At 43.3% G+C, this 104946-nt stretch overlaps 1 protein-coding gene across 5 annotated transcripts; it reads right to left on the reverse strand.

Moving 5' to 3' along the window:
* Positions 1-32416: 32416 nt before the first annotated feature.
* On the reverse strand, positions 32417-75000 carry LONRF3 (LON peptidase N-terminal domain and ring finger 3). 5 transcript variants are annotated; one of them, XM_046673345.1, is made up of 12 exons: positions 74015-75000; positions 71090-71208; positions 67724-67846; positions 63307-63462; positions 60777-61038; positions 59908-59998; positions 47208-47322; positions 44880-45001; positions 42805-42861; positions 41962-42124; positions 40524-40673; positions 32417-37535 (listed from the first exon to the last, which is right to left on the reverse strand). In XM_046673345.1, exons 1-12 carry the CDS (start codon positions 74826-74828, stop codon positions 37380-37382), a joined length of 2328 nt encoding a protein of 775 aa, XP_046529301.1. In that variant the 5' UTR covers positions 74829-75000; the 3' UTR covers positions 32417-37379. The 5 variants fall into 5 exon arrangements, with proteins under 5 accessions (XP_046529301.1, XP_046529299.1, XP_046529303.1 ...); XM_046673343.1 differs by having other exon boundaries at positions 42805-42963; XM_046673347.1 differs by lacking the exon at positions 63307-63462 and having other exon boundaries at positions 42805-42963.
* Between the last annotated feature and the right edge of the window lie 29946 nt (positions 75001-104946).

Genomic DNA, 104946 nt, shown 5'->3' on the forward strand with positions numbered 1-104946 from the left:
GGGTCTTTTGTTGCCCCATATGAATTTTAGGATTCTTTGTTCTAATTCTGTGAAGAATGTCATTAGGATTCTGATTGGGATGGCGTTGAATCTGTAGATTGCTTTAGGTAGAATGGACATTTTAACTATGTTTATTCTTCCAATCCATGTACATGGAATGTCTTTCCATCTCCTTATGTCGTCATCCAATTCTCTCAGAAAGGCTTTGTAATTTTCATTATATAGGTCCTTCACTTCCTTAGTTAAATTTACCCCAAGGTATTTTATTCTTTTTGTTGCGATTGTGAATGGTATTGTATTCTTGAGTTCTTTTTCTGTTGGTTCATTACTGGAGTATAGAAATGCTACTGATTTATGCAAATTGATTTTATACCCTGCAACTTTGCTGTAGTTGTTGATTACTTCTAACAGTTTTCCAATGGATTCTTTGGGGTTTTCTATATAGAAGATCATGTCGTCTGCAAACAGCGAGAGTTTCACTTCTTCCCTCCCTATTTGGATTCCTTTTATTCCTTTTTCTTGCCTGATTGCTCTGGCCAGGACCTCCAGTACTATGTTAAATAAGAGTGGTGATAGAGGGCATCCTTGTCTCGTTCCTGTTTTCAGGGGGATGGGGTTCAGTTTTTGCCCATTGAGTATGATGTTGGCTATGGGTTTGTCGTATATGGCCTTTATTATGTTGAGGTAGTTTCCTTCTATGCCCATTTTGTTCAGAGTTTTTATCATAAATGGCTGTTGAATCTTGTCAAATGCCTTCTCTGCATCTATTGAGATGATCATGTGGTTTTTATTCCTCAGTTTGTTGATGTGGTGTATCACGTTGATTGATTTGCGGATGTTGAACCATACCTGTGTCCCTGGTATGAATCCCACCTGATCCTGATGTATGATTCTTTTGATGAATTGCTGAATTCTGGTTGCCAAAATTTTGTTTAGAATTTTTGCATCTATATTCATCAGTGATATTGGCCTGTAGTTCTCTTTTTTCGTGGTGTCCTTGTCAGGTTTTGGTATCAGCGTGATGTTGGCCTCATAGAATGTGTTAGGAAGTGTTCCATCTTCCCTAATTTTTTGTAATAGCTTGAAAAGTATAGGTATTAAATCCTCTCTGAAAGTTTGGTAGAATTCCCCAGGAAAGCCATCTGGTCCTGGGGTTTTATTCTTTGGGATGTTTTTGATTGCTGTTTCAATCTCTTTCCTTGTGATTGGTCTGTTCAAATTGTCTGCCTCTTCTTCAGTGAGCTTTGGGAGACTGTAGGAGTCCAAGAATTTATCTATTTCCTCTAGGTTATCCATTCTGTTGGCATATAGTTTTTTGTAGTATTCTCTTATAATCTGTTGTATTTCTGCAGAGTCTGTTGTTATTTCTCCTCGCTCATTTCTGATTTTGTTTATTTGAGCTTTCTCCCTTTTTTTCTTTGTAAGTCTGGCTAGTGGTTTGTCAATTTTATTTATCTTCTCAAAAAACCAGCTCTTTGTCTCATTGATCCTTTCTACTGCCTTTTTCGTTTCAATAGTATTTATTTCTGCTCTGATTTTTATTATTTCTCTCCTTCTGCTGGCTTTGGGCTTCATTTGTTCTTTTTTCTCTAGTTCAGTTAGGTGTGCTTTAAGGTTGCTTATTTGGGATTTTTCTTGTTTGTTAAGATGTGCCTGTATTGCGATGAATTTTCCTCTTAATACAGCTTTTGCTGTATCCCATATGAGCTGGTATGGCATGCTATCATTTTCATTTGTTTCCAGGTATTTTTTTATTTCTTCTTTAATTTCTTCAGTGATCCATTGCTTGTTCAGTAGTGTGTTGTTTAGTCTCCACATCTTTGTGCCTTTCTCAGCTTTTTTCTTGTAATTAATTTCTAGCCTTATAGCACTATGATCTGAGAAGATGCTTGTTATTATTTCAATTTTTTTAAATTTGTAGAGGCTTGCCTTGTTTCCCAACATATGGTCTATCCTAGAGAATGTTCCATGTGCACTTGAGAAGAATGTGTATTCAGCTCCTTCAGGGTGGAGTGTTCTATATATGTCTATTAAGTCCAATTGTTTTAGTTTTTCATTCAGCTCCACTATTTCCTTGTTGATTTTCTGTCTGGATGATCTGTCCATTGATGTGAGTGGGGTGTTGAGGTCCCCTACTATTATTGTGTTGTTTTTAACATCTTCCTTTAGGTCTGTTAATAGTTGCTTTATGAATCTTGGTGCTCCTGTGTTGGATGCATAGATATTTATAAGCGTTATTTCTTCTTGATGAAGTGTCCCTTTGATCATTATATATTGTCCCTCTGTGTGTCTCTTTACCTGTCTTATTTTGAAATCCACTTGGTCTGATATGAGAATTGCAACACCTGCCTTTTTTCCTTGCTATTTGCTTGAAGTATTGTCCTCCACCCCTTCACCCTGAGTCTGTGTTTGTCCTTGGGGCTGAGGTGTGTTTCCTGGAGGCAACAAATTGTTGGATCTTGTTCTTTAATCCATTTTGCCACTCTGTGTCTTTTTATTGGAGAGTTCAATCCGTTCACATTGAGAGTGATTATTGATGCATGTGGACTTAATGCTGTCAATCTGTCGCTCATTATCTTGTTTTCCTGTGTTTCTTTTCCTGTGTGCTTTAGACTACCCATTTAATACTGCAATTTCTTATGCTGGGTTTCTTAGATTTTTCCTTATGTATGATTTGTGACTCTGTTCTGTACTTTATTTTAGTGTCTACCTTCAAGTTTGTATTTAGAATCTCGTGTATAATATAGTCTATTCTCTGGTGGTCTCTTACTTACTCGACCAATACTGATTTAGACCCTTTGCTCTTCCCCTCCTAAATAATTATTTTCATTTTTTATTCCAACTCATCTTATTAATTGGTAGTTAGAGTGCTAAGATCGTCCTTGTCTTGGTGGTTTCCTTATTTTTACCCTAACGCTATAGTTGAATATTTGCTATCCTGTTCTGGTTCTATCCATCGGTCTCCCTAGTCTGTGGCTTGTGTCCCCTTTCTCCCTTTTTTCTTTTTTCAAGTATGAGAGCCTTCTTGAGGATTTCTTGTAATGGAGGGCTTTTGGTTACAAATTCCCTTAACTTTTGTTTGTCTGGAAAAGATTTAATTTCTCCCTCATATCTGAAGGAAATTCTTGCTGGATAGAGTATTCTTGGCTGAAGGTTTTTATCCTTTAAAGCTTTGAATATATCACTCCATTCTCTCCTAGCTTGTAGGGTTTCTGTAGAGAAATCTGCTGACAGTCTGATAGGGGCTCCTTTATAGGTTATTCTCTTTTTTTTTCTTACTTCCCTGAGTATTCTTTCCTTATCATTCCTATTTGCCATCTTTACTATTATGTGCCTTGCGGTGGGTCTTTTTACATTCACAAATCTAGGAGATCTAAAACCCTCCTCTACACACATTTCTCCGTTGATCCCTAGATTTGGGAAGTTCTCTTCAATAATTTCGTTAAGCACACTTTCTGCTCCATTTTCCTTTTACATATTCTCAGGAATTCCTATGATCCTTATGTTCTTACTCCTCATTGAATCCATTATCTCTCGGAGATTTTCCTCATTTTTTTTTATTCTTAGTTCTCTTTCTTCCTCTGTCTGGCGCCATTCAGCCTGTCTGTCCTCGATTATGCTGATTTGCTCCTCTAGGTTGTCTACACGGGCATTCAGGGAATCCGTATTCTGTTTTATCTGGTCCATTGTGTTTTTCATCTCAAGTAATTCTGTTTGATTCTTCTTTATGATTTCAATCTCTTTTGTGAAGTAACTCCAGAACTCGGCTTGTTTCTCTATCTTTCTCTCTACCTCATTGAGTTTTTTGATTACAGCTGCTCTGAATTCATTATCACTTAGTTTACCTAATTCCAAGTCCTCAGGACTTAATTCTGTGTTTTTATTGTTTTCCTTCTGGTCTGGGGCTTTTATAAATTGCTGGATGGTAGAGGAGCGGTTTTTTCTCATGGTGGTAGAATTCAGTTGCAGTTACAGCCTGTCGCCACTAGATGGGGGTCGAGAGCGGCGTGTTAGCTCTCTGCCTTGGGGCAAGATGGCTGCGCCCACTGGCTTTGCTGGGGGGGCAGGGGCTGTTACTCACACGCGCCAGTCTGGGTTCAGATCAGTTCTGTTCTCTGGTCTCCCAAGGCCCTTGATTTATAGGGTCCCCGTGGACGGAAGCTTTCCCCCCCGTCAGCGGGTCTCCACTGAATCAGCGGCAGGAGTCCTGGATGATCCCCCGGTCGCGGCCCCTCCCCCACTCCTTCCCGACCCACGCTGCAGCGATCGCAGACTCTAGGGGAGGGAGCGATGTTCTCTCCTACCGTTCCGGCGCCTCCGAGGGTGTAAGCAAGGTTTATGATCTCCGCCTTCTTGGTATTGTAGGTCTCTAAAGAGCTGGCATTATGTTTATTCTCTGAAATTCAGTTCTTCCAATCTTTTGTTGTATTTTGGAGGGGAGAGAATCCCGGGTCAGCTCACCCTGCCATTTTGCTCTGCCAGATTTAAATTAATTTTAATGTGATTTATTTCCAATATAGCTGGAAGTTTGTACCTCTTAATCCCCTTCACCTATTTCTCCGTCTCTATGAGCATGTTTCTGTTTGGGTTTTTTTGTTCGTTTGTTTTATTTTTTTAGATTCCACATATAAGTGAAATCATATGGTATTTGTCTTTCTCTGTCTAACATTCCACTTAGCATAATACTCTTTAGGTCCATCCATGTTGTTGCAAATGCTAAGATTCCATTTTTTTTTATGGCTGAGTGATATTCCATTGATATATACATAGATAGATAGATAGATAGATATCTGAGATATCTCAAATAGATATATAGCACATCTTCTTTATCCCTTCATCTATCCATGGGCACTTGGCTTGCTTCCATATCTTGACTAGTGTAAAGAATGCTGTAATGAACACCAGGGGTACCTATAGTTTTTGGAATTATTGTTTTCATTTTCTTGGATAAATACCAAGAACTGAAATTGCTGGATAGTATGGCAGTTCTAATTTTAATTTTTTGAGGAAACTCCATACTGTTTTCCATAGTGGTTGCACCAATTTACATTCCTACCAGCAGTGCACAAGGGCTCCCTTTTCTCCACATCCTCGCCAACACTTGTTATTTCTTGTCCTCCTGATAACAGCCATTCTGATAAGTGTGAAGTGATATCTCATTGTGCCTTGATTTGCATTTCCCTAGTGATTAGTGATGTTGAGCATATTTTCATGTGCCTGTTGGCCATTTGTCCATCTTCTTTGGAAAAATTTCTATTCAGGTCCTCTTCCCAGTTTTCAATCAGATTGTTTGTTGTTTTGATAAAGAGTTTTATGAATTATTTACATATTTTGGATATTAACCCCTTATCAGACATATCATTTGCAAATATCTTTGGCTGTTCAGTAGGTTTCCTTTTTGTTTTGTTGATGGTTTCCTTTGCTATGTGAAAGCTCTTTAGTTTGATGTAGTCCCATTTGTTTATTTTTGGGTTTTTTGCCCCTGCCTGAGAAGATAGATCAAAAAAACATTGCTAAGGTAAATGTCAAAGAGTTTACTGCCTTCTAGGAATTTTATGGTTTCAGGCCTTATGTTCAAATTTTTAATACATTTGAGTTAATTTTTATGTGTAGTGTGAGATAGTGGCCCCGTTTTATTCTTTTGCATGTAGCTGTCCAGTATTCCTAACACCGTTATCCGAAGAGACTGTCTTTTCCCCATTGTATATTCTTGTTTCCTTTGTCATAGATTAATTGACCATATAAGCAGAGGTTTGTTTCTGGGCTCTCTTTTCTGTTCCATTGATATATATGTTTGTTTTTGTGCCAATAGCGTATTGTTTTGATTACTATAGCTTTGTAATGTAGCTTGAAATCAGACAGTATGATACCTCCAGCTTTGTTCTTCTTTGTCAAAATTGCTTTGGCTATTTGGGGTCTTTTGTGGTTCGATACAAATTTTAGGATTATTTGTTCTAGTTCTGTGAAAAATTCCATTGGTGTTTTGATAGAGATTACGTTGAATCTGTGGATTGCTTTGAGTAGTATGGAAATTTTAACAGTATTAATTCTTCCAATCCATGAGCATAGTATATCTTTCCATTTATTTATTTGGCTTTAAATTTTTCATCAATGTCTTATAGCTTTCAGAGTATAGGTCTTTCACCTCCTTGGTTAAATTCATTCCTAGGTATTTTATTCTTTTTGATGCAATTGTAAATGAGATTGTTTTCGTCATTTCTCTTTCTGGTAGTTATAAAATAAATGGGTCATGGGGATGTGGTGTACAGCATGGGGAATATAGTCAATAACATTGTAATAACTTGGTGTAGTGATGGATGGTGGCTGGACTTATCATGGTGATCATTTCATAATGTATAAAAATATCGAGTCACTATGCTGTACACCTGAAAATAATGTACTATTGTATATGAATTATATTTCAATGAAACAAACCAAAAAAATGAAACAAAAAAATACTAATGATGTTTTGATGGATTTTCAGTTTTTAATATCGTCCCATTTGTTTTTTCCTCATGTTTAGCATAGTCACTTTTCATCAGTGTCACTAGCGTCAAAATAATATACGGATCTGGGGCTGGCCCCGTGGCCGAGTGGTTAAGTTCGCGCGCTCCGCTGCAGGCGGCCCAGTGTTTCGTTAGTTCGAATCCTGGGCGCGGACATGGCACTGCTCATCAGACCACGCTGAGGCAGCGTCCCACATGCCACAACTAGAAGAACCCACAACGAAGAATACACAACTATGTACCAGGGGGCTTTGAGGAGAAAAAGGAAAAAATAAAATCTTTAAAAAAAAAAAAAAATAATATACGGATCAGAAAATCAAAAGTGGGTATGAAGGGGCCAGCCCAGTGGCACCGTGATTAAGTTCATGCACTCAGCTTCAGTGGCCCAGGGTTCACCAGTTCGGATCCTGGGCACAGACCTACACACTGCTTATCAAGCCATGCTGTGGCAGGCGTCCCACATATAAAGTAGAGGAAGATGGGCACAGATGTTAGCTCAGGGACAGTCTTCCTCAGCAAAAAGAGGAAGATTGGCAGTGGATGTTAGCTCAGAGCTAATCTTCCTCCAAAAACAAAAAAGTGGGTATGCAATAACTGTATATTGATGAGGTGTTCCTGCATAGAAATATTTTAGTTTTATTTTATGTACCTACTCTACAGTGAAGGAATGTGCTTACATCATAAATGCTCAACTCTTTTTCCTAAATATAACTATTAAAATATCTCTTATAGAAGAAACAGCTAAACTTTTACTCACTTTTAAAAGATAATCTTGAATATTTGAACTACAATTAATGGTAATTATTAAACTATGAAACTGAAAGAACATTTCTGTATATGAATTGGAATTTCTATATTTTGTAATTAAAAATATTCAATTTGACTCGTGATGCATTTAAAAATTTTAAAGCAAGTTAATTGTGATTAAAACTATAAAACATATTTTCTTTTAAAAATCTTCTTTTACATTTGATACATCATCTTTTCAATTAATAACATGCTGACAACATTTTTTCTAAAATTAGTGTAGTATTTCTTAGTTATGAATAAATCACAGACCCACAATAACACATTCAAATTCACACTCCTGCACCAATTCTCTCTGAAACTTGAAATTTAGATTCTTCCTTGTACAGGAGCGACCCACTCACCATACCAATGTAGACAAGGTCTGTGCGCCTTGATTTTAGAAACTTTTGAAATATGTGAATTGTTCTTTGTAAAATATTCACGCCTGTTATGTTTATCTCATTAACAAATTATTAACAGGAAACCAGTTCTGAAGGACTCCAGTCTCTCGCTATGCAAACTTTCAGTTGCTTAACATTGTTTCCCATGGTTTCTCCCCCATAGACTTCTCTCACAATGAGTTGTTCTGGGTGACACAATACAGATGGGAAAGGTTTCACCTGGTAATGTGCATCTATTCCTACTCCATTAAATCCAAACTTTCATTCCAAACTGAAGTGTGGAGCAGTAGAGATCTAATAGCCTTGGAGGTACTGAAAAATCTGTGAGGATGACTAACATTGAGACGCCCAGCAAGTGTGCCTGACTTCCGCCAGCTAAGTTTGAAATGCTAACAAATACAGCGCTATATTGAAACTAAAACTGAAAGCAATCAAGGTGTCCTTTAATAGATGAATGGATAAACAAATAGTGATATTTCCATACAAAGGTATTCAACAACACAAATAAACTAATTCACGCAACAATATGGGTGGATCTTAGATGCATTTTGCTAAGTGAAAGAAGTCAGACCAGAAAGGCTATGCAGTGTGTAATTCCATTCATATTACATTCCGGAAAAGGCAAAACTAGAGAGATGGAAAATAGATTAATGGATGCCAGGGGTTTGGGGAGGAGGAGAATTTGACTAGGGGAAACAAAGGAGATTTTTTTCAGTATGATAGAACTAATCAGTACAGTACTATAGTTGTGAACACAATCAACACAAAGAACAAACCTTAATGTATGAAAACAATTTTGAAAATCAACCAGGAGTTTGGAGGATCCCAGGATGAAATGCACACTGTGGCTAATGAATCTAACTGTATTACAAATGTATGACATAACCTCACCGGAGGGAGCGTGGAAAAATGAGGCTGACCTAAGTAACTTTGCAAGATGCTGTTTTGATCGGCTAATATAAAGCTAAAGACAAAATATTACATAAACACTACTTTAGTTGGTAAAGTTGTTTCTAATGGGGGTACAGGTTAACAATTCTGAAGCTGCTGTACATGTAAATATTGAGCCATCAAGTAAGTGGATGGCAGGTGGTGGGAGCCAATTTCCCACCTATAATGGGAGGTTGTAGTGGGAGGCTACAAATAAGCAAGGGGAGGAGGCTAGAATGACCCACGCAGTAATGAATTAGAGTTGGAGATATCAGTATGAACTCAGGTTCAGCTTAATATAGATACAGATGGCTAGATACAGAAGGAATTATTGATATGTGTGTATACATAGGTTAGTACGTATGCATGTGTTTCCTCACTGTTTGCTGAAGGGGCCTAGAAGTAACAACACTTCAGCAGCAACGAGCACATCTAATGCCTTGATATTGGTTTCCAATGCTTTTTTCCAATAAAAGGAACCAGAGCCCCTTGGAGAAATAGCTGACTCCAGGACTGAGGCAAGGAATATACGAGATGAGCCTGGAACATCTTGCAGTGACAGCAAGTAAGGAAGTGCTGGAAAAAAAAAATCCCAAAACGCTGGGAGTATGTCAAAGGGACGCAGGAGCCCATCTGAAGTTTTCCAGTGGACAAAGATGAAACAAATTGAGCAACAAAATATACCATGATAGTATTGGATTATAACTCAAAGTATAAAATAAATATCCCTGTGTCCATACTGATAGAAATAAATAATTGAATAAATCAATAGATATGAGAGGAGAGAGACAAATCTCCTGTGCAGAAAACTTCCAAATGATTTATGTAGATACTCTGCCCTTAAGGAGGTGGAGCATAACTCCTCGCTCTTCGAGTGAGGGCTGAGCACGGTGACCTCCTTCTAAAGAGTGCAGTATGGAAAGCGGGGCGGGGAAGAGCAATGTCACAGTGGAGAAAGCTGACAAACACCACCTCCAGCCAGGTGATAAAGTCAACACCAACAGTGATGTTACCTTGATAGCACAGACACTTGATATGATGTGATGAGAATGGCACTTGATCTCTGTGGTCTCCCTCCCACAAAACACATAACCTCGTGTTACCAACATCAGATATAGTCCAATGAGGGGCAGTCTACAAAACATCTGACTAGTGTGCCTCAAAACTATCAAGGGCTTCAAAAACAAGGACAGTCTGAGAAACTGTCACAGCCAATAGGAGTCTAAGGAGACAACTAAATGTAATGTGGTGCCCTAATGGGATCCTAGAACAGAAAAAGGACAGTAGGTAAAAACTGAGGAAATGTGAACAAACTATGGACTGTAGTTAATAATAATGTGTCGATGTTGATTCTCTAATTGTAACAAATGCATTGCGCTAGCGTAAGATGTTAACAATTAGAGGAACTGGGTGTGAAGTATACAAAGTCTACAGGAACTCTTTTTACTCTCTTTGCAACTATTTTCTTAACTCCAAAACTATTCTAAAGTAAAAAGTTTATTTAAATAATTGTGTGTTTAGCATGGTTTTAGTTTTTGGTGTGGTTTAGGCGCTGGGAGGGAACATAGTTGTGAATAAAATGAAAAAAAATTCCCTGCCTCATGGAGCTGACACTCTAGTGGAGGTGGACAGACAATGAACAAAATCATGTAATATATTAGATGATGATAAGTGATAGAAAGAAAAGTAGAGGAAAGAGGTATAGGAAATGTAGAGGTGAGATTTTTAAATAGGAGGATTAGAAAAGACTTACTGAGGAGCATCAGTATTAGGACAGGGGGAAATTTTTTAAAGGCCAAGACATAGCTAATTGTCCACTCTATCTCACCCTGCGTTAATGAGAATATGGACCCCTCGGGGTTTCGGTGAATTTCAGTGCACTGTGCAAAGATGGGGTTCATGGCTTTTGACTGAGGTTCCTAGCACCAGTCTTTTACCCATTGGGGCTCCCTTTCCCAAACGTTTGTGTTGGTACCAAGTAAACCAAAAGAGAATTACAGGAATATAAGGAAAGTTACGCTTACCTCAAACTATTTTAGGATTACCGTAATTTTTATTTATAAGTTTAGAAAAGTAAGTAAACATGACTCCAATAGAAGTAAATATTGAATAACTCCTGAGTTAGGAGATCTGGCTTTTGTCCTCTTTATTTCTAAGAACATCTGTGGCCTACATTTAACTATAACTTTCACCTTCAGTTGGTGAAAACATTCTTAAGCCTGATCAGATGAAGCCAGTGATAATAAAATAGGCATTTTCTATTTCTGCATGTTATTGATGAAACGTAGTATAACTCGATAAGATTGCTAGAGATCACATCTTCTAAATTAAGAAATCACAGGCTTCAACATATTAGTTTTCATATTTTAGAAAAGGGACAACAGAAAGTCAAAAATAAATCAGTAAACAAAATCAGTCTTCATAAGAGCAAGTGAATAAATAATTAAGAAAAAAATAACCAAAACCCATATACTTGATGAGAATAAGACACTTCAAAAGCAATACGATTGGAAATTAAGCCAGCTGATCTGTAAATTAGATCTGGCCTCAAAGCATACTGAGGCAGCTGAAAAGGTCCATGTACTTCGCGGGGGTGGGGCAGGTTGAGGAGAGCAGTGCTGGCACTCAGCGCTGTCTCACTGAAGGGTATCGCTGCCTCCTCTGTGCATTTCTGAGTCGATTGTACACTGTGTCTGTACATGCCCACCGTCATCTCCGCCCGCAAAGACTGAATTCTTTTAACTCTTCATGACTTTTACATCTGGGTATCCTCCCGGTATCTGGCACACAATAGATTCTCTCCCTTTCTCCCTCTCACTCATATACATAGATACATATAATTACATACATATATAAAAACTCTGAAGGAAATCAGAGATGGCTATAAAAAACTATTGAGGCTGGAGGGTCGACTAAGATTAAGAACTAAAGTTCAAAAGTTTATAATAACTGAAAATTGTAGCATTTCAAAGGTAAAAAGCAGCTGGAGGGAAAATCCTGTTGCGGGGCCCTCTTAATTCAAGGTGAATTCCTCTCGACTCCTAATCATTGCTGTACTAGGGGCTGCAGGACTAGCAGAGTGGACATGAACTATCATCTCAAGGGGTTCCAGTCTAAGAGTGGGCGTTAGACAATGACAAGTTAGAATATCGGGTCATTGAGAAGTGAACGGAAATGAGTCTCAGAGGATGGGTATTTCCACAGGGAGAAGTGGGAGGGAGTCAGTTGAGACTGAACAAATACACAGAGGCAGGAAAGTATGGATGATAATTGGGGTTTACTGAGATTTGGCTGGAGGCTAGGATATATGTAGAACAAGGGTGAGAGATAAGGCAAGCAGGAGGAGCCATGGAGGGCTTTATTATTTTTGACATATTTATTGATATATAATTCACAAACCATACAATTCATCCATTTAAAGCGTACAGTTGAGAGTTTTGTAGTATATTCACAGAATTGTGCATCCATCAACACAATCTATTTTAACATTTCCATTCTCCTTAAAAGAAACCAGTAGGCATTAGCTATCAATACTTATTCTCCATCACCTCCCTGTGCCCCCTGACCCCTGCCGCCTAAGAAATCACTAATCTACTTTCTGTGTCTAAGGATTTCCTATTCTGGACATTTCATATAAATGGAGTCATACAATATATGGCATTTTGTGACTGGCTTCCTTTTCTCTTTAGTACGATGTGTTCAAGGTTCATTGTGTCATAACATATCTCAGTACTTCATTTTTTTTATTGCCAAATAATATTCCGTTGTATGGATACACCACCCTTTACTTATCCATTCTTCAGTTGATGGACATTTGGGTTGTTTCCACTTTTTGGCTATTGTGAATAATGCTTCTATGAACATCTGTGTACACATTTTTGTGTAGAAATATGTTCTCAATTTATTTGGGGTACATACTTGGGAGTGGAATTGCTAGGACATATGGACTCTATAGTTAACTTTTTGAGGAATTACCAAAGTATTTTCCAAAGCAATTAAACCACTTTACATTTCCACCAGAGACGTGAGGGTTCCAATTTCTCTGTATCCTCCTCAACTCTTGTGATTGCCCATCTTTTTTATTATAACCATGTTAGTGGGTGTGAGGTGGTATCTCATGGTGGTTTTTACTTGCATTTCCCTGGTGGCTGATGAGATGATATTGAGCATCTTTTCCAGTGCTTATTGGCCATTTGCATATCTTCTTTGGAAAAATGTCTATTCTAATCCTTTGCCTGTTTTTAAATTGAGTTGTCTTTTTTATTGCTGAGCTCTGAGAGTTCTTTATATATTCTGGACACAAGTACATTACCAGATATATGATTTGCAAATATTACCTCCCATTCTGTGGGCTGTCTTTTCACTTTCTTGAAGATGTCCTTTGAAATACAAAATATTTGAATCATGATCAAGTCCCAATTTGTCTATCTTTTTCTTGGTTGCTTGTGCATTTGGTGTCATACCCAATAAACCATTGCCTAACCAAGGTCACAAAGATCTTACCTATATTTTCTTCTAAGAGTTTTATAGTTTTAGTTCATACATTTAGATCTTGAATCCATTTTGAGTAAATTTTTATATACAGTATGAGGTAAGGGTCCACCTTCATTCTTTTGCGTGTGATTATCCAGCTGTCCTAGCACTATTTGTTAAAGAGAATATTCTTTCCCCATTGAATTGTCTTGGGACCCTTGTCGACAATGAATTGACCATAGATGTATGGGCTTGTTTCTGGACTCTCAATTCTATTCCATTGGCCTGTATGTTTATCCTTATGCTACTACCCCACTGTCTACATTGCCATAGCTTTGTAGTAAGCTTTGAAATTGGGGAGTGAGGGTCTTCCAACTTTGTTCTTCTTTTTAAAGATTGTCTTGGCCATTTAGGGTCCCTTGCATTTCCATATGAATTTTAGAGTCAGATTGTCCATTTCTGCAAAAAAGTATATATAGCTGGGATTTTGATAGGGGTAATCTTGAGTCTGTAGATCAATTTGGGAAGTATGCTATGGAACAATATTAAGTATTCCAATACATGAGCATGAGATGTCTTTCCATTTGTTTAGGTTTTCTTTAATTTCTTTCAGCAATGTTTTGTAGTTTTCAGTGTACAAGTCTTATACCTCCTTGGTTAAATTTACTCCTAAGTATTTTATTATTTTTAATGCTATTGTAAATAGAACTATTTTCTTAAATACATTTTTGGAGTGTTCATTGCTAGTCTAGAGAAATGCAACTCATTTTTGTATTTGTACATTAATCTTATTTCTGCTGTTGAAGGCTTTTGACCAGGGACGTGACTTCTTAATATGTAATTCAGGAAGCATTTTATCATAGCTTAGTCTGGATAATCTCTAGGTTTTTTCCAAGCCCTGTGCTTCTAGAGTTAATGAGGTCATGAAATAGGAACAGTTGAAGTGGAAGGGAAGAAGTGTTTATGGGAGCACTTTGGTTGTCTTTTTTGAGACTTTCTGTGCGTGTCTTCTCTTTTCCACTCTCCGACGTCAGTCTACACCCTTATGATCTTTCCCTTGCAGTTGCAGCAACAATGACCTTCTAACTGGTGTCCCCTCTTTCCAATCTCCTGCCCACTCAAACCTTTTCTTTGTGCTGACACTAGAGTGATCTTTTAGATCATAAATCCAATATATTGCCAAATCTAGCCGTCATTTCTCTATCCTTTTCCTTTACCTTTTAGCAACATTCAGCATGTTTGACCGCACTCTCCTTCATGAATCTCCTCTCTTCACATCTGGGAAAGTACTCTTCTGATTTTCTTCATACTTCACCAACCCCTTCTTCTGAGTTCCTTTTGCAGGATCCTACTGCTCTGCTCAATCTCTAAGTGTTGTAGTGCCCAGGGCCCTGTCCTGAGACTCTCGTTCCCCACACACTCTCTAGCAATCTCATCCAGTCCCATGGCCTTAAACAGTCAGTGCTGGTGACTCTTAGATTCTTATCTCCAAGACTGACTTTTTCCATGAACTTCAGACTTGTATATCCAGCTCTCCACTTGTATGGCATCTCAAATTTAATACGTCCCAAAGAGTACTCTTGATTCTCCCCCACCCCTAATTATAGTGTTTCCCATCTCAGTAAGTACCAACTTGCTCAAGTCAAAAACATAGTCACCGTTGATTCCTTCCGTTATTTTACTCCCCCACCTGCAATCTCTTAGCAAGCCCTACTTCTTTTACCGTCAAAACATATGCCAAATCCATTCACTTATCTCCATCTCAACCACCACCTTAGCCAAGCTACTATGATTCTTTCCCAGATGCTACAGTGGCCTCCCAGCTGCTCTCTCTAATTCTTCACACACACACCATTCTCCATACAGTGGCCCAAGTCATCTTCTAAAAACATAAGTCAAATCATAGTTTTCCTTCACTTAAAACTTGTCAATGGCTTCCACTGGCATATAAAAGAAAATATGAATCTATCCTATCCTACATACTTTGCACAACAAGGCCTCTGCTTATCACTATGCCCTCACGCTGTACCATTCCCTCCTTTATTCACTATGTTCCAGCTACTCTAGCCTTATTTCTGCTTCTTAAATGCACCAAGCTCATTAGGGTCATAGAGTTTTGCTTTAGCTCTTCTCTCTGCCTAACAAGCTCTTTCCTCCGACATCTTCCCATGGTTGGCTCTTTTCTGTCATCCATACACGTTAAAAGTCATCTCCTCGGGAAAGCCTGACCACTCCATCTAAACTAACTCCCTTACTCGATGCCATCACCATCACATCACTGTTTTATTTTCATCGTAGAATTTATCACTACTTGATATTTTTTTGTTTATTTACTGCTTTGTTTATTTTCTCTTTCCTCTTCTTTAGCATGTAAGCTCTATGAGAGCAATGATCTGGTTTATCTTATTCATATTGAGTGAATAAACTTTAAGTTTGGAACAAAAGTGAGAGGTTAGGCCTAGAGAGCAAGAGTGAGAGAGAGGTTTAGGCATATCCATAGGTGCAGCTGATGTTACTGAGAGCAGGGTGGAGGGCTGAGAGTAGACCCATTTAGACCTCAACTGAAATATAGTGGTATATTATTCAGGGTTCTCCAGAGAAACAGAACCAGTAAGATTAGAGAGAGAGAGAGAAAGATGGATTAGATTTATTATAATGAATTGGCTCACTTGATTATGGAGGCTGAAAAATCCCAAGATCTGCAGAGTGAGTTAGCAAGGTGAAGCCCCAGGACAGCCAATGGTGTGATTCCAGTCTGGAGGCCAGCAGCCTTGAGACCCAGAAAGAGCTGATGTTTCAGTTGAATGTAAAGGCAGGAGCAAGCTGATGTCCCAGCTCAAAGACAGTCAGACAGGAGGAATTCTTACTTACTTAGGGGAGGATCAGCCATTTTGGTCTATTCAGGCCTTCAACTGATTAGATGAGGCCCACTCACATTAGGGAAGGCAGTCTGATTACTTAGTCTACTGGTTCAAATGTTAATCTCATCCAGAAACACCCTCACAGACACACTCAGAATCATGTTTGACCAAATATCTGGGCACCCTATACCCGAGTCAAGTTGCCACATAAAATTAACCACCACAAATGATAACTTGCATTTGTATAACTTGTAATTTTTCAAAGAGCACTCACTTATTTCCCCACATTGTCTTTATAGCCACTCTGTATGTTGGAAAGGTGGATATTAAACCCCGGGGGAGACAGACCCTCTGAAAGGATAACTGAGACTAAAATCCAACTCTCCAGATTACCAACTCCATCCATTAGCTCAAACTCTACTTTCAAGGAACAGCAGAATGTCTAGACAGTCTCGTGGAAATAATAGGGACCCAAGTGATTTGAACGGAAATTGAAGAAGGTATTTACCAAATAACCAGACAGCTCCTCATAACCCGTACATTCTAACATGATTTCTCTTGCGGGTTTTGCCCATATGCAGGATTAAATGAGTTGCTTCAAAACGTTGCTTTATAATTTACCTGGGTGAGGTAGAGGGCACCTAGTGCTTAATTGCAGAGGAGAAGGAGAGTGGGAAGTGTGTATGATGAAACTTTGTGGAGGGAAAAAAGGGATAAGAACAAAAACAGAGGATAGATGCATCACATCAAGTGGCTTTCATTCAAGTGGCTTTATTCTACTAAAATTCAAGGGGAGGAGGTTTGTGAATAACTGGAAATGACAAATGGAATAAATTGATGTATCCTTTCCAAACAGCCCAGGATATCCTATCTGCTTGACCAGTGTTTTAATTCTTCAATCTCTACCTTCTCCCTCTTAATGCCAACCTGTGCATATTTGCAAAAGCTCATCATGTTCCCATTCCTAAACATAGCAGTGAATGTCAATGAGACCATTCAGAAGGGGGAAGAACCTCCCAGAAATAGACTTGTAAGTGTAAATGCAGGAAATTATCTTCTCAGGATAAAAATACACAAATGCACATCTACTTCTGACATTCTGCCTTACAGACTCTGTCAGTGTAAACATCCCCTTTAGTCTCAGTACTCTTCTTCTTGGGTTGGATTGATTAGCTTAGTAAATAAATATTAAAAGAGCTGTATAGCGTGATGGGGAACCTCGGCTCAGTTACTTGACCTCTTTAAGCCTCCGTCTCTTTGTCTATAAAGTGGGGAAAATATAAGTCCTTATCTCTTAGTGTAGTTTTGTGGATTAACTACAATAATGCATTTAAGTGCTTAGCTCAATCCCTAGCACATAGGGAGTGGCCAAAAAGTATTAGCTGTCGTTATTTCAGGTAAAACAAATGCTATTACAGTGGAAAGTAGTATGCTGTCCTGGAAAGAGCACTGAACTGGATTTCAAGAGTCGCGGATTCTAGTTCCGATTCTGCCACTAAATAGCCAGCATGGCCTTGGGTAAGTGACAAAATCTCTCTAGACCTTAGTTTGTTAACTTGTAAAAAATGAGGACACTGGACTGGATGGCTTTCAAGGGCCCCTCCAATTTTAAATATCATTCCACAACAATTCCATAAATTCCCTCTTACGGAAAAGTCTACTCTGTCTGCCTCCTACTGCCCGAAAGGTGAGGAAAACTGAGATGTGTAAATTATTGGATTAAAAATATGTCCATGAGGTTATCAGAGGAAAGCTTGTACAGGTCCTCACCAGCACTGCAGCACTTTTCTGCCTGTGGCTTAGCCTGTCGTGAGGGGCAGAGTACAGCGGGAGCTCTGCAATAGCCTGTTGGAGAAGGTTGGCACAGCCCATGAGTGGTTCATTAGCATGCCGAAGGAGGCCATTCAGCCCACACCTTACCATCGACACTTATGCTCCTCTCCTTTTCGCATTTAGAACACATGGGGGTGCTTCAGAGGCACCCACACAATAATTCTTTGATGACTGTGTCTGGAACAATTAAAACATCCACACTGATCTTGCCTTTGGCTTTGTGTGTATGAACCATTACCGAAGATTTGCTCCTGAAAAAAAGCTGCCTCTGGAGCCTGGAAGAATGTCAGTTTCCTATGACTACAATCTGGCATTGAAAGGCTATGTGGCAAATTGGTCCTTCGCGATTTTGGGGGGTATTAAAAGTGCACTCAGCCCTGAAATTGGCTCTCTGAACCTGTTGTGGGAAAGACTTAGCAACACTTCAGAGAAACTCATTTGCAGACTTTACTTTCTCTGGAGGAAGACATAAATAAAAAATAAAGAAGTTTGGTAAGAAACATCTTGATTAATGTGCTGTTTCCAGAGAAAGAAATTAGCAAAATAGCCTTCAATTTGATGGCTGGTCAGGTCCACTGGTTGAGCGTAATGTCAGAGTGACCAAGAGACAGCTATACGGGATGTCAAATGTGCAGGGAACCAAGGGGGCACCAAAGTGGCCAAAGGACAGGTTCTACTGACTGTGAGGAACAATATTATTTTTCTATATGGGTTGGACAAACCATCCCATTAGCATAAACATGGAGAACCCATGGATACCTCTGCCCCTAGCTGAAGTCTAACGACCAGAGGGTAGCTGATACATAATCCACTCCTTACTGTGCACAAGAGAGGCACAGGGAGCAGCCCCTGTGCTGTTTCATGCATAGCTTTGCGGGGTATGTGCCCTTTGATGTGGTCCATGCATGCGTAAGGGGGGGTCCTTCAATTGTAGGATGCAGAAATTAGATTGGATTACTGTCTCTTCCTCCAGGGTTCTGAGGAAATGATTCTCACTAACCAAGCTCATAATGGACAGATATCTAAAAATATTTCCAAAATAATTTAGGGGAATGACTCAATAATGATTCACAATCTTGGAGTCCTCACTGTGTGACGGGGACTCTAAAAAATTCTTTACATGATTTATCTCATTTAAACTTCACAATAGGGACAGCCCCGGTGGCCTAGTGTTTAAGTTTGGTGTGCTCTGCTTCAGTTCCTGGGCACAAATTTACACCTCTCTTCTGTCAGTGGCCACATTGTGGCGGTGGCTCACATACAAAAAGGGGGAGATTGGCAACAGATGTTAGCTCAGGGCGACTCTTCCTCAGCAAATGAATAAATAAATAAATAAACTTCACAATAAACCTGTGATACTGAGGTACTATTTTCTCCCCACATTGTTGATAAGGAAATTAAGCCTCAGACAGAGGACATAATCTACAGGTGGTAAACGACAGAGCTGCGTGACCCTAAGGCCATTATGACATTCATGTCATAATAATAATAGAAGACACAGCCCCTTCCTCAAGTGAATAGGAAGAATCTGGAGAGAGGATCAGGAAGAAGGCCTATAAGCAGAAAACACAGTCTCTCTCCTACTGCCTATGACTCAGCTGCAGCCGTGACTCATAGAAGACTGAAGGTCACTCAGCAAGTTGGAAATGACCCTGGACTTGAGGATTAGAGCCAATGTGTGAGTGCTGTAGCTCTGGTTGTTATCCTAAACTGACCCACTCACCACCACTCCCACAAAGTTAAACATTCTTCAGCCTTCCACTCCTACCTTCTCTCCGACAAACGTGATCAAAGACAACAAATCGGGTGCGTCAGTGTGCTGTTTGGGGGATGGGGAGGGCAGAGGTGGGTTCTGAGACACAAGGGAGGTTGACAAAGAAGCAATTCCCAAGGTCTGGGAATTGGGCAACATCCCAGACTGCTCTCTCAGCATTTGCATGGTTGGTGGGAATGAACACTCTGGCCCCTCTGATGGGGCTGATGTTGATCAGGTGACAGACTTTCCTCCCACAGGATGCTGAGAAAATAGAAGACATCTCTCTCTCCTTCATTGTATGACCCAGACTGGGAACGAATTTCTCTGAGTCAGACCCCGTTCTCATCAACAGGTGCAAAATAAAAGAGCTGCCTTATATAACGCTCTGCAGTTCCCCACATTAAACAAAAGTGGGTTGATTAATCTATTTACATCTGGTTTGCAGAGGTATTGCTGAGATAAAAGAAATGAATGGTGGGTGTTCGTTTCCAGCAGTCTCTGTATTAATCGTCAATTTTCTACCTGACTCTTGTAGGCAAAGTGGGAACTTACGGGTGGCGTCATAGGTTGTGGGATGGGGAAGAATGAGAACTTCGAGAGCCGGTTAGCTCTTTTAACCTTGGCAAACCCTCAGGTTCCCAAGCCTCGGTTTGTTTTTGTTTTGTTTGTGTACCTGCCAGCATGCCCATCCTGGTCTTCCTGTGTTTTCTTGCCCACACATCGCTTTGCTCGCAAGTACAGCCGGCTCGTACTCATCTGCCGCCCGAACAAGAGGCCTGCCCACTCTTGCCAGAGTAGCAGCCAGGCAGGGATCACCTCATCTGAGTAGCACCGGGCTTTTCAGACTTAAGCCTTAGGCTCCCTGTATTCTCAGGTTTTGCCCTTGCACTCTTTAGGGTACTCCCCCCACCTCCCATCCTGAAGATGTAGACACAACATAGACACTCCCAACCCCCGTTCCCCACCCCCAGTTGAAGGTCCTCCTAACAACAGGGCAGTATGACCGCAGCCCCGGGCGTTTATAAACATCTACTTGTCTCTTGCTCGATGACTGGGCTGAAACCTTCACTTATTCCAGTTATATAACTGTTGGTCAGCCAGTTCCCATGAGGCTCTTCTCTGACCTAGTTGCACCTCGGAATTTAATGATTTCATACCTTATAAGAGGTGCGGCTGCCAGGTTGCTATAGAAACCTTTGCTCTACTGACCTTCTTTTCCCTAATAAAAAGTTTTTAAAAAGTTAAATCAACTATTCAGTGAGGGATTGGGTATATTTTAAGTATAAAGTGCTCTTTCACATCGGGGAATGCTGGAAAACCTTCTGACTTGGACAAATTCAACTTGTCTCCTGGGTTGTTTTGTTTTGTATTTTTACATTTCCAGTCAAACCATCCTATTGAGTTCCCAAAAAGGAGAAATAATAACCTGGGAATTGTACACGCTGTTACTAAAGGACTAACTTCATTGTCATGCCTAGACTCCACAGGCTGGAATGGAGTAGAGAAGACCAGGGAATGGATAAGACGTGGCAAAGGAGAGTTGGAGGTATCAGAAGTCTGGCGAGCCTGAGGTCCTGTTCAAAAACAATCAGCTAAGAACTATGCTCGATGCCTAGGAGATGAGGCCACAAAAGCCTCGAATCCTGTGCTTGGGAGATCAGTGAGCAGAGTTAGGTTCCTGGCAACCGGAAGTCAGGGTCCAGGCAGATGGCTGAAGAGCAGCATAAGTTCCCAAGAGGAAATATTGAACTTGAGGCTGAACAACTGCCTTCTGATATAAGGTTGGGGGCCCTTGATCCCTCCTGCCCAAAAGTGGTGGCACCAAGGAGTAGCTTAGAGGAGCTATACAGACCCCCTTACATCTGTCTGTCTTCCAAAGTTATCCTCAAATAAAAATAATAAAAGCCTTCTTTGATAAAGACAACCTATATTTTTAAATATTAGGTAAAGGGTGAAAAAAGCATATTTAGAGACTTTTTCTATTTCTTCTCCTCTACCACATACCATCTAAATAGAAGTAGTGTACTTGCTATGTAAACTCTGCTTCAAGACAGCCCTCTGGCCACACATAGTGCCCCTTCATCTGGGTCCACCTTCCCACCTCCCACCAGTAAGCATACACTGCCCTTATAGAGGTATAGATACTTTTCCTATATAGATATTCTAGAGCTGCCACGGTGTCCCAGGCAGACCCTTGGTTTCCAAGTAACGGTGAATCAAAGTTTACATGGAAATAACATGGTGTTATCATCATCTACCAGTGTTCCTGGCTGAGTGCAAGAAGGGCTGGGACGGGAGGAGAATGTGCTCTAAGGCACATTTTATTCCCAAAAAAGCCCAGACTAAGCAGGGCTCACAGCTTCCTTACTCCCAATGGCCACACTTAAGGCTGAACAATGTCTGTGGAGCTTAATGGCCTAGCCAAAGCATAGGCCAAGGATGGGAAAAGAAAAGGAAGGACCAAACAAAAGAAGGACAAAAAGGAAGTAGGGAAGGAAAAAGAAAAAAAACACCTCAGGTCAGGTGTTCCTCTTGCCTGCATCTCTGATGGCTGGAGCACTGCTCAAAATTCCCTGAGAACCCTAAGGCCATCACCCATTTAACTCTGAATGGCCCTGGCGCCTAGGAAGATTTAGAGGTGAGTTACTCTCAGGATACAGGTGTAGACCTGAATCATAGCGGTCAGTGATCTTCATTATAAGTCACAGAAACCATCTCTAACTTTTAGGGGAAAAATGTATTTATTTAAAGGTTGTTGGTAGCTCCGAGTCCCTGGGAAAGCTAGGGAGCCAAGCTCAGGTCTATGCAAGCAGGAAGGATGACCACCACACTGCAGAACCAGTCAGCTCAGGACATTACTGCAGTTGCCACCAATGGGCACTGGATATGGCAGCCTGCCCGCTTAACACTCTCAACATTGAATCAGGAACTCCATCTTGATGCAACCACTGCTGCTGCTAGAGAGGCTCTGCCTCCCACCAACTCTCATCGGTGGGGACTTCTCCAAATATTGGAAGATGGTTTAGTCTGGGAAGTAAAAAAAAAGGGGGCTATGATTTTTTGCTAGGGCTGTCATAGCGAAGTTACACAGATTGGTGGCTTAAGTAACAGAAATTTATTTCGTCACAGTTCTGGAGGCTAGAAGTCCACATCAAGGTGCCAGCAGGTCTGGTTTCTCCTGAGACCTCTCTCCTTGGCTGGGAGATGGCTGCCTTCTCACTGTGTCCTCATGTGACCCTTCCTCTTCTTATCAGATGCGTTTGGGGCCCACCCTAACAGCCTCAGTTTATCTTAATTACCTCTTCAAAGGCCATATTTCCAACAATCACATTCTGAGATACTGGGGAGCTTGGGGCGTCAACATCTGAATTTTGCAGGGGACACAATTCAGCCCACAACAGGGACAAATGTTTATTTCCCCAAGTTTGCCACCCTTCCTTGGGCACTACTGGTTCAGGATGGTTCACTGTTCCATTCCCTCTACCCTTCTAAGGGCAAACCAGGCTATCTTCCCCTCCCACAATCTTGTCTAATATCAGCTACTTTTTCTTCCCTACCAGTCCTCTATTGAGGTCCCAGCATGCTTTGTGGCTGCACTTACCCAAATTAAAGCATGTGGAGTTCTTAAACTTCCTGATCTGATATTCTTCCAGATGAACTATTGGACTTCAAATTGGCTCACGTAACGGCAGCTAGTTCCTATACAAGTATCAATTCATGTCCCAAGGATCAGGCGGATGGAGATATCTGGGAACATTTGACTGTCATGTTCTTCAAGATAAGCCCTGGAGAAAATGGTTCAGAATGTGGTCCCACTGCCGTTGAAAAGATCACAGTGTGTGTGCACCACTGTTAATCTAAAAAGGCTAAGTACAGATGTCATGTTTTCATGATGAGAAATACACTGTTTTCTTTTTGCAATGTACTTCTAGGTCAATAAGGAGTGTTAATCCAAGAGTTTCTCTATCTAGCTCTCATTTTGCCATTTTCCATAATCCTGTTTTGTAAATTGATATTCATTAATTTTCCCCCAATGGTTGGCTGTTAATAGAAGTGACCTAGCTAAAATTCGGTTTGAAAAGAGTGAAATGAGGTTGTTTTGTTTATGAGCCTCCACATATACATCTCTGGGCTCAATCGGATGACCTCTTTTCTTTAGCCAGATAGAATGTTCCATTGTTCAGCCCCACAGCTAAGGGAGGAGAGAGTTAGGGAGAAGTGTAATGCTACTCGTGGGGAAGGAGGGGTTTTGAATGATGGAGGCCAATTGAGGATAGAAGGTTAGTCAGAACTAGACTTTTACAAAATATATTAATGTGGCCTCCTGAACAGTGGGTTTTGTTTTTGTTTTTGCAAAGCCTAAATCTATGGGAATTATAACCAAAATGCAAATGTGTATTGGGAAGCCATAATGAAAGTCTAAAGAGAATAAGGCAAAGCCCATTTGTGGGAGATACTAGGAACCATCAGCTGGGCCAGGCAGGGGATGACCAGGCGTGTAGCATTCAGAGGTTATTGGGGGAGAAAGGAGAGCTGAGATCAAAAGAACAGAACAGAGTAGTGCAAGGCCCCAGAAAATGAGAATTAAAGGGGCAAGGGAGAGAAACTGGGTGGAAATATGTCTATGGATTCAATATGGGAGAGCTCAATTGTGGTGTGGCCAGGACTGAGACGACCAGAGGAAGAAAACAGGCAGGAAACCCAAGACGTGAATGTGCAACTGGCTTAAGCCTAGACCCTAGAAGGCCCCGGGTCAGAAGCCAGAGAGCAAATAGAACAGGATGGCCCGTGGATGCATGTCAGGGGGTCTAAGAGCCTCCAAATCTATGTGCCCATGTGTATGGCTTTTAGCTAATTCTCAAAGGCAAAACAACTGATATATGTTTCCTGTTTACACAGAATGACCCCAGAGAGATTTGATGAGTATTTTACATTTGCTTGTTTGCTGGGTCAATTCTAGGCTCTAGCCCTATAGCCAGTGTGCCAGGGAGACTAAGTCCGAGAGAGATGTGGGGGGTAGTCCTCAAACTTGCCAGACTGGGAGAGTTGGGGGTTTGACGTAAGCCCAAATTTAGCATGTTGTCCTGATATGCTGAATCACTGCCAAGTCACTGCAATATTGTCGGGCTCTCATGTTAACCTTGGTGCCTCAAACAATTATGGCTTAGGACATCCTATTAAAGATTGTGGACTTTAGTAAGTACAAAGTTCGTATACAGAGAGTGCATGAATGGGCTTCATTGATTCAGAGGAGATCTGTAAATTGTATGCAAAGTGTATTCAAAATTGTGCATGCGTGTGCGGCTTTTTCTAGAGAGCAGATACCTAATGTTCCATGGTTGTGTGTGACACAATCATGGTGACAACCACTGAGATACAACAACATAAAGAACAATGAAATAAAGTTAATCTGTTCGGATGACCAAAAAGTCAGGACAAGGTCATCTTGGCCTGGAAGGATTTTCAAGCTTGTGCTGCCTTTCTGGAAGCTACAGTGAGAGCCAGAGCTGTGAAACAGAGTGGCACTGATGGTACTTGTGAGGGGCCCTCTGCTGCCAGAAGCCTTATGTCAAAGTGAAATAGGGCTGGGGCAGCTAGGAAAGCCGTTTGATGGAGGCCTTACACTGACGAAGGGCCTCAATGTTTGAGGTTATCACAACAAGGCTATTTTTCATACAGTCACAAGATTCTCCGGCAGGACCGGACAAAGACAACATTCGTCATACGACTTAAAGTTTGTGTTCCACTTCCAGACCATACTGCATATAGTGCAGTACAAATTAATCTTTATATAAATCCCTGATTTATCTCGTGAGTAGCAAAATTACGTTGTATTAAACTACTGTGTAATTAAGTGTGTGAATGTGTTACCACAAATTTTGTAACTTTCTCTTTGGCATTTCCTTGTGTTTGTTTGTTCGTTTGTTTGAATACATTGGAAGGATCATTCCATGGAAATGGTCTGGCCCTGTCTCAGCCATACACCTAAGCCCGTCTGTGTGCTGTTCCACAGTGGACCGGGAGAGACGACGGGCTGGTCAGAGGGAGCAGGGGATGAGCCTGCGCCGAGTCACGGGAAAGGCTGTGAGGATTTCTCCCTTTGATGGGTGAAATCTCCCTGCCGTGGTGAGAATGAGCGCTCTGGAAGCAGACTGCCTCGATTCATGTCTCCTTCCACTGCTTGATTGCTCTGTCCCTTCGAGCAGGTTCCTTAACCTCTCTGGGCCTCAGTTTCCTCCTCTATAAAGTGGAGATGGCAATAGTACTTGCCTTCTAGGACTGTTGTGAGTGTTTTAAAGAGCACTTTGAGTGGTACACAGTATGTACTCAATATCCAGTGGCTGCTACTAGTATTATTATTTTTTGTTGTTGTTATTTCTCCTTGAGTAGTGGTAGTGAAAGGAAACCTCTCTAGCTGGGAGCTCCTGGGCTGGGGACCTGTAAATGCATTTTGTCATGACCTTAGTGGAATAAATGATGAGGATTCAACTGCTTAATTCCACTGAAATCCTAGGCAGGGGGAGAAGTTTCAGTCTTGCGGTTTGAAGGGGGTGGGTGTGGGGACGACCTTAAGCAAAAGCACAAGAGATCATTGTCTATTATGTACACTGCGACAACCTCTGAAAAGATCTCTCAATCACAACATCATGGCGTCTCCAGAAGATCTCTGTTCAAGGACAACTAATCTAAGAGCCAGAACCAGAAATCCGGACTCCTAACAATTTGCATGTCCACGTGGATTCATTTTTAGGATTGCTTTTCCCTGAAAACAGCTATTGGCATTGGAGGTAAGATTTGAGATGGAAAAAGGAAAAAGCCCCAGAGCCGTGGTGTGCTGGAAAAACTGCACCCATCAGTTCTCCGGGAGGGGAGCCCCAATTTCTAGTGCAGTGTAAATACCCCCACCGCGGCCGATTTCAGCCACTGACCTGATGTTGCTGAACGTGGACTTGGAAGGAGGTGCTCAGTGGCGTAGAATTTCCCCGAGACAGATGCAGTGGACCTTAGTAACTTCAAGGGCATAGATAAGAGCAAAAAGTAGTATGATAATCAGGAAATGACAAGCTTCGGGTATTTATTACTTTATTTTTAATGTAATTTATTTAATTTTAAGTTTATATAACTTATTTTTTAATAATGGCTGTGTTTAACAATCGCTTTGTAAAATTTCTGAAATCTTAATAATTGGCCTTCGTGAGCCGGTATGAGCCAGCTCCAGCACACCGCGGCCGGCGCCCTGGTTTACGTCTGGTTGATCAAGGTGAGGAGATTCATCTGAGTCCACTGTCCCAAAGCCTTCATATCTTATAAATCACAACCAGTGACCTGATCCAGTCTTGCCAACTCCCTTCTTTCCCCCTTCTACCCCTGGCATTCCCATTCTGAACACTCCAATCATTATTCAAAACATGTCCATTCCACCAATCCCCACTTCTCCTCCTCTGGTCCAAACCCTAGGGAGGGGTGCTCCTGGGCTCAGCACCAGGTGGCAGGCAGTGCCGAGAGGACTCCCATGGCAGTTACATAATGAACCCTGACTTGGCCAGCAAACTGGGCTCTCACACGCTAGCCCTCCCCCCACCCCGCCACCAGGAGCCTGAGGCACAGGTCTTCCCAGAGACCAGTTGGTGGCTTCAATCACGATAAACAAAGGTGTGAGAAACTGGGCCCTGCTTCCCTGTCAGGAACTGCCGTCTCTTTAGCCCTGAGCTCTGCCAGGCTGAATTGATCACAATATTCCATATGACAGACCAGTGCCCTATGGATCACTAGATTTTTTCCACGTGCCTGGAATATTCTTCAATCCTGTTTCACTCTTTCATCTGGAAAACTTCCCATCCTTCAGGGTTCACCTCCTGCATTGCCTCCTCCAGGAAGCCTTCCCTGAACCCCAAGCAAGATTAGGTGCCTTTCCTCTGAAGTACCAGCATGCTGTGTGTAATGCTCTGTGTTTTCTTCCCTAGGCTGTGAGCCTCTCAAGGCCATGGACAGTGTTGTATTCTTCCCCGTAGCCCAATGCCTAGCATATAACATGTGTCCTATAAGTATTTGCTCCATTAATAAGTGAATGAGTTGGAGGTGTTAATGCTCTTGTAGGGCCTGGACTAAGAATTGCCACTGTAGCTGAGCTTCTATTTTCCTGGCATTTCCTATAGGCAGAAACACCTCTGGCAAACACCCTCACATCTGAACTTGGAGGTAGACGTGAGTGGCAGAAGACCTCTTTTCCTCTTCAGTTATTTTTTTGGAACCCATGTCAATGATTTTATTCACCTCATTAAGTAATGAGAAAACCTCACGTTACAACCTGTTCCGAGGAGAATTCAAAGCACCTTTCTCCACTTAAAAAATCCTTTCATCTACGGCTGTATGGCTCTGTATCGCTGAGGGCCGACAAAAGCTCTCCCCTCCAGGCACCTGGCCTCCAGTGGGAAGGACTGGGTTGACAGCCTTCTTTTCTTTGTGAAGCTCTTTCATTAAGGAGCTTTAAAAACATTCAGGAAATATGGAAACAGGCACTTGATGGGATCATTGGACCTATGAACCAACTCTGAAATCTCCTGCTTCTGGTCTTCATGTTAAACAAGATAATGTTTATTTGGAGGAAAAAATATAGGAAACCTTTTTATGATCTGTCCTTTGAAAAGCAAGGCTAAATATGTTTTGATGGCCTGCCACAGAGGGCCATATGTGGACAAATCAAAATGATGAGAGGAAGCCTGGGATCCAGCAGGTGACTAATGAAAGTAGAACTAGGGGCCAGCCCACGGCGTAGTGGTTAAGTTTGCGCACTCTGCTTTCGCGGCCCAGGGTTCGCAGGTTCGGATCCCAGATGTGGACCTAGCACTGCTCGTCAGGCCATGCTGTGGCGGCATCCCACATAAAGTAGAGGAAGACTGGCACAGATGTTTGCTCAGCGACAATCTTCTTCACAAAAAAAGAAAAAGAAACTAGAACTTGTTGAGTGCTCGCTATGAGCCAGAGCGTGATAAGCATCAACTCATGTAATCCTTGCAACAACCCTGTGAGGTAGATACTCTTACTGCCATCATTGCACACTGTGAAAAGTGAGACACAGAGACCTGAATGATTTCTTTAGGGTCACTTAGGTGTGAAGTGGTGGGGCAAGATTTTAACCTAAGTAGTGTGACTCTAGATCCGTGTTCTCAACCACTACACTTTACCAATATTTGATAGACGGATAAACGAATTAATGTACTGGAAAGCATTGTGGGTTGTAGGGCTGTCTGTGCTGGATCAGGACCCCCAAATCTGATTTTATTCCAACTGGGATATGGATCTCAACTCTTTCTATGATCATCAGGACGTTTGGGGGCGGAGGGGTGTCTGAGCTGGCAGACGTGATTCTGAAGGACTCCTCGTGTCCAGCCTAAAGCAGCCTGCCTCTGATCTGTTGAACCCAAACTTCTGTAGGTGGGCTGGAAGTTTCTCCCAGACAGCAGGTTGTGTGAGAGAAAACCTCCTTGAATGGAGAAGCAATCTAAAGAGAAAGGGTGGGGGGGTCAAAGAGAGAATGATCCCCAAACAGGCCTTTCCAAATAGGCTGCAGCTGCTTTAAAAAAATTCTTTGTTCTTCCTGATGAAAACTCCATCTTCAAGATGCCGCCATCATTCATGGGGTGAGCTTCCCCTAGTGTGTAGAGTGTGCACCAAATGTTGGGCTCTCGGTCCATGTGGGTCACTACCTCACGGAATGACCTTGAACACTGTTGTGCAATCACAGTTAGCTTATCTACAAAATGGGAGGACAATATCAGCCGCAAGCAGGAAGCTGGGCTGGATGATTTCTTAAGGCCTCTTCCAGCTCTAGGATATATGGCTCTAAACTAAGGGGTTGCAGCATTCACATTTTCTCATTCATTTTACCCTTTGAATCTCCAAATTTATATTCCTATTTTTTTCAGTGACACAAGAATATTCAGAGCAGCGTTAGAGGTGGTTAGAGGGGAGAGCAAGCTGGGCAAGCTGTGTTGACAATCCTGAGGCCCCCGAGTTTGTAGTCACTGGGGAGAGAGGACCGCATGGAGGAGGGCTCCAAAGATAGAAGAGGGGTAAGTCTTTGGGGGACTAGAATTAGAAAGAAGATGCTAGGACACAGGAATTGAGACGTGAATAGTGGGCCTCACGAGAGACAGTCTAACCCACAGAGTAAGAATAACGATGGTGGGGTCGGACAGCCCAGCCTCCCTGCTCCCTGGCTGCATGGCCTTCAACAAGTGGCTTTATTTTTCTGAGCCGCACTGTCCTCCTCTGTAAGAGACGTGCAATAATAGCACCCACCTCAGGACTAACTAAGATCATGCTTAGCATAGTCCCGGCACATGACTCACGTTCAGTGAATGGCGGCTGCTGTTGCTGCTGCTTTGCTGCCATCGTTACTGGAGGTTCCCCACCGGGGATCCACGAACTGAGTTGTTCTGGGTCTGTGGCACTGCATGATAGGTGGCTCATAATAGTGGTTAAGGGTGTGGGCTCTGGAATCAGACTGCCCAAGTTTTAATCAGTATGAGCACAGGCAAGTAACATAACCACCCCGTGCTGCCATTTGCTTTCCTATAACATGGGAATAGAGATTTACTTCATAGGTTATAATGAGGATCTAATGAGAAGCTAAATGTTCAAAAACCTGGAAAAGAGCCTGGCAGGCGGTGAACACTCAATGGACATTATCTGGGCCTTTGGATGCCTAAGCACATAAGAACATGACTCATATTTCCTGAAGACATGACAGCAGTCTTGGTTTGGGCATAAGTGGCATCCCCAGTTGGGATGGAAGATCAAATCCAGTCACTCTGAGAAGAGGATGTATGAAGTTCTGCCTAGGAGGAGGTGAAAATGTAGCCACTTCGGTTGTTGTTAGCCATTTCCACAACCATTCCCTCCTTCCCTCCCTCCAATTGGAACTCATTCCTGTAGACTGCCTAAGGAGAGGGGCTGAGCTCCAGGACATAACGCTCCCCCAGCCCTCACCACTGGTCCTCTTATGCAAGTGCTCATTTGGGCTTGTAGGAGGAGTGAGTGGTCCTGAGCATGTAGCTGCATGCTAGGGGTGGCAGTAGGCATCCTGATGTGCCAAAGGGGCAGTGATCTCCCCTGTTTCCATGACTGTGTTGAATGTTCCTATAACACACCTCTAAAATCCAAGAGAAGCAAGATTTTTATAGCAAAACTGGACTTCGGGTAAGTGGGCTATTTCGGGACTTAATTTTGTTGCACTTGTGGCATCCAGAAATTGTTGATATTGACTTACTGGAAGGTAGGCAGTGTTCTGCAGAGGGGTTTAGGGGGCAGCACTTCAGTAAGCAGAGGAAAGGGTTTTTCAGGGCTTTCTAATGCAACAACATTTGCTAACGTGTGTATAAGTGGACAGTAAACGTGGATAGCCAGTCAACGTGAGCATAGGTCAAGATGGGAAAATCAGTAACAGAAAACTGGAAAGGGTGGGAGAAGGGGGCTCAGAGATCTAGAGGCAGGCCTTCTTGGGGCCTGTACTTTTCTGTCTTGACCATGGCATGCCTCTAGGTTGGGCTGACCATTGGCAAGTCTGGCTGGGAAGTCTCTGCATTACCTGGAAGGGAGTACTGACACCAGCCCCTTCCCATCCCACCTCAGTCTCCCGGGAGTGAAGAAATCATAAGGGAGGAAGGCAAAGTTTAAACATCTGGGAGCCGGCGGGTCTAGGGCATTTCTCCTTCCCTTTTCTTGCTCCTATCTCATTTTGAGACTGGGAGTTCCTTCTAGGAAGGTATCTTTGACCCTGGAGGACTCAAAGGAGCCAGGGTGGATCCCAGAGGAGAGGAAGCAGAAAGTGTTGGCTTTGGCTTTGGCTTTGCTCAAGGCCTAGAGGACAACTGCAAACAAGACTTTCTTAAGAGATGATTCAGCCCAGTTCTCCAGAGAGAGTCAGGCAGGCATTCTGGGCAGAAGAACTGCCTTAGAAGGAGGATTGTGCCTTTGGCCAGAGCGTACTCTATCTCATGGGAACCGGAGAGTGGCAGACTGGGCACGGAAGGGCAGAGTCAAGCATTTCCTCTGGGGCCTAGTGGGGCAGGAGTTCTGATTTTTCTCAATTGCCCAAAAGATTGTGTTACAAAGAACAAGGTCAGGCCCAAGTGGAATTTTTTATCATTTCATTTTTTTTAATTGTCCCACTCCATATGTGTTTTTTTCTTCAGTGGTAAAATAGAACTTGTACAACGTCATCAATGGCCTGAGACTAAAATCAGTACTGTAAAGAAGATGTGATGTTGCTGAAGCTCTCTTGCCGGAGTCAGCTCGGTCAATATTGCTTATTGTCCCAGTCAATTTTACCAGTTTTCCTGTCAAAAGGTTCATGCTTTGGGCCTTAGCTGTGGCCTATTGCTGAGAAACGGTTTAATTGAAATAAAAACATGTAATTTGCTTTAATGACCATTTTATAAAAATGCCAAAGAAAACAGACTAAGTAGTGTGTTCTCCTTTAGGCAAACCCAACATATGAATGGATTTACAAATAAACTAGGGGCGTATGATTGGCAAAATGCTTCAACGTAATTCTTTAAATAACAAGCTTTTCTGGTGCATTTTTAAAACAATTAATTTATGGCCAGGTTTCAGAACACATCAGTCACATTAACCAGTTCACACCTGCCTCACTATGCCATACATAAGAGCTTACTGTCTGAGTGCAGGTCTCTTTCCCTGAAAGATCATCTGGTCAAATGTATTACAACCAATAGGAACAAAAACAAACTAGATGTTCCAATAGCTTTCCTTTCTCTTCAGCTTCCAACAAAATGATCCTGAAGTTATTTGGGAAATTCTTGCCCTAAGGTTGTGGGTAGAATTTTGTTAGATACAAAGTGAGACAACAGGAAACTTTTTTTTAATGAACAAACAGCTTTCACAGAGACTGTCTATATCACATTGTTATTACAACATAGATGAGCTGAAATTTTTCTTCTGTACAGATTTGGAGGAAAGAAAACCCTAAAGAGAAACCAAGCATACAGAGGTAGTTGAATAGCAATATGGAAAAAACAAAAGCATTATCTTAATTCCCCTTTCGGTTCATTACAGTGCAAGAGTGAAATGGCTGCTTAACAAACAACTGGAATAACTAACAAACAGACAAACACATTTGCCACTGTTGAAATGGCTTGCTTGATAGTTTAATCCTGGCATTACTGAGGACTGTATAAAATGATGGAACTAGTTTATCTAAGATAAGCCTATGATGCCACATTGACCTATTTGCTCTCCTTTTATTTTGTTGTTGTTTATTCTTGTTGCTTTGACAATAGATAAATGTTAAGCAACTTTTAAAACAATGCATTAAGCTACAATATTGCTTTGTAAACTTGTTAATCACATTTGCTGCAACAAATTTTTAAACGGCTACAGAGTCACAAGCAAAAGCTTTAGAATGACACCAGGAACGGAGATTACAGGCACTTCTCTCTCAAGGTTAACTTAGAGCATTTGAAAATACCCATTTGTAAGTGAAAATATCTTCATTTCACCTCTGGATGTGCATAACCCAGATTATTAAATAGTTGACAGTGGAAGCTATCATTCTAGGAGGAACTAAATGAATACATTTTACATGGCTCCTTTTCCCTCTTTCTCTCTGTACTCAGGAAGGGCTACAGACTGCAGCCCACGCAGCCAGCTGCTTTTCAGAACTGTCTTCGATCATAAATCAAAACCTCATTCTTCAAGCCCAAGAATGAGCTGAAAAATCTGTCCTTTTCCATCATTTGGGCTGCCTTCCATTTGCATCTTTATGACACACCTCTGCTATGATTCTGCCTTGGCAAACAGAAATGGATGCAAAGTCAACAGGTCAGGAACTCAAGCAGTGAGTCCCTGAATAAAACTTCCATCTTGGAAATGGAGTTGGCGCTGGGGAACACAGGCCCCAGTGGATTCCAGTCTATCAACGGTAAGCCATCTGTTGATGGTAAGAGACCTCTGGGCACTGTGAACCAGCCTCAGGAGCTCCACTGTTCCAACAGCCAGTCACAGGGGATGACCTGAGGCCAGGCCAGCTCCACAGGCAGAGCTGGAAGTGCCACAAGTGCAGTGACTTGACTAGCCCCGTGCTGCTGAGCAGCACAGGGCTAGAAGCAGTTGGCCTTCAGAAAAGGCAAATTGTTGAAATAATCAGTTCTCTACTCTGCTAAGTAAGGGGCAAGCACACTTTTCTCCAAGTTGTCTACAGAAAATTAGTTTTATCATTTTCCATTTTCTACATTTTGCTGGTTATTAGCTAGCAGCAGTAGTACAGTACATAGCAGAAAGGCATAATGTCTGCTTGGTACCTAATATATACACACATATACATACATACACACACACGTACATATATATATATATATATATATATACATATATACATATACACACACACAGAAAATAACCTACTAGGAAAAGACCAGGTGAGTCATGACGATAGGAAAACTAACCAAATAAATGGCACTATCTACCAAGGGGGAAGTCTTGGCCTTCTGGCCTAGATTTAGCTTTCTGTCTTTTCTCTCTATACTCTTCATTCCCAAGCTTCGCAGCAAAATCAATTTACAAGCAGTGAAATGGTCATGTCCAACTGATCACCCCGTTCAAGTACACCCCAAAGAAAGCCAAGGCTTAGCCTTGCATTGTGCCTCCCACGGCTACTGAAACAAAAGCTTGCTGCACAATAACCCAAAGGCATATCTAGGCTGCTGAGAGTAAAGTGCAATTCTGCCTAGCCAAGACCTCTAGCTGCGGGAGTTTGGTACTCACTCATCAATGTGAAGCATCCTATGATGTGGAATTTTACTTAAAAAATCAAACTTCCCTTTCTACCTAGATTAAGTAGGGATGCATCAGGTAACCTAATTTTACTTAACCCGCAACTTCTTATGGTGAACTTCTGGGACGCTTTTGTGACTTGATTGCCATGTCTGTTTCATAAAATTATGTGTAACACAAACAATTTAAAATGTTAAAAATCTGCAAAGTAACGGGTTCCAAATCAAGCTTGGCTATCTACTGGCTGGCTGTGTTACCTGGGCAAAGTACTGAACACTGCAGAGCCTCAGCTCTCTCATCCATACTATGGGGATGAGAACTGCCCTCACAGCGTTGATGGAAAAAAGAAAGAATTTCATCAGCTCACGTATCTGAAATCGCCAGGCTCAGTAAGTGGTACACAGTAGGTTCTCGACACGCTTTTGTTGGGGCAACATAAAGAAATACCATGAACTAAACACAAAAGTCGTACACCGTAAACTCCGCTCACCCTGGCGTGGCTGAGATTCTCAGTACACTTTGGGGAGCAGGGACTGACGAGCTGGTCATCCTAAAGGAGCTGGAACGCAAGGCTCCCAGTACATCAGAAATTCCAGACCTCCAAACAACACTGCTTTTTGGCCCTACTGAAATAGGAAAAGGTGGCTGGCACAGAATTCTCCCTTATCTCTGATCCTCATTTGTCCTCCCATCTTTTCACTTTCCCAAACAGACTTGACTCCAAAAGGAATTACCTGTAAAGCATCAAGTTATGGTCCAAAAATCAGTGCTGTGGATTTCCCCAGCCAAATTTAAAGGGGTTGGAAATGGGTATTGTGTATAAAGGCAGTGTTTTATGCAAATACAGGCCCCTGATGATATTCCCTAACTATGAATAATCTAATCATAGTTATTATTTGTTGAATGTCTCCCATGTGCTAGGCACTGTGCTAAGTGATTTACATATATTACCTCATTTAATGTTATAACAACCCTATTTATCACTACCATATGCTAGATGAGGAAACTGGGGCTCAGAAAAAGTTAAATCACAAAAGTAACACATCCAGCAAGTGGAGAAGCTTATGACGCTTTTCTTTGTTGCATTTACACTAGATAATAGGAAACTATGGTACTAGGACTGTGTTATGACCACATGGCTGGGCACGAAGTAGGAGAAAGAGCTTTTAACTTCCTGCTCCCTGAGCCTGTTAGAGTTTGCTTGGGCAGTACCCACGCCTACACTTCCATTCTTCAACGGCCCAGTCTGGCTCCAAACATCAAACCTGCTAACATAACGCTCTGACAACACAGCATCCATTAAGAAAGCACAGAAAAGGTCATTTGGTTTCTGCTTAGATGAATCTCTTTTATGTTGCCTGGATCATCTCATTTTCCCTTTTCTTTTTCTGGCCACAGGTGATGATGGAAGAAGTCAGACTGATGACTTGAGGCATTAACTTCTCACCTTAACAGAGTGGATGGGCTGCAAGAGGAATAACGCACTGCAGCTGCCCAGTATCTCACGGAGGTTGGGGGGGGGGGGTTGGCTAGAATTTGCGTGAAGGTACGAATGGCATGATTCACTTCTTCCCTGCCCTAACCTTTCCACTCTGTCATTATAACAGTTCCGTACTCACGGTATTTTTCAGGCTCTCCTGGCACTAAAGGAATCAAACCAGCACTAAGCAAGCTGAACCAGGGCTCACTCTCCCCTCTTTAGCCACCATTCTTCCCTATACTGAAATCTTTGGCCCATTGCCACTAGGAGGAAAGGCGGTGCTCAGATAAAATCGTGGACTAGTTGATTCCTTCAAAAAGATTTAAGAACCAAAAACATAGCTTTGTTTTTTTTATAAAGGCTTCTGCCCTGTCTAGCTTCCTCACACTTTTAATAATGAACAGTCTTTCATCAAGTGTTTCCGCACATGCCAGCCAGGTCACGACCCTCAGAACCCTCAGAAGGGGTGGGGTATGGAGGCTAGTTGGGCATGGCTGTGACACGCCAAATTGAAAAGCATTCCCTCTGAAGAGTTAAATATTATCCTGCCTAAAACTGCCATTCCTAATTGCACTGGGGAGAAATCAGATACACTTATAATTAGATTGCTGAAATAAATGCCTACAATAGATTGTAATAAAAGACACTCCTCTGATTCATCTCTTCATTCCAGAAAAATAATTCCTTCAGCCTTGCTCTGTATAGCACATAGAAAATGGATTATTTTACTTTACCCTGGCTTATTCCATAATCTATGACAAATTCCTGAAGTATTTTATATTGTTGAGTTCAAAATGAAAACAAAATGGAATCTCTGAAGATAGAGGATCTTAGCATGATTCCGAACTTCCTTTAAGCATCCAATTGGATAGATACAAAAACGCTTCAAGAACTGGGACCCTAGGTAGTAAAAAAATGGTTAAAGCAAAAATGGCACGTTTCTAGTATTGTTACTTCCCCCTAGGTACATGGTAAACCACATCAATAAATAAAGCAACCGACTTTTCAGTAACGTACACTTAAATAGTTACAAACATACACGTAGAAAAACAAAGGATACAGTAGTGCAAAAAATAAATTATTAAAACAGAAAGAAGTATGAACATTATTTTACACAATGCTATATAAAACCTGAACCATTTGGAATGAGACCTCAAGTCAGTGAAATAACACAGCCACATTATTAGTATCTTTGCTTCACATTTCAACCACACAAGTCATTCTCCTATGAAAGAAAGAAAATTAAAGCAAAACCACTTTAAATTTTCAGAAAATTTTATGTCAAAATCAAAAATTTTTTTTTTTTCTGGGCTCTTAAACACCTCTGCTGTGCATGGAGTTGTGCAGCATGTCAAGAAGCATCTTAAGACAGAAAGTTTCAAACAGGTCACGTTCTTTTGGTCTTTCTATCAATTCTCTCTGTGATCAACAGCAAGGTAACGCCTGTTTGATACTTCTGTCTGTTAAGATGTTATTGCAATTAGATATATTTACAAGACGACTCCCCTAGGGCAGTGGGGAGGGAGGGAGCTCCTCTTCAGCAATCCTCTCTCACTAGTTTTGGTTTCGGGATATAAAGGCCAGGACACGCCGAATACCATTCAGTCTATCCTTTAAGGACTTCATTGCTAGGAAGGGGAGCTGAGCTCGGCTCTCCAACGGAAGAACCGCTAACGTCCACCAGCACCAGGCTGGACCATTTGGGTTCATCTGCAACAGAGAAACACAACGGGTTCATCCTATTCCCATGGAAGTGATGTCAGTCTGCAGGTTTCCAAAGCCACAAGGTAAACATCCCAGGTGGAACTGCTTCTGTGTGTGGCACAGACTGCTAATTGCCCCCATATCTATTTCTCCCTTGTCTTAGCTGGGCATATAGCCACCCACTAAAAAAGACCGCATTTCTCAGCCTCCTTTGCAGTAGATGAGGCCATGAGACAAAGTTCTGGCTAAGGAGATGTAAAGAGAAGTGATATGTGTAACTTCTGAGTCACACCCTGGGAAAGGAACATGTGCCCTCTGCCTTCCTCTTTCTCTCCCTTTCCCAAAGCTAGAACATGGACATCGTGATGATCAGCCTACTTCAATCAGGAGGACGAGGGCAACATTCAAAGGATGGTAGAGCTTTGTGTTGAAGGAGACCAGGTGTCTGAATGACCTCATGGAACAGAGCTGCCCTAACCCTCTAGGACTTACAGCTTCTATCTTGTTTAAGCTATAGTTATTTTTGTTAAAGCAAATGGAAATGGTTAAAGTAGTTAAAGCAAATAAACCAATATCCTAGCAGATACACTACACTTCCTGGCCAGTGTGATTTTATAAGCTGGACTGTCCACTACTTAGTCTCTTCCACTTCCTAGATTCTGTTTAGGTCCTTTGGACTGATGCATAGAACATGTGGGCCTTTGATTCCCACGACCCCCAGGTTTTGCATGTCTCTTAACTCCCTTCATTTTCCTGCTTCTGGCTGAAGGCAACATAGTCCACATGTGCCATGTCACTATATAGGGCCACAGCTAGCTTCTCCCCTAAAACAAAAGCCTGTGATTCACAGCCCACATTGGGCATTCACAGCCCAATGCACAGCAATCTCACTTTGCAAAAATTCCAACTAGAAAACACATTCACGTTAGAAATGTATTCTGTCCCCAGGTTCCCTTTTAATAAAGACTTTCCCATTTGACATAAATCCTTCACCAAATTTCTCTTTGTAAGCAGCTTCCCAGGCACACATTTTGGACACTGGTAACTTATTTCCTACCAAGCCCCAAGTGAGCTTTCTGCCTACAACTTTCAGAAGGTTGCCTTTAGGACTGTGGAGAACCACATTCTGGTCACACCACCTACACGTGGGATTATTTGCCTCCAAATTGATTCATCTGATTCTCTCCCACTCCTCACTGCCCCCTTTGCTTCTCTGTCCCTCTAGCTTCCTTCGGATTCTTTTTCATCTCTCACTGCAATCTGTAACATGCTTTCCCTTCTAGTATCAGTTCTGAACATCAGATTGACATATTCTGAACTTTCTTTCCCAGGGTCACTAACAAAGATATTTAAGCTGATGTTAATACTTGTGGATGTTTCTTAGAAAACTCCTCCCGAGGCTTAGAACATTCTTATTAATGGGACCACTGGGGCTGCAGCATTGACTGGATCAAACTGGATGGGTTTTTTTGTTTTGGGGGTTTTTTTTGCTGCTGCTGCCAAAGTGATATGACAACAGTCCTAATAAGAAAGGAACTGAAACCCAAGATTTCAGCTTTCTGTGTCACTGATCCCTTATGAATCAGTCTGTGGTATCTGTGTTTTCTCTTGTGGAAGATGCTGTTATCATTGCTGATTGCCATCTTCTTCCTGACTGGGGGAAAATGCTTTCCAGAAGGTGAAAGGGAACGTTAAGCTTGATCATGAGCTTGCTCAGAGCTCTGCTGTAGTCCTCAGTCACGGTGGCCCAGAGCCAGGAGCTGGATCATTGGGAAGCGCTAACTGGCCTTTCTCCCTCGACACTCACAATGCCTTTGCATGGGGGAAAGGAGCCACCTTCGTGGTCTGGAGAAAGCAAGACACTTCAGCCCGTTAGGAAACAGACTGGTGTTTTACAGCCTCAGAATGCAAGAAGAAGAGGGGACTTCAGAGATCTCCTCATCTATGACCCTCCTTTCAGAGATGGAAGAAAAGTTGAGAAAGGGGAAGGAACTTACCCAAGGTCACACAGCTAGAGGGGTAAGTAGGCCAGTCTTTTGGCAGGGAAGTCAGAATATACATGTTCTATTTTACTACTGTGACAGAATCAGGAATGCGTGTAAGTAAAGAACTGAAAGAGTTATGGAGATGATGATATAGGAGCGCCAGCTCGGAATGTGAGAAAGGTGACAGTGGGGAAATATTTCACTAGGAGATCTCCAGCCTTGCCCTAGAAAGAGAGTATTCCCTGATTTATACCAGACAAGAAAAGCTTGGTAAAACTTCACTATCTCCACTTTCCTAGAGAGCTTCTGATCTGCAGCTTGATCTCTCGAATGGACCTGTCTCCCCAGGAAACAGACTGGTCCAGTACCCTCTAATGAACTGCTTTCTGGTATAACTCAGCCGAGGTAAATTTAAAGATTGAGTCAGTTTTCTCAGGAAAACTTGCTCACCCCTGATGAGGACACTGACAAAGGTATAGATCTGCAGGGCTGCACACTGAGGGAGCTGAGGGTAAAAAGTTTCTGTGGTCTTGCAGTTAGAATCCTGGAAGGTAGCTGGCCCTGCCTCCTAGGTCCTAAAGCAAGGCGGGGGAGAGGGTTATGAAGCTTCCTGTAAGTGGCTGCCTTTGGTCTTAGCTCCCAGGATACCCTTCTCTTAAGCCTGGCCTGTGCATGAATCTCGTCACCATTACCATGCTGTGAATATGGATTCCCACTGAAGGTTCTTCTGCTGATGGTGTCTGTGTTCCCACTCTCACCAGACTTATTTCTCAAAACCTGTCTTGGAGCCAAGTTCCTACTGCTTTCCTTTAGTCACTCCAGTTCTGACCTGGGATACTTTTGGTCTTACCCATGATGCCCACTGCCCAGCCAAATGATACCAGCTTGGATGCATCTCCCCTCTTTACACTTGATTTGCTGGATGGCAACCACACGCCCATCTAATCACAAACCCCAGGCTCTCTCATCTGGTGGTGGCAACTGACTACAAAGAGACATTTTTATATACCTGGGGGTCAGCATCTTTCTCTGGCATTGGACCAAAGTGATTGAGTATCCGACTCTTCAGGGATGACTTGAGTGAATGAAACCACGATGCTGCTTGCTCATAGACACAGTTATGTAATCCCATGAGCTCAGCACAATCCTCTCCTTGAACCTGAAAGTATCAAAGTGGAAGTGAAGCATTTTGTACCTTCTCCATCACTCCTAGAGCCCCTTTTGACACCTGACTCTCTTTGAGCATCCATCCTGTCTCTCTACGGAAATGCTCACCCATCTGGCATTCTCCTGTGTGGTATGAGAAAGGCTTCTCAGCCAGATGATGGACTGTGTGTAAATACTGCTGAGGATGGAGAAAGGAGAAAAGTTCAGCTGGATAAATTAGCTGAAACAGTAAGACATACAGAAAACCAGAGATTGAAACTGGCCTGAGTGGAGGCATGCTGTTAAACTAGGTTATGCCGGTTTATACCTCTGTCCTTTTCATTTTTTACATCTGCTTTCCCATTGCTCACTAGGAAGAGACACAAACGTGTCTGTGTCTCAGTGTGTAACTCTATCTTTCAAGTCAAATACACTTATTCGTTGATTAGCTATTTATTAATCTTGTACTATATAGTGAAGGTAAATATAAATGAACGTGGGATTATTTACCTCCTCTTCTCATTAGTCCAGAAAACTAAGGAGTAACTGGACATGTCATCTTTCTGCCCTACGGGATGATGGATTATTGGGAATGGCTCTTATCCGGCTTGCACATTTAAAAATACAAATGTGAGTGTGAATCTACAATTATCTCAAAAGTTTTAAAATGTAAATAAACCGGTAAATAAAATACATATGTGTAGACCCTGCTCCAGATCTATCCCTTGGCATCACCAACAGAGACCTAACTCCTAGGCTGAATGGGCCCAGGGTTGGTCTGGCTTAGCATTTCTTTCTTCTTCCTTTTTAATTTTTTTAAAGATTGGCCCTGAGCTAACATCCGTTGCCAATCTTTTTTTCCTTCTTCTCCCCAGAGCCCCCCAGTACATAGTTGCATATTCTAGTTGTAGGTCCTTCTGGTTGTGCTATGTGGGACGCTGCCTCAGCGTGGCCTGAGGAGCGGTGCCATGTCCACGCCCAGGATCAGAACTGGTGAAACCCTGGGCCGCTGAAGCGGAGCGTGAGCACTTAACCACGTGGCCACGGGGCCCGCCTCTGTTTTGGCACTTCTTATGCATGAATACAACTCAGCAACTAAGCAGGGAGAGCCAGGCCACTGGGCACTCTCATCGCCATTCCACAACCAAACAGCAAACCAGCAGCATTCAACATTGCCGCAGCAATTTGGTGAGAAATCCCAAGGCCCCCAACAGTGCTGAGAAATCCTTTCGCAACCATCTTTGTCTGCCAAGCTACAGGGATAGCCTGGCTTTGAGATTCTTGGCAATGGCCACCCTCACCTTTTGGTCTTCAATGTATTCAATGTCGGCTGTGTTGTAACCATCCCGCTGACCCTGATGGAGGACCTTGAAGCGCCTCTTGCCTATGCTGTCGACCACTGAGCGGCCATCGGCAAAGAATTGAACGTTTCTGATCTCTAGGATGCAGCCATATTCCGCAAACCTGTTTATTGGGAACGGAGTCAAGAAAGTAAATTCTTGATGAGTTGTTTCCCTGGCCTGGCCCCCAGCCATTTCTGTAACCCCAAGCTGCGCCTCGAGGGACTTCTGCCTATTTGCCTATCCCAGGTACTACAGCTACAACTACACAACAGGCAGTGCCTGTGCAAGAAAAAAATCTTAATGTATTAGTAGAACTGCTGCCATTTATTGATCACAGACTACGTTCTAGGTACTGTGCTCAGTGCTTTGTGTTCGTTATGAACACACCAATCCTCCCAATAAACCCAATGAGGTAGGTGCTATTACTGTACCCACTTTGCAGATAAGGAAACTGAGTCACAGAAAGGGTAAGTAACTTGCCCAAAGACAAACTCGCTCCAAGGCTGGAGCCAGAATATGAACCAAGGCAGTTGACTCTAGGGCCCATACTCTCACCAAACAAGTTTTACAGTATATACCACCCATTTAACAAAATATTAATCCTGTTCCTTTAAATAGGCAGCCTCTCACATCTAAACTAGGGGCCAGAGGGACCCTGTTCCTTACAAATGCTCAGGGTCATGAGCTGGCTAAATGTCAAGAGCTCAGGAGCTGTGCCTCCTCATCTCCTGGGAGGACCCCAAAGTAAAACAAAAACCCTCTCCACTCAACCTCCCTTTACTCACATAGCTCCTCACTTACCCTTTGACAGGATCACCAAGGCACATGCCGAACTGTCTTGTGCCTGTCTCAATGCATCTACGAATCATCAGACGGTAACAAGGCTCAAAGATGTGCAGGGGACAAGGAACGGTGGGATAGGCCATAGTACACACAAAAATCGGCACATTCTTATTTAAGCTGTCAGGAAGAGCAAATGACACGGATCTCAGAGCAACGGAGCAGAACACAGAAAGGCTGGTCAAACATCACCATGTGGTTCCCCCACAGGAGGGCAAGGAGACATCAAGTTTTGAGAGCTGATAAGAAATAATGAAATGCAACTGATGCTGTGGGCTGAGTCTCATTCTCTGGCACAGAGGTTAGCCTAAGGGCTAAGAGATTAAAATTGCCACTCCACACATTCTAATTTGGCTAAAGAAGTTCTCTAGTACCTTAACGTTGGGGTGATAGTTATGCTTCAAATTTTTTCTTTCTTTCCTGCTTTCCACTCAAAACAATCTCTTTGGGTGTCTTGCCGGCAGTATGGGGAAGGGTACTCGTGGTAAAAGTCGACCTAGCTCTCCAGAGGGATGGTGGGGAAATCTCTGCAAGGTCCCCGTGAGCATCTCAAATTTGCAAAGCCCCCAGAAGAACTGCATGGCAGGCCCAATTGGGAGGAGGAGGGAGCAACAGAGAGGCAAGAGTAATCCAGCTCAGTGATGCTCAAACACTCCTCTGTGTCAGAATCACCAGGGGCCCTTAAATCTAGACACCTGAGCTGCAGTACCCCCAGGGACACTGGCGCACTTGCTCTGGAATCAGGACCCAGGTGTCTGCCCTTCAACAAGTACCCACGAAGATTCAGACACACAGCCTGATGGGCAACCACCAATGGGGCCAGCTCCTCCTGAATCACTGTTCTCTTATTTGTCTAGTAAATCTAATATAGGAACATCTGAACCTAAACCTACTGATAGAAGATATAAGATGATCTGCCCAACTCTCAAAAGGATTAAGTTTAGGATTCCTTTAAATAGAAATCCATCTAGTATATTCCAGTGTTCATTAATAAGACATTAAATAATATCTGAGAGGAGGGCTCCAAGAGACTGAAGGTGAACTTAAGAATTAGAGGTAAAGATAAAGATGCCCTGAGTAGATTTAATATAAGTCTATGAGAAAAACGGATTTCATTTCTAGCTTCCCAGGAAAACATGTTATTTAAAGTGAGAGGCACATTCAGCCAATCTGGTGGCAATTTAGAAAAGTTCTCTACAGGGTGGGCATAAAACCAAGACAGCTTTTGCCATTGGGAACCTCGCCCCCAGGATGCTATGAGGATTCCACTGGGGATGGGGAGGCGGGAGGGCGGCAGTATGAGAGGCAGAAATTAGTGATTGCCTCCTGCTTTTTCTGCTACGTGAGCTGTTCTTCCAGCCAGGCAGAGAGCCTGGAGTCCTACTTCTATCTCCATCCCTACGCTTCATGGCTCACAGTACTGTGCACAGCAGAGGAAGCATATAACAAGCAGCATTCTTACTATTACCACTTGTAAGTGCTTCCTATGCACTAGCCCATTTGATCTTTATAACAAGGCCATGAGGTAAGAACTATTATTATTCCCAAGCTACAGATGAGGAAACCGAGGCCCAGAGAAGTTAAGTGACTTGCCTAGAGTTGTGAAGTCTACTCACTTTGTGGCAGAACAGGGTCTTAAGCCCAGGTCTGGCCGACACCAAAGTTCTTAACCTCATAGCACCTGCTTAAGTACTTGAAAATAGTCTTGTGTATACTTCCTAAGTTCCCCTGATTAAGCTACTCCAATTTACTTCTGCCAGCGACACCCAGTTACTAGTGCCAAGATGTGAGCTGGTCAGTGATTTGGCTTATGCTTCTTCAGTGGTGTGCTGGCAAATATTGAACAATGGCTCTCCAGGAAGAAGAAATCCCAGTTTACAGCATTTGCTGATTTCCGTGGTGTAAATACTCTCACCACGGCCAATTACAAGCTACCAATGTGATATCACGGAATGAGGAGTTAGGAAGAAATGTGCATATTCAGCTTTATGAGCTAGTATGAGTGGAAATGAAAATAGAAACATGCATATACATACTTAGAAAGTTCTTCCATTTCCTCTTCATAAATCCTCCTTCGTTCCTTGAGTTCTTCTGGAAGGAATTTAGCTATTAGCTCTTCCATTATCACATTTTTGCTGTATTTTCTTGATGCCAAGCACTATATGAGGAATAAAGCAATTAGATACTATGCAGTCTTCGGAAAAACACAAATCACTTCTGATGGAATCAGTAAAATAGTCAAACGACCCATATATTGGAGTAATTTGGACCCAAACATTAGCAGCTGATATTATCATAATGTATGTATTCTTTGGATGTCAGAGTTTTTAAAAAAAACACACACAATAGATTACTTTTATAATTAGAAAAAAATATTTTAACAAGGGAAAAAGACCTACATTGAAGTTTTAAAAATCTCATAGCTTTCCTAAAACACTGAAATTGAGACCATGTTCTTGTTAAAAAAAAAAGGGGGGGAATCCCTCCCTTTCTTTTTTCTGATTATTGTGTTTACAAGTTCACAGAAATGGTCTCCATCTGGAATATGCTGAAAATCAGTGGTCAAAAGGTTTAGGGGACTAAAAGGCAATTTTCAATCACTGATCCTTTGCTGCCCTGCCCCACCCCCACCCCAACTCCGATGCTTGGCTTCTGGACATTGCAAGTCTAAATATTTTTTTCTGCTCTAACTTTAGTGTTTTTAAAAAAACCAGCTAAATGCTAATGATTTTGTTTGTCTATTTGTTTTTTTAATATACCATCTAGGTATCACTGAAATTCTGTTATAAACCATGATTTCTGAACCAAATTCAGGCTCAGGTGCCACTATTACTCTCCTCCCAAACACCCCTCCCCCATGCACATCCAGGGATCTGTAAGTAGTGGGTATTTAACGACGTGAACCAGACGATGGGAATTAAAACATCTGCAGAGAATTCCTTGCTATGGAAACTACCCACACGGACCCAGCAGGGGGAGCTCCTGAGTATAAAATGGCTGGCTTCAGACAACGTTTCCTTTCCCAGTCGGGCTATGTCTGTCTATTCTGCAGTGAACGTGACTGGAATAAGATATTTATCTATCTGTAAAATGGTGTAAGTGTGACCCTTTGTGAATATACAGATATAGATGAGAATCTCTTCTAGTCCGAGTCTGGGACCCCACAGCATCTGCCTCTAGGATGCCTTATCAGCCACTGCCAATGCCTGGCTGAAGGAGAATCAACTGCTTTGCCCAGTTCCAGCCCTTGGGGAAAAGCAATGACTCAGAAGGTAGCCAATCCAAGAAGGAGGTGACTCCTCTGCTGATGCTGAAACGAAAACCCAGAAAAGGCACATACTAAAACGTTAATGGTGGTTTTCTCCAAGTGATGAGCATATGGGTAGATTTTTCTTCTTCTTTCTTCTGCTTATCTGAATGTTGCAGTGTTACCGCAACACATATATCATTTAAGTATAAGGACTATGAGCTTCTCACCTACAATCAGGCCAGTAAATCTCACCCCTTTACCTAAGCAAAGTATGACATTGACCCTCCCCCCAACGCAATACACATCCTCAGCGTTATCCTGTATGATTATTTCATGCCATTCCCTTAGTTTAAATGTTGGGGTGTTGGGAAAGCTTAACATGTGACTTCACCTAAAGATAGTCTTGTATCTGCAACCCCTCCTCAAGGATGACAGAGGTCAAGGAACATTAATACTGATTGTAAAATGTGGCACACAGGTCCATAAGGGAGGAAAAATAAGATAGATTCCTGAGTCTTCTTGTGCTGTAGGAAATTCCATCAGGTCCACTTGAAAAACAAATGTGGCAGTTTGTGAGATTCATTTTTAGAGGGCCCGGAAGCCCCAGAGCTTTTCAAGTAGCCAAGTATTTGCTAATAAGTACAGTGACTCCTGAGGGTTGGGACAAGGACCACATTGAAGGTCTGCAAGGTTTTTCTGGGGACTTGGGAGTGATCTCTTCAAATTATGGAATAAACATTGATGATAGGGGAACATCAGAGCTCATCTAGTCCAAGCCCAGAGAGGACAAAAGATTCACCCAAGATAATAGTGAATCAGGCACCATGATGGGATTAGAACCAGAATCCATGTTTATCCTCAATTTAATATTTTTGTTTCCAACACAAATTAATTTCACTACCAATTTAGTTCATAAAAAGCTAAATGTTGCCTCATTTTCCTGAAGGACTTTGTGGAGAGGGGACAGATGGCTATAAGACAGGAGAAATCCATAGATGGCCTGAAGGGTTATTTTGCCCCAGCACAGTGCAGAGGTTTGGGATCCAAGAGGACACGGTCTTAGTAAATCAATTACAAATCAGCTAACCCAATGAAGAAAGAAATAATCTTTTACCTGTGAAAGACCATCTTTGCACAGTGGACACTTGGCGTTGTGATCTAGGCATCTTTCAAGGCATTTTAAGCAAAATGTGTGTCCACAAGGTGTTGTGACTGGCTCATAGAACAATCTGGAATTTAGGAATCAAAATGGAAGAAAACTGCAATAAGACCAAAAATAAAAGACAGAGCTACTCAATGTTAAGATTTTATAATACTATTGGAAAATTCTGTGTGTGTTTGGGGGGGGGAATTTCTTTCCTTTTTAAAAAAATCCCTGTTGTTGTTGCACCTCAGAAAAGCATTTGATTTTTATTTCTGAGCTGGATTTTAAAATAATGCATTTATTAAAGTTTAGGACTTAGCTAGATAATTTTGTAACATTAGTTCTAGTCAGTCTCTTCTGAAGCATCCAGATTTTTTTTCCCGGTCAGATCCCAGAAAAATAAAGATTAATGCCCAGTGTCTGAATAGATTCCATTCTAAAATATTTAGCCAACCTGTTCACCTGAGTATATGTAAACAGATAGATAAACACACAGATAAACACACACGCTCTCACACATTTACCCATTAAGTACTTTATATCACATTACATAGCTGTTTGCTAACCTTGATTCCATTTTTCACCTAAGCAATGTTTACTGCCTGAAGGATCTCGAAACTGCACCTGTAACAAACATATAACTGCCTTTTATAAGGATGGATCATTTTCCTAGGAATAGTATAGTAACATGGTTAATGTGCTTACTGATAGATAGATAGACAGACACATACATATACACATACGTCATTAGATCCTATTTTAATTGCTTTGCAGGAGCTGGATATTTTCAAAGCAATCTGGGGATCTTTTAAAAAGCTGTCCTATACCTTCAGAGATTCATGGATTTACTTTGCTTAAAGAAAGGCTCACCTGCAGCAGGACCACTTGGTGGAGGCAGCTGAAGATGATGGTTCATAAGTGGGGCTCGCACTCACCAAGAGGGCAGAAAGAAGGGAAAGACGCCTGACCAGCCTATTTTGACATCACGAGAATGTTCAGTTGAGAGGAAGAGGCCGTCAGCTGCACAGCCCCCTCGTGTGGCCAGGAGGTGCACCAGCAGCCTAGCCCACACTGCCAGGCTGAGCAGAAGAATCAAAACGTCAAGGCTGAAAAGTGCCTGAGAAAAAATTGAACCCACCAACCAGAATCAAACTGAGGTCCAGAGGGGATGAAGTTGCTTATCTCCATGTGCCAGCCAACCCTTGGCAGATGACAGTCTATGCAACTTCCACTTCCAGTCATGTGCTCTTTCTAGTAGAACAATGATTCTCAACCATTGCTGTGTGTGAGAATCACCTGGGGGGCATTTTCTTTAAACAGCTTTATTGATGTATAATTGACATGTGACACACTGCACATACTTAAAGTGTAAAATTTTATAAGTTTTAACATATGTACTCACGTATGAAACCATCTCCACAATCAAGATCGTGAATATACCCGTCACCCTCAAACGTCTCCTATGCCCCTTCATAAGCCCACCCTCCTGCTCCTCCCCACCCCACCACCCTCATCACCTGGGGAACTTTGAAAAACGACATGTGCCTGGGACCACACCTGCAGAGATTCAGATCAGTTGGTCTAGGGTAAAGGCCAGTTATCAAGAGCTTGTAAAGCTCCTCAGGTGGTTTTAATGTGCAGGCAGGGTTGAGAATCACTGTATTACACAATCCTACTAATCTCTGCATAGGCGAATCCTCTGTGTTGTCGCCAAACCTAATTATCAGAGTCACCTGTCAAGCTTTAAAAACATAGACACAGTGAGGCCCCCGTGGATAAAGTCTGAGATTCAGCAGGTCAAGGGGAGGGGCAGAGATTTGCGATTTTGCACAAGCCAATGAAGGTCTGGAATAGGAGAGAGACTTTACATATATTCGCTTTGTTCTACTTTTTGAATGTTATAATCCTGTTTAAAAAGCAGTTAATTTAACAGAATTAATAAATTTTAGTTAAGTTGGCCAAAAGGTAAAATTAATTTTCAAAAAATTCTTTATGACGGAGGTCCTAACTGGTGCACAAAGGCAAGAAAAATAAACAAAAGTGAGAATTGGAAAGAAAAAAAACAAATCTGTCATTAGTCACAAATCATATGCTGATGAACTTAGAAAATATAAAAACAAATCTACAGAATAATTATTAGAATTAATAGGAATTGCTAGAATTAGCAAGGCTTCTAGGTAAGTATACATACACACACATACAATTGTAGTTCCATATACCAGCAACAAACATGAGAAAACACATTTTTTAAAAGAGGACATTTACAGCTGCTTTTAAAAATCGAGTACCCAGGAATAAATCTAACAAAACATGCATGAGACCTCTATTGGAAAAAACTGTAAATGCTCCATTGAAAGAGAATAAAGAAGACCTAAAATAAGTCCCAATAAAAATCCTAATGGGTTATTTCACTTGTTTGTTTGTTTTTGTGGAACTTGACAAATTGATTTCTAAACTTTATAAGGCAGGGCAAAGGGCCAAGAAGAGCCAAGACGCTTCTGAAGAGCGGCAGTGTGAGAGAACTTGCTCTACCAGACATCAGAACATATCATAGAGCTGTAGCCATTAAAACAGTGTAGGACTAGCACAAGAACAAAGAGACCCGTGGAATAGAAGAGAAAGCCAAGAAATTGACCCAGATCCAGATTCTTGATTTATGACAAATGTGGCACTTCAAAGCAGAGTGAGGATTTTCAATACACAAATAGCACTCTCAATAAATGCTATTTGGGATGGTTGGCCATCCATAGAGGGGAGTGAAGTTGGACTGTCTCTCACACCATACACAAAAATCAATTCCATGTGGGCTATAAAAATAAATGTGAAAGGCAAACAGTAAAGCTTTTAGAAGATGAAATATAATATCTTTATGACCTCAAGGTAAAAAAAAGATTTGTTTAATAAGACACACACAAAAACACTAACTGTAAATGAAAAGATTGATCATTTTTACTGCATTAAAACTAAGAACTTCTAAGTTCATCGAAAGATGCCATTAAGAGAGCAAAAGGCAAGCCACAGAGTGGGAGAAGGTATTTGCAGCACACATGACTAACTAAGGACTTGTCTCTAGACTATACATAGAGCTCCTATAAGTCAGTAAGAAAAAGAGATAACCCAATCGAAAATAGGCAAAGATTTATATGCCCCAGCACACATAAAAACTGTTCATAGCAACATTGTCCATAATATCCCCAAACTAGAAACAACCCAAATATCCATCTATAACAGAACTGATAAATAAATTGTGGTAGATTCATACAATGGGACACTATACACTAATGAAAATGAACAACCTTTACCTACATGCAATAACACAGATAACTCTTAATACTGAGGAAAAGAAGTCAGAACAAAAGAATACATTCTGGATAATTCAATTTATATAAAGGTGTTTTTTTAAATAGGCAAAACTAAATTACACCATTTAGAGATGCATACTTGGGTGGTAAAATTATTTTTTAAAAAAAGGAGATAAAAAGTCAAGATGGTGATATCAGGGGGAGGGGAAGAGACTCGTGATTTGAATGTAGCATGTGGGTGGCTTCTGGGATCCTGGCAATGTTTTATTTCTTGAACTGAGAAAACTGTGTGAGTATCCTTTTTACAATATTGTGTTAAGAGAATATATTTATATTTTTATGTGCTTTTCCACTGTGTATATTTCACAATTTAAAATGTTTTTCAAAAGCATGATTTGCAGAAGCAGACTTCAAGATAACAAAGACAATGAGAGACAAAGAGGGGCAGTATATAATGATAAAAGGGACTTTCCACCAAGAGGACATAACACTTACAGATATATATGCAACTAACACAGGAGCACCAAAGTATATAAAGCAACTATTAACGCACCCAAAGGGAAAAATTAACAGCAACACAATAATCAACTCCCCACTCACATCAAGGGATAGATCACGTAGACAGAAAGTCAACAAGGAAACAGTGGCCTTAAATGAAATACAAGACCAGATGGACTTAATGGATAGATATAGAACATCCCATCCCAAAACAGCAGAATACGTATTCTTCTCAAGTGCACATGGAACATTCTCAAAGATAGATCATACGTCAGGAAACAAGGCAAGCCTCAATAAATTTAAGAAGATTGAAATCATAGCAAGCATCTTTTCTGACCACAATGCTATGAAATTAGAAATGAACTACAAGAAAAAGGCTTGGAAAGTCACAAGTATGTGGAGACTAAACAACATGCTACTGAACAAGCATTGGATCACTGAAGAAATCAAAGGAGAAATAAAAAGATACCTGGAGACAAATGAAAATGAAAACACAACATACCACCTCTTATGGGATGCAGCAAAAGCAGTACTAAGAAGGAAATTTACAGCAATATGGGCCTACCTCAAGTAATCTTAAACTACACCTAATGGAACTAGAAAAAGAAGAACAAACAAATCCCAAAGTCAGCAGAAGGAGGGAAAAGAATGAAAATTAGAACAGAAATAAATGAAATAGAGACTAAAAAGACTATAGAAAGGATTGATGAAACTAAGAGCTGATTCTTTGAGAAGATAAACAAAGTTGACAACTCTTAGCCTGACTCATTAATAAAAAAAAGAGAGAAGGCTCAAATAAATAAAATAAAAAATGAAAGAGGAGAAATTACAATGGATACCACAGAAAAACAAGGGATTATGAGAAAATACTATGAAAAACTATATGCCAACAAATTGGATAACCTAGAAGAAATGGTTAAATTCTTAGACTTATATAACCTCCAAAAAGTGAAGCAAGATGAAATAGAGAATCTGAATAGACCAATCACAAGTAAAGAGATGGAAACAGTAATCAAAAACCTCCCTAAAAACAAAAGTCCAGGGCCAGATGGCTTCTCTACAGAATTCTACCAAACATTCAAAGAAGATTTAATACATATCCTTCTCAACTATTCCCCAAAATTGAAGAAGATGGAATGCTTCCTAACTCATTCTATGAGGCCAAGATGACCCCTGATCCCAAAAACAGACAAGGACAACACAAAGAAGGAAAATTACAGGCCAATATCACTGATGAAAATAGATGCAAAAATCCTCAACAAAATATTGTCAAACCAAATACAGCAATACATTGAAAGGATCGTATACCATGATCAAGTGGGGTTTATACAAGGGACGCAGGGATGGTTCAACATCCGCAAATCAATGTGATACACCACATTAACAAAATGAGGAATAAAACCCACATGATCATCTCAATAGACAAAGAGAAAGCATTTGACAAGATCCAACATCCATTTATTATAAAAACTCTCAATAAAATGGGTATAGAAGGAAAGTACCTCAGCATAATAAAGGCCACATATGACAAGCCCACAGCCAACGTCATACTTAATGGTGAAAAACTGAAAGCCATCCCTCTGAGAACTAAAACAAGACAAGGGTGCTCACTCTCACCATTCCTATTCAACATAATACTGGAGGTTTGGGCCAGAGCAATTAGGCAAAAAAAGAAATAAAAAGTATCCAAATTGGAAAGGAAGAAGTAAAACTCTTGCTGTCTGTAGATGTAATGATTCTATATAGAAACCCCTAAAGAATACATGAGAAAACTATTAGAAATAATCAACAACTACAGCAAAGTTGCAGGGTACAAAATCAACTTAAAAAATCAGTTGCATTTCTATACTCTAATAACGAACTAGCAGAAAGAGAAGTCAAGAAAACAATCCCATTTCCAATCACAACAAAAACAATAAAATATCTAGGAATAAACTTAATCAAGGAGGTGAAAGACCTATACACTGAAAACTATAAGACATTATTGAGAGAAATTGAAGAAGACATAAAGAAACAGAAAGATATCCCATGCTTATGGATTGGAAGAATAAACATAGTTAAAATGTACATACGACCTAAAGCAATCTGCAGACTCAATGTAATTCCAATCAGAATCCCAATGACATTCTTCACAAAAATAGAACAAAGAATCCTAAAATTCGTATGGAACTAAAGACCCCAAATAGCCAAAGCAATCCTGAGGAAAAAGAACAAAGCTGGAGGCATCACAATCTCTGACTTCAAAATATACTATAAGGCTATAGTAATTAAAACAGCATGGAACTGGTACAAAAACAGACACACAGATCAATGGAACAGAACTGAAGTCCCAGAAATAAAACCACACATCTATGGACAGCTAATCTTGGGCAAAGGAGCCAAGAACATACAATGGAGAAAGGAAAGTCTCTTCAATAAATGGTGCTGGGAAAACTGGACAGCCACATGCAGAAAAATGAAAGTAGACCATTATCTTATACCATACACAAAAATTAACTCAAAATGGATTAAAGACTTGAATGTAAGACCTGAAACAATAAAACTCCTAGAAGAAAACATAGGCTGTACACTCTTTGACATCGGTCTTAGCAGCATCTTTTTGAATACCATGTCTACTCAGGCAAGGGAAACAACAGAAAAACTAAACAAATGGGACTACCTCAAACGAAAGAACTTCTGCAAAGCAAAGGAAACCAGGAACAAAACAGACAACTCACTAACAGGGAGAAAATATTTGCAAATCATACATCCAAGAAGCGGTTAAATTCCAAAATATGTAAAGAACTCATACAACTCAACAACAGAAGAACAAACAACTCAATCAAAAAATGGGCAGAGCAACAACTGATGACTGGATAAAGAAGATATGGTATATATACCTGGTATATATATATATATATATACTACTCAGCCATAAAAAATGACAAAATCGTCCCATTCGCATCAACATGGATGGACCTTGAAGGTATTACGTTAAGTGAAATAAGCCAGACAGAGAAAGACAAACACTGTATGATTCCACTCATATGTGCAAGATAAAAAAACACGTGAACAAAGAGAACTATTTAGTGGTTACCAGTGGGAAGTGGGGTGGGCACAAAGGGTTAAGTGGCACACCTATAAGATGACTAATAATAACGTACAACTGAAATGTCACAATGTTGTAAACTATCATAACCTCAATAAAAAAAAGATGCAAAAAAAATGGGCAGAGGATATGAACGTTTTTCCAAAGAAGATTCATAGATGGCCAACAGGCACATGAACAAATGTCCAACATCACTAATTATTAGGGAAATGCAAATAGAAACTACAATGAGATACCACCTTACACTGGTCAGGATGGCTATAATCACCAAGACAAAAAACAACAAATGTTGGAGAGGATGTGGAGAAAAGGGAATGCTCATACACTGCTGGCGGAAATGTAAACTGGGGCAGCCACTGTGGAAAACAGTATGGAGATTTCTCAAAAAATTAAAAATAGAAATACCGCAAAATCCAGCTATCCCTCTACTGGGTATTTATCTAAAGAACTTGAAATCAACAATTCAAAGAGACTTATGCACCCCTATGTTCACTGCAGCATTATTCACTATAGCCAAGAAGTGGAAGCAACTCAAGTGCCCATCAACTGATGAATGGATAAAGAAGATGCAGTATATATATATACTGGAATACTACTCAGCCCTAAAAAAGACAAAATCGTGCCGTTTGCAATAGCATGGATGGACCTTGAGGGTATGATGTTAAGTGAAATAAGACAGAGAGAGACAAACACTGCATGACTTCACTCATATGTGGAAGATAAACACATGGATAAAGAGAACAGATTAGTGGTTACCAGAGGGGAAGGAGGTTGGGGGGTGGACGAAAGGGATAAAGGGGCACACGTGTATGGTGATGGATAAAAACTAGATTATTGGTGGTGAGCACAATGTAATCTATACAGAAACTGATATATAACAATGTATACCCAAAATCACACAATATTATAAAGAATATAACCTCAGGGGCCAGCCTGGTGGCACCCCGGTTAAGTGTGCACATTCCCCATCAGCGGCCCTGGGTTCATCGGTTCAGATCCTAGGGGCAGACCTATGCATCGCTTGTCAAGTCAGGCTGTGGCAGGCGTAGAGGAAGATGGGCACAGATGTTAGCTCAGGGCCAGTCTTCCTCAGCAAAAAGAGGAGGATTGGCAGCAGATGTTAGCTCAGGGCTAATCTTCCTCAAAAAAAATAGAATATGAACTCAAGAAAACGAAAAAATAGAAGTGTGATTTGCAGGCTAATTTTAGAACCACTACTGTGATCTAACTACAATAGAGTAGCCAAACCAGAATCTCATTTCCTCAGTAATCTGAGTCCTATGAATCTGAAAGAGTTTTATACATTGTTCGATAATGCTAATGATGAAGATGTTTGATGAATCTGTATCTGCAAAACTATTTTTCCTGAGAATTTCAAATTGGGCTTTTGTTCATTCAAGAATGTAATCTACATAAAATAACAATGATATAGCTCCCTAATTCATTGCAACAAATATTGACATTTAATGAGCAGATGAATGAAACAGACACAAAAGGATATAGCAGCTCTTAGCAAGAGCTAGGATTGAAATGCCTTTGATCTGAGTGGTCACAAACAAGAATGCTGCCACAGAGGCTGCATAATTATTACTTTGATAATAATTTGATAAAAAATAATTCAAGGTTCAGATGCTTAGAATATATCACCTTTCAATACTGAATTCACTTCTATATTCAGGGCTACTCTGCTACTCCAGAGGCTGATGGAATAAAGGGACTGGGAACAGATGGAACAAGTATATTTCTCTTGCTATCCTGGGTGTGTGTAATACCTTTTTTCATATAAATTAACTTTATTAACAGGTGGTGATTATGATTAGCTGTTTTTTATTTTTAAAGATTGGCACCTGAGCCAACAACTTTTGTCAATCTTCTTCTTTTTTTTTTTATTCTTCTCCCCAAAGGCCCCGGTACATAGTTGTATATTTTAGTTGTGGGTCCTTCTGGCTCTGCTATGTGGGATGCCGCCTCAGTGTGGCCTGACGAGCGGTAACATGTCCGCGCCCAGGATCCGAACTGGTGAAACCCTGGGCCGCCGAAGCATTTTATCTCAACCACTTGGCCACGGGGTCGGCCCCTCCATTTTACTTTTGAGGAAATGAAGACTCAGGCAGGTTAAATAACTCGCCCAAGGTCACACAGCTAGCTAGTAAGTAGCAGGGCTTGGGATATAAAGTCATATCTGATTCCCAAGCCCATCTTCCTTCTCCACTGTATGACACAGCCAAGACTGTATGTACATCTCTATCTAGACATCATCCATCTACATGTAGATGCACATACTCACACACACCTTTCTCCCTTCCTCTCGGTCTCCCTCCCTCCCCTCTTCTTCTGCCCCAAAGAGACAGAGAGAGAATTCTATATATATATAGATAGAGCTGGAAATAGATATATACTCAAATTCTTCTCCCATTTATTTACCACTTTAGGCAATAATTTCAGAAAACAGTTTCGGGGAGGCATTTATAAATCAGAGGAGGGCCAAATTTTCTCACCAGAAAGCATTTTACATTGTCACAGTGATGGAGTAAACAACAGTAATAATACATGCTTTCACTTCGATGTCAGCTGGGATAAAACGTTTGTCTTGTTTGGAAATAGCGATCTTTTCCCACCAGTTACATCCTTGTATTGTGTTCTTTTGCTGCTCTCAAATGAGAGCAAAGAGAGGATGAGAAGGAAGGAGGGGGATGGGGAGAGGGAGGAAGAGAGAGGGAGAGAGTGAACCGACTCCTTAACACCCAGCTACTTGAGTAGCTAAAAGTAGGTTAAATATAAAGCTTTTCGTTCAATTGACAAAGAGGTCACTGGGCCACCAGGTAACTGGTTCAAATATCAAACATTCTTGCTCCACATCTCCAAATATCCTTGTCACCCTAAAGGTGCTGCTCCACAGTAGCCGCAGAGGTGGCCCCCCAATGGTTAGGGTATCCATATCAGGTAAATCTCAAGGGAGGATTTGCAGTCACTAAAGACTGAGGGGCAGAGTTCTGAGGTGTTGGAATCAGGGAGCATCTTCCATGAGCAGAGCTTTCCTATTCCAGCAAGGGAGACTTGGAGACTGGAAAGTTCCTCATGAACGCACCCTTCAATGATTGTTCCATTCACTCTTTCCACTCTTTTCCCTGTGAAATGTATAAGCTGCTCCTGATTTTCTCTCTAGACTCAGAATGGGTAGCTTCACACTCTAACTTGTCTTCTGCCAATGTGGCACCACGGGACTGGACTTCATTCTGGAAACTTGCACAGGAGGTACAAATGTCTAGTTTCATGACCCGGCAGATTGTTTGAAAATATCTCAACCCTTAGACCCTCTCCCCAAAAGACACATGAGGGTCATAACACAACCTGATAATAACCTTAACAACAATAAAAAGAAGGAAAACACTAGAGAAGTGGAAAGAGGAACTTTTTCAAGACTGCAAACATTCAAGCTAAAGCATGTATATGAAATAGCCTCTGTCAACATCTGATTTCTGACCTACAGACAAATCCTGTTGGAAGGGGAACTACATGCTTCTGACCAAGGGCTACAGTTTTAAGAGCCTCGAGCTCAGAAATGCTCTGTGGACTTGGCAGGTTTCTTTGCACCAGAAAGCAGCTAGAGTCTCCCCATAACTCACCAGCCCACACAAAAGCTACTCCAGGCAACAATGAGTTTTCGTTTTGAAGTCTCACTTAGAACAGAGGGGCAGGATAAGAGAAATGATGGCTTTTAAACTCAGAGTGAGCAAACTAGAAGGGGGTCTTATCCTCTTGGTGTTTATTTCTTGGACCAAATTTCTAACCCTTCTCTGAAACCCCCTGTTGAGATCAGGGACAAAGAAGATAAAAGAGAGAGAGCAGAGGAAAGGGAACAAAAGAACTTCAATCTCAGGACTCTTAGTCCTCAGGGAAAACACAAACAGGATGGGTCTGTGTGTTTGCCTTTGTGTCCCCTGGATGTTGGAGGAGCGTTAAAGTGGATAAATACACCAAAGACCTGGGTTTTCTGAGCCAGCTGAATCAAGTCAACCAAGGTCTGACATCTGAAAGACCACGGCTCACATCACAGGCTCAGAGCCACAACGGCGTTACCTGCGGAGGTCCATTTCTCTGCTTGCAAGCAGTTTCTCTATCTCATACGTTGGCTCTGGCATGACCCACCTGCCACTTTGTCGTGAGAGGGGAGAGGGAGGTGGTAAAAGGGTACTGGTTATATAGCCCATCCCACCCTCGCCCACTGCAACTAAAACTCCCAACAGCATCTGGAAGGCCTTCTTGGAGAGCTGCTACATTCTGTCGAACTGTTCGTTATCAGGTCTGGCAGAGCTTATGAGTAAATCTGACAACTCTAATTTTTTTTAAGAGAAAGAAGAAATACATGTTCAGGTAACAGCTGCCTCACTCATTTTCATCCAGATGACAAGAAAAGTTATTCCAAATACAAACACATGTGATTGATATGGAAGACATATGTGCTTGTCAAGGGCAAGAAAACATCTGAGGATCCTCCGTGGATGGATCCCACTATGTGGTGGACCAAAACTTTTTCTTGACATCTCTTCTCCTGGGTCAACTATCTTAACAACTTTTGTGCAAACATTTCAGCTTCCTTTTATGCTCTTTTGGAAAAAAGACACACTTGGGAATCTACCGAAAGCTGTGGACTTTGTCCTGGAAACACACACATACACACACACTTTTACACACAACTTCAGGGAATTCATAGATCTATTAGAATCCATTCATAGAACCTCCTCAGGGGTCCATGGACCTAAAGTTAAAGAAACTCTGGTCCAGAAGAAAAACTAGTTAACATTTACTGAGTACTTACTCTACGTCAAGCACTATTCTAAGTGTTTTAAGTAGATTTTTCTCAATTAATCATAGTAATCCCACAGAGTAAGTACTACTGTTCTCTATTTTACTGACAAGAAATCAGTGGCAGAGAAAGTCACTTGCTCCAGGTCAAACAGCCAGTAAGTGGCAGAGCCAGGGTTCAAACCCAGGCCTTCTGGTTTTGGAGCTCCTCCTCTTAGCCACAAAATCACAGCTGTGAAATGAAACAAATGAAAGTCATTTTTTTACACAGCCCGTGATTGTAGCAGCTTCCTTTTTTGGGAAGGGGGTGGACAAGCCTGTGGATAGTTTGCCTCCCCAGAGATCTGAGAAAGTAGAGATGACTGGGTGAGGGGAGACGCTTGGCCAGGGAGTACATGCCCGTGACTAACTACTTTTCATGGCACAAAATAAAAACTAGTCAGGCCCCCTAGGGGGCTTCCAAAGAATAGGCCTGTGGTGCTGACATTAGCCCTTGAGCTTGGAGGTCTTGATTCAGTAGTTGAGATTAGTTCCTGGGTCATGAACTTAAATACCTACAAGGGGCCAGGAAAGTAAAGCAAAGATGAGATGCGGGCTGGTGTAGGGCGTTGAGGGGGGCACATGACCAACTGGAAAGTGCATGTCCTGCCTCAAAACATTCACATTTAACAACAAACCAAAAAAATCCCATGAAGACCGAACAAAAGGCATTCAGCCTGTGGGCCATCAGTTTGTGACCTCTGAGTAGATCGCTCCCTTCCTACTCTTTAGGTATTTCCAAGTCAGGAGTACAGAGAATGCAATCTGTAAGTAAGGGACATAAGCCAGCCCATGTGACAATCCACATAGTGATTTTCGTTTCATTAGAACCATACTTTTATGTGCTAACCAACTAAGCAGTAGGTCACTAGCAGAGAGGTCCAGATACCAGAGAGAAAGAACCCTTGGGCAGTCAGAGATAGCACACATCACATACCTCATACATAGGGAGCATTCAAGGTCAGATGCGTCAAAAGATGCAAGTGGAACACTGAGAGCAGGCTTGGCCCCCTGATCAGCAGGAGGATCTGTGATTTAGAAAGCAGTAAGTCAGAGCAGGACCAACCTAGTTTCAAAGACAGTACTTCTGAGGCAAAAGAACCCAATTATTTTTTCAGTCTGCCACTCTCACCACCTCCCAGAGAGTTGATTTGGCGGCTACCAGAGCCATTAGAATGGGATACCCTGAAGTAGGCTCTTGGAAGTGTCCAGCAGCCCCACAGAAAGGGGAGTACAAATCGGGGAATGTCCAGGAGCCCTGGAGACTTCATTCAAATGCAACAGGCACCTCACTGAACAGCAGCAGCAGCAGCAACTCCATGGACTGAGCCAGGCTTCGAAGCCGATGCTGCATCTTGGCACTGCCAACCTCTCTTGGAAAGATATCAAGCTGCAGCTGCTGCTTCTCAGGTGCCTACCTATGGGAACACAACTGGGAATGAGCAGAGGGAGGCCTGACCACACTTCCCTGGTCCTACATTCCTGGAATGGGGATGGGGGAGGGAGAGATTGGCCTGGAAGGAAATGACACCATCAAGGGCATGAGATGTCATTACTTGATACTGTGCTTGACCTTATGCCTTGGCTTTCCATTATAATTATTACTGAACACTGGCAATAGGCTGGGAACTGTGCGTGCTCTTACAGGAACCTTGCAGTAACCGCTGAGGTGACACAGCCAAGTGCCAGAGCTAGGCCACACCCCCAGAGCCCAGGGAGCCCTCATACAGAGGGTAAGTGACTTGCATGAATTGTTGAGCCCAGGCAGCTCCTCCAGGCCCCTTTCTCCCTGCATAGAGTCAGTACCTGGCTTAGAGGCTTTATGAGGCACCTCTGGGTCTTGGGGTTCAGTCTGGCAATGTTTCCTTTTCTTCTCCTGGCATTTGCCCGTCTTGATGGAGGCAGCTTCTGGAGAGGCAGCATCCCCCTTCTCCTCCTCGTCTCCTTGGTCTCTCATGTTGTCTTCTTGCCCATCCTCCTTTACTTTAGCTCGATTCACCTGGCCCCTGCAGTCCCCTTTGGCTGCTGCTTCCTCCTGACTAGAACAATGTGGGAGCTCTGGATTTTCCTAGAGGAAGAAAAAGCCAAATATCAGAATCTACTCAGGACCAATCTTCTCCTCTGATATTCCTGCCCAGGGGACAAAGAGAAAACTGCATATCCCGGATCATTTAGTGGACACATAGCTTAAGTGAGGGGCAGTCATAAGGCATATTTCCCACTTCTGTCCGCACAGCATCTGCGACAAAGGCATGCCCAGCTTGGGTGGAGCTGAGAAACTTCCCTAGGCAAGGACAGAAAAGTGTGTAGGGAAGAGACTCCTTGGGCAGGGGTGAAGGAGAGAAACGTAAAGCATAGCACCAGTCCCATCTCCCACCCAAATCAGTCCCCAGCCACCAAGGCATGCAGTTAAGGTCCATCCTGTCACTCACTGCCCTCACTGCCATCCCAGGCCATCCGCAAGCCCCCGCACCCCAGCTCCAAAAGGACTTTTAACCTTAATTTTAATTTTTGTGTGTGTGTGAGGAAGATTGGCCCGGAGCTAACATCTGTGCCAGTCCTCCTCCACGTTGTATATAGGACACCGCCACAGCATGGCTTTATGAGCGGTGTGTGGGTCCACACCCGGGATCCAAACCCATGAACCCTGGGCCACTGAAGCGGAGCATGCAAATTTAACCACTATGCCACCAGGCAGGCCCCCTAAAAGGACTTTTGGTAAGGCTTTGGCACAAGTGGGTCCATAGGCCTGCAGAGTTACCTCATGCTCCAGAACTATATGTTAGACTGGTCAAATGAACTAGAGATAAACTATTCCTTTTACTAGAGTTTGGGTGAAAAGTCTGAAAAAGAGACAAAATCATTTGGCAAAACACTCAATCATATCTCTAGCCTTTTCAAGAATTTTTGTCCAAGAAGAGGATATTTGAAAAGGGATGTAGAAACAAATGCAATGAGAAGGTGTTTATGCGGACGTGTCCGGAGAATCCCCTCTCTGCTCTAAATCCAGAGGCCACCGGTCAAAATGCTCATGTTATTTTTCCCCTCCAACCGCTACCAAAAAAAATGGTAGATAGATGAAAAGTGGGGAGTGTACAGGTGGGAGGAAACGATGAGATGAGGAGAGAAAGGATGTGGGTTTTCTTAGTCTCTAACCTGGGGAGTCCAGGGTTTCTTCAGCACCTTAGCCATGCTGCACCCTCAACCTTCCACGAGCCCCAGGCATTGTCTACACAGGAGTACACTGCTTTGCAAGGCAGAGTTTGCAGGGGAACCCAGTCCCTGTTCCCCAGCTGGCTCACGCTGGAAAGCCAGGGGTGCCGTCTTTCTTCATTTCAGATTAAGCTGCAATAAGAAGTCACCCCAGGCACTTCGGTTCAGTACGAGTGTTCTCAATCATGTCATAATAATCTCAAACAATTATCGGAATGAGCTAGGGGTTCTCTGACTTCAGCAGATACTCTGAGTTCTGCCTTTTTTTTTTTTTGAGTCGGGCACACCTGCATTTTATTCTTTTTCCAGAGCAAGGAGAAAAGCTGGGAAAATGTCAGGTTTCCACCTGACAGAGAATCCAAGAAGCCACTGAGATCCCAGGGCTTACATACAGGGGAAGAACACAGGGCACAAATGGAGGGGAGACTGCTGTCCCAAGGTGCGTAGGTATTTGGCACTAAACTCTATTTCAAGTCAGGACTTCTGAGCCCCAGCTTCTGCCCGCTTACCCTCTGCTGGGAAAGCCAGGGCCTGGAGCCCATCTCTCCGTGGTTCTGTTCCCTCATTTTCAAAGAACGGCACAAATAGCTGTCTTCCTCCCAGGAATGTCAACCTAACACTTCCCAAAGCGCTTCCCTCTTCTCGGCTACAAATATGTACCGGAAGTCTTCTTGTGTGTAAGAGACGGTGCAGCAATATGAAATTACCTCCACTTGGGAACTCAGCTGGCGCTCAAAGACCAGCAGCTCGAACAAACAAAAAGCAGGAAAAGAGGGGGTGTCAGGCCCTCTTCCCAGGCTCCACCCCTAAGCTGATACAGCCACCCTGATTGAATGGCTCCAGGGAAAGTGGGCCAATTCCTTTCTAGTTCTGTCAAATCCCTCGCTCAGCTGGATCTGAGCAAGAACTGAAAAATGAACGTAATAAATCATAAACCCTGGGACCATGCCTGAAACTCAGTTTTATCTTTAAGAAATAACCTTCCAGCAAGGAAACAACCACTAGCGAATCCATTTGTGCTTTCTCAGGAACTGAAGTAGGAGAGGCAGGGCTCGCTCCCCGTGCTTGCCCGCAAAACAGCCAAACGAAGCGTCACGAGCGAGCTGGGTGAGTTGAGTTTTACCTGTGACGACTTTGGTAGATTATGGCTGGTGCCTTCAGTAGCCATTGACTCTACTTGTTCCTTTAATCTAGGGTGAGGTGCCAACAGCTTCAGGATATCGGGAGAATGTTCCTGAGAATCCCCCGGGACTGATGGTGAAAAGAAACTAAGGAGAAGCTGTGACATAAAACAGAAGACTTCACTACTTGAGTTTCTACAGGTGCTCAGGTGAAGGGGGCAGGGGTAGGGAGGGGCAGGGGAAACAGCTTGCAGGGCAAAACTCCTGGGAGGAAGCCTGGGATCAGAGACCCTGACACACCAGGGTGGGGGTCCTCACTTCAGCAGGCAACAGAATCGCCTGGGGAGCTTATGAAAATTCCAGGTTCCTAGTTCCCATGCCTGGCTCCCCAGGTCTGAAGTGCGGCCCAGGAATCTGGATTTTGGAAAGGCACCACGGGTGCCTCGGTCACCCTAGCCAAAGTTAAGAACCACCACTCCAGTGCTACCATTTCATAGAAATATCCACAGTGATATTTAAAAATCTATCTAGGAGGAAAGAGACAGAGAGCGAAGGCAGGAGAGAAACATCAGCTGGGGGACCTGGAGTCATGTCCATCATACCCCAGCGGGTAGAAGTCTACAAATGTCTTCTAGGGTCCTCGCTATTTCTCTTCTCTGCCTACCATTTTGCTCCCTCCTCCCCTGACCATCATCCCTGGATCTTTAATCCCTCGAGCAGTGAAGTGTTAGGACAAGCAGAACTTAAACTTCCTCCCTCTTCTCCCAGCCTCTCCTTCCCCATCTCTGGCCGTCACTATCCAGAGAATGTCAGGTAACTTCAAGTACTGGGCGCAGGCACGTTCCACTCTGTGACTGTTTTCCATTGCAATTGGATAAGCTGGTCGAGTGAGAAGATCCAAAAGGGATTGAGAGTCAAAGATGTGCCTTCTAGTGCAGGCTGCACCATTCGCTGCCCGCATTCTTGCTTCAATTCTCCCCTGTGCCAGCAGGATTATGAATATACATATGCATATATTGTATGTGACATGTAGCACATGAAGGCAGGTCACTCGCCTTCTAAAACATATCCAAGTTTTTACCACTGAGCAGCCCCTGCAGCGTTTGGAGACCCACTAAAGGATGTTTCACCCCCTTGCTCGGGGTAATGGTCAGGGTATTAATCGATCAAGGGAATCTGACAGAAACTCTGACTAAACTCTCTCCAGTTTGACTTGTTCTCTTGCTGGCCCTCGGCAGTTCCTTCATGATATTCCTCCAGATACCAGCACTTTCCACGTAGCCATCCCCTGCCCAGCCTTCAAGGCTCAGCTCCAGTGCTGCCTTCCCCTACTACTCCAGCCTCCCTGATCTCGCCTGTCCTTTCATGTACTCTACTGCACCGTAAGATAGCGCCTCACGCTACACAGTCTTGTGTTAGCCTCAAACTGTGTCGCAGATGTCTTTCTCTCTAACCAGATGGCCACCTTCTGGAGGGCACACGACAGATGTACAATAAATACTCATCACACTGGATGGAACTGAATTAAGATACTTATCCATCCCAGGGCCCGGGAGAGGTCTAGGGTTCAGGCCCAAAGTCCTCAGACAGATCCTACGTTTCCTTCCAGCTCTGAGAAACCCACTTCTTAGGTCTTAGTTGGGAAAGGAGTAAGGTGGGGAGGTACTCAGAGTGCCCAGGGCCATAAATGCAGCTTTCAGAGGCCCCCCTCCACAGGAGCCAAAGTTGGCCCTCAGAAGCCCTCCTGAGTGGCCCAACAGAACCAACCCACTTCTGAAGCAGTCTCCCTGGAATTCTCCCCAAAGGAATGTGATGCTCTTCAGTGGCAGCCACATGGCACCCCAGGGCACAAGGATAAAAAGGCAGAGCATGGCGGGAGGGAAAGGGAGGCAGAGAGGAGAAATCAAAGGAAACAAGACAGAAACAACAGCAGTACTTCACTTCTCCCTTTACTACCTAAGATCTCACTCTAGGCCTTCCCAATGGCTTTGGAAAACCAAAGTTGGGGTCAACTCTCAGTGAGAATAATCATTCCACGTGAATGAGAGTCAATTCCACTTCAGTGTCAGCCTTAGAAAGGCCCAAATGGGTCAAGAAGGGGAAAAAAAGAATCTGAGGCAAAACTAACATTAAAAAGAAACTTAGGCCTCGGAGTGTCTAAGGCAGGGACTTAACACCAAGTGAACCTGGACCACCTCTGTTAAATCTTTAGCCCCGAAACTGGAACAATCCAGTAAATAACCACTGCTGAAGGCCCTCAGTGTTCTTAGATGGCTGCCATGCCCTCATCAGACTCAGTGGAAATTCCCCTCTAAATTCTTGCCCCAGCTTCAGAACTCCAGAACACTTATTATGGGCATGTGTTCTCTTGTATAGTCTGACATTTATATTGCGTTGTATAACACATGCAAGATTGTTAGGTCCTTAAGAACTGAGACTGTGGCTTATGCCTCTTTGGGTCTCCAGAACTTATCACAATGCCTTGCCCCATCCTGTTAGGCAGTTGTGGAAATGACACTAGCTGGTCTGTAATGGCAGCTGGAAAGAAAGGTCAACCCAACTGATGATACCAGAGCCTCTCAGGCCAACTGGGAAATGGACAAACGGGAGTAAAGAAACCACTCACCCCTGGATCTGACACCTGCTTCTGTTGGCCTTTGCACACTCTGTCCCCAAAGTCAAGCTTCTTCTAACTGCCTTTGTCCATCCACCCCAGAACTGGCTAGTCGCAGTGCATGCTGAGACTCCTGGCATATCCTCCTGAGACAGCAAGATGGTGGAGTGGCTAAGAAGGCAGACTCTAGAAGCAGATGGAGTTGGCTTTGTACACTCTTCCACCAATCACTAGCTCCGTGACCTTGGGAAAGTCACCAATCCTCAGCTTCCTCATCTGTAACATGGGGATGAATAATAGTACCTTCCCTCATAGGGATGTTGTGGAGATTAAATTATATCTTCCACGGAAAGCCCTAGCACAGTGCCTGGTGCATAGGAAATACTCTATAAATGTCAGCTATTATTTTATTTATTTATTTATTTATTTATTTATTTATTTTGCTGAGGAAGATTAGCCTTGAGCTATCATCTGTTGCCAATCTCCCTCTTTTTTGCTTAAGGAAGATTAGCCCTGAGCTAACATCTGTACCAGTCTTCCTCTATTTTCTATGTGGTTTGCCGCCACAGCATGGCTGATGAGTGGTATAGGTTCGCACCTGGGAACTGAACCCGCGAACCCGGGCCACTGAAGCGGAGTGTGCTGAACCCAAACACTAGGCCATGGGGCCAGCCCAAATGTCAGCTATTCAGCTATTTTTATTATTAATATTCACACATGGTCTACACTTAAGAGTTGGGGAAGGGTCCACAGCTTGGAGCAATTCTCTGCCACCAGTGCTCCTTTCAAGAACACCTTGTCCATATTCCCAAAGCATGTCAAAGCAACTTCCCTGAAAAGAAATCTTCTGTGAGAGGCACACCCTCCAGAGTTCAGCTTCCCTAGTTCATTGATTTTGCTAAAGATTCCTTTCAAAGTCTTCAGAAACCAGTCCTGTCTCCTGCTCCCTTTCTTCATCCGCTGCTCTGCCAAACCACACTGGGACAGAAGCACACGGGCTGTGGTGCTGAATAGTGCCTGGGGCACAAGGAGAGCAGAGGCCACCACTGACCGTCAGCATCCCACTTCCAGGCCACTTAGCCAGACGTCAGGAGAGCATATTGCAGAACAGTAAGCAACAAAATCCACAAAGTAAGGATGCTTTAGCCTTCACTAATGCTCTCAGGAGTTCACGCAAATTTTTAAAAAATAACAACCACATTCTCCTGGAGCTCAAGAGTTGGAATGACTGTTTGGATTATATTGTAATGGTCCCTGACTTACATTTTTGAGGCAGTGTCCATGTTTTAATTCTAGCAAAGGAGCTGAAGGTTGGAGTTCTGCATATGGCAGGGGAGACAGGGACGAACACCCTTTCTGAGGAGCTGGCTGCCCTGTGTGGCTGGTGAAGCTGTGACTCAGCCAAAGAAAAGTTCGACAGCCTCAGGCAGCCCCACACCCTGACCTCTCAGCAACAGCCAGACTCCCTCACTGAGCCTCTGTCCCCATGTTAACTTATTTGGTTTTATTTTGCTTTCATTTTTTATCCCACTGACAACACAGACCCTGAATCAAATAAGCAAGAACATTCCTCACAGGCTTGTACAAAAGTGCAAGAACTGCACAATCTGATTGTACATGCCAAGAGGATGGGGTTTTGGGGCAATCAATTGACGCTTGTGTCTCCCTCCTGTTCCCTTTATCCAGGGAGCCACCCACGCAGGACCCCAAATGCCAGGAAGGGCAGTTCCCTCACTCTCCTCCTTGGAGAAGACAGAGAAGGGGGAGCCCATTGGGCAGCTGGACCTGATCTCGTCTCAACTCACCCTTTGGGCTTCGGATCTTGCTTTTTTGTTCTTTCCATCGAGGGATACACAATATAGAAACTCCCTTAGCGCTTCTTCCACCTTGCCTAGGGTGGCCAAGGCCTGTGCTTTTCTGAAGTGTGCCTGGAAGAAAACAGGAGCAGTCAATCCCACTCTCATTCACCTTATTGGTGCTGCTATTATTAATAACACTAACTAAATACTCCATGGGTATTCACTATTGTGGGAAGTGTTTTAAAAGGATTATCTTCTCTACAGCCCTATAATGTAGACAATTGTTCTGAAACTCACTTTAAAAAAGACAAGACTGAGATCCAGAGGAGTGGCTTGCCCAAAATAGCACAGCTGGTAAACTGTGGAATCAGGGTTTGAGCCTAGGACTGACTGATACCGAAGTCCAAATGCTTAACGACTGTGCATGCAACCTCCCCTCTGCCCCACCATTGTAATGGAGGTCTCAGCAAACGTAGCAAGAACACCTATTTGAACACATACTAACCAGCTTTCAGGACCCACCCAGATATGCCTTCCTATTAACTAGTCTGTCAAGCAGAGACCTAGCCCACATTACAACCACCTGTGCTTACTGATAAGTTTTCAGAAGAGGCCCAAGGGAAGGGACACAACCTCTCCAAGCCCTCAAAGACAGCTAGTGGCAGAGCTGGAACTAGAACTGTGGTCTAGGACCCCCAGAAAGCTCTTCCCCACAAAGCAGACTTCCCTTCACAGGACTAACCAGGGGCTGAGCTAAGCAGTGCGCTCAGCTCACTTCTGTTCCTTCATCACATCTTTAAAAGGTATAAAGAAGTTTTAGGGCTTCTCAGGGTCCAAGCCCAACTGGCCCGGGAGAGAAACTCTAGGGGTAGCTGAGGAGCATCCTGGGGAAGAGGGAAGAAGAATAAGAGTAGGAAGAGAGCTGCCCTCTCTCTGGGCCTTGGTCTTGTAACTTGCTTTGGAGGGCATTCTTCTTGAGTCATCTATGCTGCCCTTCACGGACCTGCTCCCCACTCCCTGGCCTCAAAGGTTGATCCTGAGTCTAACTTAGTGAAGGAAATGATCCAGGCTGCGGCTGCTGGGCACTCCCCTGCCTCCCCTTCTAACATGCCTCTACAGGCCAGGGTGCTCTTGGGCTCTGGCCTGGCTACAAGGGCTGGCCGGGATCTGCGTTCTTGAGTAGTGGTGCCAGTTCCAAACCTCTCCCTGTGCCCCCTACTCTCCTCCTGGAGCCTAATCTCGGCTAATATGTGGATGCTGACAGCTTGATGCTTTTCCCACAAGTGTTCAGCAGGGGCCCTTTGGAGAAAGGTTTGCATGACATTTCAGAGCGGTGAGAGGGAATAAGCGCTGGGAGACTGGAGAGGCCTCTGGGATCCCACCAATCATACCAACTAGCAGCCCATATACTCTACCTGCTCAGGGCAGCCAGCTCACCCCACTGAGAGCTGTGCCACCTGTAGGACATTTTGATTACCACTAAGCCCTGGCTGGATGGTGGGAATAGGGCTGCACAAAGCTAACCCCTCCCATAGAGGCATTTCACAGAGAAATGATGGGAAATATGCAAATCGGGGTATGAGGTGGTTTTGAAGCATTTTCATCAGTTCAAGTCTTCTCTCAACCCCCAAGACAACAGAGTTCTCTCTTCACTGCCTCTCTGCTTACCCCAGGACTTTACGGAAATGAAACTCTTGTTTAATACTTCCACCAACTCTTCCTTCACTGAGGAAGTCACTTTCTCCATTTCATCCAAAAGGGTCCACTGCTAACTCAGCCCTGCTTCTTACCGCACTATTGAGGCCTCCACCCTTAGGCCTTAGGTTTAGGGGGGGAGCAGAGAAAGTTGCAAGAGGAGTCCTCTTATCCCCAGGTAGCCCGTGACCTGCACAACTACAAGGGTTGAACTGCTCCCACTGGAAGCTCCTCTGGGTTAAGACACTGGTGAGTTTTAGTAAACTGTAAATGTGTTCCTTGGGAAAGAGAACATACTAATCCATCCTCACCCATGAAAACCTCTTCAAGGAACATATGAGATTCACTCTGACATTAATGACCCGGTATGCAGGTCCACAATGCTTTATCTGAAGTTCCCAGATCCAAAAAAGTCTGATAATCCAACATTTTCGTAAGCTTGACATCAACAATCATTAGGTGGCAAAACCTGACCTAAAATGATATAAAGTGTGTTATATAGTCTTTACCTCACTTAGTGTGAATTTTCATGTAATATGCTGCAGAAATATTAGTGTGTTTGATGATGGGATGCTGTCCAGAGCTCACTGAGGGTATCACCTTACAGTCTTTCTGAAATTGGAAACACTCTGGATTCTGAACACATCTGGCCCCACGGGATTCAGATAGGGGATCGTGGACCTGGACTTGGATAAGTTGGGTTTCTGAGGAAGGCATCCTAGTGTTGTGTTGAGAGAGCACTACACCAAGATGCAGCAAGCATTATAGCTCACGGAATGGCCTCTTGGCCATGCTCACCTGTGACCCTCACTGCACCCCTGTGAAGTGATCAGGGCAAATAGCAATAGCTTCGTTTTGCAAACAAGGACACTGGAATCCAGAGAGTGAAGCAACTTCCCCACGGTCACTTAGCTGGCAAGTAGCAGAGCCCAGGCTCAAATCTAATCTTCTAAACAAAATATTGACATGTGGCTGAGGGCCAGGCCTGAACCAGGCAGAGATGGAGAAAGTGACACTTTGCATCCTGGCATCTTGAGAGATGCCTAGCCTGTCTTTTTCCCTGCCCCTCCATGTGACCTAGATGTGTGGAGATACCAGCAGGCTGACTGACCATATTAAGGACTCAAAATGGCACAACCAACCAGCAATACTTCTCTCACCATCCTCTTTCTACTGTCCCTGGGAAATAATGATGATGATGATGATAGCAAACATTTATATAATGCTATGTGCCAGGCATTGCTCTAAGCATCTTACACGTATTAGCTCAGGTAATCCTCACAACAAACCCTGTTAAGTGGGTGCGTTGAATATCTGCATTTTATAGATGAGGAGATGAGGTACAGGGAGATTAAGTAATTTGCCCAAGACCACAAAGCTAATAAAAGTAGCAGAGCTGGGACATAAACTCAGGCAGTCTGGCTCCCAAGTCCACGTCCTGGAGAGTCACAATGCCCAGGCTGCTCTGCAGGTCATCAGTTGAAGATCAGCTTGGGGAAGAATCCAGTTCCCTTGCAGACTCTTGAGTCACCCTTTGTCAAGGGACCCCCGCTCCTTTGCAAAGCCTGCTCCCTGCTCCACTTGAGCTCTAGCGCCCCTACCCCCAGGAAGGCAGCCCTTCCTGCCAATTCCTGGCGACAGTACTGCTCCTTCTCATCCCTCCCATTTCACACTCACCTTAAAACCCATTGGGCGGAGCTTACATGCTATTTCCGCATCGTGCAGTGCATCCTCATGAGACTCCAAGGTGAAGTAAATTTGAGACCGGTTGCTATAAAGCAAGTGGTCATTTGGAGCTGCCAAAATGAGAAAAAAACAACCTCATTAATGGCCCTCAGCACAACCACGTGATAAGTCCTGCATGAGGATGGATCTTAAGCAAATGGCAAGTTATCAAGGACTTTTCTCCTAGGGATCCAAAGGGTTAGGCTCAATTTCCAGCCCTAATATTGCCCTCTGGGTCTGAGCTTCCTCAACTGTAAAGACGTAATTTTTGCTCCTCTCTCAAGCTGTTCCCTAGAGGGCTGCAGTGTCAGTGGGGCACTAGTGACTTTGACACAGAGGAAACCTTTGGCACCTTACTCCATGGCTGTGCATGGCTAGCAACTGGCAGCCTGGTTTCTGAGTGTGGCATATCACCCACAAAGAAACAGGCCAGGGAGCTGGGAGAGGGAGGTGGCCAGCTACTACCCGCATTCTGACCACCAGGAAGACAAGTCCAAATTAGGTTTCTGGGGACATTAGCAACATCTCTGTCTACAAAGTCCAACACCTATGAAGTTTCTCTGAAGAAGCTGGGAATGCATTTGCAAAGCTCCATCCTCTAATTACAGATGGGCAAACCTGAGTCAACCTGAACAAAGCTTCTGGGAATAAAGTGAGGTTGGCTCTCACCAACACTTTGAGTTACTAAATGCCAGGGCTGGCCAGGCCTTTAGAGATCATCTAGCTCAACCAAACCATTCTTCAGATGAGGAAAATCAAGCCCAGAGAGGGCAAGGCATCTGCTTAAAGTCACACAGCTGGCTGGTCAGACTCACTGCTAACTGGTCAGACTTTGAATCTTTGAAGCTGAGGTGGGGACATGTTCCCTTTTCTGAAGGGTGTACAGTACTCAGAATAATAGAGAGGAGACACTGGGCGTCTTCCAGTATAAAGACACTCTCTGTTGGGGAGGCCCCCTTGCTCTTAAAAGGGTGAAGTGGTCTTGACATTTTCACTTTGACTGCTCTGAGGGCATTAACAAAGGAAGAACCCCCAGGGAAAAGTGGTGGCAGCAACAAAGGGGGAGGAGGAGGGGGAAAGGGCTTTCCTGGCCCCTGGGGGATGGCTGGAAGGGATGGAACCTCCCTTGGAGAGCTGGGCTTGAGTGGCCTCCATCTGTCTCCCTCATATTGCCCTGCTCTTCCCCAGGGACTGGGCTCCAGCTTCCCCTGCGGGAACAGGCTTTGTCCGTTTTTTCCCAGCAGTGTGCCCATGGCTTGCTTGGGTGCCCACTACTTGCTCTTAAGACATTAGCAAAGAGTTTACAGTCTTCTCTGTCCCTTCTTTTCTGCAGCACGCGCCAGCCCGGCGGCAGCTCACAGTGTGCCTTGCCTAGACACAGGATGTGCGTGTGGGGTGGGGGAGTCCCCCTCGCCCTCAGGTGCCAATCTCGCCCAGTCGGCCCTCGTCCCTCCCCCTCCCCCATTACCTGTTGCAAACTCGGGTGGGGATTCAACACATGGAGACTGCAGCCTACCCCCTCCTCCCCCCATCCGAGTCGGGCTCAAGGCCCCCTCAGATCCCAGAGCCCTGTCATCCCAGCCCCGCCGCCGCCGCCTCAGCACGCTTCCCCAGACACGGCGCCCCGCCGCCCGGGCTCCTGGCTGCCGGCCCGAGCTGGGCAGTGCTGGCCCGCGGCTCGGCGGCCACGTCTTGGGTCCAGACGTGGGGAGTCGGAGGGAGCCGCTCCCTGAGGGAACTCGGGCGCCCTAGTCCGGCCGCAGGCGTGGGGCTGCCCACGTTGCCCTTGAAGCCGCAAAGCCCACCCATCCCTCCTCCGGCAGCACGGGAAAGTGGAACAGAGGCGTGCCCCCTCCGTAGCCAGCCCACACACCCCGGGGATCCCCGGGCAGATGCCTGACCCGGCCACCCGCTGGGCTCGCGGGGTGGGGGTTCCAGGCAAGGGCGCAGGCTGCAGGCGGGGCGGGGCGGGGCGGCATCGGTTTCAGCTGAGGATCGTGTGATAGGAAGCGGTGACAATGAGTCACAGGGCAGCGGGGCGCGAGCCCTCCCCCCCCCCCCCCCCCCCCCCCCCCCCCCGGGGGGGCCGGCGGGCGGGGGGGGCCCCCCCCCCCCCCCCCCCCCGCACCCGCTCGCGGGATGGTTTCCGAGGCGAGCGTGGCCCACTTCGGTTACCTCAGCCTCAGCCGTTACACAATCCCGCCCGCCCGCCCGCGCGGAGGAGGGGCCGCCCGGCCCGGGCCGCTCGCGGCCCTTATGCAACCAGTGCTCTCCTGACCTAATTCCTCGCCGGACCCACCCCGCCGGGAGCCGCGGCCCCGGAAGGGACAACTCCCAGCCGCAACAGCGGCCCCGGGCAGGGCGAGAGTGGAGGATGCAGGCGCCGACCGAACATCTCGGGCTGGCAAGAGCGGGAGGACCGGGCGCGAGCGTGGGAAGGGTGCGAAGTTCCTCTCCTGGCAGGGAAGGTGCGGGCAGGTGTAAGAAGGGCCCAGGCGCGCCGAGGGAGAGAGAGAAGGAGAGACAGAGAAACTGAGACGGTGACACTGAGCAAGACACGGTGACAAGGATGTGAAGAGGCAGAGAAAACGAAAGACAGAGAAACAGAGTGACACAAAGACAAACAGAGACTCAGAAACGCAGAAGCAAACAGGAGACACAGAAAAAGACAAAGAACAACAGACAGAAAGAGACACAGAGAAAGCGAGAGAAAGCTGTAGAGACAGGCAAAGTCAGACTGAACTCCAGAAATCCTCCTCCCTCACTCCGGCCACGGTCCATCCCACGGTCCCCCGTGCCCTCCTCTGCCCTGGTGCATCCCCGGCTCCCCGCCCGGTCCATCCCCCGCCGCCCCGGCCGGCAGCGCGGTGGGCTCACCTAGCCTGACCGCCTCGTTGTACTTCAGCAGCGCCGCCTCCACCTGGCGCTCGCGGTACAGCCGGTTGCCCTCGTGCCGGAGTTGCGACGCCCGTGCAGGGCCCGGGAACAACTTGCCAAGGAGGCCGCTAAGCACCACGTTGACCCGCAGCGGCGGCGGCGCCTGCTGCCCAGCCCGCCTGGCCCCGCGCGCCCGCCCGGTGGCCACCATCAACGCGGAGAGCTTGACCCCGCACAGCGCACAGCGCCGGTCGGCTGCCCGCCCGCGTTCCAAGCACAGTTTACAAAATGTGTGGCCACACGACAAGGATACGGGGTCTGAGAGAAAGCCATGGCACTTCCGGCACTTGAAGCCATCCCACACCTCGGTGGCCTCGGCGGCAGTTGCCGCTCCTGCCTCTTCAGCCGCCACCGCGCAGCTCGCCGCGTTGCTCCCGTCCGGGGGCGCCGGCGCCCGCGCCTCGCCTTGCGGGACGTTCTCGGCCAGGCAGCGCACCAGCTGCTCCAGCTGCTCGGCCACCAGCTGCTGCCGCTCCGAGAGTTGTCTATACACCTCGAGGGCTTCCCGGAGGCGCCCCCCAGACGCCAGGGCGTCGGCCTGTGTGAGCAGGACTTTGCACTCCGGCGTCGAGGCCCTCGGAGGCTGCCCTTGCTCTGGCTCCTGAGTCGGTAGAAGTGCGGGGCCTTCTGTAGCCGCCTCCGGGTGGGGGCCCGTGTCTACGCGGGCCGCTGATGCCGCCGGCTCCGCCAGCTCTAAGTTGCTGCCGAGCTCGGCGGGCAAGCTCAGCATCTGTCCAGCCTGAAATGAATCCATAGGGAGAGGGACACGCGCGGAGAAAAGGCGTCTAGGGGCTGGGGACCCGGAGCAAGGAGCGGCGGCTGGAGGGAATAGGGGCTACCACGGCCGCCGCACTGCCACGCACCGGTCCCTGCCGCGCCACCGCCAGCTCCATGCCGGCCACCCCGCGCCGCCTAATAACTGTCTTGTCTCAGCAAAGTGTTATATAAAACGGCACCACGTGACGCGCCGCCACGCCGCTCATTGGCCGGCAGCGGGGAAATTGTTACAAAACCAGACAGTTTTGTAACAGTGTTGCGCTTGCTTCTTTTGGCTTCGCATTTCTTGGCTTCTTTTTGAGGTTGTTTGTGTTTACACTCTGCCTTATTTCCCCCTCGCAATGTGGTTCCTCTCCAGAAGAGGGAGAGGGAAAAAAACCCCAAAGTCTTCTCTCAGGCTTCTCCGTCTCCAAAGTCTACCCCATCCCACCTCCAAACCCACCAGCAAACAGGTCGCCTCTGCCAGCCGCTCGCCAGCGGCTCCTTCCCCCAACTCGTCACTGGAGAGGCCGGCACCTCGAGGCGCGCTGTCCTCCAGGTCTTTGGGGACGCCTACGGCTCGCTCTGGAAGCCCTGCCCCGGATCCTCACCCTCCGGGTCCCTGACCACCTTGCCCGGGGAGTCCCTCAAAGATCATAAGCGCTGTTATCCGAGAGCGCTTGGTCTTCTGTGCTGGGAGCGACTCGGAGCAGCGGGACCCGCGGGCGCAGAAGTTGGGCGGCGCTCGCTAAGCGGTGAGGGACGCGCCGAGAAGATGCGCTCGCCGGCTGGGGCCCGGGGGAGACGGCCTCCGTGCCGCGCTTCCTCTCCTCTCTCTCCCCCAACTCTGGAACCTGCGCTGGGGCGGGCGGCGGGCGCCCCGCTGGAGACGCACTCGGTCCTGGGAGCCACCAGCCGGATGGGCGCGGCCGCGAGAACTCGGCCAGCTGGGGTCACTAGGTAGTCTGGGGGCGTGGGAGAACCGGAGGTGGAAGACGGGGATCGCGAGCGCTACTCCGGACAAAGTCCGTGAATCCTGGCGCACTCCAGGGGCCGAGCTACTCCAGGTTCCCCGCTCCAGAGCGCTGAGTTCTTAGATCGTTGGCGCGTCACAGTGGGGGGCTGCGCGGGAGGGGTTGGGCTGCGCACTAGCGCACGGTGCTTGGCTCACAATGACTAGGGGGACTCGAAGGTGCCCCGCTTATTCCCAGATGGCCAGTGTAAACCGCCCACATTCTGTCTCCCTCCCAACCCAACACTTCAGACGGCAGCCACCTGCGCAAAAAAGCAGCAGACAGGCTTAGAAACCTAAGGGAATAACGTACTTCCCCCACCGTCACCATGCTCCGAGTGGGCAGGCAGGGTCTGGGCTTGCCTCTAGCTCGGCCTCCAGAATCTGCGGACTCGGGGCAATGTCTGGAGCAGTGCCGGGGCACAGCGCCCCCCCAGGGGCCTGATGACCTAGAGTTGGCTCCGGCTGTGGCCACTTCTTAACTGAGTGACCTTGGGCAAGTGACCTAAACTCTGGGAGCCGTCGTTTTGGCTTCTGGACAAATGTCAGGGATGATCTTAGTTGGGATCAAGTCATGTTTCAGATCTGGGGACCACAGGTTCCACTCTGGCTCTGTGTCTCTTTAGGTCGTTAATTGCCCCCTTGAGTCAACACAAGGGTCCCAGAAAATAGGTACTGGGCAGTGATCCCTACAGCCTCCCTCTGGTGAGGCAGAACAGGGGAAGAGGGTCAGATAGGGGAAAGAGAGCAGGAAAAGAAACAGGAACTGAGACTGTAGCCAGGAAGGCAGAAGGCACACATAGGAAAACTTGGCTTGCAGCCCTGCTTTTGTCATGACTTGCTGTGAGACCCTGGGCAAGTGCTCCGGCCAGGTCTTAGTTTCTCCTGATCTCCAAGGTTCCCTCCAGCCCTAACCTTGAGTGGTTTCTATCCTAAGACCAGATTTCATGATACCCACTCAACTACTTAAGTACAAAGGGCTAGTCCAGATGCTGTGGGTGTTGGCTTGGACAAGGAGGTAAGGTCAGCAGTAGCAGTGGAGGGCAGGGGTAGCTGCACAGCTGTCCTCTTCTTCAGGGTCAGGCCTGAGCCAGATTTTGAAGATAGAGAAGTCAGGGGACTGGCCAAGCAGTGGAGGAGGTGGTTATGCCAGGCAGTTGGACAGAAACTGGGGCTCCTGCTGACTTGCTGTCTAAAGGGTGCTCCTTTCACCCTTCAGTTTCCCCTGCTATTGAATGGGGTCTGTCTTAGTCGCTTCAGGCTACTATAACAAAATGCCATAGAGTGGGTGGCTTATAAACAACAGAGTTTTATTTCTCACAGGGAAATTTATTTCTAGAGGTTGGGAAGTCCAAGGTTAAAGTCCTGGCAGATTCAGTATCTGGTTCATAGATGGCTGCCTTTTTGCTATACCCTCACAAGGCAGAAAAGGGAAGGGAGCTCTCCAGGGTCTTTTCTTATAAGGGGACTAATCCCATTAATGAGGGAGCCCTCGTGACCTAAGCACCTTCTGAAGGCCCCACCTCCTAATACCATCACATTGGGGATTAGGTTCCAACACATGAGTTTTGAGGGTACACATTCGGTCTACAGCAGGATCCCCAGCATTAATTATCTGCCTGCCCCTTCTGGCACCGGTCTGTGGGGCAGGGAAAGAGATTTATATGAAAGGACCAGGAGATGGATAATGATTTAAAAACCTCTTAATTCAAAAGTCTTATTCCCTTGACAAGTTTTAAAAATAAATGTCGTTTACCCAAAATTGTCTTCCAGATGCAGATCTTGGATGTGCCTTGCTCCCTGGACCACTTTGACAAGTAAGCATTTCCTGGGTTGGTTTCCCTCCCTTGCCTGTCAGGGATGGATGGAGAAGGCCAACTCAGGCAGCAGGTTTCAGTCCTGCAGGCATGGGATGGAGATGCTCTCATCAGGTAGCCCCTCCGGAGGCTGACCTTGGTCAGGAATGTCAATAGCTGCCAGGGCCATCAAGGCAAGGTGGGCTGGTGCAAAGGCGGCACCATCTACTCACTGTCTGGACTGACTGTAGGATAACACCAAATGGGTTTCTACTGAATACAGGAAAACATTACCATAATACAAAGGCCGTAGATGATGTTTAAAATGTGTTTGTTAAGAAATAGTAGGGGCCGGCCCCATAGCTGAGTGGTTAAGTTCGTGTGCTCTGCTTCAGTGGCCCGGGGTTTCACTGGTTCAGATCCTCGGCACAGACATGGCACCGCTCATCAGACGATGCTGAGGTGGCGTCCCACATAGCACAACCAGAGGCACTCACAACTAGAATATACAACTATGTACTGGGGGGCTTTGGAGAGAAGAAGAAGAAGACGAAGAAGAAGAAGATTGGCAACAGTTGTTAGCTCAGGCGCCAATCTTTAAAAAAAAAGTTCTCCTCTCCCCTCCTTCTAGGGAGCTCCAGTTAGAGCAGAGGGGAGAAAGTTTTGAGTAGGAGATTTCTGATTGGTCCACAAATGTATATCAATGTAATGTTTATTTAATTTAAATAAAGAAGGAAAGAAAACCACTGTGGTAATGTTTTCCTGTATTTGATAGAAACCCATTTGGTGTTATCCTACAGGCAGTCCAGACAGTGAGTAGATGGTGCCGCCTTTGCACCAGCGCACCCTGCATCACCCTGGCAGCTATTGACATTCCTGACCAAGGTCAGCCTCCGGAGGGGCTACCTGATGAGAGCATCTCCATTCCATGCCTGCAGGACTGAAACCTGCTGCCTGAGTTGGCCTTCTCCATCCATCCCTGACAGGCAAGGGAGGGAAACCACTTGGCCACCCACGGGGTGGCCAGGGAAAGGAGATAGACAACACTTTTTCAGATGCAAATATTCCCTTTGGAGGGACGGGTTCTTCCAACCTGCATTTATTTTGCTAGGCTCCCCAAGTGGCTAAGGTTAACCAGGAAACAGCAAGAGGGGAGTTGCCCCTCCTTTCCAGCTGACTACAGCAAGTTTTCCAAGTGGCCTCTGAGAGACCTCTCAGGGGCTCAGAGGAGAGAGCAGGCAGGTCTCAACTCTAGCTTCCTTTAACCAGGGCAGCCTTGCATCCACCTGTTTCATGTGGTGCCCTGTGTCACTTAATGTCTTGTGTCTTTCATCTCTTCCTCAGAGGACGGTATCTGAACAGATCTTACTGAACATGACAGTGGACATTTTATACATTTGGGAGAGTGCTGAGGGACAAGAGGAAATCCAGCTGGAATGGCATACCTGGAGTGCCCCGGGTCATTCACAGAGGAGAGAGTGGTCACACAGGGCTGACAGTCTTATACAACCTCCCCGTCACACACACATGCACACAGGCTATGCATGAAAGCTTGGCCAAAGAACTTACTTGCTCTTTACTTGAGTCTCTCATTTTATAAACTGGGTGTGACCTATCAATTATGCAGTCCTTACAGGGAAAACAAAGGCATCGTGGACATTAATGGCATTAACATGAAAAAGGTTGCCCCTTACTACCGACTCTAGCCAAAACCCAGAGCTAAAAGAACCTTTACAGATCAGCCCTGGTTTCACAAATGAGGGAATTGAGAGCAAGAGAAAACAAGTGACTTGCTGCAGGTCACAATGGGAGTTTGTGATCCAGCCAGGATTGGAAGCTAGGGCTCCTGTCTCTTTGTTTAAAGTTCTTTCCATGTGATCAGAAAGCTTCCAAAGGACACAGAACATCTCCCTAAATAAGAAATTATTTCAGATTTCTGAATTACAAGATTTGCAATTCAACAAATATTTATTGAACATATACTATGTGCTAACGGAGCTGGCATTTGTGGGGCAATAATAGAAGGGTATGACACAGTTCTTATCCTCCAGTAACTAACTAGGAAACAAGAGGCGAAGATTTGAAACAGTTAAGTAAAAATAACAAGGAGTATGTGAGAAGTGCCAAGAATGGGGGAACAGTGAGTCCAAGGGAAAGCTCAAAGGAGACAGACTGCAATGCTTCCCATCTCGCAGAGAAGGCGCCTTTAAGCTCAGTTGGAGAAGATTTAAACAGAAAAGTTCAAGACCAGCCTGCTGCTCAACTCAAGGGGTTCCCTTCACACTGGGGGCCATGTGGCCAGGAGAAAGGAGGTGAAATCCAAGCAAGCTGGGCTGGTCAAGGCCCAGGAATTTGTATTTTTCAAGGTTACCCACGTAATTAGGATGCTCAGCCAGGTTTGGGGTTCACCCGTGTAGAGGATAATGCAGAACAGATTGGATAAGTACACCCTCATCCTTCTTCCCTAGCTCCCCCTCAGTTTCTCTGGGGGCTGGCATCAATAATTCTTGTCTATATTTTACTGAAGGGATAAATGAGGGTCCAGAGACTTTCAATGACGTGTTCAAGGTCATTCAGCAAGTATGGAGACTCTGGTTTCCTGCCAACCAGTAGAAACAGAAAGATCACAAAATACTATCCCAAGGAAGATTTTGCTTCATTTCTTTGCAAGACAAGTCAGACCCGCTTGGTTAGCCAGAGAGTTCATTGCCCAGAATACAAAAAGGAGCAAGTCTCTGGAGCTGCCAGGTGTGTGGGACAGAGCCCAGGGTGAGGTTAGTTGCTGGGAGCTCGGAGTTCTAACTTTGCTGTGTGACTCAGCCCAAGCCACTTCCCCTCTCTCTTTGTGTGTCCTTCACCTATTAATAACAATGCCCAACGTCACTGTTTGGATTAGCTACCAGTGATGGAAAATGCACAGTGCAGTTAGTCCCGATGTGATTCCTGGGAACAGAAGGGATCCACAGCCATTTGCCGACTTGTGAGTAAAATATGTGCTGGCTGCCTTCGGAGTAGAGGTATTTTCTTTCCGGGAGAAGAGTGAGCCTGAGGTCTGAGGCTGGGCCCTGCCCTCTTCAAGGCACTGACCAATGGGGAGGCTCTAGAGAGCCTGGCAGAGAGCAATGAATATACAAAACATAAAATTTACCATTTGAACCATTTTTAGGTGTATGGCTTAGTGGTATCAAGTACATTCACATTATTATGCAACCATTACCACCATCCATCTCCAGAACTTTTTTCATCTTGCAAAACCAAGACTCTGTACACTCTGTACCCATTAAACAACAACTCCCCATTCCCTTCTCCCTCCAGCCACTGGCAACCACCGTTCTACTTTCTGTCCCTATGAATTTGACAACTCCAGGTACCTCAAATAAGTGGAATCATACAGTATTTGTCTTTTTGTGACTGGCTTATTTCACTTAGTATAATGTCCTCAGTGTCCATCCATGCTGTAGCATGTGCCAGAATTTCCTTCCTTTTAAAGGCTGAACAATATTCCCTTGTGTGTGTGTGTGTGTGTATACACATATATAGTTTATCCATTCATCCAACAATAGACAATTGGGTTGCTTCCACATTTTGGCTATTGTACATAATACTGCTATAAACATGAGTATATAAAGATCTCTTCCAGACACTGCTTTCACTACTTTTGGCTATATAGCCAGGGGTGGGATTGCTGGACTATATGGTCATTCTATTTTCAATTTTTTTGAGGAACTGCCATACTTTTTTCCACAGCAGCTGCACTATTTTACATTTCTACCAGCAATGCATAATGGTTCCAGTTTCTCCACATCCTCATCAAGACTTGTTTTCTATTTATAATGGCCATCCTAATGGGTGTGAGGTGACATCTAATTGTGGTTTTGATTTGCATTTCCCTAATGATTAGTGATGTTGAGAACCTTTTCATGTGTGTCTTGGCCATCTGTATATCTTCTTTTGGAGAAATGTCTGTTCAGTCCTCTCCCCACTTTTAAATTGGGTTTTTTGTTATTGTTGAGTTTTAAGAGTTCTCTGTCTATTCTGGATATGAACCCCTTATCAGATATATGATGTGCAAATATTTTCTCCCATTCTGCGGGCTGCTTTTCACTCTGCTGATAATATCCTTATCTGAAGACTTTAGCAGAACTGGGAGATGGTTAGAATCAGGGTTTGGATCTTGAACTCAAGGTATCTGGATTCAAAATCTGGCTGTTGGATGTTGGGCAAGCTACTTAGTTTCTTTGAGCCTGCCTTAGTTTTTCCATCTGAAAAATGGCGATGATGCTTATAATAGCACTTAGCTTATAAGATTGCTATGATGATGAGTAAATGAGATCATACATCTAAAATCTTACCACAGAACCTAGCCCAGGTTAAACGCTCAATAAGTGGTAGCCTTTATTAGTATTGGGCTTAAGAAGGAACCAGAATGATGTAACTGAAATGTAAGATTCGTTATTATCAAATGGGTGAGTAGGCCAACAAGATTAAATAACCAACCTGAACACAGTAATGTTACATAATACTTAACACTCGTCTAGCAATCATAATTCATTCAACAGGCTCAGCTGGAAACATAAAGATGAGTAAGACATAGTCCTGCAGAACTGAGTGGGAGAAACCAACAAGGGAATAGGCAGTTTCAATCAGAGTGATGAGTGCTAAGAAGACAGGGATAGGGTTCTGCGGGGTAGGGGTCGGGGGCACAGACAAGGAGCAGTTCAGACTGGGGGAGGGCTTCTCAGGTGGGTAATATGGACACAGAATTCTGAAGGATTACAGGGTTGGAGTGCTGGAAGGGGATGACTGTTTTAGGTAGAGAAAAAAGCTACTCACTGGGGAACAGCTACTAGTTTATCATGGCTGGAGCCTAGAATTTAAGAGAGGAGCAGTGTGAGATGGGCTTGGAGAGGCAGGCAGATGCCAGACCATGAAGGCCTTGCAGGCCAGGGTAAGGAGTTGAGATTTTATCATGAGGGTTTGTTGTTAGTGCTGTCTAGTCGATTCTGACTCAAAGTGACCCTGAGTATAGCAGGGTGTAAACCCGCCCAGTTCTTTTGGCCATCCTCTCACATCCCGGTGCCAGATCAGCCAATGCTCTGCTGCTATTCATGGGGTTTTCATGGCCAATTTATTCAGAAGGGTGGCCAGGTCCTTCTCCCTAGTCTGTCTTAGTCTAAAAGCTCCCCTGAAACCTGTCCACCATGGGTGACCATGCTGGTATTGGAAACAGTGGTGACAGAGCTTTCTGCATCCAAGCAACATGTAGCCACCACAGTATGACAACTGAAAGATGGGTGGTGTGGTTCCCCAACTGGGAAACGAACCCAGCCATGGCAGTGAGAGCACCAAATCTTAACCACTAGACCACCAGGACTGGTTATCGTGAGGATAAGAAGCTACTGAAGGGTTCTAAGCAGATTCGCGATGTGACCAGCTTTGCCTTTTAGAAAGATCTCTTTGGCTGCAATGTGGAGAGTGGAGTGAAAACGATGCAGCCTGGGGGAGACCAAGTAGAAAGATGAAGTAAAGAAATAAGAGTGAGAATAGAGAGAAGAGGAGATTCAAGATACATTTAGGATAAAATGGAGCAGATATGGGAACTGATTGGATGACCTCAGTTGACTCTTTGGGGATAACTCAGGTATTAGCATCGTTCTTTTACTGGAGATGAGCAACGGAGACTCAAGAAGGTTAAATGATTTGTATAAGGTCCCAGAACCGAAAAGAATCTGATCAGGACTCTGGCTTTCCACCTTGATATCTCCTGTTCACTCTTCTAGAATGTGCTGTTAGGTGAGTTTCTAGATCTTATGTGCAAATCCCCTTTAAGGAACTCAAGTCCTGTTTCCCCATCGACTTCTCTGTAGCATATAATCATTTTAGAAGTACTTTATCTGAGTTTTTAATTGGTTGTCAACGTACTATGGCTTCACACCCTTGAGCTTCAAGACATTCTTTTCCTTCCATTCTACTTAGTGTTCAATGAGTAGCCTGGAAGCAAACCCTTTCATCCCAAGAAGGCTCAAATGAAAAGTCCAGGGCTGGGAAAGCATGAGCCCAAGTCCTACGCTTGACCACTAACCAGCTATGGGATAGAACAAGTCACTTTCTTTCTAAAAGCTCCTATCTGAAACCCAGGGAAATAGAACAAAGGAATGCATACTCACTCAGATTCACTAACTTTATGAATCTCTTCTAAAATATGTATACTTTCAAACTGTGAGTGACCACTCTTTCATTAATCTGTTTGGTAAATTGGGTTTCTGACCCCATAATACACTCCTAGGTGTTTGAGATTTTCCCTGAAACTCTACTGTCTGTTCACCAGGGAATATGTCCTTGCTCTGTAATTGCTGAGTTCGGCGTTATCATACTTAAACTGTCAACCAAGATGCGTGGGTATGTTTGGTTTTTTCTCAGACACTTGTACTGCTAAGATTCTCTTTTGGGGGGGTGAGTGCAATTCTCTGAGTTATAAAACCAGCAGGGAGAGGAAAAATGAATGAAGAAGAAAGTAAATTTACAGTTTATGAAAAACCCACTACCTAATATGCCCATCCTGAGGAATCAATGAGATGATGAAGAAGTGGCTCTGTGAATGGCAAAGCCCTGCACAAGTGGAGGGTGATATGGCAATATTATTCTTGCTTCAAACCCAACAAGCTAGGTGAGCCTGTGACTGAAAATGGACCTTTGGCAGTGCCAACTCACCCAGGACCAAGGCCCGGCAGGGCTGCAGTTCTTGCTCAACAGGAAGGATGGAGTCCTGACATTCCACCCCGCTCCTGGGGGCTGGGCCCCAGGTCAAAAGCCTGGGATGTCGGAGGCAAGGTCAAGTCCTGAAAGACCGCAGTCCTGATGGCCCCCAGCCCCTCCCATGGCTTCCAGGAGCAGCAGGAGCGCTGGGCTTGCAGTCCTGTAGGGAGATGGCACCCTGTGTGGGTGCTTCTCTTCAGTGAGCACCCACAGCCCAGTCTGGCTGTGACATGGCAGACCAGGAGGCCAGTAACAGGCCAGGCCAGGGGCAGGGTCTTACCTAGGGGGGTGCAATCCCTCATAATACACAGCATCACAGCACCACAAGCATCACACCCAGCCACAAGAGCAGAAACCTCATGGGAGCCATGGAGAGGATCCAAAGAGAGAAAGGAAGAGGGGATGAGAAGGCCCTTTGGAGACAGTCAAGCCCTAGGCAGGCAGAGGAGAAGCACCATTGATGGTGATAGTGATTACAAAGTTCCTGTGATTCTATCAACAGACGTTCATCAAATGCCCACCTTGTGCAAAGCCATCAGGGGTGTTACAAACTGGAAGAAGGTCTGGACGCTCCCCCTCAAAGGCCTGTTCTTTTGTAGGGGAGCTAGACAAAGTCCACACATATCACTGTAATTCAGGAGAGCCTATGGGGTTGGAGGATGGGGTGAGGGAGCAGATAGAGAAAAGGCGGCTTCTGGGAGGCTGTGAGTTTTGAGCCAGGCTGTAAAGGAAAGCTTTGGATTGGTTTCCCAGGGGTGCTCTCTGTCCTGCCCAGCATTAATTGGGAACCTCTTCAAGTTGTGGCCTTCGGTCCTTCTCCCTGTCCCACCCTGACCCTGATGGCACATCTGCAAAGGGAAAGGACTTGGCCACTTCTGTTGACTGACAGAGGGAGTGAGGTGGGGAAAGAGACCACCTTTCCCTAAGGAAATCTGTCATTGTTGTCCAACTGTCTTCCCCTCTAGACCATGAACTAGAGCAAGCCACGAGTCTTGTGTGAATCCCCAGCCCCTAGTGCAACTCCCAGCATATAGTAGGTGCTTGATACATGCTCAGTGAATGAATGAATGGCTAGGGTCTGGAATATTTGTGCTTTAACTTCAAGTGGACAACCCAGCTTTTCATGACCTGGGAAGACACTTGTTTTCCTATAAAAAACTGCCTGGGAGCATTTGATTTTGCAGTAGGCAAAGGAGCTGCCTTATTAGTCATCCTCCTCACCATAGGACTTCCACCAAATTCCTCAGGTCTGCCCTCTGGCAGGGCAACATCCTCTTCCTTTCTCCACCCCAAGACTCAGGCTTTTCTTATAGCCAAGGACCCTCTGAGGCCTTGTGTGCATTTTAACAGATACCCTGTGAGACACTGTCCTGCCTTTCCTGCCCCACCCAGTCAGGGGATGCTGCCTACCTTTTGAAACCCAAGTTCTCCCTCCCCTCGGAGACTTGCCTGAGAAAAGCCCACACACGATGACCACTCCTGACTCTCTTGGCTGCACAGTTGAGTGAGTCATTCATTATATTACAGGTAAACATGCTTGAGTCATAGAGATGTTTCAAGTGCAGCTTTTTCTCCCAAATAGATGGTGAGCCACTTGTTGCCAGACATGGTAGCACCTGCTTCTCTGTCCCCAGGAATGTCTCCCAAAAGGCATTGCACATAGGTGTGCAATAAATACTTGCTGATTGAGGGGAAGGCGGAGAACTGATCTCGACCTTTCGGGGATCCTCAAGTCACAGACATTTGCTTTGTCTATGACTGGTTAATTGACCTTCTGCTATCAAGTTGCCCCAGAAGCTGGACAGACAAGAAGTAATTCTGTCTCAACTTTGGGAGATCAGGAAATCTTGGTTATAGTCCTGACTCTGCCACTAACTAGCATGAACTTTGGCAAGCCAGTTAGCTGCTTTTGGCCTCAGTTTCCCCAGTTAAAAAATAGGGAGACTGCTACTTCTGGCTAAGATGGAGTAATAGGATTTGTATTTACCCTCCTGCATGAAATAACAAGACAGATGATATGAAGCAAAGTTGTCAAGACACTGGATATTGGACAACAAAAGACAGTGACCCCAGAGAGATGGAAAACAAATAAGATGAGCCCTATGAATGCCCCAGCTTATTTTTTAACAGCTTTATTGAGACATAATTCACATACCATACAATTCACCAATTTAAAGTGTACAATTCAATGGTTTTTAGTATATTTACAGATATGTGCAACCATCACGTTTTAAAACATTTTCATCACCTCGAAAAGAAATCCCATACCCTTTAGCTATCTATTCCTCATTCCCTCCAGCCCTAAGCAACTACAAATCTACCTTCTGTCTGGGGATTTCCCTATTCTGGACATCTCAAATAAACGGAACCATATAATATGTGGTCTTTTGAAACTGGCTTCTTTCACTCAGTATAATGTTTTCAAGATTCATCTATGTCGTAGTATGTATCAGTAGGCACTTCATTCCTTTTTATGGCCAAATAATGTTCCATTGTATGGATATAGCACATTTTATCTATACATTCATCAGCTGATGGAGATTTTAGTTGTTTCCACCTTTTGGTTATTTTGAATAATGCTGCTATGTAAAGTTTTTTTGTGGACATATATTCTCTTTTCTCTTGGGTATATATCTTGAAACAGAATTGCTGCATCCTACTGTAACTCTATGTTTACACTTTTCAGGAACTACCAAACGTTTTTCCAAAGTGGCTGCATCATTTTACATGCTCACTAACCATGTACAAGGGTTCTGATTTCTTCACATCCTCGTCGATACTTGTTATTATCTGATTTTTTTATTATAGCCATCCTAATGGGTATGAAATGGTATGAAGCTCATTGTGGTTTTGACTTGCATTTCCCTGATAATGTTGAGCAACTTTTCATGTGTTTATTGGCCATTTGTATATCTTCCCTGGGAAAATATCTTTTCATATCCTTTGCCCCATTTTTTAATTGGGTTATTTACGTTTTTATGATTAAGTTGTAAGAATTCTTTATACAGTGTAGATTACAACTCCCTTATCAGATTAATGATTTGTAAATATTTTCTCACATTTTGTGGGTTGTCTTCACACTTCCTTGAGTGTCCTTTGAAGTACCAAAGTTTTTCATTTTGATGAGGTCTAATTTATCTTTTTCTTTTGTTGCTCATCCTTTTGGTGTAATAAATAAGAATCCCTTGCCAAATTTGAGGTCATGAAGATTTAGCCTTGTTTTCTTACAGTTTTAGCTGATATATTTAGGTTTTTGATGCATTTTGAGTTGACTTTTGTATATGGTGTGGGGCATGGTCCAACTTCATTCTTTTACATGTGGCTATCCAGTTGTCTCAGCACTATTTTTCGAAAAGACTGTTCTTTCACCATTGAATGATCTTGGCACTCTTGTCAAAAATCAGTTGACCACAGACACAGTGTTTTATTTCTGGAGACTCAATTTTATTCCATTGATTTATATGTCTATCCTTATACGAGTACCACAGTGTCCTGATTATCACTGCTTTGTAGTGAATTTTAAAATTGGGAAGTGTGAATCTTCCCCCTTTGTTCTTCCTTTTCAAGACTGTTTTGGCTATTCTGGGTCAGTTGCATTTCCATATGGATTTTAGAATCAGCTTGCCAATTTCTAAAGAGGAGCCAGCTGAGATTCTTATACAGATTGCATTAAATCCATAGATCAATTTGGGAAGTATTGCCATCTTAACAATATTAACTCTTTCATCCATGAGCATGAGCAAGGGATGTGTTAACATTTATTTAGATCATTAATTTCTTTCAACAGTGTCTTGTAGTTTTCAGAGTATAAGTTTTGCATTCCTTTTCTTCACTTTATTCCTAAGTATTTTATTCTTTTTTTATACTATTGTAAGTGGAATTGTTTTCTTAATCTTTTTTTTGGATTGTTTATTGTAAGTATATAGATACAGTCTTGTGTTGCTTAATGACGGGGATACAGTCTGAGAAATGTGTCATCAGGTGATGCTGTCATTGTGCGAACATCATAGAGTGTACTTACACAAACCTAGATGGTATAGCCTACTACACACCTAGGCTGTATGGTATACCTATTGCTCCTAGGCTACAAACCTGTATAGTGTGTCACTGTGCTGAATACTGTAGGCAATTGTAACACCATGGTAAGTATTTGTGTATCTAAATCATATCTAAACATAGAAAAAGTACAGTAAAAATACAGTATGAAAGATAAAAATGGGGGCTGGCCCGGTGGCTCAGCAGTTAAGTGCATACGTTCTGCTCTGGCGGCCCGGGGTTCTCCAGTTTGGATCCCGGGTGTGCACATGGCACTGCTGGGCAAGCCACGCTGTAGTAGGCAGCCCACATATAAAGTAGAGGAAGATGGGCACGAATGTTAGCTCAGGGCCAGTTCTCCTCGGCAAAAAGAGGAGGATTGGCAGCAGTTAGCTCAGGGCTAATCTTCCTAAAAAAAAAAAAAAAAAAAAAAAGATAAAATATGGTACACCTGAATAGGACGCTTACCAGGAAAGGAGCTTGCAGGACTGAAAGTTGCGCTGGGTGACTCTGTGAGTGGTGAGTCGATGTGAAGGCCTAGGACATGCCTGTACACTGCTGTAGACTCTATAAACACTTAGGCTGCACTCAATTTATAAAAAATATCTTTCTTTCTTCAATAATAAATTAACCTTAGCTTACTGTAACGTTTTTACTTTATAAATTTTAAGTTTTTTACTTTCACTCTTTTGTAATAACATTTACCTTAAAATACACATTGTACAGCTGTAAAAAAATATTTTCTTTCTTTATATTCTTATTCTATAAGTTTTTTTCTATTTTTAAAAGTTTTTATTTTTTCTCACTTTTCAAACTTTTTAATTAAAAACTAAGACACATATACACACATTTGTCTCATCCTACACAGGGCCAGGATCATCAATATCACTATCTTCCACCTCCACATCTTGTCCCCCCGGAAGGTTTTCAGGGGCAATAACACACGGAGCTGTCATCTCCTATGATTACAATGCCTTCTTCTCAAATATCTCCTGAAGGACCTGCCTGTGGCTGTTCTTGAGGAGGTGTCACTCTTTTCAGAAATATGTCCATGATGGTTTGCTTGGTTTGTTTTTTTCCTCACAGATTTGCTTATAAACAGATAACCCACCATGAACATTCCTCTCTATTAATGAAAACCTTTCAGTGTTGGGGTCTATATTTTCAAGCTTTTTAAGGAGCTTGTTGAGGTCTGCAAAAGCTTCAGCTAAACCCTTCACTGTGAATTTTCTTGGAGGTTCTTCTTTTTCTTCTCCTGCAGTTTCCTTTTCTCCTGCCTCTTCTACGTCTCTGCGTTCCTGTTCCAGTTCCAACAACTCCTCATTAGTCATTTCCTCAGGAACCACCTTTAGGAGTTCCTCAATGTCTTCCTCATCCACACCCAGGGTAAAGTTGTTTGCCGTCTCAACCACAGCCTTGCTGATTTTTGCAACCTCCTCATCCTTGGCAAATCCTTTGAAGTCATGGACAAACCTCTTCAGTGTCTTCTTCCAGATGCCACTCATACACTCCTTGATGACATCATCCTAAGCCCAAGCATAGTTCTTGATGCAGTCACAGATATTGTAATCTGTCCAGAATTCCATCAAAGTCTTCTCAGTGTCCTCCTCAGGTGCAGCAATAGCCTGGGCAAAGGTCCTCCTCAGGTAGTAGGCCTTAAAAGCTGCTATAACTCCTTGATCTACTGGTTGGATCAGAGAGGTGGTGTTTGGAGGGAGAAACATCACTTTGAAATTGGGATGAAGATCACCAATAAAAAGAAGATGTCTGGGAGCATTATCAATACGCAAAATCTTGAAAGGTATGTTATTCTCCAAACAGTTCTCCACTTTGCTGGCATAGCAAATCAGGATGGCATCTTGGAAGAGGAGCTGAGGTCATCCATGACTTCTTATTGCTCCTGTAGTACACTGACAGTGTGTGTTTACTGATATGCCTGAAGGCCCTGGGGTTCTCACTGTGCCAGATCACAAAGGGTTTCAATTTGTAGCCTGAAACATTGCCACAAGCAAGATTGTTATCCCATCCTTAAAAGCCTTGAAACCTGGCACTGACTTATGGATGAAAGTCCTTCCAGGCATCTGTTTCCAGAATAGGGAGGGTTCATTCATTTTGAATATTTGCTCTGGCAAGTAGTTTTTCTCCACAATCAGCTTATCTAGTTTCCAAAACTTCTTCAGCTGCCTTCACATCAGCACTCAGAGATTCACTACTCACTTTCACAATATGTAATGAATAACAATTCTTGAATGGTCTAAACCATCCGAGCTAGCAGCAAATTCAACATCATCGTTGGGTCCAGCTTTTTCTTTCAACATTGCAAACAAACTTTTTGCTTTGGCTGTGACCGTCATGGTGCTGAGGGGGATATACTTCTGTGCCTGGTCTTCAATTCAGGTCATTAGAAGTTTCTCCATGTCTGATATAGCCCCTTCTCGAATTTTTGTTAGTCTTGTTGCCTTCAATGAAGCAGATTCTTTAACAGCTTTCACCACTTTTTTTTTTTTTTTTTTTTTTTTTAAAGATTTTATTTTTCCCTTCTCTCCCCAAAGCCCCCCGGTACATAGTTGCATATTCTTCGCTGTGGGTCCTTCTAGTTGTGGCATGTGGGACGCTGCCTCAGCGTGGTCTGATGAGCAGTGCCATGTCCGCGCCCAGGATTCGAACCAACGAAACACTGGGCCGCCTGCAGCAGAGCGCGCGAACCTAACCACTCGGCCACGGGGCCAGCCCCTTCACCACTTTTTTCTTATTCTTCAAGATTGTAGCTATGGTGGAATGGAACATGCCTGACTGGTGAGCAATAACCATCACTTATTTTCCACCTTCGTAGTCGTCACTTTTAATTTCGTTTCCAGGTCAATCACTCAACATAGCCTCTTACTGACAACATTAGCAATGGATTTTGTACACTTAGGGGCCATAATGAACAAAACAACATGAGATTAAATCAAGCACAAGATAAAATGATGCAATCAAGAAACACGGTCAACACGAGATGTATGAGGTTGCTGCACTGTTAACATGGCATACTATTTTACAGTAAACTTGTTTTTTATAAGTAGAAAGAGTACACTCAAATAATGATAAAAAGTATAGCATAATAAATACATAAACCAATAGCAGTTGTTTATTATTATCAAGTATTGTACATAATTGTATGTGCTATACTTTTATACGACTGGTAGCACACTAGGTTTGTTTACACCATCACCACAAACACGTGAGTAATGCATTGTGCTATGACATTATGATGACAACAATGTCACTAGGCAATAGGAATTTTTCAGCTCCATTATAATCTTATGGGATCACTATTGTATATGCAGTTAATCATTGACCAAAAGACTGTTGTGTGTCACATGACTGTATACAATTGATTATTGTATATTGATCTTGTATCCTGCAACCTTGCTGAACTTTTTTATTAGGTATAATAGTTGGTTTGGTTTTTTGTGGATTCCTTATGATTTTCTACATATAAGATCATGTCATCTGCACATAGAGAGAATTTTACTTTTTCCTTTCCAATCTGGATGGCTTTTATTTCTTCTTCTTGCCTAATTGCCTTGGACAGAACTCCAGTAAAATGTTTAGCTGCAGAAATTCTTGTTTTGTTCCTAATCTTAGGGGTAAAGTGTCTACTCTTTCACCATTAAGTTAACTGATAGAATTTTCATTGATGTTAGCTGTGCGTTTTTTGTAGATGTCCTTTGTCAAACTGAGGAAGTTCTCTTTTATTGCTAGTTTGTTGAGTGTTTTTATCATGAAAGAGTGCTGGATTTTGTCAAATACTTTTTTGCATCTACTGGGATGATCATGTGATTTTTTAAAACTCAATTGCTATGATGTATTACCTTAATTAATTTTCAGATGTTAAACCAACTGTAGAATCCTAGGATAAATCCCACTTTTCAAGCCAGCCCTGATTGCCTAGTGGTTGAAGTTCAGCACTCATCACTTCAGCGGCTCGGGTTCACTTCCTGGTCATGGAACCACACCACCATTTGTCAGATGCCATGCTATGGCAATGGCTCACACAGAAGAACTAGAACAACTTATAACCGGGATATACAACAATGTACTGAGGGTTTGGGAAGGAAAAAAAAAAAGAGGAAGATTGGCAACAGATGTTAGTGCAGGGTGAATCTTTCCTTGCAAAAAATTTTTTTTTAAATCCCACTTGTCATGGTGCATAATTCTTTTTATAAGTTGTTGGATTCAGGTTGCTAGTCTTTCGTTGAGGATTTTTGCACCCATATTCATAAGAGATAATGATCTGTAGTTTTCTTTTCTTGTGATGTCTTTGGTTTTGGTATCAGGGTAATATTGGCATCACAGAATTAACAGGGAAGTGCTCCATCCTCTTCTATTTTTGGAAGAGTTAGTACTAGTTCTTTAATTATTTGTTAGAATTCAGTGGTTAACCATCTGGGCCTGGGGTATTCTTTGTGGGCAGTTTTTTAAAAAAATTACTAATTCAGTCTCTTCACTTGTTATAGGTCTATTCAGATTGGTTTTTTTTTCTTCTTTAGTCAGTTTCAGTAGTTTGTGTCTCTCTAGGAATTTCTCCATTTCATCTATCTAATTTATTCACAGAATTCCTTTATACTCCTTTTTATTTCTGTAAGGTCAGTAGTAATATTCCTCTTTCATTTCTGATTCTAGAAATTTGAGTCTTCTCTCTTTTTATCTTGGTCAATCTAACTAAAGGTTTGTCAATTTTGTTGATCTTTTCAAAGAACCAGCTTTCGGTTTCATAGATTTTCTCTATTGTTTTTCTATTGTCTATTCCATTAGTCTCCACTCTGATCTTGACTATTTCCTTCTGTCTTGCTTTAGGTTTAGTTTGCCCTCCTCTTTCCAGTGTCTTAAGGAGGAAGATATGGCCCAGTTTTTGCCTTCAAAAAGCTTCCAGGATAGGACATGGAGAAGAGGAGCTGAGGCAGAGCCTGGCAGATTCCCTGAATTGAGGACACTGATCTGAGAGTTCAGAGAACCAAGCCAGGTAGAGTTTATATATTTTGTCCTGTTTTTTGACGTTTCAAGTAAGAGGGCAAATCTAGTCCCTGTTACTTGGTTAGAAGTAGAAATTGCGCACAGTGTTATAAAGGAAAAAGCTTTATTTAAATCCCAGAATGGCCTCTCCAAAAAGAAAGAAAGAAGAGAAGCATTTGTGGTATTGAGCAACAGAGACAAGACTGCTGCAATCAAGCGGTTGAAGCCATCAAATATACAAGGTTCTAAGTTATAAGAGTAAAATGTAGTGTTCTTCTCTCCTCATTGAGATATAGTATACTCATACATAAGACTTTTCCTTTAGATTTAGAAAGTCACTGATGCAGGTTAATGTTGTAAAATTGAGAATTTTATTTTATCCTGTAGTTGGGAGGAACAGAAAAGGATGGAGAATATAGAGTCTGTTCTTCACTCTCTTTAGGTTTTTTGTTTTTTAGAAGCCCAGAGGAATTTTATCAGCAGTGATATCAATCCAAAGTTCATCGCCCAAAAAGTGGTATCTACTGACATTTGACTTTTATCCTCCCTTCTACATATACAACCACGCATTGCTTAATGACAGGGATATGCTCTGAGAAATGCATCATTAGGCAATTTTGCTGTTGTGTGAACATCATAGAGTGTACTTATGCAAACCTATGTGGTATTGCCTACTACACACCTAGGCTAGATGGTACTAATCTTATGGGACCACCATTGTATATGCAGCCCATCATTGACCAAAATGTCGTTATGTGGTGCACAACTGTATATTTGCCAGCATTTGTTCAAGTTAAAAATAAAAGTTTCTTTTAAATGAATAAGCTTGAGTACAGACAGATTTCTTTTTAAGTAAACAACACTGAGTGAAATCTTTCCTTAAAGTATTTGTCTTTGTTTTGGCTCACCTTACCTTATTTGAAAGCCATCATTGGATAAGCCTATTTTGAGTCCCTTTATTGGTATCTGATATAAATCAAAATGCCAAGTGAAAACAATTTTTGTATATACTACATCGTGTTCACCACCAAGAGTCTAGTTTCCAATACACCTGAAATTTATAATACTATAAACCAATGTTATCTAAATAATAAAATAAATAAATAATACAAAAACAATTTTTATAAAGAGAGAGATGTACACCTGACATCTGGAACCTTGTGGAAACTCAAGTGATGATCCATGTTTGCCTAGAGGCCCATGTAATGTTGAAGAGCCTAGGCCTAGATTTTAGTTTAGAGAGCAATGTTGGAAGAAGGTGGGCTTCACCTAAGGTGGAACCAGGCTTAATTCACCAGTTTTGGACTATTACAGGTAAACTGAATAGGACAGAAAGGGTTGGGCTAGGGAGAAGTCTAGAACTCACAGGGGCTGAGACAGAGAAAGACCTAGAGAGGCAAAGATTGAGCGGTGGTAGTGGAAAAATGAATAAGGGAAAAGCTAATTCCAGAAGGATACAGATATTATAATAGCATTTATATGGATTTTTAAGAACATGTAATTACTATATATATATATAAAAATAATATGTCTGTGAGTGTGTGCATGTGTGTGTGTGTAGGCATGCATGGGAATGATGCATACAAATGTAGCATATATATAAAGACATGTACAGGAATGACAGCACATTTAGGATAGTGGTTACGTCTCAGAAGGTGTATTAGTTATCATGTGGTATAACAAATTACCCCCAAACTTAGCTGCTTAAAACATACATTTTCAGGAATCCAAGCATGGCTTAGCTGGGTCTTCTGCTTCAGGGCCTTTAACAAGGCTGCAATCAAGGTGTTGGCCAGGGATGCAGTCTTTTCTGAAGGCTCTAATGGGGAGGACCTACTTCCAAGTTCACTCACATAGTTGTTGGCAGGATTCAGTTTTTCCCAGGCTGTTGGACTAAGGATTAATTCCTCATAAGCTGTTGGCTGGAGGCCTCCCTTGAATCTTTGCCATGTGGGTCTCCCCATAAAGTATCTCACAACATGGTAGCAGGCTTCATCAGAGCAAGTGAGAGGGCAAGAGAGAGTGCCAGCAGGATGGAAGTCACAATCTTTTGTAACCTAATCACAGAAGTGACATCTCATCACCTTATCACATTCTATTCATTAGAATCAAGTCACTAAGTCCAGCCCACACTTGAGGGGAGGGCATGAATACCAGAAGATGGGGTTCATTGAGGGTATCTTTGAAGGCTGTCAGTCAAAAGGAGGCAGTGTTAGGAAAAGAGAAGAACTATAATGTGTGGGTACACAGGGGGCTTCAACTGTATCTGTAATATTTTATTTCTTAAGCTGAGTTGTGGGCACATGGGAATTTATTATAATGTTTTACATATCTTCTTTAGGTCTGAAATATCTCCTAATAAAGACAAAAGATAAAAAAGTTTAAAGTTAAATGAGCCTAATCTCTGAATCTATTTAAGAAAGGATGAGATATAGTTGCTCAAAAAAGGGGATGCAAGAAGAAGGGCCCAGGGGTTTGAGGGTTGATAGCCTTGTTTCTACTTTTAGTTAAGGCTTCCTAGATGCTCTCGTTAGCATTAATGCCTTCTTCTCTCATGTTATATAGTAGTACATCTCATAACCTGTCTTACATTAATACTCTGTACATGTGTGTGTGTCTCCCACAGGGATTGTCAGGTTCTGGAAGGTTCATACCTTATAGGATTTTATTTATGTTTCTATCCTATATCACCTAGCACTGTGCTTTACACATAATGGGTGCCCAATAAATGTTTGCCAAGCCAAAGTGGACTTAATGGTTCTCCATCCCATTTTGGCATTTGTGTTAACATATTAAAATGTATTATATGTTAGTATTCATTAAGGCTATAACCATGGTGACACAGAAGGCATAAACCCCTTTGTCACCATTATTAAACAGTGCAAAAAAAATAAGTAGTTATCCATATAATGTGGTGAGGTATCACAAAAATCCTCTTCCAAATAATATATTCCCCACCATGGATTCTGCTTTTCCTTTATTATGGAACTCTTTCTTTAGGTTAAGGGATTACTTCCAGGAGATCTCTGTTAAAATATAAATAATCTCCAGATGGAAACTATATTAACCTTAGTGCAATACTTCTTAATCTTTAGAGGGATACTGACCTCTTCGAGAATTTGAAGAAATCTGTGGACACTCTCCACTCCAAATGACAGCATTTTACAATTTCAAGTAAGAAGTTGACGTTTGTTCCCAGAGGAACTTCTACCCTTGCCTTCAAAAGACTGAATTAGGACATTGAGAAAACAAATCACCACTCATGGATATTTTAAGGTTGAGGGACCATAAAGGAGGGATAGTGATTGGGAAGTGGGAGCACTGCCTAAAGAGGGGAGAACTAAGTGGAGCGTTTCAACACAGAAAGGACCTGGGCAGCCCTGAGGTAGCTTCATGACTAAAATTGCCTGGGTCCAGGGGACACATGGGAAAGTAGAGAGGGAGGCAAGAGGTTCACAAGGGTAGGGGGTCAGGATGCCTTGAGATCTTATGAAAGAACAACATAATTCAAATTGCCATTGAAGTCTATCTTGGATTCTTTATAAAAGATCTTGATGTTAGAAGTGCAATAGGGATTACAGTAGCTGTAGTTGGTGAAAATTTCATTTTCAGAACCCTTAGGAAGTTCCAGGTGAGATTGTAAACCCTAGGTATCATCATTAGTGTCCAGAAAGGGTGTTAATCACACACATGCTCAGCACGCAGATTTCCTTGCCAATATTGACATACTTTATGATTGCTCTACTCATGATCCATGTAGCAGAATAAAATCCTTCACTTCAGGACAAACTGTTAATAGCCTTTGGAGGAAAGTGAAGATGACAGCTGCGTGCTCGTTCTGTACAATTCAGATGGTATCTTGCCCATTCCCAAGATAGTAATTACAAACTTTAAGTAGAAAATTCAGTTCAACTACGCAAACCTAGAACAAAGGCCAAATATAGCACATGGCTCCAGTTACCACTGCCATGTTCTCTCTCCTTTTCTTAAGAAAACACGTCTGTGGCTCCATCACAGGTCTCTTCTTAAAATTGGCATAGTAATCTCACCTTCTTCCCTTGTGAAAGAGAAGCCTTTCAAAACACACCCCACCCCCTGCTTGCCCCTTGGGCCCAGAAGCACACAACATGCCACGTTGGAAGGGTTGTAGGCCCATGCTGTTTCTCCCTGCAATTACTTTAATTCCCTAAAATGATCCCTTTACTTCTTTGAACTTCTCAGAAGAGAAACTGACAAGATGAGAGGACAGGAACACATCCATAACCACAGTCTCATACTATGCTTATTACCTCAAGCCCATTTTCTTCACAAAGAGAAGCTTTGCAGGATTCATAAGCGAGGGCCTTAAACGGGCTCTGAAAGGGTTTTAAAGTATTCTTAAAAGTTCACAGAAATAGGATTCACCAAATGTTCAAAAATAATTACGATGAGTCACAATCATGAAGAAACACTTTTCTGTCTTCATTACAAAGTTATTTTTAAAGCGTTTCTTCATGAATCATACAAAATAACTGATTGCAACATAAATTGTCATCTTCATAACTATTTCTGAGAGAGGGAAACTCTAGTTTAAAAAAGGCAACGAATATTTTAATTGAAAAACCTATTTTCTGCACAGTAAAAGAAATGATAGAGTAATGAAAAACTACACTCCCCAAATGTAAATTATATCATTATTTAATATTACTATTCTTAAATTTTGATGCAGTTTTACTCCATAGTAAAGCTCTAAATTATCTTGGTAAAATGGCAAGTCCTTCTAGATTATTCAATTTTTTAAGGATGAAAGCAACATTATATGTTAGTTTTTGAAACTGGAACCAATTTTTTTTAAGAGAGAGACATACTGATGAGAGAGTCTATGAATTCTCTGTTCAGATTTGTTTCCATTCAAAGTGAAGTGAGGAACATTGAATACTTTCACAGGCATTAACATCACATACCATTCCTTTGTTTTAAAAAGAATGAGAGTACGTTAGTAAGAGTGTTATGTGTAGTCTCAGGTCCTTCTGTTCTCATCACTACCGTGAATATCAAGCATCCGGTTTTACTGACACTCACAGTCTCAGGACACAATGTTCCCAATGAGTGGTGGGCATTCAGCGCTTGTAGAACTGTTCTAAGATGCTATCACTACTAGACCCCTCCCCATATCAGGTGTTTCTCCTACAATGACAGTGGGCATTTCTGAGAGCACCAATCAAGTTGTATTATAATATAAATTACATGTCTATGTTTCCCATTAGACTGTGAACTTCCTGAGGGTAGGAACACACCTTTTTTGTATCCTTAGTATTATCTGACACAGTGCCCCAAACATTGTGATGATGATAAAGATAATGATGATAATAATGACTCTTAATCAGCACTTACTATGTACCAGGCCCTATAGTCTAAGCACTTTATATGATTAACTCAATTAATCCTCACAATGACCCTATGTGAGAGGTATTATTTATCCCCTTTTTACAAATGAGGAAACTGAGGTACCAACAGCTTCAGGAACTTGTCTAAGACTATATAGCTAAGTTAGTTGCAGACCCAGGATTTGAGCACAAGCAGTCCAACTCGAGAATAATGCCCTTAACCTCTAAATGGTATGCTCTGCTCCCTACAGGAGGTGTTCAATAACTTTCAAGACAAATATTTGCATGTTTGATTTTTCTGTAAGCAAATATTGGACCTTAAACACATAAATGAACACAGTCATTCAACAATATTACCCTGGGAAGCTTCTATTGCTCAAAACCTTTTGCAATTCTTTCTTTGGAATTGTTTTCAGAGCCAGTTTATGAATCACAGAAGAAAAGTAGTCAATACATTGTGATCACAGCTCATTTTTAAATAAAGACAGTGTTATTCAGTTTGATGAATACCTTATTTGTCCAACATGTTTCTGAATAACATCTGTTTTCCAAAAATCACATTCTCCATTAAAAGAAGAAAGATTTGCTATCGTTGAAGATGGTCCAAAAATATGATGCAGAGATATTTTCAATTAACTAATGAACATTTACTGAGCAACCAGTCCTACACAAGCTTGGCCCCAGGGATACAAAATCAAAGGAGGCATCTTCCCTACCCTCAGGGAGCACTCGGCCAGGTAAGGGAGACAGACAATCTAGTGTGACAAGTGCTTGACAGATGTAAGCACAGGATGATCAGGAAGCCCAGAAGAGGGGCATCAAACCCATATTTGGAAGTGAGGGCCGGTTTCCTGAAGGAGGAGGAGAGGTCTAATTTTAGTCTCAAAAGACAAGTAGTTGTGGCCACACCAATAGATCAAGGGCACAGACTCTCAAGGTGGCTACACTAACTTGGAGATTATGTCTTTGGATGAGTACACGCCCTCAGGTTTATTTTTAGAAGAAATAATCATATTATTTTGCGTTCACACCTGGTACCCAAGTTGTTTTTGCCTTTAAATGAAACCTGGAAACATTTGTCAATGGTAGTTTAAAAGTTGCCTAATTTTAGGTATATTTGTGTGTTGTTTGCTTTTGTTACAGAACCATTTACAATTCTTCAAGTTTCCCTGAAGAATTTTGCTGATGGAGTAAACAGAAATCAAACCAATATACTAAGGCGGTCATTGTTATCAGAATCTACTTGTATAACAGTGGGCATTTGATGACCATTTGTTTGATAAATGAGGGAAGAAGTAAATCCTTAATACTGATTCTCTGTAATTTAAACAAAATAGTTTGTTTCCTTCACTTCCTGTGAGCCAAGGTAGGACAGGATAACCCACACATGGAGAAAAATGGCTGCTCTAGCAAAGGCCTATATTTTTCTCAATATATCAATTTGGAGAACAGTAACTTCAAACCATGAGTCGTGGGAGATATGGTGATTCAAGTGGGGTTGCTCTATGTTTTTGTGGCTTACCTGCTCTTAAAAAACCAAACCACTCTGTAATCACACAAAACTATCCTTAGAGAGGGGAAAAAGGGCTTGGGAGTTGGGTAAGTATTGTCCAGCATGGGTGGACTCAGTGCTTAGATATGATGAGAGATGGTGAGAAGTGCTATGCCCTAGTTGCCTGCTGAGGCAAGGGTTTGAAGGCTCTTTTCTCTGTAATCCTCATCAGCTAGGTGGCCTGACTCTAACTCTGTAGAATTGTTACAGAGAGAAGAAATAGGACAAATAACAAGGAAGCTTAGATGAGGCTTAAGAGAGGTCCCAGGCATGGGACGCTACCTGGGAAGAACAGGCCTTTCTAGGGTTTCAGAGTGAAATGATCCTGGGTAGGAGGACACACTGGGCACTTAGGAGAAAGAAACACCTGGAAGGCAAAGAGCACTAAAGACAAACTTGATCTGCTTCACAAATCTGTCTAGAGCCGGGCCTAATGATCTCAAAAAGTAAGGGGCAAAGATGTAGGAAGGAAAAGATATCTGCCCATCTACCATTTATTTACTCATTTAGCACATGAAATGTTTAAAGAACTGTGATAGAGAGCTGAAGGAACCTACAGAAACAAAAACTAATATAGTTCCTGCCCTCAAGCAGGTTGTAATCCCAAGGGACTCTGTGCAGAAGTTATGCCTTGTTACTAAGACAGAACAGTGAGAGAAATGGCAGACTGTCCTTCTCCAGACCCGCCATGCCTCCTCCTCAGCACTACCATCCATGGGGGCAGAAGGTGAGCTCAATCTCTGGAAATCTTCTCAGTCTTATAATTCTACTTATTTTAAGAGGTTTCAGAATCATAGTTTTCAAGCGTGACCCAGGAATCCTCCAATTCCAGAGTCAACTCCAAGGACTAGGGGACATTTGAAGACTATTTCCCCAAATCTTGATATAAGAAGATGATATCACATCGTAGCTTTTACAAAGAATGCAGAAATCTTCTTTCAAAAGATTTCCCTTGTGTTCCTAGTATATAGGAAAATAAAAAATTAAATTTATATTCAAATTTTCAATAACCTACTTTGATGGTTAATTTTATGTGTCAACTTGACTGGGCCAAGGGGTGCCCAGATTAAACATTATTTCTGGGTGTGTCTGGGTGTTTCTGGATGAGATTAGCATTTGAATTGGTGGACTCTATAAAGTAGATAGCCCTCCCCAGTGTGGGTGGGTATCATCCAATCCACTGAGGGCCTGAATAGAACAAAAAGGTGGGGGAAGGAGTAATTTACCCATTTTGTTTCCTGTCTGCCTGCTTGAACTGGGACATTGATCTTCTGCCCTTGGACTAGGAGTTACACCATTGGCTCCCCTGGTTCTTAGGCCTTCAGATCTAGACTAGAATCTACAACATTGGTTTCCCTGGTTCTCAGGCCTTTGGATTTGGACTGGAATTATACCACTGGCTTTCCTGGGTCTCCAGTTTGCAAAGGGCAGATCTTGGGACTTCTCATTTCCATAATCATGTGAATCAATTCCTCATAATATATATATATATGTATATATATACCTCCTATTGGTTTGGTTTCTCTGGAATCCCTGACTAATACACTTATCTATTGTATAAAGTAGTATTATTCAAACATTTTTTTCTTTTTAGGAGTTGAATTCATTTTCCAAACAAATCTCACAGAGAATATCCACACATAAAACATAAAACAGAGCAACTCTGACAAAGGTAAGGTGAAGGCCAAAGCTTTAACTTGTCAGCTCTCTTTTAGCCATTCTCTAAGGAGACCCAAATCCAATGTAAAAATATTTTGTATAGGGGCTGGCCCGGTGGCATAATGGTTAAGTTTGAGTGCTCCGCTTTGGCAGCCTGGCGTTCGTGGCTTCAGATTCCGGGCACGGACCTACACACTGCCCATCAAACCATGCTGCGGCGGCATCCCACATGCAAAATATAGGAAGATTGGCACAGATGTTAGCTCAGCAACAATATTCCTAAAGCAAAAAGAGGGAAGATTGGCAACAGATGTTAGCTCAGGGCCAATCTTCCTCCCCCTCCTCCCAAAAAGTATATTTTGCATAAAATTATTGATTTACCAGATTAGCAGGAAACAAAGTAGAAACCCAGAAAAAGCCTGCTGCTCTTAAATATGTAAATATTTAAGAACATTTACATGACATAGTCAACCTTCAATTTTACATCCAAAAAAAGAGGAAACAATAGCATATGAAATCCAAAAATTAATCGTATCTAGTCCTGGAGAGCATGGTGTTATGTTCTGGGGCAGCACAACAACTTCACATTTCTCTCTGAGCTCAGATTAGGCCAGGGCTTCCCAATCTCAGTATTACTGACATTTTAGACCAGATAATTCTTTGTTGTGAGGGCGTTCTCCTGTACATTTAGAGATGTTTAGAAGCACCCCTGGCCTCTACCCACTTGATGCCAGTAGCACCCTCCCCCAAGTTGAGACAACCAAAAATATCTCCAGACACTGGCAAATGTTCTCTGTAAGGGGTAACTTTCCCTAGTAGTTAAGAACCACTGATTAAAAAAAAACTATGTGCCTGACTGAGTACACAAAAGTTTCTAGTATTACAAGTGGCATAACTAATGCAGGTGGTATTTACATGGTGATGAGGATAATTTATACCCAGATAATAAAAAAGTTGACCATATTAAGTATTAGATCTGATAAAAGTTTTCATGGCATCCAGGGAGTCAATTTAGACATCCTTCTGCTTGGTTCCATGCAGAGGTCACTCTGCGGGCTAGGTTGGGGCAACCAAAAGTTGTCCTCCCCCACTAATATCTCCTTTATTGACCCTACCATGGTACCTAAAATATATCAATTACTTTTTCCCATTCAGGAACACACTAAGCCACCATAATTCATTTACAATGGGCTCTGATTACTTTTTTTTTATTGCAGTAACATTGGTTTATAACATTATATAAATTTCAGTTGTACATCATTATATTTTGATTTCTCTGTAGATTACATCATGTTCACCACCCAAAAACTATGTGCACATGTGCCTAATCACCCCTTTTGCCCTCCTCCCTCTCCCCTTCCCCTCTGGTAACCACCAATCCAATCTCTCTCTCTATGTGATTGCTTCTTGTTGTTTTTAATCTTCTATTTATGGTGAGATCATATGGTATTTGACTTTCTCCCTCTGACTTACTTCGCTTAGCATAATACCCTCAAGGTCCATGCATGTTGTCACAAATGGCTGGATTTCATCGTTTCTTATGGCTGAGTAGTATTCCATTGTGCATATATACCACATCTTCTTTATCTATTCGTCCCTTGATGGGCACCTAGATTGCTTCCAAGTCTTGGCTATTGTGAATAATGCTGCAATGAACATAGGGGTGCAAATATCTTTACGCATTCGTGGTTTCATGTTTTTTAGATAAATACCCAGCAGTGGAATAGCTGGATCACATGGTAGTTCTATTCTTAAATTTTTGGGAAATCTTCATACAGTTTTCCATAGTGGCTACACCAGTTTGCACTCCCACCAGCAGTGTATGAGAGTTCCCTTTTCTCCACATCCTCTCTAACACTTGTTATTTCCTGTCTTGTTAATTATAGCCATTCTGACAGGAATGAGGTGACATCTCATGTAGTTTTGATTTGCATTTTCCTGATAGTTAATGATGTTGAACATGTTTTCACGTGCGTGTACACTGAAAACTATAAAACATTGTTGAAAGAAATTGAAGAAGACATCAAGAAATGGAAAGATGGGTCGGTGTGGGCGGAACAAAATGGCGGGGTGAGCTGACCCGGGATTCTCTCCCCTCCGAAATACAACAAAAGATTGGAAGAACTGAATTTCAGAGAATAAACATAATGCCAGCTCGTTAGAGACCTACAATACCAAGAAGGCGGAGATCATACCTTGCTTACACCCTCGGAGGCGCCAGAACGGTAGGAGAGAACATCGCTCCCTCCCCTAGAGTCTGCGATCACTGCAGCGCGGGTCGGGAAGGAGCGGGGGAGGGGCCACGCGACCGGGGGATCATCTAGGACTCCTGCCGCTGATTCAGTGGAGACCCGCTGACGGGGGGGAAAGCTTCCGTCTGCGGGGACCCCATAAATCAAGGGCCTTGGGAGACCAGAGAACAGAACTGATTTGAACCCAGGCCAGCACGTGTGAGTAACAGCCCCTCCCCCCTAACAAAGCCAGTGGGCGCAGCCATCTTGCCCCAAGGCGGAGAGCTAACACGCCGCTCTCGACCCCCATCTAGTGGCGACAGGCTGTAATTGCAACTGAATTCTACCACCATGAGAAAAAACCGCTCCTCTACCATCCAGCAATTTATAAAAGCCCCAGACCAGAAGGAAAACAATAAAAACACAGAATTAAGTCCTGAGGACTTGGAATTAGGTAAACTAAGTGATAATGAATTCAGAGCAGCTATAATCAAAAAACTCAATGAGGTAGAGAGAAAGATAGAGAAACAAGCCGAGTTCTGGAGTTACTTCACAAAAGAGATTGAAATCATAAAGAAGAATCAAACAGAATTACTTGAGATGAAAAACACAATGGACCAGATAAAACAGAATACGGATTCCCTGAATGCCCGTGTAGACAACCTAGAGGAGCAAATCAGCATAATCGAGGACAGACAGGCTGAATGGCGC

The sequence above is a fragment of the Equus quagga genome, chromosome 10 (assembly GCF_021613505.1).
Source record: "Equus quagga isolate Etosha38 chromosome 10, UCLA_HA_Equagga_1.0, whole genome shotgun sequence".
NCBI classification, from domain to species: domain Eukaryota; kingdom Metazoa; phylum Chordata; class Mammalia; order Perissodactyla; family Equidae; genus Equus; species Equus quagga.

Coding starts and splice junctions, on each gene's coding strand:
- LONRF3 (XM_046673343.1), bottom strand. CDS start 74,828: ATGGATTCATTTCAGGCTGGACAGATGCTGAGCTTGCCCGCCGAGCTC. Junction 45,002..47,207: donor GCAAAGATGGTCTTTCACAG/GTAAAAGATTAT, acceptor TTCCTCATATAG/TGCTTGGCATCAAGAAAATA. Junction 40,674..41,961: donor AATACATTGAAGACCAAAAG/GTGAGGGTGGCC, acceptor TGATACTTTCAG/GTTCAAGGAGAGGATTGTGC.